Genomic DNA, 136193 nt, shown 5'->3' with positions numbered 1-136193 from the left:
TCTAACGACCTCATAACATGACTGGCGTCACACAGGTGTCCGTGTGTGTGTGCGTGTTTGTCTGTGTGTGTGTGTGTGTGTGTGTGTGTGTGTGTGTGTGTGTGTGTGTGTGTGACATTCCTATAATCCCAAAGGTGAGTGCTGACACTTCCATTTAAAGTGGGCATCTCCTCATAATTATCTTCTCTAAATCAAGCTTGGCTCAAAGAAAGGTCATATTAGATGGATCTATTAACATTATCAATGTTAAACCTCCAGTCAATGACTAGATACTGAAAGCTCCAAAAGTTTGCAGCCATGTTGTTAAAGGACAGAAGATTTTATTTCGAAGCATCAGCAATCACCCTTACTCCACCGCAGAAGCACCTGCAGTCAATCAGTTCATTAAGCACTGATTGGTTGCAGGTTGAAATAAATACCAAATCACTGCTGGATACACATGCAGAGCAGGTAGCTTTAGGGGAGTTAGGCTACGGTTTCTTTGACTGGACTGTAGGCGCACAGAAATGACTTGTGGCCTTGGTTTGGGGTAAGTGTTTGCAGCCATGTTTAGAAGTGATGAGTTGTCTTTCTTTTAACTGTAGTGTCTTATTTTCTGTGCAGGGTCTTGCTGGTTTTAGCTCAAGCAGAGCATGTATGTTGTCTATGGGCTTCAGAAGGTGAGCACAACACATTTAACCTGCTACTGTAACTCCCTACAAAAGTAGACTGATGTCTCTCTTTCTGTCCTACAGCACAGAGCTCCCTAAATGGCAACAAATATGCTGGCTTTACTCAACAAGCTGGCAGACTACGACATGTTGGTGTCTATCCCCAGAATCAAGTCAGACAAGTAGTGGTTTCTCCACGCTCAGTCCAGAGTAGTAGCCTCGACACACAAGCTGCAGCCAAAAGAGGTTCTCGCCAAGGACTTTCAGCTAGTAGCTACACACAAGCTCCTTCACAGCCAGCCCAGAGTACAGTGAGAATACAGAGCAGCTTGGTGTCAAAACCTAACTGGCAAAGCTCATATTCAAACGGGGTTAATGCTCAAACTGTGCCAAAGCAGTCGTTTCCACTTTCTACTGTTATCTCAAGTGGATCTTCTGTGAGTCAGCGCAGTCAGAACCAGAAGGACCTCCGTGGGAAAAGAATTCAGCCAGTCCAGCAGGGTACACCGCGTACCAACAAGTATCTATCCAGCAGCCCTACATCTGTTCGTAGTCCTGGGAAAGGCTTCTCCAGTTTGTCTTCTGCTAAAGTTCCTCATGGTCAGCTGAGCTCATCCTCCACACTGTTCAGCCCAGTTGGTGCTGCACCACCAGGAAGCTCTGTGAGGATGCAGACATATGCTCGTGCCCCTGCAAGAAAGGTGTCTTTAGGCCGTAGAGCTGACAAACCAAAGCCCAGAGGCTTCTCTTCTCAGGTTTGGATGGGAGAACTGCACATGAGCCAGCCATATTCTGGGACTGGTGCAAAAACCCAAGGAAGCTACAGATCCCGCTCTGCTTCCACTGTGCAGAACCCCAGCAGCACGTTCTCAGTTCAGGGAGCTCACAAACTCCCTGTTCCCTGGAGGAGCAGCACAGTGGGAGCTTCTGCTCCAGGCTTTGCCCCGGTCTCCACCTACGAGATCCCTCAAAGCTTCGGTGGTTCAGCTATAAGACGGCTGAGAGAACCTGCTGACCAGAACAAAGTGAAGGTCCAAAAGCTGCAGCAGATGGTGCAATACAAGCCACAGCTCCCAGGTTTTAATCCAGAATCCAAATGGAACAGGGTCAGCCAGCGCCACAGAATAACTCTGTAGTCTCTGTTCAGTGACCAACCCATTTGTATCTGTCATTCTAATGGTTCAAGAAATCCCCTTGTATACATTTATTTTAAATGGATAAGAATAAAATTTAAATTTTATATTCTAAATCCTGCCTCGAGTCTTGACTCTCCCTCCTGGTCATGTACTGTGACAAATGTCCTCATTACACTTTGTGCTCTTTTGTATGCTGTACTATGTGCCCTGTGACTGCCTCCATGCAAGCATTGTAAAACATCCTATCCATAGCGTGCTGTACAGTCGGAGGGCTAAACTGATCAACATCCCCTCAAAGATGAATGACAATAGGAAATGCAGGTTTATATGTGCATTTGGTGGTTTTTTTTTTTTTTTTTTTTTTTTTTCCTACATTGCACACATCATGGACTCCAGTTGGAAATGTTCAGCTGAGGGGATTTAGTTGTACTCAGTTTCAGAGACTGCAGCCTCATTCTTGTTGCTAATGGACAATTAAATACTACTGAGATGACGGAATACGCTCACACTCACTTGCCCTGTCTCTACAAAACACCACGCCAGTACAGCTCAACTGGGGGTCACCACACAGCTCAGTTAAACTAAAAAGTAAGGAGCCATAGTTTGAGGGGAAAAAATTTTTTTTTTTTTTTTTATATAAATCTGCAACGGTTGAATTTGTATATAATGGGCAAACTGAACAATGTATAAAATTCAGCTGGTTGGACCGAGCTCTACAGAGATCCCTTGTTCTAATCTTTAACCACGGCTTAATTATGAAGTTTTCTTAACCTCTTTTTGTGACGAGCACAATCAGATGAGATATTGCAGCCATATTTAGAAGTGACTGTAAATGAATATTTACATTGTGATATTTTCAGGGTGATTAATATCTAACGGCACTTCAGTCAAGCAGGTGAGACACTTTTTTTATGGTAAAATGAAGTATCTGTGACTGATGTGATCTGGAGGATTTAAATATGGCCAAAGCCCCTCATCATAGTTGTGGATTCCGCAGCTCACGGTGGAGCTTTGGAGTCAGCGCTCATCTTCTCATGAGGTTACCTTCAGGTACTCCCAGGTCCTTATAAAATTGATGCAAGATGGTTTATGTAAACAACACATTTTCAGTTTTTAGTCTGTATGTTCTTATTTCTGTTGCAATAAAAAGATTTTTACAGGCATAGTGGAGGCACCACCTGAAATGTGTCATGCACTTATTTTCATGTGTGCTGACTTATCAGAAAATACAATCCACTGCTAAACTCTAGAAAAATTAAAATATCCAATTCTGAAGTGTGCCTTACAAATCCTGCTCAATTGAGCACTTTGATCTCTTATTCATCTCATTAAAGATCTCATTGTAAGATATTTTCCTAACAGAGCACTTCGTTCCCAAACTGCAGGTATATTTGAGGTTCCTAGAGTTTCTAAAAGTAGAATGGGAGGCAGAGCCTTCAGTTATCAGGCCCCTCTCTTGTGGAATAAGCTGCCAGTAAATGTCCGGGAAGCAGACACCCTTTCCACTTTTAAGACCAGGCTTAAAACTTTCCTTTTTGATAAAGCTTATAGTTAGGGATGGCTCAGGTGATCCTGAAACATCCCATAGTTAAGCTGCTATAGGCCCAGACTGCTGGGGGGCCCCATCTGTCACACCTGTCCTCACTTTACTCTCTTTATGTATATGTGATATTATTGTGGACATTAACTCGTGTTTCCCTGTTCCGACAGATATCCTTTGAATGGTGTTACACCCCCCCCCCTTTCTGTCTTCTCAAACCCCAGCTGGTCGAGGCGGATGGCCACCCTTCCTGAGTCTGGTTCTGCCAGAGGTTTCTTCCTGTTCAAAGGGAGTCGTTTCTCTCCACAGTCGCCTCAGGCACGCTCAGGCCGGGAGATTGGACCGAAAAACAAAAAGTTTTCAGTGCAATCTGTTGGTTTTCTTAGCTAGGAAATTATTTTTGAATTGGCTCTATATGAACGAATTGGATTATTTTATGAATAATTATGATTACAATGAATTGAATTCCAATTGGCTTGAATTGGACTTTATTATCTAAGTGCCTTGAGATGACATTTCTTGTATTTGGCGCTATATAAATAAAAATTAATTGAATTGAATTGAATACATACATACATTGTGGGATGGATAAACACTTTCTAAATGTACCCCAAACTGCTTATCTTTCATGTTTACCCTCTACAGACGTATAACAGGCAACGGCAAATGATATAACTATTAGCCAAGACGAGGTTGCTGGAGTAGACCAGGGGCTCAAACCCAAATGCCTTCCTACGCACAAAAATATCTGGATGTATGAATCTGTGCGTACGCATCAATCCAAGCACATTTCCTTTGTACATCCCATCAACGTGGAATTGAGCGCACATGTTGGAGTACCTGACTTCTCCTTGTCCACGCCCCTACCTAAATATGCAAATCATATTTAAATGAGCCCTGCACCTGCGATTCCCTGCGATACCACAGGCAACAGAATAAAGCAGCAATTTAAAGAGAAAAAAAAAAGAATAAAAATTAAAAACACAGTTAAAAGCAATCAAAGAAGAGGGGAAAAAGAAAGATAGAAACTCAACCATAAGCACACCGAAAGAGAAATGGATTTAAAAGTGCTTACAGTCGTGGCTGATTTCAGTTCTGCTGGTAGTTTGTTCCAGTTGTGTGCAGCATAACAGCTAAAAGCTGCTTCACCGTGTTCAGTTTGAACTCTGGGCTCCACTATCTGACCTGAGTCAGCAGATCTCAGAGCTCTGCTGGGTTTATACTCTGCTAGCATGTCATTCATGTATTCTGGACTTAAACCATTCTGTGATTTGTAGACAAGTAGCAGAACTTTAAAATCTATTCTGTATCTGACCGGGAGCCAATGTAAAGACTTGAGAACTGGGGTGGTGTGATGTGATCTCTTTGTTCTGGTTAAAACTCGGGCTGCAGCGTTCTGAATGAGCTGCAGCTGTTTGAGACTCTTTTGGGGGAGTCCAGTCAGAAGACCGTTACAGTAGTCAAGTCTGCTGGAGATGAAAGCATGAATCAGCTTCTCCTGATCTGTTTGGGACATGAAACCCTTAATTCTGGATATGTTCTTAAGTTGATAAAAGGCTGATTTGGTGACTGATTTGATATGATATTTGAAGGTCAGGTCTGAGTCTATCAGCACGCCGAGGTTCCGGACTTGGTCTTTAGTTTCTAGAGACAGTGACTCAAGATGTTTACTGACAGCAAACCTCTTCTCTTTGTTGCCAAACACAATGACCTCAGTTTTTTCTTGATTTAACTGAAGGAAATTTTGGTTCATCCACTTTTTGACTTGCCCAAAGCAGTCGCACAATGACTCTATAGGACTGCAGTCATCTGGAGACAGTGCGAGATATATCTGTGTGCCATCTGCATAGCTGTGGTAGTTGACTTTAGAGTTCTTCAGAATTTGACCCAGAGGCAGCATGTATAGAGTGAACAGAAGGGGTTCAAGAACTGACCCCTGAGGAACTTCACATGTCATAGCCACTCGATCAGATTGATTACTTCCAATAGTCACAAAATAACTCCGCTCCTCCAAGTAGGACCTGAACCCTTCTAGGACTGTCCCGCTGAGTCCTGCCCAGGTTTCCAACCTGTTCAGCAGTATACTGTGATCCACAGTGTCAAATGCAGCACTGAGATCCAACAAAACCAGAACTGAGACCTTGCCTGAGTCAGTGTTCAACCTTATGTCATTTAACACTTTAATGAGAGCCGTTTCTGTACTGTGGTGAGGTCGGAAGCCTGACTGAAATTTGTCAAGGAGTCCACTGGAGTTCATGAAGTTACTGAGTTGATTAAAAACCACTTTCTCAACAATCTTGGCTATAAAAGGAAGATTTGAGATGGGTCTGTAGTTGGTTAAAATGGAAGCATCCAATGTTCTCTTTTTTAGAAGTGGCTTGATGGCAGCTAATTTTAAGGGTTTAGGAAACGTGCCTGATTGAAGTGAGCAGTTTATTATTTGCTGCAAATCTGTTTGGACAGAGCTTACAATAGTTTTAAAGAAGTCAGATGGCAATGTGTCAAGACAGGATTTCGATGATTTAAGATGCTGGACTGTTTCTTCTATGGTTTTTTGGTCAACTGAATTGAATTCTGACATCATAGTTGATTGATTCCTAGGTGGTTTTAAGGTTTGCGTCATTTTATTATTTTGCTGATTTATGTTGATATTTAGCCTTATAGATTTGATTTTTCATTGAAAAAACAAGCAAATTCATTGCATTTTTCTGTGGAACAGAGTTCTGAAACTATCTGTTTTGGGGGGGTTGTCAGCTTATTAACCATAGCAAACAGAGCACGAGTGTTGTTGATGTTCTTATTAATCATTTTAGATAAGTGTTACTGTCTAGCGCGGAGTAACCCGTGGTTAAAATTACAAAGACTTTGTTTGTAGAGGTCATGGTGAATTTGAAGTTTAGTTTTTCTCCATTTACGCTCTGCTTTCCTGCATTCTGTTTTCAAGGCCTTTACCATCATAGTGTTCCTCCATGGTGTTCGCTTTCTGCTCAAGATCATCTTATTTTTAACAGAGAAGACTAAAAGTCTAAGAACACTAAATGGACAGAGATGATTTATAACTTTCCACACGTTTAGGTCATGGCACCCCACTGTGAATATAAATGTAAAAAACACATTTCTAACACTTTGCATGAACCGTACAAAAATGACAAGTTTGAGTTCAAGTTGTGTTGAATTGTTTAATTATTATTACATGTTTCTCAAGCTGTGGAGAGAAAACAGAATTAAATACAGTTCACAACACGAAATTCTCCTTTATCTGAATTTATACTAACATCCCTCTCCAGTTTCATAATCTCTAGCTTGATCTTTTTTATTTTCAGTTTCTTCCATATCTAGTTTGGTGCTCTCTTTATTGGACAAACACATTTCTTCAAAGGCTACTTACCACTCTGAAATATTTTCCTGTACTTTACCTTCACCTGCTGCCAGGTACGCTTTTGGCTGTTAAGATTGCTCCTGTTGAGATGTAACAGTGAAAAAATAATATGTGGGTCACACACACAGGATAATATAGTCACAAAGTATGATGATGCGTGTCGATCATTGTGTTATTAATAAAGTGAGCAGGGCCAGTATATGTGTGCTGTACATCTCATACAGAGACAATTCAGCATGCTTTATGTAAACACATTATAACACAAAGAGGAGAGCATAAATACATGAGGACAGTAAAATAAATGTCTAACAATTGAAACTTTCAGAACTTAGGCATTTAGTCTGTCAGCAGTTAGCCTGGCAATGCCGTTTCTTCGCTTTATTGATCGCAGCTGTATTACCATTTCTGGTTATGACACTTTTAAAATCCTCATACAGCTCCATCAGCATTATTTATTCAGCTGCCGAAAAAACAACAGCGCTTGTCTTGCTTTCCTTTTCACACAGATCTCCATTTTTCCACCATCCACTCGTCAGGGCTTCTTACGTTCCTCGTGCACTCGCACTAAGCTAGGCTATGTAAGCCTCGCTTGGATTAGCCTCACCGAGATGCAGCTGACATATCTTCGAGGAACGACTTGAGGCTTAATTGGGAGATGGCGCTAGTTTAAGCGACGCTTACCGGCTATAGCCTGGCTTTCTTTAGCTACTTTCTAGGAACACCCCCCAGGGGCCCGTTGCACAAAACTAAGATAAGGGATTAAGCCGGGATATGTTGGCTATCCTGGCTCAACTTATCCGTAATCCAGTTGCACAAAAGTGGGATAGAGGGAAGTGGGATATGTTCAGACCTAAGTTACCAAGGAGATTTATTCTGTGAAGCTAGCCTGCTCCAGACCAGGCTAAGTTCCAGGATCTATTTAATCTCATTCCTTATCTCAGTCAGCGGTCGCCAGAAATGGAAACCAATATTTATTCCACTGCCTAGAACATATTGTTAAAACATTTAACTATACCCACTATCATTATTGAAACATTTGTGATCATTAATTGCAATCTTTTTAGATAACTGATGATTTTAGATGAACTTGCAATCATTAGACAATTTAGTTTCCCACAGACTACACATAAAGTACATCACCATATAAATATAAATTCACATTAGAGAGTACCATGATGTTCCTCTATTGAACAAGGATGAATCAAAGCAAGTAAACCATCAGCTCCTTTCAAAACTGAAGTCACACAGTGCTGTACAAGACAAAAAGCACAGAATCAAAGCATGCAGTTTGAGACAAACTGTTTGTAAAAATGGGCTATACAAATAAAATTGCCTTGCCTATACAGCACAAAAACCTAACAAAAATTCCTCTGCCATTGCAGGCCAAACTTAAATCAACATGCATATTAATTAAAATAATTTAACACATATTGGTCTCTGACCAGCCGACCACAGTCGTCATCCGGGAGGATGGCAGGATTGTCCCAGTCTATGAGAGCTGGCACTCTGGGGGCCCTCTCCTTTCTCAGGCAGGCCACATTGTGGAGGACAGCACAGGCCACAATGATATCACATGCCCTGTCTGGGCTGATTCTCAGGTGGGTCAGACACTGAAAGCGTGCCTTCAGTAGGCCAAATGTCATTTCTATCCGGGCCCTTGTTCTGGCATGGGCATGGTTGTGTGCCAGTTGTGCCTCCAGAGGGTCTGCAAATGGAGTGAGCAGAAAAGGCTGGCAGGCATACCCTCTGTCACCCAGCAATACACCCAGGAATTCACCTGTGAATACAAAATGTTACCATTACAACCTCATAAGTAGTGACATTCTTAACACAGCCATGATGTTAAAAGTGGTTATCAATAGAGGTTCTGTGGCTCACCTTGTGATAGGCGCCAATAGAGTTCCGAACCACTGGGGAGTCGTGGACCGAGCCGGGCCACTTTGCCACAACATTACTGATCAAATAGTCAGCATTGCAGACCATCTGAAATGATAAGATGTTAAACTAATGAATGCACAGTACAGGCAATGTGACGGCAGGCACATTCTTAATAAAAAGTACACTTGTTAAGTATTTGTCAGGGGACTTACAATTCTGCAGGATGTTCTTATATTTTACTTTGACTTGCTGCCATGTCCGTTTTGGCCCAGTCATGTTAAATCTACACACACAAAAACACACACACACACACACACACACACAATGAAACAGTGGAGGAGCATGGAGTTACATTTAGATAGTTTCACTCACATGCAGTCAATTTCAACTTATTCATAATCAAAGTAGGTTACAAATATGTTTTCAAATATGTTAATTAACATTTTATTTGGCTTGTAGCCTAATTGTGATAGTTTCAGTGGAGTGGTGAGTGTGTATTTGTGCACTACTTACGCATTCAGGCAGTCAGCAATGGTTTGCCACGCTTGCTCCCTTTGTTTTTTAACTGTGGCAGTATTTCCTTTTTGTTTTATTTTCTCCTTCACCTCTTCATATGCTTCCATTAATAGTTCTTGCTCCGCTGGGGAGAATTACGCCACCCTTGTTGCCATGGTGAATCAGTGAACCTATGATCGATCGTGGGGTCTATTTAAGCAAGCCGTGTGCAGCTCTTATGCAGGATCGGTTTCACCTGGCTTTATGAATCCGTGTCTGTTCATCCTGGATTGGCCTTTGTGCAACACACTAAGCCTGGGCGCCCATGTTTTGGATTCCTTGAACCTGGCTAAGTAATTCATCCTGGATGTCTAAATCCTACTTTTGTGCAACGGGCCCCTGGTGTTACTGGATCTTAGTGCAGCTTTTGACACAGATCACCAGATTTTATTCAACAGAGTTAGAAGTCTGGTGCTCTGGCACTGTTCATAAATGGCTTTACACCTCTCACAGATTGACAGTTTTTCATAAGCATGGATACGTGCTCCTCGAGAATTCAAATTAAGTGTGGGGATCAATTTTAGGCCCATTGCTTTATAATCTGTACATGTTGCCTCTCGCCTCTGCAGTGTGAGATTCCACATCAGCTGTGATCCCATGTAGAAAGATCTGAGTTAGTCCTTTGGCACATGAAGGCACTACAGCTATATTAGACTCAATAAATTCCTCGTTCTTACATATGTCTTGCAGTGTTCTGGCATAATATTTTACTTTCAGATGACTCCACAAGCCAAACTAAAAATTCAGAGACAGCTGTACACAGTTTTAGCTTCAGTCACTGCTCCTCCCCATGTGGAGAAAAGGCATTGCAGCTCACTACCTTGAGGACATTATTACTTTGTTGTTATGGCTGGGGTGGTGTTACTTGGCTGAAAACTGGATAGGACCCTGCTGGCAACTGGCTGTACAGAGCCATTATTTGAGTAGCTGCATCTATAAGAACATGCAGCTCCAACTTAAATCCATTTCCAAACATCACAGGATGTTTCTCCCTGAGGAAGGCCTTGGACAGCCACCCTTCCATCGAGACAAATAAATTATTCAGAGCCAAGGAATTGGTTTCAGCAGCACACATTGTACAATACCACCGTTTTATTTAAAAAGAGGTTCAGGCTGGCAAGTTAGACAGCTTCATGACAGCCGCCTTAGACAGCTTCTTCTGTCGGATTGGCGGCGGCGACCGCCACTGCTGCGGCAGCTTCTGTCGGATTGGCGGCGGCGACCGCCACTGCTGCGGCAGCTTCTGTCGGATTGGCGGCGGCGACCGCCACTGCTGCGGCAGCTTCTGTCGGATTGGCGGCGGCGACCGCCACTGCTGCGGCAGCTTCTGTCGGATTGGCGGCGGCGACCGCCACTGCTGCGGCAGCTTCTTCCGTCGGATTGGCGGCGGCAGCCTCTTCCGTCGGATTGGCGGCGGCAGCCTCTTCCGTCGGATTGGCGGCGGCAGCCTCTTCCGTCGGATTGGCGGCGGCAGCCTCTTCCGTCGGATTGGCGGCGGCAGCCTCTTCCGTCGGATTGGCGGCGGCAGCCTCTTCCGTCGGATTGGCGGCGGCAGCCTCTTCCGTCGGATTGGCGGCGGCAGCCTCTTCCGTCGGATTGGCGGCGGCAGCCTCTTCCGTCGGATTGGCGGCGGCGACCGCCACTGCTGCGGCAGCTTCTTCCGTCGGATTGGCGGCGGCGACCGCCACTGCTGCGGCAGCTTCTTCCGTCGGATTGGCGGCGGCGACCGCCACTGCTGCGGCAGCTTCTTCCGTCGGATTGGCGGCGGCGACCGCCACTGCTGCGGCAGCTTCTTCCGTCGGATTGGCGGCGGCGACCGCCACTGCTGCGGCAGCTTCTGTCGGATTGGCGGCAGCAGCCAGAGAAACATTCACTTCTCTTTTAGCCTTCAGATTTACTTGTGAGATGTCAGCTTGCTTATATTTCATGTGGCCAATGGATGCAGCAGCTTTAACTTCTTTGCTTTCCATTAAGACTGCAAAGAAGTTCAAAAGTCGATTAAGAAATATAGACAAGTTAGTCAAACAGAAAATGCAAACACTTCAGACCTGCCCCAATAGATGGCCCTAAACTCAGTTTAGTTGCTTTTCTTGCAGTGTGACAAAGCTTTAAAGGGCTTTACCATATCTTGACACATACTATACAACTATGCAGAAGTCAAGTAGACAGCAGCAGATTGAAATGGGTCACTGTTCAGACAGAAGTCTTCTGAAAACCATTTTCCAGTCAATGCTCAACTAACGCAGTTTATAAAGTTTCACCATCGAAGGAAGGCTCAAACTCATTATGCATACCTTCTTTTGAGTTCTTCCCCAACATGGAATCCATTGGCTGGACAAGTTCAAGGGGTTTCCTTGAAGACAAGTCTATGACACAGAAGGCATTGAGTCACTATGAAAACCTACAGCTTTAAAACATTTCTTACAGCTGTCCTTACCGCTTAGCTTTTTCTGAACCTCACTGGCAGCTCCATGATTCAGCCCAACTATTGGCAAACATGATCCTATGGAGAGAGCATATTTTTGCACAAATGCTAATCGTGAGACAGAACAACAGACACAATCCAGTTTTAGGACTTAACACCAAAAACAGCAGACAAAATGCAAAACCTTTGGCCAGCCAAGCCGTCAGCACAGAAATCAGCAGGACTCCAACAGCTCCCATTGTTCCAGTCAGCAAACAACATCCCAACCCACCTGTGAGGTTTAAATCAGCTCCTCGTGGAGGTGACACAGCTGTTGCTCATCAGGTACAATTAGATTTAGAAGATTCAAGGCTCATTCAGATAATAGTGAATTAAAAATACCAAAAGTGGATTTAAATAGTAGTATTGAGGATTTTAATCTTTATATATGTAATGCTATTGTAGAAGTGGCTAGTCAAACTATAAGGATAAAAGGTGGGAAAAAGGAAAGGAAGTTGGTACCATGGTGGACAATAGAATGTACTGCAGCTATTGAAGAAACAAAATAAAGCCTTTAAAGTATTAAAAAGAAATCATAGCCCTCAGAATTTGAATGAATACAAAAAATTGCAAGCAAAGGTAAGAAGAACTGTTAAAAGTGATTAAAAGAATGAAAGGAATTAAAAGAGTGAATGGATATCCAATATTAAATAATAGAGAAACAACAGCAGTGAAAAATAAAGATAAGGCAGAGATGTTGAGAAAAGTGTTTGTTAGAATTCATAGTTCTGAAAATATCAGTGTAGTAGGGCGAGAAAAGACAATTCTGGAAAATAAGGAGTTATTGGAGAAAATGTTTGAATCGAATGATTTATTGAATATGTCATTTACAATAGTGGAATTGAATAGGGCAGTTTAAAAATATAAATTATCAGCTCCAGGAAAGATCAGATTTGTTATGTAATGGTAAGTCATTTAAGTTAATTTTCTGAGAATATTTGATTGGAATTGTATTACTGTATTGAATTTGGGAGGAGGGAGAATTACCAAAAAGTTGGAAAGAAGCTGTGGTTATACCAATTAGAAAGCCAGGAAAAGATGAATCAAAACAGGTTTCTAGGACTGCCTTCTTTCACCTTCGTAATATTGTTAAAATCAGGAACATCTTGTCTCAGAGTGATGCAGAAAAACTAATTCATGCATTTGTTACTTCAAGATTGGACTACTGTAATTCTTTATTATTTGGGCTGTCCTACATATTCTCTGAAAAGCCTTCAGTTGATCCAAAATGCTGCAGCCAGAGTTCTGATGAGAACTAACAGGAGAGATCATATTTCTCCAGTTTTAGCTTCTCTTCATTGGCTCCCTGTTAAATTCAGAATAGAATTTAAGATTCTTCTCCTTACATATAAAACTCTTAATGACCGAGCTCCATCATATCTTAAAGATCTCATTGTAAGATATTTTCCTAACAGAGCACTTTGTTCCCAAACTGCAGGTTTACTTGAGGTTCCCAGAGTTTCTAAAAGTAGAATGGGAGGCAGAGCCTTCAGTTATCAGGCCCCTCAATTGTGGAATAAGCTGCCAGTAAATGTCCGGGAAGCAGACACCCTTTCCACTTTTAAGACCAGGCTTAAAACTTTCCTTTTTTATAAAGCTTATAGTTAGGTCTGTTGAATCTGATAGTGTGTCTGCTAGTGTGTCTTGTTCTGCCTCCACCTCTGGCACCCTCTATACTTTCATTACCCCCTACCCGAACCAGGGTTTGCATCCCCACCCCGCTGTGACCGGTGTGCAGTTGGTGAGAGTGAGTTGTATGGCTTTGTTTTTGCTGGTATTTTTAGTGATTATAGGACTGTTTAGGTGAGTTTGTCTGCTGAATCTGCTAGTGTGTCTTGTCCTGCCTCCACCTCTGGCACCTTCTATACTTTCATTACCCCCTACCCGAACCAGGGTTTGAATCCCATTCCCGCTTATCTTACCTCTTTTATTTCTCCCCCTACCCGAACCAGGGTTTGCATCCCCACCCCGCTGTGACTGGTGGGCAGTTGGTGAGAGGCTGAGGTAGCTTGTGGCTGTAAAAAGATGGTTGTTGTGGTGTGAGGAGCAGATCTATATAGGGAGTATAGGGAATTACTCACTGAGTCTGGTCCTTTACTTTATTTTATTATTTATTTTTTCGTTAGCACAAGTTTCTTGTGTTTACCTTGAATAGGGATGGCTCATGTGATCCTGAAACATCCCATAGTTAAGCTGCTATAGGCCTAGACTGCTGGGGGGCCTCATCTGTCACACCTTTCCTCACTTTACTCTCTTTATGTACATGTACATGTGTATTATTATTGTGTTTCCCTGTTCCAACAGATATCCTTTGAATGGTGTTACAGTGCCGCCGTCGTGGTGCCCCCCCCCCCCCCCCCTTTGTGTCTTCTCAAACCCCAGCTGGTCGAGGCGGATGGCCACCCTTCCTGAGTCTGGTTCTGCCAGAGGTTTCTTCCTGTTAAAAGGGAATCGTTTCTCTCCACAGTCGCCTCAGGCACGCCGCTCAGACCGGGAGATTGGACCGAAAAACAAAAAGTTTTCAGTGCAATCTGTTGGTTTTCTTAGCTAGGAAATTGTTTTTGAATTGGCTCTATATGAACGAATTGGATTATTTTATCAATTATGATTATTATTAATTAATTGAATTCCAATTGGCTTGAATTGGAGTTACTATCTAAGTGCCTTGAGATGACATTTGTTGTATTTGGCGCTATATAAATAAAAATGAATTGAATTGAAACCAAAAATCTAAAATTATAGACCAAGAGCTTTAACATCCAATATATGTAAAATAATGGAGAGAATGATAAATGAAAGATTGTTATATTATATAGAAAGTAAAGGACTTATATCAAAGTATCAAAGTGGATTTAGGAGAGGGAGGAGTACAATGGATCCAGTAATATGTCTAGAGAATGAAATAAGGAAGGCTCAAGTAAATAAAGAGAGTGTTGTAGCAGTATTTTTTTATATTGAAAGAGCGTATGATATGATGTGGAGAGAAGGGTTATTAGTTCAAATTAGAAGAATGGGTATAAATGGTTGTATGTTTAAATGGATTAAAAAAAATTTAGAAGGAAGAAAAATACAAGTGAAAATAGGGAAGGAATATTCTGAGAATTTTAACATAGAAAGCACGGTAAGTCCATTATGATTTTCTGTGATATGTTTAAGGCCTCTCACCAGAAGAGCACCTAAAAGATTTCTGAGGAGTGTGGACATAAATCCCGCCACATTTTACCTGGAAAGCAAGCCCTTTATAATTTGACCTCATTTGCCTTCCACATTTGGGTATATACTGAATAGATTGTAATAACCCCAACCCTAAATTTGACTTGTCCTAAGTGCAATTGCTTTTGTTTCGCCTAATTTTAAATCAAACAACCTCAAACATCCCTACATGAAACCACATTTAGATAATAATGATTCTATTTTTGTGAAAGGGGGATGAATTCATACCCTCTGTACACATAGCCTAGCTTTACATTAACCTGTTTTATTAATGTTTGCAGATGACTAAGACCTGAAAACCTGATGCTTACTGGAGGGACATCTGTGTAAAATATGCCCAGGGCCAATACCACTTCTCTACTGGCAAACGTCCAGGGACCAAGAAGTGGAAAAGAGCCCTGAAGAAAATTGATGCTTGTCCCCTGCAGAACCACACAAAGGATCTGTTCGGGGGATGCCTTCTGTGCTCCTGTGGGTTCCACAAGGTAGGTGAAATGATTTACTAAGTCCTGATAAGCCACTGCAGCATGTGGATTTATTTATTGAACAATATATATCTGCACAATTCTGGAGAAAACTGTGAGTGTAGGATTCTGAGTTGCATGTAGTACAGCCTAGTCAGCCAAGGAGAAGGAGGAAATAGTCCACCGCTACACAGCCCTCCATGCCATGGACAAGAAGCCTTCAAGGTACAAAATAGTAATTATTTTGTGCACCAGAATTAAACATACATTCCATGGGCTGAATGAAGAATATGGATGTCTCTTTCACCATTTAGCTACACCCATAAGGCTAGGAAGAAAGCGCGGGCATCAGGAGGACCGTGGAGAGCACCGAGGAAGCCGAGTGGCTCTGCTCCTGGACAGCAGGCGGCAGAGAGGTGCTTTCTATCATTTTGGTTCAATGCAAATCATTGATTAAGAGACAGCACATGTAATTAAGTGTAAATTACTTTATTGCAATCCCTACTGACATTGTCACTTGGTTCTTCGTGGCTTTACAACCTTGTTCACGGTCCAGATCATATCACACTTCTCTCCCACAGACTGTACATGACTCACGGCCAAGCAACCCGGGACCCCGAAGTCCACAGGGTCAGTGAGTGTGTCTGCCTCAGACTAGTGATGTGTCGGTCGCGAACGATCCGGCTCTAAGAGCCGGCTCTTTGAAGTGAACGACAGGAACTGGCTCCACAATGGGAGCCGTTTTGGGATCCTATTTGGGAGCCGTTTTTTTTTTTCTTTCAGTATCTCGCTGTCTCGCTTGTGCTCTGCAAGTGCCACAGAGCCGACAGTTTTGTCCCCACGTCGTTTTTTTTGTCCTTCATACTTCGCTGTCTCCCCCCCTCACTCTGCTCTGCTTCTGCCAGTGCTAGACGGAGAGTTTTTTTTCCTCGGTCTCCACTGCCTTCATGGAAGCGTGTGCTCCACACATCTGACTAATCACACGCAGCTTTCAATTAATAAGGTGACGGGGCTGCTTTTATACTTTTTCGTACTGTGGTGGGTATTTGTATTTAATACAGTGAGTTCTTCATCTCTAGTGGTTCAAAACTTGTGTTGTTCACATGTTTTTTATCCTTCATAGTTTTATACTTTAATTTAATAGCACTGAAAGTGATACTTGTATTATGGTGCCTTTTTGTTATGAAGCTGCTTTAATACTTTTTCGTACTGTGATGAGTATTTGTAATACAGTGAGTTCTCCATCTCTAGGCCTAGTAGTTCAAAACTGGTGTTGTTCACATGGTCTCTTTTATCCTTCATAGTTTTATACTTTAATTTAATAGCACTGTATTTGATATTTGTATTGTGGCACCTTTTTTGTTATGAAGCTGCTTTGATACGTTTTGGTATTGTGGTGAGTGTTTGTATTTTATCTGTTTAATTTATTTTAAGTTATTTTTGTGGAAGTGGTGCTATTTTGTGATAATTTAATTGGTTATAATAAAACTTTTATTTATAAAGCACTGTTATGCAGCATTTTTACTCATCATAAGTGCTTAACAATGTCAATAATGAAACAAAATGTTATAAAATTAGCTTTAAGCTATTAATAATTAATAATGTAAAAATATATATGGGGAGCCGTTTGGGAGCCGAAAGAGCCGGCTCTCCACAGTAAGAAGAGCCATTAGAGCCGCATCTCGAAAAAGAGCCGAAAATCCCATCAGAGGTGTGTAGCAGAGTGGCGCAGCGGAAGCGTGCTGGGCCCACAACCCAGAGGTCAATGGACCAAAACCATCCTCTGCTATGTATACATTTTCAAATCAAACTCAACATCTCTCATTAAAAACCTGGAAAAGACGATGTAACACTCATAGCATAACAGTTGACACTTGACCAACTCTGAAAACCTTTCAACGCACTCTTAATTAAAACTCGTTTGGTGTGCTCACGAGTGTTCTCCAAAGTCCACTTTTCTGATATAAGTAAAAAATAAGAATTATTGTTGTCAAAAGACTGAAATCTTTCACTTTTGTTAAATGGATTAGAGGATCGTTTACCCGATCTCTTTAAGTTGTGTTTTTTATTTTGAATAGTCACGTGGATAAGGCACTGGCCTCCTAAAGCTGGGCATACACTGTGCAATTTTTGGCCCGATGTCGACAAGACTTTCACTCGTGCGACTATTTTGGAGATCGGACCAAGTTTTGGATCAATCGTGCGTCTCGCATCGTGTGGTATACATGGGGTAACGACAAACGATTAAGCCCTCCCGACCACCTCCCGATCGTTCGGATGAAAATCAAACTTGTTTGAAATCCTGGTCGCCGCTCGTGAGGCTCTCGCACAGTTGAAGCAGTTGCACGTGGCGATTGACCTCATCCTGTCACACTACGCAGAGCCAAGCAGAATGTCCAGCAAAGAGGTGTTCTTTTGCTGGGGACAGGCCGAGTGCTCCTGCTCAATCGTTTCCAGTTGTTGCTTGGCTCTTTTGATATAAATTATCAGAGCCTGAATTTGTACTTGTACCTTCAAAGCATCCTCGGGTGACAGGAACTTCATCCTACGAAAGCGGGGGTCAAGGGCAGCAGCAATGATGGCCACACTTTGTCCATTCTCTTTGAAAGCAGACTCAGACTCCCACCTTGCCTTCATCTCTTGGTCTGCAGCAATCTGAAAAGAGTTCACAGAAGCAGACTTGTATGTGGTTTTCTTTGTAGACTTATGGAGACCCTTCAGCAGTGGAGGTAAAACAGATATTGTGACATAGGACTCTCCACTGAGAAAAACAGTGGCCTGTTCGAAAGGCTTGAGGACCTGCTCCAGTTCCTCTAGTAAGATCCACTGATCATTCCTCAAATCCATGTATTGCTTCCCACGCTGTGTAACGTCTGGGTCAGAAAGTGTTGCGACCACCGGCCACCGTTGTTCCAAAAGGCGACTTACCATGTAGTGTGAGCTGTTCCATCTTACAGACACATCCTGGAGCAGGGTATGCTCAGCTGTACCCCACTGTTTTTGTTTGTGTTTCAGCTTGCTGCTAGCCGGCTCACTTTTCTTGAAATGCTTCACAAGAGACCATGCAGCCCCGAGTGTCCTGTCGATCATGGGGTTGTTCTTCAAGGCATGATTTACCACCAACTGAAGCGTATGGCCGGCACAACGATGTGATGCTACCGCATGTTTCTCCTCTAGGATGCGAAGAGCTGCAACAACATTTGCTGCGTTATCATGTACAATCGCCAGTACATCATCTCGAAGGGAGAAATCAAATTTATCTGCCACCATCTCAACCCAAGAGGCAATATTTTCAGCAGTGTGGCGCTCCTCAAGCGGCATTGTAGTTAAGCTAAACGAGGTCAGCTCCCAATTTTCATTATTGAAATGACAGGTGACACCTAAATATGCCTCAGTGAACAGACTGGTCCAAGCATCAGTTGTTAGGGATAGTTTGGAAATGCTTTTTTTCTAGTTCACTTTTCACTTTGTCCATGGTAACCATATACTTCTTCTCCATTAAGTCAGTGAAGTGGCGCCTGGATGGAAGGGTGTATCCTGAGTGGAAAGTGTTTATCATTTCACGGAAGCCTTCACCTTCAACAATCGCAAGGGGCCTCATGTCCTTCACAATCATAGAGACGATCCTGTTTGTGTACACACTAGCCTCCTGGGGTGTGCAAGGTGCCTGGTTCTTTTTATGAAAAAAGTCCGCCACACTGCTTTGCTTACTCCTGTAAAGACAAAAAACATAAAGTACATGAATATTCACAGCAGCAAATCAAAAATATAGCATCGTCCACATCATTGCTGTTATTATGATACATTTAGCTAACAGTAGGCTATTCTACAGCCATCTCAGAGGCTCAACTTAAAAAATGATTTATGTAATTTAAATTGTCAACTTGTAATGCGTGTTTACTACTTGGATCTGGTTGCTACTAGATCATGGAATTTCGACAGTCAACAGGTAGACTAGAACTACATAATGGCAGAGTATAAAATCCACCGTCCGGTGTTAGCAAATAGATAACACAGAAGAAACATGTCGGGACTGGTAGCGCTAACAGCTTTAAACTAGGCAAACATGGGACCTGTTCTAGTCGTAATTAAAAGACGTAAATTTTACGCCGGGAATATAACTAGACAACAACTCAACAGTCTAAAGTAGCGTTTATTCAGAGAGGATCTTGAAATTAACAGGACTTACGGTGTTTTGCTGCCATCCTGACGAGCTCCAGGGTGCTTTCGTTTTAAGTGTTCGTGCATCGCTGATGTACTGCTGTGGTACGCCAAATTAAATTTGCATAGTCTGCAAACAACCACATTTTTAACAGCATTAAGGGTGAAAAATTCCCAGACTTTGGAAGACCGTGTGCGTGATTTTTTAGCTATATGCTCTTCAGTGCTCCAACTACTGCTTGCCGCCGCCATCGTTATGAATTCTTCTTCTTCCGTTTTAAACTAAGGCATCTACACCGATTGGCGACTCTGGTGCATATTTACTGCCACCACTGGACTGGAGTGAGAGTTCATCTAGTAGGTCGTTTGGAACGGGGACTTCAACCAAATAAAAATAAAAATTAGCAAAGTATAAAACGCAAATTATTCATGTCGACGAATTTCTGACGTCGAATAAGTCGAATACTTCGACTATTTGACCCAGCTCTAGTGCCAAAGCATGCTGAGCTGTTTGATGAGAGATATTACAATTGTATTGTAACTGGTAATCTTGCTGTATAGCACCTCCTACTTTTCGGTTCAAGTTTGACATAGATCAGCAGCAGTTCACTCGAGTCTCATCACGCAAAAATACAGAAAGCTTGCATCTACCGCCATGAGGGAGCAGTCAAGCTCGAAGCCACGCCCACTGCTAACAAAGCTAACAAAAAGGCTGAGAGACCAACTGAGGGCAGTTGGGAAAAATTTTGACATTAAATCTCTTTCTTTAAAGCTGCAGTCGGCAGGTTTTCAAAATTACGAGTCTAAAGTCGGAAAATTCGAACTGATACTACCAGGCCTGGAATTTCGTCATTTTAGGGGCAAGGCCACTTGGCCTTTTGAGTTGTCAATTTTTTAAGGGCACAAAGGCCAAAAGCCAGGGCACCAAGGCCATAAATTAAAACAATGATTTAACATATGATATGAAGTGACTACGATTGTATATGCATTTACAATACTTTTATATACACACTTATTAAGCATTCAATGGACCAATTTGCAATTAAACTTATGTGCATACAAAACTTATTCAAACATTTCATTACTCCTCAACCCTCGCATACTATTCAGGGTCACATTTTTTGTACATAAAAAAATAACTTTAAAACTGATTTATATTCATGTGAACCCTGAATCTACAAAAATGGAAATATTTAACAACTTTCTAACCATGTTTTAGTGCAGATAATGCACAAAATTAAACACAAAACTATGTGCAGAGACTAATTATGGAATTATGGATACTGTGAAATGCTTAAACATCGTCCGAGCTCTCTGAACTGTCTTCGGATCCATCTAAATCAGTTCCATTTTTCCTTTTTCTCACAAAGTCTGGCCAGCGTGTGCGCAAGCTGTCACCATGCCAGATTCAATATATTCAAAATATCATCCTCCTCCCCTCCTTTGGCAGGCATTTTTTTCTCCACGGCCAGCTGTCCCAACCATCGCCACATTTTGTTAGTGTTTGCGTCTGTATTTGTACCAATAACATGCTGTCAAATAATGCTCCCCCTTCTCAATGCAATCATTTACAATGATGGAGCAGAGTCACCTAAATAAAGACAGAAGTGTCCCAAATACAAAAATCAAATGGTGAATGACACCCCATTTGTGCATAAGCTAACTGCTTGTTAATACGATAGGCCTAAGTGTTTTATTACTTTGCATGTCTTCCAAAAGAGAAAATAATCAGACGCAGGGTCGCAAAACATTATGGGCGTGAAAACGAAACTTAGAAAATCGGCTCGGCGCATGCGCAAAGTAGTAATTCTCGACAAGTAGGAGAAATCGACTGAACACCGGCGTCTATCGTATCAGAGAGTCTCTATTATGAGTATCTGTAAAAGGGCTGTGATCGTATTTCCAAACCAGAGTGACCCACTCCCCTAGTACGGCAGCCTCGGCGGTTTCTATGCCTTCCCATAGAAACTGCAGTGTTTCCCACACATAGACTAATTCGTGGCGGTGCGCCACAGATTAAAGATCGGCCGCCACATATTGCGTTTCGTTATTATTATTTTTTTTTTAACGCTATTTAAAAAATACTCGTATTCGTTAAAGGGGAACTCCGGGGCATTTGAAGCGCATTTCCATTGCTAGAGGTTGTCAAATACTGATAGTAGGACACAGAGAGGTGCAAATCTGCGCTCCCTGTGTGGAGATCGCGCTGTTCGGACACCCTGTCATGCGAGGCTAATACGTGGTGGCTAAGGGGCAAGCGCTAACCCTTCCACGTAAAACAACAACTTGCACACAGCAGAAACGTCACACCACTTTATAACCCATCCGACAATAAAGTCACAAGCCTTACCATCAAAACCATATGCATGGTTCTCACATTACTGGCATGGGGACGTTACAAAACAACTTTATAAACAGCATGTCACTTACCTCTTGTTGGTAGGCTCGCGCATGTGAAAGCCCAAAAGAGTCGATGGACGATACTCTCATAAACAAAACAATTATCTTCTCTAAAAAAACTGCGTTCAAGTATTTAAAACATTACAACAATATTACTAGGCATGTATTGTTGTAATGTTTTAAATACTTGAACGCAGTTTTTCTAGAGAAGATAATTGCTTTGTATTTGGGAGTATCGTCCATCGACTCTTTTGGGCTTTCACATGCGCGAGCCTACAACTACCCGGTGAGTGACATGCTGTTTATAAAGTTGTTTTGTAACGTCCCCATGCCAGTAATGTGAGAACCATGCATATGGTTTTGATGGTAAGGCTTGTGACTTTATTGTCGGATGGTTTATAAAGTGGTGTGACGTTTCTGCAGTGTGCAAGTTGTTGTTTTACGTGGAAGCGTTAGCTCTTGCCCCTTAGCCACCACGTATTAGCCTCGCATGACAGGGTGTCCGAATAGCGCGATCTCCACACAGGGAGCGCAGACTTGCACCTCTCTGTGTCCTACTATCTGTATTTGACAACCTCTAGCAATGGAAACGCGCTTCAAATGCCCCGGAGTTCCCCTTTAAGCTGCATTTCCTTGCTGCTCTCCCTCGCGTCTCTCTCGCATAGCCTACTCACACACACAGCCCCCCCCTCCGTGCTTCCCTGGAAGCGTGGAAGCTTGCTGGTCTCAGCGTCGCGTTAGATTAGCTCAACCGAAAGAATTCACGAAAGGTTGGTATCACGTGCACCTTTATAAAATCACACATTAAAAAGTCCTGTAAAAATATTTTACATTTTTAATACAATGTTGTGCCGTCCCGTCCCGACCCATAGCAAACAAGCGATTACGCCTTCTTTATAAAATTAACTAGTCGCAAGTTTGCCGTAAAAAAAAAAAAGAAAAATGTAGTTGGGTTGTCGAGGTCTAAACACTAGCAGCTGTGAATCAAATAAAGTATTTTTTTTAAACTCTTACACTGAATGTTTGCTGCTTCAATCCAGATGAGTATTGAAAAATATTTTCCGCGATTGAAAAAGAGAAGTGCGTGTTGAGGATGAGGAGCAGCCTGAACCGGAGGTATCAGTCTGAAACAGCTGAACAGTCCGACCAGTGTAATTAGCTATGTTAATAATTTGTTTACAATGAAAATGTGAAAATCTGCAGATAAGCCGGTGTCACACATCCTTACGTCCCCCATAATTTTCCTTGATGGAGAAATTATCCAGGTTCTTAACTCCCAATGAGACATATATGTCACATTACAGATCTCTGACAGTGGGGGGTGGTATTTTGAAAAAAAATTCTGAAATGGGTTCTATGTGGTCTATTTAGTCTGTGTTATAACCCCCTTAATTTTCATTTAAGTAGAAATGGGTCTGGGTTCTTCTGGGTTAATATAATAAAGTTCTGTGTGACCAATTATTAATGAAGGAATTATTTTGAAGAATTATGGCATATATAATTTTCAAGGGCACAAGGCCAAAGTGGGAGGCCATGGCCCTCGTGGCCCTCGTGAAATTCCTGCCTTGGATACAACTTTCAGGTCCCTCCCCCAACCTCTAACAAGCTCCGAATCGCCCCCCAAACCCCTCCCCCTCTGTGGACGAGGTTGAGCAGTAAGTTCACACCAGTGTGAGCGCACAAAAGCTGTGTGCAGACTCACGCTCAGCAGCGTGTGCACAAGCTGTGATTGACAGGTAGGATTCCTCCACCCTAACTTAATTGGTTAAAAACAGTCGGGAGCGCTCGATTTTTGCAAGCATAATTACAGGCTTCAGAGGGAGGTACAGATTTCGTTATTTTTCCTAAACAGACTATTTAATATTCTACTTCCAGAATCCCATGACAGTTCAAGCTAATATGACTAAAAAAAAGTTGCAGACCGCAGCTTTAACAAGTCAGACCAGGAAGTTATTGACTACTTGTTGTGTGCTACTTTACTTGTTACCTACACAGCAGATATCAACCTTATGACAAACATAAATAAATCGAACACATACTCTAATGAAGGGATGAGAGGTGGTAATGATCGAGGCCACGCCCACAGACAACTACAGCAAGTCTCTGTGGCGCAATCGGCCAGCGCCTTCGGCTGTTAACCGAAAGGTTGGTGGTTCGAGCCCACCCAGGGACGAGTGTGTGTACCAACAAATCTACTGGTCAGCAACCAGTTGTAGGTTTGGTAGCAAATCGATAACTGTAATGGGTGACTTGTCCCACTGAACACACAAGTTATCCTTTAAGTTATTTGGTTGACAAGAGTTAAGGTGCCAAAGCATGCTGAGCTGTTTGATGAGAGATATTACAATTGTATTGTAACTGGTAATCTTGCTGTATAGCACCTCCTACTTTTCGGTTCAAGTTTGACATAGATCAGCAGCAGTTCACTCGAGTCTCATCACGCAAAAATACAGAAAGCTTGCATCTACCGCCATGAGGGAGCAGTCAAGCTCGAAGCCACGCCCACTGCCAACAAAAGCCAGGCAGAGTCTCTGTGGCGCAATCGGTTAGCGTGTTCGGCTGTTAACCGAAAGGTTGGTGTTTCAAGCCCACCTAGGGATGTTCTGACTTATACGTATTACGTGAGTTAAAGCAAACATTCTGCCGCCAAAACGCTCTCCTTACGTATTATACACGCTCCTTGGCAAAATATTTCTCCATGGATGACCTGTTAAGTGCAGTGTAATTTATGACTCAACCTGGAGGCTCCTCTGTCTTTTGTCAAAATTGCACATGCAAAGTGAAAAAACAACCTTTTTGTCATATTGCTATGAAAGTCACACACAAACAAGAAAAAATTCAAAAAGGCTGAGAGACCAAATGAGGGCACTTGGGAAAAAATTTGACATTAAATCTCTTTCTTTAACAAGTCCAACCAGGAAGTCATTGACTACTTGTTGTGTGCTATCTTACTTGTTACCTACACAGCAGATATCAACCTTATGAAAAACATAAATAAATCGAACACATACTCTAATGAAGGGATGAGAGGTGGTAATGATCGAGGCCACGCCCACAGACAACTACAGCTAGTCTTTGTGGCGCAATCGGCCAGCGCGTTCTGCTGTTAACCGAAAGGTTGGTGGTTCGAGCCCACCCAGGGACGAGTGTGTGTGTACCAACAAATCCACTGGTCAGCAACCAGGGGTAGCAAAAGATAGCCTGGCTATAGCCAGAAATCGTCACTTGAACTAGCACCATCTCCCAATTAAGCCTCAAGTTGCTCCACGAAGACATTTCAGCTGCATCTCAGCGAGGCTAATCCAAGCGAGGCTTACATAGCCTAGCTAAGTGTGAGTGCACGAGGAACGTAAGAAGCCCTATCGAGTGGATGGTGGAAAAATGGAGATGGCAGAAAAGGAGAGCAAGACAACAGCTCTAATTTTTTCGTTGGCTGAATAAATAATGCTGATGGAGCTGTATGAGGATTTTAAAAGTGTCATCACCAGAAATGGTAATACAGCTGCGATCAATAAAGCGAAGAATACGGCATGACTAACAACTGCAGACAGACTACATGCGTAAGTTATGAAAGTTTCATACCATTGTCAATTGTTAGACATTTATTTTACTGGCCTCATGTATTTATGCTCTCCTCTTTGTGTTATAATTTGTTTACATAAAGCATGCTGAATTATCTCTGTATGAGATGTACAGCACAAATATACTGGCCCTGCTCACTTTATTAATAACCCAATAATCGACACGCATCATCATACTTTGTGACTATATTATCGTGAGTGTGTGACCCACATATTATTTTTTCATTGTTACAACTCAACAGGAGCTATCTTAACACCCAAAAGCGTACCTGGCAGCAAGTGAAGGTAAAGTACAGGAAAATATGTGGTAAGTAGCCTTTGAAGAAATGTGTTTGTCCAATAAAGAGAGCACCAAACTATATATGGAAGAAACTGAAAATAAAAAAGGTCAAGCTAGAGATTATGAAACTGGAGAGGGATGTTAGTATAAATTTAGATAAAGGAGAATTTCGTGTTGTGAACTGTATTTAATTCTGTTTTCTCTCCACAGCTTGAGAAACATGTAATAATAATTAAACAATTCAACACAACTTGAACTCAAACTTGTCATTATTGTACGATTCATGCAAAGTGTTAGAAATGTGTTTTTTACATTTATATTCACAGTGGGGTGCCATGACCTAAACGTGTGGAAAGTTATAAATCATCTCTGTCCATTTAGCCTTCTTACACTTGCTCTGACTTAAACTGCTACTGTGTCAATGCTAACTTATGAAAAGAAGTTCTAAGTCAAAGGTCACAACAATAAGGATCAAAGGAAATATGTGTCCCTGTACAGGTCCCTCACTGTGTCAGGAGAAACTGAGACCTTTCAGGCACTGGAACTCAACGAAGAAAAGACTTGAGCCTGAAAAGTTGTCCACAAGACAAAATGTATAAAATATGAAGTATACTATAAAATTTAAGATGGCTCTGTCAGAATTCAGCCATAGTGCCTGAGAACTTTAAGCAATGAACCTGTATTTAATTTGGCCAAAGGTCTTTTCTATCTGTGCCCTTGTTTTAGCATGTGCATGTGCATGTGCATGTGCATGTGCATGTGCATGTGCATGTGCATGTGCATGTGCATGTGCATGTGCATGTGCATGTGCATGCCCTTGTTCCTGGATCAGGATATGGCGTGAGGAGGTACGGCCAGCATGCATAGCCTCTGTCCCCAAGCAGGACACCATTGAACTCTCCTGCAGAATAAGAGAAATGTTGGATGGATATACATGTGTTAAGACTTTAGTCAATTTGATGCAATATGTGCCATATATGGCTATCTATAATAAAGTATGACGAGCACTTTGAATTCCTTAAGATGACCTCTACACCTGACCTCTCATTACATTACCAAAATTCTGCCTATGCTACACCTTACTTCAAAAGTACACTCCTTCAGGTAAGTAAAATTCTTGCGCCTTGTGCAAACCTCTGTGCCAGTGAGGATGCTCGGAAGATCCTAGAATCATGAACTGATCCTGGCCGTTTAGCCTCAATGTTGGAAATGAAATGACCTCCATCACAGATCATCTGTATGCACGGAGGATGGGAGTCAATGACGAGGTTTCACAGGGCATAAATGTAACATTGCTTAGCATTACTCAAAGGGGTTGATGTGGTATTTTTCAAAATGAGAAATCCAGTTCAGAGTCTATGGACAATTATCCCAAAGTGTACCTGTACATTTAGGATATGGAAAAATGTTCGGTTTACATAGTCAGCCTGCACGGGTCCAGCAGGGGCCTGGACAATGTGACAATGTTTAAATCCAGACTGAAAACAGTTCTATTTAGATGTGCATATGACACCTGAAAGTATTTTATCTGTGCTCTTCATTTTTAAATTAATTAATTAATGATTTCTTTGTTTTTTGGAATAATTTCATTGCCTTCTTGTGATTTTATGTAGCTGTAAAGCACTTTGAATTGCCTTGTGTACGAATTGTGCTCACAAATTGCCTTGCCTTGGATGCGTACATGGGCACAGTGTAGTGCACTGATAACATTAGGGAAGCCTGAGGGAGATGATGAACTTAATGCAAATACTTCAGCCAGTAGGTTGTTTTACATTATCGGCAACTGTAAATATGGAGCAGCAGCCTGAAAGGACAGAGGTCCCCCCACCCCCCCGACATTCGCAATACTGACACTTCCTCTGTTCAAGTCTTAACTCAAAACCCATCCGTTTAACTTTGCTTACCTCCATTTATTGCTCCATTCTGTGTGTTTTTAGTATGGTATGATGTTTTAATTCCTGCGTTTTATCTAATATCTTGTTTGTACAGTGTCCTTGACTGTTTTGAAAGGAGCTGTCAATAATTTGTATCATTAACATTATTACCTGTCCCCCATTTTTCTGAGTGTGGTCCTATGTGGGTGTAGATCGGATGTTTGTTAGGTATTGATTAGTTTTAATGAATACCAAGTTCTCTCTCATTTAATTTCACTTTCATTTCTTTAGTTGCAGTGGCACCGACTGATTGATTTTTCGAGACAGTGAAAGTGGTGATATGATAACCACAGTTTTTGTTTCGTTTTTTAGACAAGACATGAGTTGCGGGAGCGCAGAATTCTTGGTGAACATTTCTGTTTCAGCCGGTTGGACTTTTTTTGAGTTGCAGCTAAGCTAAGCTTCAACTTTAGCCTGCCCGGGACCAGGCTAGTTCAGCGGCATAAATTACCATGGTTACTCAGCGGGCGTTCAAATAAGCCACGTTCATGGGACGGAAGTAGCTAAATAAGCCAGGCTTTCCGCTACGCAAGCTTTTAGGAATAACCCCTGGTCAAGTGTCAATTGTGATGACACATCATGTCACATCATCTTTTCCAGGTTTGCTTTAATGAGAGGTGTTGAGTTGTATTTGAAACTTTATACATAGCAGAGGATGGTTTCGGTCCATCGACCTCTGGGTTATGGGCCCAGCCCTCTTCCGCTGCGCCGCTCTGCTACACACCTCAGATGGGACTCAAACCCACAATCCCTGGCTCAGGAGGCCAGTGCCTTATCCACGTGACTATTCAAAATAAAAAACATAAAAAGAAATCGGGTAAACGATCCTCTAATCCATTTAACAAAAGTGAAAGATTTCAGTCTTTTGACACAATAATTCTTTTTCTTACTTATATCAGAAAAGTGGTCATTGGAGGACACTCATGTGCACACCAAACGAGTTTGAATTAAGAGTGTGCAGAAAGGGTTTCAGAGTTGGTCAAGTGTCAATTCTGATGCTATGAATGTTACATCATCTTTTCCAAGTTTTTTTAATGAGAGATTTTGAGTTTGATTTAAAAATGTATACATAGCAGAGGATGGTTTCGGTCCATCGACCTCTGGGTTATGGGCCCAGCATATACCTGCTACTTGGTCTGTGTCTTTGCGTCTAGTAATCCACCTCGTTGACGATCACAGAATACATCAAATCCAACTGTTGCTGTTGCCGGGTTCTTGTTAAGGAGTGGCTTTCATGACTCATCCAGTGACATCACTCCCTGGCCAATCAGTTGCCTGCAGTCTGTAAATGTCACATTTTCGGCTGGACTCAACTCGACCCCGACCGAGTAGGTGCTAAAAATGTTCCACCTTGTGCCAGGTGGTGTTACCTCATGGAAAACCCTAACAGCTGAGTGGGATCCAGTCGAGTGGAGTAGGTAGAGGTTAAAAAGGGAGGAATGTGTTCCCATGTCATTTGAAATCTCTGAAAGTTGACTTTGGCTTGTTTAATCTCTTCTTTTTTTTTTTCGGAAGGCATGTTTTACAACATGTGAATAGCCCGGCTAGCTCAGTCGGTAGAGCATGAGACTCTTAATCTCAGGGTCGTGGGTTCGAGCCCCACGTTGGGCGTAGCAGTTTTAATAATCAACAGATGTTTGATCCAGCACTTAAAGTCAAAGTTCACCTCTGTTACAACCATCACAGCGTCCTCAGTGGTGCCTCTTTGAATGATCACAAACCTCCTATAATGCACAATATGAGTAAAAAACATTCAAACTTGTGCAAGAGCATTACATTTACCTTTCTTTGGGCTCATGTCATTTCTGTATTCCCCGTTTGCTCAAGTATGATCATTCACTTTAAAACTAAACAAGGAAAATCTGAATAACAACCCATGGCCTCTGGCCCTCTCTTGCTTTCATTACTCATCCAGTGACATCACTCCCTGGCCAATCAGTGGCCTGCAGTCTGTAGACGTCACATTTTCGGCTGGACTCAACTCGAATCCCTGCCGTGTAGGTGCTAAAAATGTAGCTGCTACCAGCTGTTACTACCTCATGGAAAACCCTAAAACCTGAGTCGAATATAGTCAAGTAGAGTAGCGTTTTGCATTTTGGTACATGTTTGTCATATTTTACACAGTCAGGGAAGTAGTGGTGTCAGGATGGCCGAGCGGTCTAAGGCGCCAGACTCAAGGCTTCATTCCTTCCTTAGGACAGGGACTTCTGGTCTCCAAAAGGAGGCGTGGGTTCAAATCCCACTCCTGACACTAATTCCTTGCTTAAATCTTACTTTCTTATTAGAAGACCATGAAGAAAGCCATGTCAGGCCATGGTGAAAAAGGGAATTCATCTCTGAAGACGGGCCTTCAGTTCCTCCCATTAACATACAAAATTCTGATGTGCGATGAGGCAGTTCTCCTGCTACATTAAGCTCTTTTCCACTCGTACTTACTCACAACCACCTCAATGTGGGTGGGGTCGTTATAGCAAGGAGGTCCAAAAGTCCTGTGATGTCACTTTTATTGGACAAAACATGACACAACAATTTAGGACATCAAGGTGAAGGTATACATGCTACTTGGTCTGTGTCTTTGCGTCTAGTAATCCACCTCGTTGATAATCACAGAATACATCAAATCCAACTGTTGCTCTTGCCGGGTTCTTGTTAGGAGTGGCTTTCATGACTCATCCAGTGACATCACTCCCTGGCCAATCAGTTGCCTGCAGTCTGTAAATGTCACATTTTCAGCTGGACTCAACTCGACCCCGACCGAGTAGGTGCTAAAAATGTAGCACCTTGTGCCAGGTGGTATTACCTCATGGAAAACATTAACAGCTGAGTGGGATCCAGTCGAGTGGAGTAGGTAGAGGTTGAAAAGGGAGGAATGTGTTCCGATGTCATTCGAAATCTCTGAAAGTTGACTTTGGCTTGTTTAATCTCTTCTTTTTTTTTTTTTGGAAGGCATGTTTTATAACATGTGAATAGCCTGGCTAGCTCAGTCGGTAGAGCATGAGACTCTTAATCTCAGGGTCGTGGGTTTGAGCCCCAAGTTGGGCGTAGCAGTTTTAATAATCAACAGATGTAGCAGTTTTAATAATAAACAGATGTTTGATCCAGCACTTAAAGTCAAAGTTCAGCTCTGTTACCACCATCACAGCGTCCTCAGTGGTACCTCTTTGAATGATCACAAACGTCCTGAAATGCACAATATGAGTAAAAAACATTCAAACTAGCGCAAGACCATTACTTTGACCTTTCTTTGGGCTCATGTCATTTCTGTATTCCCTTTTTGCTCAAGTATGAATATTCACTTTAAAACAAAAGAAGGAAAATCTGAATAACGACCCATGGCCTCTGGCCCTCTCTTGCTTTCATTACTCATCCAGTGACATCACTCCCTGGCCAATCAGTGGCCTGCAGTCTGTTGACGTCACATTTTCGGCTGGACTCAACTCGAATCCCTGCCGTGTAGGTGCTAAAAATGTAGCTGCTACCAGCTGTTACTACCTCATGAAAAACCCTAAAACCTGAGTCGAATTTAGTCAAGTGGAGTAGCGTTTTGCATTTTGGTTCACGTTTGTCATATTTTACACGGTCAGGGAAGTAATGGTGTCAGGATGGCCGAGCGGTCTAAGGCGCCAGACTCAAGGCTTCATTCCTTCCTTAGCACAGGGACTTCTGGTCTCCAAAAGGAGGCGTGGGTTCAAATCCCACTCCTGACACTAATTTCTTGCTTAAATCTTACTTGCTTATTAGAAGACCATGAAGAAAGCCATGTCAGGCCATGGTGAAAAAAGGCATTTATCTCTGAAGACGGGCCATCAGTTCCTTCCATTAACATACACAATTCTGATGTGCGATGAGGCAGTTCTCCTGCTACATTAAGCTCTTTTCCACTCGTACTTACTCACAACCACCTCAATGTGGGCGGGGTCGTTATAGCAAGGAGATCCAAAACTCCTGTGATGTCACTTTTAATGGACACAAACATGACACAACAATTTAGGACATCAAGGCGAAGGTATACCTGCTACTTGGTCTGTGTCTTTGCGTCTAGTAATCCACCTCGTTGATGATCACAGAATACATCAAATCCAGCTGTTGCTGTTGCCGGGTTCTTGTTAAGGAGTGGCTTTCATGACTCATCCAGTGACATCACTCCCTGGCCAATCAGTTGCCTGCAGTCTGTAAATGTCACATTTTCGGCTGGACTCAACTCGACCCCGACCGAGTAGGTGCTAAAAATGTAGCACCTTGTGCCAGGTGGTATTACCTCATGGAAAACCCTAACAGCTGAGTGGGATCCAGTCGAGTGGAGTAGGTAGAGGTTGAAAAGGGAGGAATGTGTTCCGATGTCATTCGAAATCTCTGAAAGTTGACTTTGGCTTTTTTTATCTCTTCTCTTTTTTTTTTCGGAAGGCATGCTTCATAACATGTGAATAGCCCGCTAGCTCAGTCGGTAGAGCATGAGACTCTTAATCTCATGGTCGTGGGTTCGAGCCCCATGTTGGCTGTAGCAATTTTAATAATCAGCAGATTTTTGATCCAGCACTTAAAGTCAAAGTACAGCTCTGTTACCACCATCACAGCGTCCTCAGTGGTGCCACTTTGAATGATCACAAACCTCCTGTAATGCACAATATGAATCAAAAACATTCAAACTTGCGCAAGAGCATTACTTTGACCTTTCTTTGGGCTCATGTCATTTCTGTATTCCCTTTTTGCTCAAGTATGATCATTCACTTTAAAACAAAAGAAGGAAAATCTGAATAACAACCCATGGCCTCTGGCCCTCTCTTGCTTTCATTACTCATCCAGTGACATCACTCTCTGGCCAATCAGTGGCCTGCAGTCTGTAGACGTCACATTTTCGGCTGGACTCAACTCGAATCCCTGCCGTATAGGTGCTAAAAATGTAGCTGCTACCAGCTGTTACTACCTCATGGAAAACCCTAAAACCTGAGTCGAATATAGTCAAGTGGATTAGCGTGGACATTTTGTACTGGATGTTCGTTGATATTACTCCGCCACCGCTAAGAAAATAGTTCGAGCATGAACGATCTGCCAAATAAAACACGACAGAAGCAACTTTTCGCAACGAAATTTGATATGGATTATCAGTGCACACCAGTAACCACTCCGGTGAGTTGATGATTTTGAAAACGGACGTTTATGGTGCTTTTACAGACCTTTTTGGACATGCATATGACTTGCCATTCTGAAGCAGGTTGAGATGAATCAAAATTAGGCAAATACCGGAGACAGCAGTAAACATCAAAAAAGCGGCAAGGGGGGTTCTAAAACATTGCAGACGACTCATAAAAGAGGCTTAATGTTGAAAATACCGGAGTTCTCCTTTAAGGCTTATAAAGACATTTGGATACTGGATATTTCTTTTTGGTCTCAAAATGACATTTTATCACTCTGCAGAGTTATATTTACAAGATTTGACCGTTATATCCCTACCTGACAGGCAGCGTACCTTTTGTGATGGATACTCCCACAGGAGTCTATTTGGTGTTGCTAATATTTAGATTTCATGATAGATAGGCTACATCTATATATTTTTGGAGTTCATAAATTGCACAGAATGTATTATACACTTGCTTATGGGGGGAGGTATAAATGATAACCTCTTAAATTCCTCTATGGCAGGACGTGATGGTGGGCAGGCATATTCTGGACCGCCTGCAGTCCAGGTTGGAGCAGGCATTGCAGCGACTGCCCTTGGACCTGGACTATCTCGAGTTCATATAGTTCAATAGTCAGGTTGATCTAATATTTACAGCCAATTCAGACATTTATGTATCTTGTTCACATGTTCCAATCAGTCCACAGACATAAGTTAGATGCCAAAGATAAAAAACTATTGTATTCTTGGATTTAATGTTACACCACTATGATAAATAAGGTCCAATGACTGCAGTGACAAATGAAAATGTTCTTCCTTCTTTCTTTTAGGTATTTGAAGGTCTTCTCCAGCTGCACACCCTCATCAGCACTGAATTAGATGGGAGAAGAAAAGCAGTTGTAGTGGACAGGACTGCTGGAGAAAGGGGGTGTCCAAAGTTGGTTATTTCCAAAGACCACCTCCAGCATTTGATTGAAATCGACCTCTCTGTGCCCTGTATTTCCAAACTGCTGGGTGTATCAGTGAACACACTCAAATGCAGAATGCGACAGTGGGGCCTCTCAAAAAGGGAAGGCTACAGTAAAATGACAGATGATGAACTTGACAGCTTGGTCTCTGCCATCAAGCAAGACTCCCCGAATTTGGGTTGGTGCTTTTTACAGAAAGATTTTCTTTGAATCATCATGATCATGCACTTGTCCATAGCATTACAAAAAAATGTGTGCCATAATAGTAACTTTTGAAATGACAGGGTTTTCCACAAGCGCCAGCTGGCGGCCATATAGGCTACACAATTAAGTCTAGCCGGCTACTTTAATGACTTATTTTTATTGCCTATAGGCTTTAAATATTATTTTTCGATTTTAATAAAATTAAATGTTTTTCTAACAGACTGACAATAATGCCAAACTGAACCGCACTCCATTAAAGTTGTGATTCGCTCTGCTCATACTGATAATAACCACAAATTACTCTGATCACCGCCGACTTCATTGCTCACAAGTAAGAAAAACTCATCCGCGGCCCCCGGCATGCCAGTTACTCAGGCTATCCACTGCAAAATTTCAGTGTAATCAGTGCGTATGCAAAAGACAGATGCCAAAAGAAAGCCTTTAGCCCAACGTTGTCCTACCGGTAATCCAGTCTTTTCTTCAAGCGTTCAATTAGCACCACCTGCGACACGTGAGAGTGTATTTTCATTCATTCATTTCATCAGTGTACATGATCATGGCTATGACGTAACCTAACCCCAACCACCAACAGCCGCGCCCCAGCTGGCTACTTATTTAATATGGCTGGCTAGTCTGTGCCTTAGTGGAAAGTCCTGGACATTATCATAACAATGGTCATCATAGCATGTATACCTGAGAAAACCCTAACCTGAGAAAAAGTGAAATGCCTTCATTGTTTCTTCACATAATTATCAATCAAAAGATCTTAAATAACAATTGTTTTCACTTATCTTCCTATAGGTCACAGAATGGTAAAAGGCCGTCTGAGGGCTTTAGGCCACAGAGTTCAGTGGACAAGAGTGTGGGATTCCATGCACCGGGTTGATAGTCTAGGAATACTACAGAGAATGACAAGCCTCGGATGTGTTGTGAGAAGGACCTACAATGTCGCAGGTCCTCTGTCGCTCGTACATATAGATACCAACCACAAGTTGATCAGGTAAGTTGACAGCAAAGGACATCACATGGACATTATATATTTACATATCGATTTCAAAAATGGTCTATGGCATACATTCTCCAGATTTCTGGATTCTACTGGTGTAATGGACCACGATGTACAGTAGCTGCATTAAACAATTGATACATTTTTATTTTACGGATATGGTGTGGTAATGTTTGGTGGAATAGATGGCTTTTCAAGAAAGGTCAGTGTCCCCATGGAGATTAAAGTGTGTGATATAATATTCAATGTAATTTCCTTAAAGCTATACTTACCTTTCTGGCATTTTTACACTTTTCTTTTGTAATCTTAAAATGCTCCTAATAAGCTTATGGCACACTAAAATGTAAAAGCAATCCACCATATGTTGAAACTCGTCAATATTCAATTCTCATATATTTCTGATAGAAGTCCGACCAATCATTTTATTCGGACCGAATAAAATGATTTGCCGAGCTTCCTGCCTGTCATCCGTCCCCACGTCCCTCCCCGTTTCACTCACTCTGCTCATGGTGCGGTCGAGTTGTACTCGGGAGTCGGGTACACGCAAACTACAAAGCAGGCCGTGCTAACATTAGCCTGGTAGATCACAAGTTGTTTATATTCGGACAAGGCGAGCGCGAGAATAGCTTTGGTGGACGCGGTAACTGGAACGCTGATAACTCGGCTGTGACGTCATTCCCAGCTTCCCAACATTTCATTCATTTATTGTTTTTATATTATCGTAGTTAATGTTTAATAATGTATTTCTGTGGTGTTTATGTTTTCCAAATCCTCACAAAGATCATGTACCTACATGCTGCCAATAACAATAAGGCATCAACAGCCCAAGATTTCTTCCTTCAGGCTTTAGAGACACATGGTTTTCCATCCAGGTAACATGCTATGTCTTGTTTTGAGGTTGCTCTTTATGTTTACATTAGATTTTTTGAAAATTTTAAAAGAAATGTAAAGTTGCCTTTACAAAATTGTTGACCCACTGACATAATCACAATATTATATGTATGTTTTTACAGTGATCTGCTATTCAAGGATGTTTCAGTCTTATAATATAAGCATCTTTATGTATTAATAAAATCCTTTACAACTAGTGTCCCCTCCAGGATTCTCTCTTCTCTGCCCCCCCCCCTCTAGTCAGGCCATCCTCCATGATAGGATAGAGAGGACAGCTGATTTTCCTTTGTCTGCCTTTTGTGTTGAAGGAGTGACACAGTTTTGTCAACCACTAAATTAAGTCTTTATTTCGTCATTGTTTGAAGTCAACCACGGAGAATATTTCTGTTTATGCAAATGAATTCAAACCTTTTGTTGAACCTGGAAACATCTCTGCAAGTGCTTATTATTCAGTGAGTTGTAGACTTCCTCCTCAGAAGACTACTGTACTCTGATGTTTGTTTTTTTGGGACTTTTTTGAATGCAAGAGTACCCATACCAAGGAGTAAAATTTTACATTTATTGGCAAATTGTTCTGTATTATTATGGTCTCTCTATGGTTTTACATGTCCAGGGTCAGAGGAGACCAAGGTGTCAAACGTGGACATTGCCAGACTTATGTACAAAGTTCGGGGCTGTGACAGGGGAAGCTTCATCTCTGGGAAAAGTGTGCATAACCAAAGGTAATATGAATATGTATGTATGTAGTGTGTGTGCTTATAGGTTCTGTCTATTTCTATTATTATATTTGTACATGTAACAACATCTATATAACATCTGTCCGTCCTGGGAGAGGGATCCCTCCTCTGTCTCTCACCCCGAGGTTTCTCTTGTTTTTCCTTGTCAGTGGCCTCCTTGCAGTTTTTCCTCAGTCGATGTGAGGGTCTAAGGGCAGAGGATGTTGTCATGATATTGTGTGAATCCCTTTGAGACAAACTATTCATAAAAACAGGCTATACAAATAAAATTGCCTTGCCTTACATGAATTACAATAATTGTAGAATTAAAGTCTTTATGTTGAAATGGCACAATAATTACAGAATTGCAGTTTCAATTTGGCATCAAAATACTGTGATTTAAAAGTCCCTGCTGAAACCAATACCTAAATGTTATTTTTATCATTTAAAGGAGAACTCCGGTATTTTCAACATTAAGCCTCTTTTCTGAGTCGTCTGCAATGTTTTAGAACCCCCCTCACTGCTTTTTTGATGTTTACTGTTGTCTCCGGTATTTGCCTAATTTTGATTCATCTCAACCTGCTTCAGAACGGCAAATCATGCGCATGTCTACAAAGGTCCGTAAAAGCACTTAATTTCAAAATCATCAACTCACCGGAGTGGTTACTGGTGTGCACTGGTAATCCATATCAAATTTCGTGGCGAAAAGTTGCTTCTGTCGTGTTTTATTTGGCAGCTCGTTCATGCTCGCACTATTTTCTTAGCGGTGGCGGAGTAATATCAACGAACATCCAGTACAAAATGTCAAATAAAACACGACAGAAGCAACTTTTCGCAACGAAATTTGATATGGATTACCAGTGCACACCAGTAACCACTCCGGTGAGTTGATTATTTTGAAAAGGGACGTTTATTGTGCTTTTACGGACCTTTGTAGACATGCGCATGATTTGCCGTTCTGAAGCAGGTTGAGAAGAATCAAAATTAGGCAAATACCGGAGACAGTAGTAAACATCAAAAAAGCGGTGAGGGGGGTTCTAAAACATTGCAGACGACTCAGAAAAGAGGCTTAATGTTGAAAATACCGCAGTTCCCCTTTAATAAACTGCATCCTAAAGGTGTTATGGTATAGACTGCACATTTTTAATCTTTGATTTTCTGCCAGGATCAAGCACTTGTGGTGCGATGTGTGGAACGGCGTGTCAAGCGTTTATTATGATCTGCTCCACACTCTTGAGGAGGATGGCCTGCTTGACCCAGCCAACTGCGCGCACCTTTTCTGTGCCCAGTACGTCTTTTTGCCCCGCATTCAGCAGGATCTGGAGACCTTCACAGATGGGTGGAATAACCACTCAATCCGAACAGAGGGGAACCTCAGTCCTAACCAGCTGTGGGAAATTGGGACGATTCATGACCCTGTCAGCCCTCCTGACAATGTTGAGGTAAAGGGAAAACTTATATTTTACTTACCAATGTTGTGGACAACAGCTATAACAATTTTTGTACTGTTTTAGGTGCCCCATCTTCCAGACGTGGCAATGACAGACCTGGGTCAAACTGGAGTGCAGGTGCCTGAACTGGCATGTCCCTTGAGTATGCAAGAACTGGAACGATTGGATGAACTGTTCAATCCAACTGCACCTTCCTCGTGTTTTGGGGCAGACATATATACTGCAGTAGTAAACTATGTAGAGAGCATTCATGAACTACGACAGGAACCATAAGGGAAGGTTGAGACACTGTTTTGTAGAGAATCTTATCTGTGTACAGTGCCCATAGCCTGGGACCTGTAACACAAACTATCATTACTTCCCCTTCAATGCACATTCTAGCAAATCACTTTACATCCTAATGCACATCTGGCTTTAACAATCCAAAAAAATCATACGAACAATAAATAATTAATTCAAACTTCACATTACCACTATCACCATAGAGTGTTTCTCCTGATGATGTCACCAAGGTTATAAAAGTAGGCAGTATGGAGTGCTTCCTCCTTTTGTTCTTGGGCCACAAATTAAACTCAAAGTAACTTGTCTGAAAGAATAAATAATTGTATAATGAACTTAATTAAACCAATAAACTTATTGTAAAATATACTTGTGTGTTTTGTTTTTTTTATCCACAAAAGCTAATGTATCTATAACCAAATAATGCAAACGCCAAAAAAAACCTGGGATAGTATGTGTCTACATATTACAGAAAGATGGAATAAAGGGACACTTGTTGTGGCTCTCACCCACATTGTCTTTTTCAATTCAGTATTTTCTGAATTTGAGAGTGAACAAAAGTATGTGAGAAAAAATGAGATCTTTCACCTTGGTTTTATTTATTCAAAGTAACACGTTTCATTTAATAGTGCACCATTTGCAGCTATAAACCTTACATCAGAGAACCTGTTACACAAACAAACAACTTAGAACAGTATTTTCTGAATTTGAGTGATAAAAAGAGAACACTAAAATATGGGGGGAAAGAAAAAACATTTTCCAACGTGTGCCCACTGAGTGTCGTTGGCGCTCAGATCCCGGCCGGCAGAAATTGCTGCTCCTTGATTGGATGGTTGGTTGGCGCGTGGGTGGGCACCGGGTTGATTGGCAAGTCAGTAAGCAACATGCTGATTGGCTATTCACTCAGGCGTCAAAACAGGGTCAAAATTCACACATGCACAAAATGTTTTTACAACTTCAAAACTTTGTTACACATGCACACAATGTTTTTACAACTTCAAAACTTTGTTACACATACACAAACTATTTTTACAACTTCAAAACTTTGTTACACATGCACAAAATGTTTTACATGGCCACAAAATATTTTTACAACTTCAAAACTTTATTACACATGTGAACATCATTGTACAAGTACAAAATCTTTCTGACCCTTATTTGATCCCATGGAGTGGAGCCTGCTATGGGAGCCGGAGCAGGGGCCAGAGGAGGGACCAAAACAGGAGCCAGAGCAGGAGCATGTGGAGGAGTGGCAGAGAACTTTCAAAAACTCTGTGTCTGTGGAGTAGTGGGGATAACACGAACCCGTGAGGCCACTGGAGAAATTGTCATTACCTGAGGCCTTTTGGGTGGAGCAGGTAGAAGCTGCCGCTGTCCTGGTGGATTTGTATCATCCTTAAATTGCAGCTTTCTTTTTAATTTGGCCTGTCCCACAGTGTTAGGGGGTAAACTGTACATATGTGTTGGTTCTGAATGTGGTATGGCATAATGGGGACGTATATTGGCGGGGAGAAGTGGGTCAGAAGCTACAGAAAACCGGCTAGGAAGGTTTAGCCCTTGTTGCACAACAGCCGTTTCCTGCCTTTTCACCCTTTGATTATGCCACTGAACCAGGGTGGTGTAGCTCACATCCACCAGCTGCAAGGTAGTCTGCTGCATGATAGCTCCGTTTGCTAAAATGAGCTGCCTGATCTTTCTGTAGTCCTGAAGGATCAGATCCCATCTTGAGAATGTGCCTGTCCCTCTTTTTTTTGGACTACGATGGATCCTGCAGAGGGGAACAAAGATGGGCTCCACTAGGCGGCAGCAGTCTGGCCATTGGGCAGATGGGGCTGTGGTTGTTAAGGCATGACGCTTCACACTTTCCACCCCAGGGGTAAATTCCTGCCTCTTTTTGGGGGAGCTAAACCTCCCAGTGTTCAGCTTGTCCTGGTGCCTTGCAGCAAATACCACCCTCTGCTTGTCAAAGTCCAGCAGGCTCTGCCACAGAGCAACAATGCTGCTCACCTACACAGGGAAATAACACAACTGTACATGAGGACACAGCAATGTTCAAGTGAGCTGAGGAGTGTGCATAGTGCATGTATGCAGCAAGCAACAACACGTTACTGACCTCCTGGTTGCTCAGCGTCAGAGAGGTTTTGTTCCTCAGCTCCACCAGATACTCAGCCAAGCTGTCCACTTTGTCCAGGCCTGGTACGCCTGCCTCATCTAAACCCTAAGACAACACAACCAACAGAACAGATATTAGTTAAAGGACATTTTGTTCAAGTTTTCTTTTATCTATCTACTATTCTACAGTTTATTGGGTGGAGGGAGCAGGTTGGGTGGAGGCAGCGGGCTGGGTGGAGGGAGCAGGCTGGGTGGAGAAAGCAGGCTGGGTGGAGGGAGCAGGCTGGGTGGAGAAGGCAGGCTGGGTGGAGGGAGCAGGTTGGGTGGAGAAAGCAGGCTGGGTGGAGGGAGCAGGTTGGGTGGAGAAAGCAGGCTGGGTGAAGGGAGCAGGCTGGGTGGAGGGAGCAGGTTGGGTGGAGAAAGCAGGATGGGTGGAGGGAGCAGGCTGGGTGGAGAAAGCAGGCTGGGTGGAGAAAGCAGGTTGGGTGGAGGGAGCAGGCTGGGTGGAGAAAGCAGGATTGGTGGAGGGAGCAGGTTGGGTGGAGGGAGCAGGCTGGGTGGAGAAAACAGGCTGAGTGGAGGGAGCAGGCTGGGTGGAGAAAACAGGTTGGGTGGAGGGAGCAGGCTGGGTGGAGAAAGCAGGCTGGGTGGAGGGAGCAGGCTGGGTGGAGGGAGCAGGCTGGGTGGAGAAAGCAGGCTGGGTGGAGGGAGCAGGCTGGGTGGAGGGAGCAGGTTGGGTGGAGGGAGAAGGCTGGGTGGAGAAAGCAGGCTGGGTAGAGGGAGCAGGTTGGGTGGAGGGAGCAGGCTGGGTGGAGAAAGCAGGCTGGGTGGAGGGAGCAGGTTGGGTGTAGAAAGCAGGCTGGGTGGAGGGAGCAGGTTGGGTGGAGAAAGCAGGCTGGGTGGAGGGAACAGGTTGGGTGGAGAAAGCAGGCTGGGTGAAGGGAGCAGGCTGGGTGGAGGGAGCAGGTTGGGTGGAGGCAGCAGGCTGGGTGGAGAAAGCAGGCTGTGTGGAGGGAGCAGGTTGGGTGGAGGGAGCAGGCCAGGTGGAGAAAGCAGGCTGGGTGGAGGGAGCAGTTTGGGTGGAGGGAGCAGGCTGGGTGGAGAAAGCAGGCTGGGTGGAGGGAGCAGGCTGGGTGTAAAAAGCAGGCTGGGTGGAGAAAGCAGGCTGGGTGGAGGGAGCAGGCTGGGTGGAGAAAGCAGGCTGGGTGGAGTGAGCAGTTTGGGTGGAGGGAGCAGGCTGGGTGGAGAAAACAGGCTGAGTGGAGGGAGCAGGCTGGGTGGAGAAAACAGGTTGGGTGGAGGGAGCAGGCTGGGTGGAGAAAGCAGGCTGGGTGGAGGGAGCAGGCTGGGTGGAGGGAGCAGGCTGGGTGGAGAAAGCAGGCTGGGTGGAGGGAGCAGGCTGGGTGGAGGGAGCAGGTTGGGTGGAGGGAGAAGGCTGGGTGGAGAAAGCAGGCTGGGTAGAGGGAGCAGGTTGGGTGGAGGGAGCAGGCTGGGTGGAGAAAGCAGGCTGGGTGGAGGGAGCAGGTTGGGTGTAGAAAGCAGGCTGGGTGGAGGGAGCAGGTTGGGTGGAGAAAGCAGGCTGGGTGGAGTGAACAGGTTGGGTGGAGAAAGCAGGCTGGGTGAAGGGAGCAGGCTGGGTGGAGGGAGCAGGTTGGGTGGAGGCAGCAGGCTGGGTGGAGAAAGCAGGCTGTGTGGAGGGAGCAGGTTGGGTGGAGGGAGCAGGCCAGGTGGAGAAAGCAGGCTGGGTGGAGGGAGCAGTTTGGGTGGAGGGAGCAGGCTGGGTGGAGAAAGCAGGCTGGGTGGAGGGAGCAGGCTGGGTGGAGGGAGCAGGCAGGGCGGAGGGAGCAGGCTGGGTGGAGGGAGCAGGCTGGGTGGAGGGAGCAGGTTGGGTGGAGGGAGAAGGCTGGGTGGAGAAAGCAGGCTGGGTAGAGGGAGCAGGTTGGGTGGAGGGAGCAGGCTGGGTGGAGAAAGCAGGCTGGGTGGAGGGAGCAGGTTGGGTGGAGAAAGCAGGCTGGGTGGAGGGAGCAGGTTGGGTGGAGAAAGCAGGCTGGGTGGAGGGAGCAGGTTGGGTGGAGAAAGCAGGCTGGGTGGAGGGAGCAGGTTGGGTGGAGAAAGCAGGCTGGGTGAAGGGAGCAGGCTGGGTGGAGGGAGCAGGTTGGGTGGAGGGAGCAGGCTGGGTGGAGAAAGCAGGCTGGGTGAAGGGAGCAGGCTGGGTGGAGAAAGCAGGCTGGGTGGAGGGAGCAGGCTGGGTGGAGAAAGCAGGATTGGTGGAGGGAGCAGGTTGGGTGGAGGGAGCAGGCTGGGTGGAGAAAACAGGCTGAGTGGAGGGAGCAGGCTGGGTGGAGAAAACAGGTTGGGTGGAGGGAGCAGGCTGGGTGGAGAAAGCAGGCTGGGTGGAGGGAGCAGGCTGGGTGGAGGGAGCAGGCTGGGTGGAGGGAGCAGGCTGGGTGGAGGGAGCAGGTTGGGTGGAGGGAGAAGGCTGGGTGGAGAAAGCAGGCTGGGTGGAGGGAGCAGGTTGGGTGTAGAAAGCAGGCTGGGTGGAGGGAGCAGGTTGGGTGGAGAAAGCAGGCTGGGTGGAGGGAGCAGGTTGGGTGGAGAAAGCAGGCTGGGTGAAGGGAGCAGGCTGGGTGGAGAAAGCAGGCTGGGTGGAGGGAGCAGTTTGGGTGGAGGGAGCAGGCTGGGTGGAGAAAGCAGGCTGGGCGGAGGGAGCAGGCTGGGTGGAGGGAGCAGGCTGGGTGGAGGGAGCAGGTTGGGTGGAGGGAGAAGGCTGGGTGGAGAAAGCAGGCTGGGTAGAGGGAGCAGGTTGGGTGGAGGGAGCAGGCTGGGTGGAGAAAGCAGGCTGGGTGGAGGGAGCAGGTTGGGTGTAGAAAGCAGGCTGGGTGGAGGGAGCAGGTTGGGTGGAGAAAGCAGGCTGGGTGGAGGGAGCAGGTTGGGTGGAGAAAGCAGGCTGGGTGGAGGGAGCAGGTTGGGTGGAGAAAGCAGGCTGGGTGAAGGGAGCAGGCTGGGTGGAGGGAGCAGGTTGGGTGGAGGGAGCAGGCTGGGTGGAGAAAGCAGGCTGGGTGAAGGGAGCAGGCAGGGCGGAGGGAGCAGGCTGGGTGGAGGGAGCAGGCTGGGTGGAGAAAGCAGGCTGGGTGAAGGGAGCAGGCTGGGTGGAGGGAGCAGGTTGGGTGGAGGGAGCAGGCTGGGTGAAGGGAGCAGGCTGGGTGGAGGGAGCAGGTTGGGTGGAGGGAGCAGGCTGGGTGGAGAAAGCAGGCTGGGTGGAGGGAGCAGTTTGGGTGGAGGGAGCAGGCTGGATGGAGGAAGCAGGCTGGATGGAGGGAGCAGGCTGGGTGGAGGGAGCAGGCTGGGTGGAGAAAGCAGGCTGAGTGGAGAAAGCAGGCTGGGTGGAGGGAGCAGGCTGGGTGGAGGGAGCAGGCTGGGTGGAGGGAGCAGGCTGGGTGGAGAAAGCAGGCTGAGTGGAGAAAGCAGGCTGGGTGGAGGGAGCAGGCTGGGTGGAGGGAGCAGGCTGGGTGGAGAAAGCAGGCTGGGTGGAGGGAGCAGGTTGGGTGGAGAAAGCAGGCTGGGTGGAGGGAGCAGGTTGGGTGGAGAAAGCAGGCTGAGTGGAGAGAGCAGTTTGGGTGGAGGGAGCAGGCTGGGTGTAAAAAGCAGGCTGGGTGGAGAAAGCAGGCTGGGTGGAGGGAGCAGGCTGGGTGGAGAAAGCAGGCTGGGTGGAGTGAGCAGTTTGGGTGGAGGGAGCAGGCTGGGTGAAGAAAGCAGGCTGGGTGGAGGGAGCAGGCTGGGTGGAGGGAGCAGGCTGGGTGGAGAAAGCAGGCTGGGTGGAGGGAGCAGGCTGGGTGGAGAAAGCAGGCTGGGTGGAGGGAGCAGGCTGGGTGGAGGGAGCAGGCTGGGTGGAGAAAGCAGGCTGGGTGGAGAAAGCAGGTTGGGTGGAGAAAGCAGGCTGGGTGGAAGGAGCAGGCTGGGTGGAGGGAGCAGGTTGGGTGGAGGGAGCAGGTTGGGTGGAGAAAGCAGGCTGGGTGGAGAAAGCAGGCTGGGTGGAGGCAGCAGGCTGGGTGGAGGCAGCAGGCTGGGTGGAGGGAGCAGGCTGGGTGGAGAAAGCAGGCTGGGTGGAGGCAGCAGGCTGGGTGGAGGGAGCAGGTTGGGTGGAGGGAGCAGGTTGGATGGAGGGAGCAGGCTGGATGGAGGCAGCAGGCTGGGTGGAGGGAGCAGGCTGGGTGGAGGGAGCAGGTTGGGTGGAGGGAGCAGGTTGGATGGAGGAAGCAGGCTGGATGGAGGCAGCAGGCTGGGTGGAGGCAGCAGGCTGGGTGGAGGGAGCAGGCTGGGTGGAGGCTTGGAGCTGTGAGGTTGCAGAGGAAAGCGTCTCACCTTGAAGTCCTGACAGCAGTAAGTCCAGAGCATCTTCATCATGAAGCCTTCATCTTCCTCTCCTTCACTCGCGGCCACATCTCCCAGAAGCCCGTCAGTCTCTTCCGAGTCAGGCTGTGCTTTCAGAGGCTCGCCCGTTTGACTTAACAGGTAGCCAACAGCCAGCAGCTCACCTACGGAAACATAACAAACACACACACAGATAGGAAAACACTTCTTTACTCTTCATACATATTAGTGACTCAGTCATACAAACAGTTGTTTTACCTTCACAGATAGCATTTTGAAGTATCTGTGTATTTAGCTGGAGGTGTGAAGTTGGGGACGTATTCTCGGCCGAGCACCTTCAGGCTGTTGTTGATGCATCGTGTCGTGTCTCCAGCATATGTGAGAAGACACGACGGCTCGCCGCTCACTGCTGCAGAGCCCCGATCCTGATTCCACCTGTTAAGGCCTTCCAGGAGATAGAGCTGGAAATTCAGCAGATTTGCACTAGTTCCTGAAAAAAACAAGCAAAAAAACAAAACAACATATTTATGCCTTAGAAAAATTGCTTGTTGATCCAGTTTGGACATCAAATCCAGCTAAGAGGTGTAATCATGTAGAGAGGGACTCACCAGGAATAAAGCTGTTCAAATGGCAGTGAAATGACTCCAGAGATGTTGATCCTCTGGCACAGCGGCAGCTGCTGAGCTTGATGCCACTCTTGTTGCGTACGACCTGTCTAAGAACGTTTGATGAATGCCGATTTTTTTGTACATGGGCACATTCTAAATTTCACTCATACGATAGGATTTAGAAGGGATTCTACGCACTAATGATGAATGAGGGCCCTGTTGTCTGGACTAGAGGTTAAACAATCAACTCATAAGTTTCTTCATCTGGCTTTCATCCTCATTTTGAAAGTTTATGGAAAGTTGCAAAAGAGGTAGTTTCACGTGGGATAAACTTGACTGAATTGTCCCATGTCAGTCTATGTCAAGAGAAGGAGAGTCTGCAAAGGTGCTTTTGTCACACAGCGTATTCTATTATGTTAACGTGATGAACGTCCTATCCTTTGTCATGGGTCTTGGCCAGGGTGCAACTTGCTTTTCTAAAAGAGAGATGGTTCGAAGTCCCATAAGTTGCGTTTGACACCTTCCACCCTTTGGAGTGACTGAGCTTCTGAGTAAAGGCCTGCGCGGGACTGTAGATTCTGTAATAGTCCCGCTCCCGCCCACACTTTTCATATTTTGTCCCGCTCCCGCCCGCAATTCCCGCATGATTCAGACATTTGCGTTACTTCTCACGGAAGTTCTTGTCATTGGCTTGAGGAAAGAAACATGATCTTATATCTGCGCACACCACTGTCCGATCCTTCACGTGGGGCACATAGTGCAGGAGCGCATTAGATGGCACAAGCAGCTGAGGCTTTACAGCAATAAGCCTACCTACCAAAATCTACCGTGAATATTAAGAATAATACATTGTACATATGTTATATGCCACCCCTCACATTTCCATTCTTGGAAGTAAAAGTATATATTTTTAGTTAATATGATTTTAAACACAGCGGCCCTCATTTATCAAGCCGTCGTAGAAAGCATCGTAGATATGAGCGGAGAACTCGTCGTACGCAGAAGCTCAAGTGAGATTTACAAAACATGCGTACCACACCAATCCCATCGTAAAACAGAGCGGCTGTTGATAAATCTGGCGGGTGAAATCCATCGTAATGATCCTAACCACGCCTTCTATAAAAGGGCCGCACCTCTAGATTTGCGACATGGATAGACAAAAGACGGCAAAGAAACGCTGTCAACGCTGTTGACAGCTGGGACGGCTGTCAACAGCGTTGGCGATGTAAATCGCAGACCGGACGAGTTATGTATTTTCCCCTACTGTGATGGTCAATAAAATGTGATAAACTCCAGATTAAATGAAATCTAAAATTGAACGATGTTTTACTTTTTCTCCAATAAGATCAGGAAGAAGTGGTCCGATATGAAATTGGCCACAAAAAAGGTCGCAGCTCTCGGACGCAGCATGTCACAAACAGGGGGGGGGGGGGGGGGGGGGGCTCTGATCCAGGTTTGGATTTGAGTGCCTTGGAGGAGAGGGTGGCTGGCCTGATCGGAGCTACGTCTTTTTTCCTTGAATAACAGAATGTGCAGGCTGGTGGGATCTCTGGGTACGGGGTCCTCTGGATGTACATCTGGAAATGGCACTCCATTTTTTTGGGCAATGTATGGAGAACCCCGCATGCAATAATAATATTGCATACCTTTTCGGGCGTATATAGAAGGGTTCCCCCGCAGCCGAGAGACAGATCCACCTGCCCTTTAGGTGCCCTAACCTCTCCACAGTGCGCAGTGTTAAAGCGCCTCTCCTGTTCGGTGTGAGGGTGCGCGGTTGAATAATGAGCCATCACTCTTCCAATTACGGAGTTGTACTTGTTTAATTTATTTAATTTGCGTTTATGTTTATATTTATGTTGAAGTCAAATAAAACATGGGCCTTCTTTGAAGTGATAAGTCTGTAATTTTAACCAAGGGATTTGTTGCGACTCATAAGGCACGCACTAGTGACGCTGCTGTTTATGTATGCTATTGCAGTCACCGCAAGTCAAAATGGAAAAGTGCGTACACGGCCTCAGACCTGTCGTGGCGATTTCATCTTTCCTGCGCTCACGATGGATTTGATAAATGCCAACCTTTGCGCAGAAAAGAACGTACACACGACCTACGCACGTTTTTCGTCTTACGCAAGTTTGATAAATGAGGGCCAATGTGATGGAGCCCCGCCCCCTACTTTGAGTGGATTGGAGTATAAATATCTAAGCCTACAGCTCGCGTTACATTGATTTCAATGCAAACAAGTGGAATGAAAACAATATGAGTTATTAATTACCCTACCTTTTCTAAACCCAGAATGTTGAAAATCTAACATGTAATCCAATTATTATTTAAGTAGGTTGCCCTGCCCCTCGTCGCTGCAATGCGCATCTCCTGAATAAAACGAGAGTTTACACAGTCAGGAAAGCGATGGTGTCAGGATGGCCGAGCGGTCTAAGGCGCCAGACTCAAGGCTTCATTCCTTCCTTAGCACAGGGACTTCTGGTCTCCAAAAGGAGGCGTGGGTTCAAATCCCACTCCTGACACTAATTTCTTGCTTAAATCTTACTTGCTTATTAGAAGACCATGAAGAAAGCCATGTCAGGCCATGGTGAAAAAGGGCATTTATCTCTGAAGACAGGCCTTCAGTTCCTCCCATTAACATACACAATTCTGATGTGCGATGAGGTAGTTCTCCTGCTACATTAAGCTCTTTTCCACTCGTACTTACTCACAACCACCTCAATGTGGGTGGGGTCGTTATAGCAAGGAGGTCCAAAAGTCCTGTGATGTCAGTTTTATGTGACAAAACATGACACAACAATTTAGGACATCAAGGCGAAGGTACCTGCTACTTGGTCTGTGTCTTTGCGTCTAGTAATCCACCTCGTTGATGATCACAGAATACATCAAATCCAGCTGTTGCTGTTGCCGGGTTCTTTTTAAGGAGTGGCTTTCATGACTCATCCAGTGACATCACTCCCTGGCCAATCAGTTGCCTGCAGTCTGTAAATGTCACATTCTCAGCTGGACTCAACTCGACCCCGACCGAGTAGGTGCTAAAAATGTTCCACCTTGTGCCAGGTGGTATTACCTCTTGGAAAACCCTAACAGCTGAGTGGGATCCAGTCGAGTGGAGTAGGTAGAGGTTGAAAAGGGAGGAATGTGTTCCGATGTCATTTGAAATCTCTGAAAGTTGACTTTGGCTTTTTTTTATCTCTTCTTTTTTTTCGGAAGGCATGTTTTATAACATGTGGATAGCCAGGCTAGCTCAGTCGGTAGAGCATGAGACTCTTAATCTCAGGGTCGTGGGTTCGAGCCCCACGTTGGGCGTAGCAGTTTTAATAATCAACAGATGTTTGATCCGGCACTTAAAGTCAAAGTTCAGCCCTGTTACCACCATCACAGCGTCCTCAGTGGTGCCTCTTTAAATGATTACAAACGTCCTGAAATGCACAAAATGAATCAAAAACATTCAAACTTGCGTAAGAGCATTACGTTTACTTTTCTTTGGGCTCATGTCATTTCTGTATTCCCCCGTTTGCTCAAGTATGATCATTCACTTTAAAACAAAAGAAGGAAAATCTGAATAACAACCCATGGCCTCTGGCCCTCTCTTGCTTTCATTACTCATCCAGTGACATCACTCCCTGGCCAATTAGTGGCCTGCAGTCTGTAGACGTCACATTTTCGGCTGGACTCAACTCGAATCCCTGCCGTGTAGGTGCTAAAAATCTAGCTGCTACCAGCTGTTACTACCTCATAGAAAACCCTAAAACCTGAGTCGAATATAGTAAAGTGGAGTAGCGTTTTGCATTTTGGTTCACGTTTGTCATATTTTACAGTCAGGGAAGCAATGGTGTCAGAATGGCCTTGTCCGTTAGGCCACATGGTCTCACCTGAGTCATCCGGCCGGTACAGGGGTGGTCTGCTGTCAAGTCTGAAACAGCCAGGAATAAAATTGTACCTCCAAGTCTGAGGCTCTGATCCTTAGTTGGAAAAGGGTTGAGGGCCCTCTTCTTGCTTAGAACCAGTTGCTGCCTCAAGTGGAAGAGTTTAGGGATCAGACCATTTTGACCACGACTGGAGGATCTCGTTCTACCAGTCGATCTTCCTTCCAACGCTCACCTCTGGTCACTCCTTATGAGTGGTGACTAAATGAATGAGATTGGGAATGCATAAGGGCTGAAATCATCTTCCACTCTGTGGTTATTAGGCTCACCCTCTTGGATCAGGGTGATAGGCGTAGTCATCTGGAATACGCTGAGAATACAGTCTCTGCCGCTCTTCTTTGAATGAAGCCAGATCAGGCGGTATGGGCATCTGGTCAGAATATCATGTAGATTCCCCCCAGGGGAGATATTTTGGATCAGTTGCACGGTGAGGAGGCCTGAGGGAAGGTCCAGGACTCACAAGAAATAAACCATGCTGGTCTTGCATTGGTATTTCTGTGTGTCCACCCGAGAAGAGGTGTAGATTATGTCCTGTGAGAATCGGGGCAAGGGATGTCTGCTCACATTGCTTCCCCTGTGATCCGTTCCAGGACAAGCAGCATCAAATATATTGATATATCTTTAAAAGTCATGTGTTATGGAAGGGCGCCTACACATGTGCTGTTGTTGCCGATAATCGTGGCCAGTATGGGGATTGAACCCATGACCTTGGCGTTATTAGCACCACGCTCTGACCAGCTGAGCTAACTGGCCTGATTTTGAGTTACCCTATGAGCAAATTTTTGCGAGAATAAGTGCTCTCAGTGTTTTCTCTGTTACCTATTTACAGTTTCTCAGTCGCTTTGGTACAATTCTCAAATCATCCTCGCCATTTGCAAAACAGTACGCCATTTCTCAAAACTATTTGGACAAATAGCAAAACACCATGGATGACCTGCAAAAGCCACTTTCTTGCTCAAAATCCTTAGTTCATCTCTCAAAACTAAATATCTGTGTCAATGAACATGTCAGTGCCATCAGAATGTCAAGTCCTTGTGTCATTGTGTACGGATAAGACAGTCAAATTGCTTAGTCATGTTGTCAATATAACAGTGTACTCTGGAGGGATGTTCTGATGTAAACTATGGCTAAGTTTTGATGACAATTATTGTAATTTACACCTTAGTGTATGTGTGAGATTGATTACAAGAGACAAGATTCACAATTAACCTTTTACTGTTTGTAATTTGTACAAAAAAGAAAAGACAGCACTGCATAGCACAAAGAAAAAGTAGAAATGTGAACCTACAATCTAGTAAGGGAAAACTGTACATACAGTGCTGTAGGAATTACAGTGCAGACAGTCTTCCTAGACCTGTTGACGTTCCTGTCTGTATGGCCACATATTCTCATCCACGTCACATTGAATATCATCTCTTGCGATGCAGCGTGGAAAGAATCTTCTTGAGTGTCTTATCCAGCCTCTGCAGGCATCTGCTGTGATGTCCACACGCCGCATCCATGGCAGCCAGAAGGGTAATTTGTGTATGTGGCTGGCGATCATACACTTTCCAACGCCACGCAGAGAAAAACTTTTCAATGGGGTTAAGGAATGGGGAGTAGGGTGGGAGGAACTCCATCAGCATCCTATTGTGAGCTGCAAACCATTGCCTGACGATGTTTGAGCGATGGAAGCTGACATTGTCACAAATTACCACATGCTTTGGCAAGTCATCTCCAATCTGACCTCTCATGTTCAGGGATGGGATCCCTGTAAAGAGCGTCTAAAAAGGTGACTAGACGCTCTGTGTTATATGGACCAATAAGGGGAATATGCGTTAGCACACCATTTTCTGAGATGGCAGCACCCATTGTTATGTTCCCACCCCGTTGGCCTGGCACATCAACTGTCGCTCTGTGCCCGATGATATTTCGCCCACGCCTTCTGCGTTTTGTGAGGTTGAAGCCAGCCTCATCCATGTAGATGAAGCTGTGCGGTGGCTCGCTTGCTTCCAGTTCCATTATACGCTATATCCAGAATACACAAAATTAGTTTTATGAGTTACATGCATTTTCATTTTGATAAGGTTACATCAAATGTATACAGCACATATTGCATCTTCTTTTCTACAGCCATAGAACATGTGTAAAGGTCACACTTACTGTACATCACTATGCAGTGTTGTACTGTATACTGTGAAGTACGGCTACTGTATGCTCATACATGTTTTACCTGTACATAATGGTAGCGCAGCTCCTTCACTCTTTCTTAATTTCTTTCAAAGGGAACAGTGTACAGCTGTTTCATATGCATTTGGTGTCTTTTCAGTACCCTGTCAATTGTTGAGATGCTGACTGTTTGGATGTTTGCAAAGATGTTGTTGTCCTCTTTAATGGCACTCTGTATCTCCCTAAGTCTTATGGCATTGTTCTCTATAACCATGGTGCAAATGGCCTCCTCCTGTTCAGGTGTGAAAAGGGGCCCTCTGCCACCCCTGTGAAGTTGTCTTGCAGTCCTATGTGGAAACAATATAGCAATGCAAAACACAAAATTGAGTAAGATAAAATGTCACTGTATGAAGTATACTTACTTATATTGTAATGTGGAATACTGTTACATTGTATGAAGCATTACAGAACAGTGCCTATTGTTGGATTACATACCTGTTCTCTCGACGAAAAGTCTGAACGACTGAGGACACAGTTGTTCTGCCAACATTTGGCTGCACCCTTCGACCAGCCTCTGCCATTGTAAGCCCATGATTGAGAACATGGTCCACAAGGGTGGCTCTGATCTCATCTGGAACGCGCACATGTCCTCGGCCTCTTCTGCCTCTTCCTCTGTTCTGCCTCCCAACTCCTCCGCCACGCAACCTCACTCCTCTTCCTCTTCCTCTTCCTCTTCCTCTTCCTCTTCTCTGTGGCTGTTGGCCCCGTCTAATTCCTTCCATTGTCAGACATTGAAACATTGTGTTGTGCTCCAGCTATATATATATTTGTCAGTTGATTGGTCGTTAGAGAAAGTCAACATTCACCTGGGAGCAATTTACCAATTCAGGACAGATTTTGAATAAAAGTCTAATGGAAATGTATAGAAATATGCTTGACATATTATGACAACTTGTTCAACCATTTTGCATGTAAAGACCTATACGATGAACTAATGCCTTAATGTTGTGGGGGGTGAGACTATTCAACAGAGACCTGTACAATACATTTTGATCAACATGACAAAAGCAATTGATAATGTAGGAAACAGCAGAGAATTGTACATAATCATGTGCATGGATGTGCCAAAGCATTGGCAACTTGCTGAAAGAAATGAGAAACTGCTTGTTTGATGTGCACAAGTGACACAATGATGTGACAATTGAACATGTAGTTTTGAGAATTGCAACTCTGATCTGAGAATTGTCCAAAAGCGACTGAGAAAAACTGTAAGTCACACAAACATTCTATACAGCTTGCCTTTGGTATTGCGGATTTGGATGTTATCAGCAGGTGAGATGAAAGACTTTTAGTTCTTCAAAAAATTGCTTTCAAAGCAATTATTTTATCATTTGTTATATGCTACAATGACTCGACGTGATAGAACTTACTCATTCAAGTCTCTCTTCTTTTTTTATAGCTTGAGTGTAGGCAGTATGGGGAAGCCAAGATCATTGCGCAACATCAGCTTAACTTTGGAATTTTTTTTACCAGTAACAGACTGGTAAAATCCTCCGACTTTAATAGCATGCCATTCAGAGGATTTCTGACACGGAGTACAACTAGCAAAGTACTTACCAGCTTTCACCATGTGTTTATTTGGTTAGTACTCAGTACAGTGCTCTTGATTTCTGTACATATATGACAGCATACAACTAAACAAGACAACCACGAAGGGACTCAAACCCTCAATCTTCTGATCCGAAGTCAGACGCCTTGTCCGTTAGGCCACATGGTCTCACCTGAGTCATCCGGCCGGTACAGGGGTGGTCTGCTGCCAAGTGTGAAACAGCCAGGAATAAAATTGTGCCTCCAAGTCTGAGGCTCTGATCCTCAGTTGGAAAAGGGTTGAGGGCCCTCTTCTTGCTTAGAACCAGTTGCTGCCTCAAGTGGAAGAGTTTAGGGATCAGACCATTTTGACCACGACTGGAGGATCTCGTTCTACCAGTCGATCTTCCTTCCAACGCTCACCTCTGGTCACTCCTTATGAGTGGTGACTAAATGAATGAGATTGCGAATGCATAAGGGCTGAAATCATCTTCCACTCTGTGGTGATTAGGCTCACCCTCTTGGATCAGGGTGATAAGTGTAGTCATCTGGAATACGCTGAGAATACAGTCTCTGCCGCTCTTCTTTGAATGAAGCCAGATCAGGCGGTATGGGCATCTGGTCAGAATATCATATAGATTCCCCCCAGGGGAGATATTTTGGATCAGTTGCACGGTGAGGAGGCCTGAGGGAAGGTCCAGGACTCACAAGAAATAAACCATGCTGGTCTTGCATTGGTATTTCTGTGTGTCCACCCGAGAAGAGGTGTAGATTATGTCCTGTGAGAATCGGGGCAAGGGATGTCTGCTCACATTGCTTCCCCTGTGATCCGTTCCAGGACAAGCAGCATCAAATATATTGATATATCTTTAAAAGTCATGTGTTATGGAAGGGCGCCTACACATGTGCTGTTGTTGCCGATAATCGTGGCCAGTATGGGGATTAAACCCATGACCTTGGCGTTATTAGCACCACGCTCTGACCAGCTGAGCTAACCGGCCTGATTTTGAGTTGCCCTATGAGCACATTTTTGCGAGAATAAGTGCCCTCAGTGTTTTCTCTGTTACCTATTTAAGTCACACAAACATTCTATACAGCTTGCCTTTGGTATTGCGGATTTGGATGTTATCAGCAGGTGAGATGAAAGACTTTTAGTTCTTCAAAAAATTGCTTTCAAAGCAATTATTTTATCATTTGTTATATGCTACAATGACTCGATGTGATAGAACTTACTCATTCAAGTCTCTCATCTTTTTTTATAGCTTGAGTGTAGGCAGTATGGGGAAGCCAAGATCATTGCGCAACATCAGCTTAACTTTGGATTTTTTTACCAGTAACAGACTGGTAAAATCCTCCGACTTTAATGGCATGCCATTCAGAGGATTTCTGACATGAAGTACAACTAGCAAAGTACTTACCAGGGGCCCGTTGCACAAAAGTAGGATAAGGGATTAAGCGGGGATATGTTGCCTATCCTGGATATACTTATCCGTGATCCGGTTGCACAAAAGTAGGATAAGGGAAGTGGGATATGTTCAGACCTAAGTTACCATGGAGATTTATTCTGTGAAGCTAGCCTGCTCCAGACCAGGCTAAGTTCCAGGATCTATTTAATCTCATTCCTTATCTCAGTCAGCGGTCGCCACAAATGGAAACCAATATTTGTTCCACTGCCTAGAACACATTGTTAAAACATTTAACTATACCCACTATCATTATTGAAATATTTGTGATAATTAATTGCAATCTTTTTAGATAATTGATGATTTTAGATGAACCACTAGATAATTTAGTTTCCCCACAGACTACACATAAAGTACGTCGCCATATAAATATAAATACACATTAGAGAGTACCATGATGTTCCTTTATTGAACAAGGATGAATCAAAGCAACTAAACCATCAGCTTCTTTCAAAACTGAAGTCACACAGTGCTCTACAAGACAAAAAGCACAGAATCAAAGCATGCAGTTTGAGACAAACGGTTTGTAAAAATGGCCTATACAAATAAAATTGACTTGCCTATACAGCACAAAAAACCTAACAAAAATTCCTCTGCCATAGCAGGCCCAACTTAAATCAACATGCATATTAATTAAAATAATTTAACACCTATTGGTCTCTGACCAGCCGACCACAGTCGTCATCCGGGAAGATGGCAGGAATGTCCCAGTCTATGAGAGCTGGCACTCTGGGGGCCCTCTCCTTTCTCAGGCAGGCCACATTGTGGAGGACAGCACAGGCCACAATGATATCACATGCCCTGTCTGAGCTGACTCTCAGGTGGTTCAGACACTGAAAGCGTGCCTTCAGTAGGCCAAATGTCATTTCTATCCGGGCCCTTGTTCTGGCATGGGCATGGTTGTGTGCCAGTTGTGCCTCCAGAGGGTCTGCAAATGGAGTGAGCAGAAAAGGCTGGCAGGCATACCCTCTGTCACCCAGCAATACACCCAGGAATTCACCTGTGAATACAAAATGTTACCATCACAACCTCATAAGTAGTGACATTCTTAACACAGTCATGATGTTAAAAGTGGTTATCAATAGAGGTTCTGTGGCTCACCTTGTGATAGGCGCCAATAGAGTTCCGAAACACTCGGGAGTCGTGGACCGAGCCGGGCCACTTTGCCACAACATTACTGAACAAATAGTCAGCATTGCAGACCATCTGAAATGATAAGATGTTAAACCAATTAATGCATATAACAGGCAATGTACAGTGTTCATTAATTAACTTTATCAAAAGTCATGTTCACCTGTACATTGATGCTGTGGAAGTTTTTCCTGTTCACAAAATCCCCCTCATGGCCACCTGAGGGGGATTTTATTTTGATGTGTGTGCAGTCCACTGCACCAATGACATTGGGGAAACCTGTAATACGATGCAATGAGTATCTTACTCTGAATGTTATCATTGTAATTGTAACTGTCATTTTTTTTTTTTTAAATTCTTACCTGCAATCCTATAGAACTCCTCCTTGATGTCACAGAGTCTTCTATGCCCAGGGAAGGAGATGAAGATGCTTGCAAGTCCTTTAATTGCGGGTTTTTTTTCACTACTAAAACAGTACAGGCAATGTGTGGGCAGGCACATTCTTAATAAAAAGTTGCTGCCATGTCTATTTTGGTTGCTTGCTTGCGCTTGACTCAGAGCGCGGATCTCAAACACATGAGAAGCTATACAGAATCATACGCGGCGGACAGCACAGCTTTATGCCAATTACGCACACAGGCTCCACACCTCCACACGCATCGCGTCTGCAATCATAACTCATTAGGGGAAATCACATTTTGCCAATATTTTAGAGACCCCCCAACATTTCCCAAATCGCGTTTTCGGGGGGGTCTCGTGTCAGTTTCAGGGGGTCTCGGATCCCCCGAGTCCCCCGTAGTTCGAACACTGCCTAATTGTGATAGTTTCAGTGGAGTGGTGAGTGTGTATTTGTGCACTACTTACGCATTCAGGCAGTCAGCAATGGTTTGCCACGCTTGCTCCCTTTGTTTTTTAACTGTGGCAGTATTTCCTTTTTGTTTTATTTTCTCCGTCACCTCTTCATATGCTTCCATTAATAATTATTGCTCCGCTGGGGAGAAATACACCACCCTTGTTGCCATGGTGAATCAGTGAATCTATGATCGATCGTGGGATCTATTTAAGCAAGCCGTGTGCAGCACTTATCCAGGATCGCTTTCACCTGGCTTAATGAATCCGTGTCTGCTCATCCTGGATTGGCCTTTGTGCAACACACTAAGCCTGGGCGCCCATGTTTTGGATTCCTTGAACCTGGCTAAGTAATTCATCCTGGATGTCTAAATCCTACTTTTGTGCAACGGGCCCCTGATCCGTAGTCAGATGCGTTATCCATTGCGCCACTAGCCCTTAGCAAATAAGATAGCGAGTGGAACAGTCTTTCGTAAAACAGCATATTCCAAAAGCTTTGAAAGGATTGACGGAGTTGGCCAAAAGAGCCTCTGTGCACAAAACTTTGGCACATCATTCCAGCCGGAATTGAACCAGCGACCTTAGGATAACTGTTGTTGGGCACCTACAGTCCTCCGCTCTACCAACTGAGCTATCGAAGGGAGCAAAGACAACATCCTTTTCATTAATCCTGTATGAATGCATGTAACCAGGCTTAAGATGCGTATCATGGGACACCTGCAGTTCTCTGCTGTACCAAATGAGTTATGGAAGGGAGCCAGGGGCTTGGGCCTGTTTATCAGTTAAATAAACACAAAAAGTGATGAGAAACCATCAGTTTCAGATGCATTTCAGATCAAATCAGCCTCAGTTTCTATCATGCATTTAGTCGTTACAACAACATATCTGGCATCTATCTGGGAAAGTCTCCACATCGTCCAACACAGATGTTGATCCTCAATATACCCTCACATTGTCCAGCGCAAAAGTCCAGCCTTTTTTTTTTTGGTTCTTTTTTGTCAGGTCTATCCATCCATTCTTTTGGCACATGATTTTCATCTTCTGTTGTTAGGATGTTTATACTTTGGGTGTGGCGGTGTGTGAAAACCCTCCCTTTAGAAGAGCTAAAAAACACAGAACATATGCGGCCTTGGTGACTCATTAAAAAGGCACTATTTCTCATTGGGGCCTGTTTGATACTTTGACCCCTTTTATGCTCTTTAAATGGGCAGACCTTCTGCATTTGTGCTGTTTGATTCTTTCAGACCTTTGATACGGGACAGAGGTCTGTAGACAAAATTATTTTCTTAAAAGTTTAAGAAATCTAAGTTGAAAGTGGGATCTTTTTTCAGCGATGCAAACAATTTCGGTCAGGTGGTTGCCGCGACGTGGATTCAAACCTGGGTTGCTGCGACCACAACGCAGAGTACTAACCACTATACGATCACGGTCGGTTGTGGGTTTTTGTCGTGTGTGGCTTTGATGTGATCCGAAACACCTTCGTATCCCAAGGATAGCATATGTAGCTCTGCGGCATGTGGCTGGCAGGCATGTTTTTTTTTTTGTGTGTTTGTAGCAAAATCATTGACAGCAGAGATAAAGAGGAAGACGAGCTTTCCTTACGGTGTGGGGTCAGCTACATGTGTTGCAAGATGACACACTGTGAGGTATCTTTGGGGCGTAAGTGAGCTGGGATACCCAGGGAGTAGAAGGTTTAAAGCGATCCTGTTCTTTAGCAGTGGGAGAAGTGAGAGACTAAAACCAGCGTGCCGAGCTAGCCAGGAGTTGAACCTAGAATCTTCTGATCCGTAGTCAGACGCGTTATCCATTGCGCCACTAGCCCTTAGCAATCTGATATAGAGTGGAACATTCTTTCGTAAAACTGCATATTCCAAAAGCTTTGAAAAGATTGACGGAGTTGACCAAAAGAGCCTCTGTATACAAAAGCTTGGCACATCATTCCAGCCGGAATTGAACCAGCGACCTAAGGATAACTGTTGTTGGACACCTACAGTCCTCCGCTCTACCAACTGAGCTATCGAAGGGAGCAAAGCCAACATCCTTTTCATGAATCCTGTATGGATGCATGTAACCAGACTTAAAGGGATAGTTCTTCTCTTTTGACATGAAGCTTTATAACATCCCATACTAGAAATATTATTTAAGAACATTTTCTTACCCCCCGCTGCGTCCTATTAGCTGAGTTACAGCCGCGTTTTGGGGGTGAAGTAAGTAGTCCGGCTAGTTGGCTGGGGCTTCACATATAAAGCGTTTTTCTTCTCAAAAGAATATGCATTCAAAAGAGTAATAGATTTCTATCACAAAATCGTATCTTGCGAAAAAGTTACACCTCACAATTGTTTGGCACTAGGTTGCAGTATCAATGCGCGCTGCCGCCTGGCGACAGCTGCGCCTGTTTCACGGTGTTTACTGCTCGGAAAGTTAACGTAATCATGTCTGACTACGACACTGATGATGAAGACATCCCTTTTACCACAGAGCTAAAGAGATATCTTCATGAACCAGAATATACAGATGCCGAACTTCCCCAGATGGAGTTAGAACGGGCAGAGAGAGAGAGGAGGGACAGAGAAGTGGTACCAGCTGAAGTTGGAGCCACAGCTGCAGCTGTGAGACACAGGGTGACCGCCGACAAATGGTGGTGCACTTGTTCGAAGCGCCCAGTAATGCCAACGGAGGTGGAAAGACTGTACCACAATATAAAGCATATACAACAAAAAAAAGTTTGTAAATGCTAAAAAAGTATAAATGAGTACACTTGTGTCTTCTTTTTAATTTCTTCCAGCCACTGCTCTTTAGTTACAGTTTCACCAGGGGGACTTTTGCCAATTTACCCTCTATATTGGTTGTGTCCTGTTTCAGCCATTCTGAACTGCCCGCATTTTTTGCACGTGTTGTGCAAAACTTTGCGGGTCAGTTTTCGGGGTGCTCTATTAGGGTGAGTGGAGCCTGCTATGGGAGCCGGAGCAGGGGCCAGAGGAGGGACCAAAACAGGAGCCAGAGCAGGAGCCAGAGCAGGAGCCAGAGCAGGAGCCAGAGGAGGGACCAAAACAGGAGCCAGAGCAGGAGCCAGAGCAGGAGCCAGAGCAGGAGCCAGAGCAGGAGCCAGAGCAGGAGCCAGAGCAGGAGCCAGAGCAGGAGCCAGAGCAGGAGCCAGAGCAGGAGCCAGAGCAGGAGCCAGAGCAGGAGCCAGAGCAGGAGCCAGAGCAGGAGCATGTGGAGGAGTGGCAGAGAACGTCCAAAAACTCGGTGTCTGTAGAGTAGTGGGGATAACACGAACCTGTGAGGCCACTGGAGCAATTGTCATTACCTGAGGCCTTTTGGGTGGAGCAGGGAGAAGCTGCCGCTGTTCTGGTGGATTTGTATCATCTGTAAATTTTAGCTTTTTTTTTAATTTGGCCTGTCCCACAGTGTTAGGGGGTAAACTGTACATATGTGTTGGTTCTGAATGTGGTATGGCATAATGGGAACGTATATTGGCAGGGAAAAGTGGGTCAGCAGCTACAGAAAACCGGCTAGGAAGGTTTAGCCCTTGTTGCACCACAGCCGTTTCCTGCCTTTTCACCCTTTGATTATGCCACTGAACCAGGGTGGTGTAGCTCACATCCACCAGCTGCAAGGTAGTCTGCTGCATGATAGCTCCGTTTGTCAAAATGAGCTGCCTGATCTTTCTGTAGTCCTGAAGGATCAGATCCCATCTTGAGAATGTGCCTGTCCCTCTTTTTTTTTGGACTACGATGGATCCTGCAGAGGCGAACAAAGATGGGCTCCACTAGGCGGCAGCAGTCTGGCCATTGGGAAGATGGGGCTGTGGTTGTTAAGGCATGACGCTTCACACTTTCCACCCCAGGGGTAAATTCCTGCCTCTTTTTGGGGGACCTAAACCTCCCAGTGTTCAGTTTGTCTTGGTGCCTTGCAGCAAATACCACCCTCTGCTTGTCAAAGTCCAGCAGGCTCTGCCACAGAGCAACAATGCTGCTCACCTACACAGGGAAATAACACAACTGTACATGAGGACACAGCAATGTTCAATTGAGCTGAGGTGTGTGCATAGTGCATGTATGCAGCAAGCAACAACACGTTACTGACCTCCTGGTTGCTCAGCGTCAGAGAGGTTTTGTTCCTCAGCTCCACCAGATACTCAGCCAAGCTGTCCACTTTGTCCAGGCCTGGTACGCCTGCCTCATCTAAACCCTAAGACAACACAACCAACAGAACAGATATTAGTTAAAGGACATTTTGTTCAAGTTTTCTTTTATCTATCTACTATTCTACAGTTTACTATATATTTCACACCTCAGACATACGGCCAGCTATGGCAGGCTGGGTGGAGGGAGCAGGCTGGGTGGAGAAAGCAGACTGGGTGGAGAAAGCAGGCTGGGTGGAGAAAGCAGACTGGGTGGAGGGAGCAGGCTGGGTGGAGAAAGCAGGCTGAGTGGAGGGAGCAGGCTGGGTGGAGGGAGTAGGCTGGGTGGAGAAGGCAGGCTGGATGGAGGGAGCAGGCTGGGTGGAGAAAGCAGACTGTGTGGAGAAAGTAGGTTGGGTGGAGGGAGCAGGCTGGGTGGAGGGAGCAGAATGGGTGGAGAAAGCAGACTGGGTGGAGGGAGCAGGCTGGGTGGAGAAAGCAGGTTGGGTGGAGAAAGCAGGCTGAGTGGAGGGAGCAGGCTGGGTGGAGAAGGCAGACTGGGTGGAGAAAGCAGACTGGGTGGAGAAAGTAGGTTGGGTGGAGGGAGCAGGCTGGGTGGAGAAAGCAGGCTGGGTGGAGGGAGCAGGCGAAAGCAGGCTGGGTGGAGGGAGCAGGCGAAAGCAGGCTGGGTGGAGGGAGCAGGCTGGGTGGAGCAGGCTGGGTGGAGGGAGCAGGCTGGGTGGAGAAAGCAGGCTGGGTGGAGGGAGCAGGCTGGGTGGAGGCAGCAGGTTGGGTGGAGGGAGCAGGTTGGGTGGAGAAAGCAGGCTGGGTGGAGGCAGCAGGCTGGATGGAGGGAGAAGGTTGGGTGGAGGGAGTAGGTTGGGTGGAGGGAGCAGGTTGGGTGGAGAAAGTAGGCTGGGTGGAGGGAGCAGGCTGGGTGGAGGGAGCAGGTTGGGTGGAGAAAGCAGGCTGGATGGAGGGAGCAGGTTGGGTGGAGGGAGCAGGCTGGGTGGAGGCAGCAGGTTGGGTGGAGGGAGCAGGCTGGGTGGAGGCAGCAGGCTGGGTGGAGGCAGCAGGCTGGGTGGAGGCAGCAGGCTGGGTGGAGGCTTGGAGCTGTGAGGTTGCAGAGGAAAGCGTCTCACCTTGAAGTCCTGACACCAGTAAGTCCAGAGCATCTTCATCCATGAAGCCTTCATCTTCCTCTCCTTCACTCGCGGCCACATCTTCCAGAAGCCCGTCAGTCTCTTCCGAGTCAGGCTGTGCTTTCAGAGGCTCGCCCGTTTGACTTAACAGGTAGCCAACAGCCAGCAGCTCACCTACGGAAACATAACAAACACACACACAGATAGGAAAACACTTCTTTACTCTTCATACATATTAGTGACTCAGTCATACAATAGTTTAACTAAACAGTTTTTTTACCTTCACAGATATAATTTTGTAATACCTGTGTATTTAGCTGGAGGTGTGAAGTTGGGGACGTATTCTCGGCCGAGCACCTTCAGGCTGTTGTTATTAATACATCGTGTCGTGTCTCCAGCATATGTGAGAAGACACGACGGCTCGCCGCTCACTGCTGCAGCGCCCCGATCCTGATTCCACCTGTTAAGGCCTTCCAGGATATAGAGCTGGAAATTCAGCAGATTTGCACTGGTTCCTTAAAAAAAACAAGCAAAAAAACAAAACAACATATTTATGCCTTAGAAAAATTGCTTGTTGATCCAGTTTTGATATCAAATCCAGCTAAGAGGTGTAATCATGTAGAGAGGGACTTACCAGGAATAAAGCTGTTCAAGTGGCAGTGAAATGACTCGAGAGATGTTGATCCTCGGGCACAGCGGCAGCTGGTGAGCTTGATGCCACTCTTGTTCATGCTGCCTACTTCAGTGTACAACGGAATCCCTGGAACATCCTGGATGCATTTTATGTGCCGTTTTTGCACACGCCAGATGTGATCCATCCTCACTTCATCCAGCAGAGGAACACCCATCAGGTCTCTCCCTTTTGGACCCCTTAGCTCCTCCAGCAGCCGTTCTAGTTGTACAAGAGTTGCTTCCTCTCCCCGAGTCCTCCTACGGCAGAAAGTACTCAACTCTTTTTCGTTTTCTGATAACGTGGAGGTGCGTCGCTTACTTAAAAAAATCCGGGTTATTGTAATTTTGATTTTTTTGTCGTAAAGTGGGTACTGACGTCATCGTCGTGCTACTGCCACAGACAGCCCACAGACCTGCTGCCTATTTATTCATTCGGCTAAAATTCAAAATTACAGTAACCCGGATTTTTTTAAGTAAGCGACGCACCTCCACGTTATCAGTGCTAGTGTACAGTAATTAATAAATTATAAACAGCATAGTTTGTGCCTGTATAACGTTGCCCATAGGAAACCGTTTCATGGCCGAATATCTCAAGAGAGCAGCCAGACGCCTCTCGAATATCTTCGGAGCAGCTCCAAATGTTCAACAACAAGCAGGGGTGAGTAGAACATCATGTTATAATGTGAAATCAAGGGCTCAATGTAAAAAAAACGGTCTTGTCCTTTAAGCTGGAAGCTCACATTAGAGCTGTTGTAAAATCCAGCTTTTTTCACTTAAGGCAGCTAGCCAAAGTTAAACCCATTCTTCCCAGAGAGCGCGTCGATTGCGTTCACACCAAACTCGGCTCGGCAAAAAGACTAGGGTCCGACGCGGGTCGAAAGGCGAGTCGAGTTGACGCGGCAGCCCGGGTCGGCAGTGTGAACGCAACAGCGGCCACGCTAAATTCACGGATTAAAAGCGGGTTATTCGGCAGTGTGAAAGGGGCTAGTGATTCATGCATTTCCCAGCTTCAGAGGGTTCAAAATGCTGCTGCACGACTTTTAACAGGTACACGAAAATTTGACCATATTTCCCCTGTTTTAGTTTCTTTTCACTGGTTGCCAGTATATTTTAGGATTCATTTTAAAAGCCTTTTATTTGCTTTTAAAGCTCTTAATGGCCTTGCCCCTCCCTACCTGTCTGAGCCGTTACATCCTTACACACCCTCCCGCTCCCTCAGGTCAGCTGACCAGTTGTTTCTCAGGGTCCCAAAGACAAAGCGCAAGCTCAGAGGGGACCGTGCTTTTTCTGTGGCAGCTCCCAAGCTATGGAATGACCTTCCTTTGGACATAAGACAGGCCTCTTCACTTGTTGTTTTTAAATCCCAACTTAAGACCCATCTTTTTTCTTTGGCTTTTGGCACAATCTGAGATGTTTGACTTTGTTTTATTGTGTTTACTGTAGGAGCCATTTGAATAGTTTATGTTTATCATTTATTGTCTTTAAAGGAGCACTAGGTAGCATTTTCACCTAAAATCATAGCCTTCAGGAGTTTAACAAAGGTTAAACAAGTCAATGGTAAGCGAATGAAGCCTGTCTCGCTCCCAACAGGGGTCTGTATGCTGAAAATCCCATATGTAACTTCGGCAGGAGCGACCCGCTTCTGAAGTGTCGTGATGCGCGAGAAGAGTCGTTTGTGTTTACGGCACTTAGCTAGGTACTGTATGCTAGCTGTAGTTGTAGGCTATGTGTTCGCTTGCGTTGAAGAGCTAACACCAAGCGTTTCATATTCTGCCTTTCACAGACTGAAAATGAAACGTTCGATGTTGGCACTTCCCATCTTCGTGAAATTTCTCCAAGCGTGATCTTGTTCATCTACCATAGTGATCTGCGTTTTAGATCGTAAAGAGACAGGTGATGACGGTGCTCTAATTCCTCCTGAGTTCGAGACGTAGCCTAGCTTCAGAAATACACGGACTGACCTGATTAGAATAAGAATAGCGTTTTGATCCGAACAAGAATTGTTATCTACAAATGAAAATTGATTAATTTGTGATTGTAATCGGAATAGTGTAGAGCTAGTCTGCGTTTATTGCGGCGTGTATGTTGGTAGTGCCTGCGCGCATCTGTCTAAGATGTAACTTTTGTAAGTGTCTGCTAATACAAAGGAATCACTCCACGAATACACCATGATGAGGGAAGAATCCCATTCAAGATCAGCAACAGTCCATCCATACATCCATACATCCATTATGTGCCGCTTGTCCGGGGATCGGGTCGCGGGGGCAGCAGCCTGAGCAGAGAAACCCAGACGAGCTGTCCCCGGCCACTTCCTCCAGCAACAGGATTATAGCATATTATCTTGAGTTCTCTCTACAGAAAATCTCTGATTATAGTATCTTACGTGGGCAGTCTACACTTATAAATCAGATGACCTAACTGCACTGACTAAATAACACAACGGCAGCATTCGCCACGATGGTTAGTTAGTGGGTGTGTACAGGTGGGCATTTTTACGACAGTGTAGAATTTCAGTTTGACCAATAGAGATCGCTATACTGCCGCTAAACTACCTTGTATCCCTTTAAATATTATCATTTACAAATTCCATTTTTTTACATTCAGAACTTCATTTGTTTCTCTACATCTAATATAATTCCTGTCTTGAGTATGTATGAGTTAGAGTGAGTGAATGAGTGAGTGTGAATGAATGAGTACGCCCTCTACAGGCAAAGGGGGAAATATGCCGGAAGGTATATAGGTGTGCCATCCGGATGCCAATAGGAGGGTTCGGTGATGCGCACACCATCAAAGACCGTGGCAAAGAGAGGAGAAATGAATGTACATTGGAATCCAGAACATGAGAAACTTACAAAGCCACTTGAACCCTTAAAGTGTGTAATTTATATTATTTCTGTTAATAAACCACAATCAACTTTATTTTCGACTCCTCGACTGTTTAACACGAGTCAGTGATCATCACACCGAACCCCAGAAATTGTCAAACAAACAAAGGTCAATGGGACACCAAAATAACACCAAGGTTTGGACAATACATTTACATCTTAATTACTTTAGTACTGCTTTTATATTTGACCCTTCTATTTTATGATTGTATTGTATTTTATGATTGTGTATAGCACTTTGGTCCTGTGGGTGTATAAAGTGCTTTATAAATAAAGTTGGTATGGTATGGTACTGACTACTGACTACTTCTTTAAAAAGTAACTTAGTTAAGTTACTAAATAAAATTCACTTCATTTAGCATAAATACTTATAACAATAAAATAACATACTCGGAATCTAACGGCACTTAGGCCTATGTAAATGAATGAACATGCAGGCCTATTTTGAACATCCCATTGAATCTGTAGTTGTCTAACATTAGAGCAGCAAGAAGTGGTTTTATTAAACAAAAACAGTATAAAAAAATCTAAATACTCTTTCTTCACTTCATTTAACTGAAATACTTATTACAAATTAAATGCTTTTTTTTTACTTTATCAAATCTAACTTAAATACTTCTTATAAAGAATAAAGTAGCGTTTCTTGACTCAATTTAACATAAACACTTCTTTAAAAAACAAAATACAATAGACATTCTTGACTCCATGCATTTAACTCTGATTGCATCTATCCATATGAATTACAGTAACACTTAATGCTATGGTAGGTAATCCTAGAGAGCTAGCAAGAGAGCTAGCAAGATTCGAAAATGTCCCCTCCTCTAAGCTCCACCCCACCCTCCCCATTCCGTCAGTGCTTCATCCAAAGCCGGTAGAACCTCGTGCGCACATGGAGCAGGGAGCCGACAGAGGGGGGCGTAGGCAGAAAGCAGAGGCATCTGATTGGTTTTTTGTAGGCGACCAATCCGAGATCAGCGTCCCGCTGATCTCGGATTGGTCAGCTTTTTCTCAGTCCTGCAGCTGCCACAGAGGTCTGATTATTTTTGTCCCTTTTTCTAAATACATCTTGTATAGATTTCTCTCAGGATAGACGGACCATTTCACCCAGTATTACAAAATGTGTTTCTGAACAGGATTACCAACCATGTCTTTAAGTTATATTGAACATCTTAATGAACCTGTAGTTGTCCCGTATTAGAGCAGAAAGGAGTGATTTTACAAAACAAATCAGAACAAAACCCGTATCTGTATTCATGACTTGACTTTTAGTTGCATTTATGCGAGAAACTGTGGAGTGGGGCAAGTAAACCAGTGATTCAGTGACCATCAGTCATTCACTCGCAGCGATGCAGACAAACGGACGGTCATATCACGTAACCTGCTGATAATTATGGGCCCAAGTCTATGACAGTCAAGTTTTTGACCGAAAAATGTCACGTTTATCTTGCTGTATCCACCCGTTGACCAATAAAAGTTTAAAGAAACCTAATTGATCGTCATACCCGTCGCTTTGCAGAAATGTTTGTATGCTAGTCGCCTACAACTGCAGCTGTTACTGGATTACCCAAAGCTACAACTGACGAAGTATACATATAGATAAACACCCGTACACTCATTCAGATATCGTATATAGGTACTAGAAGATGTAATACAGTACAAAGATGTTAACAAGTCATCTTTGAGTCATCAATTGCGACCAGGTAAGATAAACAGCTAGCTAGCCCTCTCCATAGCACTGCCTGAAACGTAGGCTATATGTTATAAAGTTAGCACGAATAGCTAAACCTATCAACTATCGTCTGTGACAGGCACTGATGAAAACTGCGGTTTAGATTGGTGTATTTATTTAAAATGATTAGGGAAAGTGAGTAAAATGTAACAAATGATATCGCTGGTGTTTCACATTTTAGTGGGACAGATCACTTTTACTGGGTAGGTAGATGTAAAATAACGAGTGACTTCAGGCGAACCCCGCTCCCATCGCGGACACTGATATAACTCATAAGAATAGTAACGCACGATGTTTTAGATAAGTAACTTCAATCTGACTACTAGTTTTGAAATAGTAGTTGCGTTAGACTACTCGTTACTGAAAAAAGTAGTCCGACTACAGTAACGCGTTACCGGCATCACTGATAATAATAATGATGATGATAATTATAATTGTTATTATCATTACATTATTACTCACCTTTTTGGTGGAGTCCAACTTTAAGATGGTGCCCAAGGTGGATGTGAGGCTGGCCTTGATGTGGTCTATGCGTGACAGGATGTCTCTGCCATACACAGACAGCAACCAGTGATCAGTGGGGACGTCAGCGGGCTCTGGGGGCTCCTCGCACACAACTGGGAACAGGCTGGGCCCATTAACAAAGTTAGAGCACTCTTCAAAATAGTGCCCCAACCTATCCAGCCATTCCTCCCCGTGATTTTCTTTCAGCTGTTTTAACAGCCGTGCAGAGCTGTTGCCCTGAGTCCGATCCCGCATCAGGCGGACGACACGTATGTCACAGGCATACCTAAAATTCAGATTTATAAAGTATTTAGTTTACAGTTACATTTACAGATCTATTTATTTTCTATGCCTCAAGTTACCATTTTACAAAATGCACTCCTGTGAGATTTGTTGTGGAACTGGCTGACATATTCCAACTTGTCAAGGACAATTGCCTGATCCAACATTCTGTGCAGACTTATTGAACAAACACACACGCATACACATACATGCTCAATTATAACACATGCAACTCCTCACCTCTTCACTGTCCCATTGCTTAAGGTGTTGTCTTGTGTTTATGTTGCTTTTTTTTTGTGCTGAGGTTTTTGAGATCTCAGACCGTATCCTAATAAGGGTACAGTGTGAAGTAGGATTTTTTTCCCTCCCCTCACCCAATGTTGTTCCCCTTCCTTCTTATCTGGCGGCACCTGCACAGCGGGCTGCGATGCCTGGTCACACTCTCTCTCCCTGTTTGTTTTCTGTGTTGTCTGTCTGGACCGAAACTGGAATTTCCCCTCGGGGATTAATAAAGTATAATTGATTGATTGATTGATTTATCCCCGGCTGCTGCTGACAGTAACAGTGACGTTCCAGGCTCCCCCTGAAAACAACACAAGAGATTTGGAAATCTGCATAAATATGTCTCATTAAAGAAGACCTAGAACTCCATTACTTTAATGAAGACATACTACTGTACTCACAGATGAAACAGTCTCGCAGGTGTGTGCCGGGGTCCGGGAAGATGGAGCAATGCTAGGGGTCCTCACAGAGGAAGGAGATGGGCTGGAGGTCCTCACAGAGGATGGAGATGGGATAGGGGTCCTCACAGAGGATGGAGATGGGATAGGGCTCCTCACAGAGGACGGAGATGGGATAGGGCTCCTCACAGAGGACGGAGATGGGCTCGGTGTTTTCCGGGCTACCAAGTTGGGCTTCACTGAATCTGAAAAAGACCCACCAAAATGGGATTTAGTGAACTGAAATGACAAATGTACACTCATGTAAAGTAAATCCAATATGAATCCCAGCTTCAAAATAAGCATGAAAATGTGTTCTTCGATTTTTCCATCTGAAACATTACAGCATCATCTCATTAATGACAATTACTCATGTCTCGTCTTTCCCCCTGCGTGTCTTTCCCCCTCTCTCTGTCCCCTGCTTCCTGTCTCTCTCCAACTTTCTTCTCATTAAAGGCATAAAAAGCCCAAAAAAATACTTAAAAAAAAAAAAGAGGGGAATCAAACATAATTAAGTATTTATGCACTTTATACAGTTTACAATTGGTATGACATGAAAGCATTAAAAAAATCAAAACCATAGCTTTCTATACCAACAATAATTACAGTCAATTACTTATCTATCTATCTGTCTATTGACATTTTAAATTAAAAGGTTACTACTATACTATAAAGTTAAATGTGTCATTATAGTTTGGTCACAGAACGTGACATCATAATAACACTATTTTATTTAATCCATGGTATATTATTTTTAGCTGTTTAGCTATATTACAGTTTTTCTCTATTGGTTTGGCTCATTTCTTGAAACAGAAATTACATTCTCAAAATTAAGATCATTTGGCATAACACTCTTATAGTTCAGCACAACACCATAGCTAACCTGCAAAAGCACATATCTCTCCCAAAACTGTTCACCCATGCTTCAGACCTGATTTCTTTCCCATGAAAAGAGTCAGTGCCACCCAAATTGCAAAGATCTTTCTCAATTGCTGAGGCTCATTTCTTGAAACAGACCGGACGTTTTAAACACTCTTTAGTACTTTTTGCTAAACTAAACTGAATGGTTCAGCAAAACACCATGGTTCACCAGCAAAAGCTCATATCTCCCCCTAAACAGTTCAGCCATGTGTCAAAATGAAGTTTCTTTCTCATTCAAATAGTCAGTGCCCCAAAATGCATTGTCCTTTTGGCATTGTGTGAGCACTACAAGTCAAAATGTTTAGATGTTTTGTCACTATGGCATAGGACTACCTAACAGAATGCAATAGTGTATAAAACTGAAGGAAAAAAGTTTCACAGTAAGAGTAGCCTCAAAGCACACACAATACACTCATACCAACCATTTTTATTCACACAAATACTGTGAAGTACGTAACTTCCATACAGTATAGTATTGTAGAAGGAAAAGAAAAATATACATAGCACACATATACTGTAATATAAACACAAACAAAAAACAAGCAAAATGATGTGGCCTACAGTACTGTAAATAAATCTGCAGCTTACAGAAAACACTATAGCAACACTTTACTGGTCGCTGTCGTCCCCCTCCCTCATGACCACTGTCCTCACCCTCCTGGCCGTCCAGACGTTGCTGTCTCTCTGGCCACAGATTCTCATCAACATCGCAACGTATATTTTACCTTGCAATGCAACGCAGGAAGAAACGCTGTGCATGCCGCAAACATCCCCTACACTGATCTCCTGTAATGTCTAAACATGCAGCGTCCATTGCATGGAGCAGGAATCTTTGGTCTTGAGCATGATGCTCATACACTCTCCACCTCCAAGCAGAGAAAAACTCCTCAATAGGATTAAGGAAAGGGGAATAAGGTGGGAGCAACTCTTGGATGCATAGTGAACCAAGCCCTGATGAGTGGACCACGATGGAAGTTGACATTGTCCCACACAATCACATAGTGTGGTAGGTGAGACCAGGGGCGTCTGTAGCTTGAGCAAACATTCGGGGCTGTAGCCCAGACATGAAAATAATTTTTAACGGGGGTCAGGGGTTTTTTTTTAAAAAAAGGGGGTGTTAAAATGAAAATTTAACACAGTTCATGACCAGCTGCTTAACATGTTGAATGCCGAGCTGTGAATGTTGGCATTCATGTTTTGATAAAATGCCGAGATCCATTTATCCAAATGCTGACATTGTGTCTTTGTTAGCCTGGTGCGTTCTCACCAAACGCGATGCGAATATTCGCACCGCCTTCATCGCGCGATTGTTGCCGCAGGTGTAAATTAAATTCCATCGCCTCAAACGCCTCTTTCGCACGAGTAAAAAACGAGTGAATAGCTCAAGGGGCTATGGCTGATCGAGTCCTTGTACCTGCTGTGGCAGTCCGAGATTCGTCTGAAACGCACACGCCGTCGTGTCTGGGTCAGTGACATCATCCGGTGGTGCATTCAGCTCGGATAATTTCATCGCCTTCTCCAGGAGTTGCGTCTGGATGACGGCCGCCTCCAGCGGCATCCCAGGCCCACCAGGACCCAGCCCGACGACCCGCTTGGGAGGACCGGCGCCTGCAGCCGGCGTCCCGCCGAGAGATCACGGCACCGATCCTCCCGAGCAGGCCACCAAACTGAGTCCCCGCGAGCCCGAAACACCGCTGAAAGCGGCCGCCACGGGAGGATCGGTGCCGTGATCTCACGGCGGGACGCCGGCTGCAGGCGCTCAGCAGCTGGGCCGAGAGATCGCGGCGCCGGTCCTCCATGAGTTCCGTCTGGATGACGGCCGCCTCCAGCGGCACCCCAGGCCCACCAGGACCCAGTCCGACGACCCGCTCGGGAGGACCGGCGCCGCAATCTCTCGGCAGAACACCATGCCACAGGCGCCCCGCAGCTGAAACGGAGCCGCGGCCCAGCTGCGGAGCGCCTGCAGCCGGCGTCCCGCCGAGAGATCACGGCACCGATCCTCCCGTGACGGCCGCTTCCAGCAGTGTTTCGGGCTCGCCGGGACCCAGTTTGGTGGCCTGCTCGGGAGGATCGGTGCCGTGATCTCTCGGCGGGACGCCGGCTGCAGGCGCTCCGCAGCTGGGCCGCGGCTCCGTTTCAGCTGCGGGGCGCCTGTGGCATGGTGTTCTGCCGAGAGATCGCGGCGCCGGTCCTCCCGAGCGGGTCGTCGGACTGGGTCCTGGTGGGCCTGGGGTGCCGCTGGAGGCGGCCGTCATCCAGACGGAACTCCTGGAGAAGGCGGTGATTTAATTTTTTTATTTTATTTTGTCAGGGACCATGTGCAAAGTACATTAATTACAAAGTAAAGAGATGACCTGCACCAGATTGTAGCTTAGAAGCTAATTTCCATCTGCAGTCCCATCTGCATGTCACAGACAGCGCCTGTCCATCTGTCTCCACGTCACTGTCGTCCAGAATCTCAACGCTGATAGGCTGTCTGGCGCGAATATTTTGCCAAAGTTGGATTTTTTGAACTCGCGCGAATCGCATATTTTCAATCGAGCGGCGGCCACCGCATCACCGCACCGCCTCACCGCTCCTCACCGCGCCTCAGAATCCTGCGGAGCTGGTTACAAAGTTGCATGATGACAGCAGCGCCGCGGTAGTCACCGCTCAAAGTGTGGTCCCGTGACGGAGCTCTCCTTCTTTTTCTTCTTCGTTCTTCTTCTTCTTATTATTATACATATTTTTCTTTATGTCAGTCCAGAGAGATTCGGGGCTGAAGCCCGGAGATTCGGGGCTGAAGCCCCGAATGACCAGGTCTCTCGACGCGCATGGGTGAGACTCAAGAAGACCTCGCTCATATTCAGGGACCAAATTAGTATAAAGGTGGTCCAAGAAGAAGAGGAGCTTCTGTGTGTTGTATGGGCCCAGAGTGGGGATGTGAGTGGCCACACCATTCTCAGAAATGGCAGCACACATAGTTATATTGCCCCCTCGCTGGCCTGGAACATCCACCGTGGCCCGGTGGCCAATAATGTTGCGGCCACGTCTTCGCCCCTTGGCCAGGTTGAAGCCGGCTTCATCTACAAACACGAGGATGTAAGGGGTCTCATTTGCTTCCAATCCCATTATTATCTGCAAAAGTTAGAGTAAAAAAATTACATGTACCCATCATGTGCTTTTTAGCTGTTTTCACACACTGTTTTTATTTACTTCTTTTACTCTGTAAAGCACACTGGGCCTCATGCAAGAACCGTTCGTACGCACAGATTTGTTCTTAAATCGTCCGTACGAGTGATTTAAGAGAATTTGCGCATTTACCACTCTTTTCGTATTTTACGTTTTCTTTCAGGTACGAACAGAATACACGAGTGATCCAGACTTGTCGTAGGAGTTTCGTAAAATAGTCCGCTGTTATTCAAATCACGTTTGCTTGACTAATGGATTGTATATTTAATTACTTTGAAGAAAACATAAATAAATATATACATTATACCCAACAATGATGCTGATATTGTTCTGTTTGACTTAAAATATGCACTAATCGAAGGTTCATTTGAATCTGTATAATACGGGAAGCGTAACCAGCGGCTGTCTTGCTACTTTTGGATGCCTTAGCGCGTCAGGCTCTTGGAAGAGACCGTGTGGAGACAGACGAATGGCTGAGATCGCGATTTAGATTGCCAAGGACTGTGCTGCTACAAATATGCAGCTTAATTGCTAGAGCCACAACTCCAGAGAGAAACACGCCGATCAAACCCAATTCCACCACACATCCAGGACCTCACCATCTTTGGATTTTTGGCCACGGGAACCTTTCAGAGGGAGATTGGAGACAGATCGGAGTGTCCCAGTCCTCTGTGAGTCGTGCGCTCCCCTTGGTCATCAAAGCTCTCATCAGTTTATCACCCACCATGGTACATCAAATTCCCATACACCGCTGTCCAACAAGTACAAATTAAGAGGGACTTTCATGCCGTGGCTGGACTGCCAATCATAATTGGAGCACGAGACACATATACGCATCAAAACACCCGTGCCGTTGTGGAGCGCACTGCTGAAGGCCAGGTGGGTGTGTCTCGATGCAGCGGGGGGCAAAATAGCCCAGAGAAGGCATGCCAGATTTGCGGAATATTGCCATGAACGAGGGTCTCCCACTACCTGAACAGCCCAGGCAGACCAGAAAGTGTGGTGCCAGAAGACCCCCCTCATGGACCACCCCATCAAAGTGCCATCATGATGAGGCAACAACTGATTGCACGGCTTTAGTTGCAGTCATCGAGCGCCTGCCCAGGGCGAGACGTTTTTTTTAAGCCATTTTCATATCAAACCATTTATTTTTTTATTTCGCTGACATAGTATTACAGTTTTTCTCAGTCGCTTTTGGACAATTCTCAGATCAGAGTTGCAATTCTCAAAACTATGTGTTCAATTGTCACATCATTGTGTCACTTGTGCACATCAAACAAGCAGTTTCTCATTTCTTTCAGCAAGTTGCCAATGCTTTGGCACATCCATGCACATGATTATGTACAATTCTCTGCTGTTTCCTACATTATCAATTGCTTTTGTCATGTTGATCAAAATGTATCGTACAGGTCTCTGTTGAACAGTCTCACCCCCCACAACATTAAGGCATTAGTTCATCGTATAGGTCTTTACATGCAAAATGGTTGAACAAGTTGTCATAATATGTCAAGCATATTTCTATACATTTCCATTAGACTTTTGTTCAAAATCTGTCCTGAATTGGTAAATTGCTCCCAGGTGAATGTTGACTTTCTCTAACGACCAATCAACTGACAAATATATATACAGCTGGAGCACAACACAATGTTTCAATGTCTGACAATGGAAGGAATTAGACGGGGCCAACAGCCACAGAAAAGAGGAAGAGGAAGAGGAAGAGGAAGAGGAAGAGGAAGAGGAAGAGGAAGAGGAGTGAGGTTGCGTGGCGGAGGAGTTGGGAGGCAGAACAGAGGAAGAGGCAGAAGAGGCCGAGGACATATGCGCGTTCCAGATGAGATCAGAGCCACCCTTGTGGACCATGTTCTCAATCATGGGCTTACAATGGCAGAGGCTGGTCGAAGGGTGCAGCCAAATGTTGGCAGAACAACTGTGTCCTCAATCGTTCAGACTTTTCGTCGAGAGAACAGGTATGTAATCCAACAATAGGCACTGTTCTGTAATGCTTCATACAATGTAACAGTATTCCACATTACAATATAAGTAAGTATACTTCATACAGTGACATTTTATCTTACTCAATTTTGTGTTTTGCATTGCTATATTGTAGGGTGACCATACGTCCGTATTTCTCGGGACATGTCCGTATTTCATGGGACGCCCGGGACAGGAAGTGAAATACGGACGTATGGTCACCCTACTATATTGTTTCCACATAGGACAGCAAGACAACTTCACAGGGGTGGCAGAGGGCCCCTTTTCACACCTGAACAGGAGGAGGCCATTTGCACCATGGTTATAGAGAACAATGCCATAAGACTTAGGGAGATACAGAGTGCCATTATAGAGGACAACAACATCTTTGCAAACATCCAAACAGTCAGCATCTCAACAATTGACAGGGTACTGAAAAGACACCAAATGCATATGAAACAGCTGTACACTGTTCCCTTTGAAAGAAATGAAGAAAGAGTGAAGGAGCTGCGCTACCATTATGTACAGGTAAAACATGTATGAGCATACAGTAGCCGTACTTCACAGTAAACAGTACAACATTGCATAGTGATATACAGTACAGTAAGTGTGACCTTTACACATTTGCTATGGCTGTAGAAAAGAAGATGCAATATGTGCTGTATACATTTGATGTAACCTTATCAAAATGAAAATGCATGTAACTCATAAAACTAATTTTGTGTATTCTGGATATAGCGTATAATGGAACTGGAAGCAAGCGAGCCACCGCACAGCTTCATCTACATGGATGAGGCTGGCTTCAACCTCACAAAACGCAGAAGGCGTGGGCGAAATGTCATTGGGCACACAGAGCGACAGTTGATGTGCCAGGCCAACGGGGCGGGAACATAACAATGGGTGCTGCCATCTCAGAAAATGTTGTGCTAACGCATATTCCCCTTATTGGTCCATATAACACAGATCGTCTAGTCACCTTTTTAGACGCTCTTTACAGGGATCTCATCCCTGAACATGAGAGGTCAGATTGGAGATGACTTGCCAAAGCATGTGGTAATTTGTGACAATGTCAGCTTCCATCACTCAAACATCATCAGGCAATGGTTTGCAGCTCACAATAGGATGCTGATGGAGTTCCTCCCACCCTACTCCCCATTCCTTAACCCTATTGAAGAGTTTTTCTCTGCGTGGCGTTGGAAAGTGTATGAGCGCCAGCCACATACACAAATTACCCTTCTGGCTGCCATGGATGCAGCGTGTGAGGACATCACAGTAGATGCCTGCAGAGGCTGGATAAAACACTCAAGAAGATTCTTTCCACGCTGCATCGCAGGAGATAATATTCAATGTGACGTGGATGAGAATGTGGCCCAACAGACAGGAACGTCAACAGGTCTAGGAAGACTGTCTACACTGTAATTCCTACAGCACTGTATGTACAGTTTTCCCTTACTAGATTGTAGGTTCACATTTCTACTTTTTCTTTGTGCTATGAAGTGCTGTCTTTTTTTTTTTTTGTACAAATTACAAACAGTAAAAGGGTAATTGTGAATCTTGTCTCTTGTAATCAATCTCACACGTACACTAAGGTGTAAATTACAATAATTGTCATCAAAACTTAGCCATAGTTTACATCAGAACATCCCTCCAGAGTACACTGTTATATTGACAACATGACTAAGCAATTTGACTGTCTTCTCCGTACACAAGGACTTGATATTCTGATGGCACTGACATGTTCATTGACACATATATTTAGTTTTGAGAGATGAACTAAGGATTTTGAGCAAGAGTGGCTTTTGCAGGTCATCCATGGTGTTTTGCTATTTGTCCAAATGGCGTACTGTTTTGAAAATGGCGAGGATGATTCGAGAATTGTACCAAAGCGACTGAGAAAAACTAACTCTTTCCAGCAGCTCTAGGACCATTGTGGCTTTTAAAAACTAAAAGAACTTTGTGTAACATGGTGCTTAATAACATTTTGAGCAGCAACGTACATTTGAAAGCTGATTATACAAGGAGCAGAGAACGCACTGGCCGGGAATCGAACCCAGGTCAACTGCTTGGGAAGCAGCTATTCTCTCCACTATACCACCAATGCCCTGACAGACCCTGATTTAGTCATCTATCAACTGTTTTTCTTGCAGGGCTATGACACACTCACTCTTACTCAGGAATCTTTCTATTTCTCCCAGAAATAAGAGAGAAGTCTAAAGCGTGAAACTTGTTCTTGCTTGGATTTATTCTCCAGATGTGCAGAATTGCTTTCATCTAAGGCTAAAATGTTCACAACTTCAGTACAATGCACTGTGCCAAATAATTTGCCAGTTAGGAAGAGTTCACCACAGTGTTGCAACCTGTACCGTGTGCACTGCTTTTGGGTCCCTGATGGTCTAGTGGTTAGGATTTGGTGCTCTCACCGCCGCGGCCGGGGTTCGATTCCTGGTCAGGGAATGAGGTAATCAGGTTTTGGCACTGTGTGTAGCGTAAACCTAAGACACTTCTGCTTTTGTTATCCAAGGAGATCCAACTAGAATGTCAATTTAATTGAGCCCTGTCACAAATTCAATAGGACCTTGGTTTGTAAGAAGTCATCCTATGCATACCACTTGATTTGAAATAACACTTTACAGCCAGCAGATTTAGTACTTCTCTTTAGAGAAGGGCTCGCTTAACTCTTTTCAGCAGCTCTAGGACCGTTGTGGCTTTTAAAAACTAAAAGAATGATCAAGTTTTTCTGATACTTTGATGTGTAACACGGTGCTTAATAACATCTTGAGCAGCAAAGAGAAATGCCATTTGTCATTAAATGACATGGGCATCCACGAATGATACGGAAAAAGAGAAATTTCATGGTCTATTGTCGGACAAAATGTTTTTGTCCGCGGACTTGGAGCATTTGGTAATCTGGCAGGTGCTGGCCGTCCGTCCGTCCGTCTTGTATTGAGTTTGAGGGAGGCCCGTTTTTTGTGTCGTACGGCACTGTGGAATCTAATCTTCCCCACTTGCTTTGTAGAGGAGGAACTTAGAATGCACATGAGATAACAGACGATCACTTTAACTGAAGAGTCATAGCAAAACATGCTTCCTTGTTTGAAGAGTAGCTAGAGTGCATTAAGCTTGAGACTGTGTTTCCCCAATAAGCCACCCATTGTCTGAACAGAGGTATAGATAGCAAGGTACATTTGAAAGCTAATTATACAAGGAGCAGAGAATGCATTGGCCGGGAATCGAACCCCCGTCAACTGCTTGGGAAGCGGCTATTCTCTCCACTATACCACCAATGCCCTGACAGACCCTGATTTAGTCATCTATCAACTGTTTTTCTTGCAGGGCTATGACACACTCACTCTTACTCAGGAATCTTTCTATTTCTCCCTGAAATAAGAGAGAAGTCTAAAGCGTGAAACTTGTTCTTGCTTGGATTTATTCTCCAGATGTGCACAATTGCTTTCATCTAAGGCTAAAATGTCCACAACTTCAGTACAATGCACTGTGCCAAATAATTTGCCAGTTAGGAAGAGTTCACCACAGTGTTGCAACCTGTACCGTGTGCACTGCTTTTGGGTCCCTGATGGTCTAGTGGCTAGGATTCGGCGCTCTCACAGCCGCGGCTCGGGTTCGATTCCTGGTCAGGGAATGAGGGAATCAGGTTTTTGCACTGTGTTTAGCGTAAACTTAAGACAGTTCTGCTGTTGTTATCGAATGATATCCATCTAGAATGTCAATTTAATTGAGCCCTGTCACAAATTCAATAAGAACGTTGGTTTGTAAGAAGTCAACCTATGCGCACCACTTGATTTGAAATAACACTTTACAGCCAGCAGATTTACTACTTCTCTTTAGAGAAGGGCTCGCTTAACTCTTTCCAGCAGCTCTAGGACCGTTGTGGCTTTTAAAAACTAAAAGAATGATCAAGTTTTTCTGATACTTTGATGTGTAACACGGTGCTTAATAACATCTTGAGCAGCAAAGACAAATGCCATTTGTCATTAAATGACATGGGCATCCACGAATGATACGGAAAAGGAGAAATTTCATGGTCTATTGTCGGACGAAATGTTTTTGTCCGCGGACTTTGAGCATTTGGCGATCTGGCAGGTGCTGGCCGTCCATCCGTCTTCTATTGAGTTTGAGGGAGTCCCGTTTTTTTGTCGTACGACACTGTGGAATCTAATCTTCCCCACTTGCTTTGTAGAGGAGGAACTTAGAATGCACATGAGATAACAGACCATCACTTTAACTGAAGAGTCATAGCAAAACATGCTTCCTTGGTTGAAGAGTAGCTAGAGTGCATTAAGCTTGAGACTGTGTTTCCCCAACAAGCCACCCATTGTCTGAACAGAGGTAGAGATAGCAAGGTACATTTGAAAGCTAATTATACAAGGAGCAGAGAATGCATTGGCCGGGAATCAAACCCCCGTCAACTGCTTGGGAAGCAGCTATCCTCTCCACTATACCACCAATGCCCTGACAGACCCTGATTTAGTCATCTATCAACTGTTTTTCTTGCAGGGCTATGACACACTCACTCTTACTCAGGAATATTTCTATTTCTCCCTGAAATAAGAGAGAAGTCTAAAGCGTGAAACTTGTGCTTCCTTGGATTCATTCTCCAGATGTGCAGAATTGCTTTCATCTAAGGCTAAAATGTCCACAACTTCAGTACAATGCACTGTGCCAAATAATTTGCCAGTTAGGAAGAGTTCACCACAGTGTTGCAACCTGTACCGTGTGCACTGCTTTCGGGTCCCTGATGGTCTAGTGGCTAGGATTCGGCGCTCTCACCGCCGTGGCCTGGGTTTGATACCCGGTCAGGGAATGAGAGAATCAGGTTTTGGCACTGTGTTTAGCGTAAACTTAAGACAGTTATGCTGTTGTTATCGAATGATATCCATCTAGAATGTCAATTTAATTGAGCCCTGTCACAAATTCAATAGGACCTTGGTTTGTAAGAAGTCATCCTATGCGCACCACTTGATTTGAAATAACACTTTACAGCCAGCAGATTTACTACTTCTCTTTAGAGAAGGTCTCGCTTAACTCTTTCCAGCAGCTCTAGGACCGTTGTGGCTTTTAAAAACTAAAAGAATGATCAAGTTTTTCTGATACTTTGATGTGTAACACGGTGCTTAATAACATCTTGAGCAGCAAAGACAAATGCCATTTGTCATTAAATGACATGGGCATCCACGAATGATACGGAAAAGGAGAAATTTCATGGTCTATTGTCGGACGAAATGTTTTTGTCCGCGGACTTGGAGCATATGGCGATCTGGCAGGTGCTGGCCGTCCATCCGTCTTGTATTGAGTTTGAGGGAGTCCCGTTTTTTTGTCGTACGACACTGTGGAATCTAATCTTCCCCACTTGCTTTGTAGAGGAGGAACTTAGAATGCACATGAGATAACAGACCATCACTTTAACTGAAGAGTCATAGCAAAACATGCTTCCTTGGTTGAAGAGTAGCTAGAGTGCATTAAGCTTGAGACTGTGTTTCCCCAACAAGCCACCCATTGTCTGAACAGAGGTAGAGATAGCAATGTACATTTGAAAGCTGATTATACAAGGAGTAGAGAATGCATTGGCCAGGAATCGAACCCAGGTCAACTGCTTGGGAAGCAGCTATTCTCTCCACTATACCACCAATGCCCTGACAGACCCTGATTTAGTCATCTATCAACTGTTTTTCTTGCAGGGCGATGACACACTCACTCTTACTCAGGAATCTTTCTATTTCTCCCTGAAATAAGAGAGAAGTCTAAAGCGTGAAAGTTGTGCTTGCTTGGATTCATTCTCCAGATGTGCAGAATTGATTTCATCTAAGGCTAAAATGTTCAAAACTTCAGTACAATGCATTGTGCCAAATAATTTGCCAGTTAGGAAGAGTTCACGACCGTGTTGCAACCTGTACCGTGTGAACTGCTTTTGGGTCCCTGATGGTCTAGTGGCAAGGATTCGGTGCTCTCACCGCCGCGGCCCGGGTTCAATTCCCGGTCAGGGAATGAGGGAATCAGGTTTTGGCACTGTGTGTAGCGTAAACCTAAGACACTTCTGCTGTTGTTATCCAATGAGATCCAACTAGAATGTCAATTTAATTGAGCCCTGTCACAAATTCAATAGGACCTTGGTTTGTAAGAAGTCATCCTATGCGCACCACTTGATTTGAAATAACACTTTACAGCCAGCAGATTTAGTACTTCTCTTTAGAGAAGGGCTCGCTTAACTCTTTTCAGCAGCTCTAGGACCGTTGTGGCTTTTAAAAACTAAAAGAATGATCAAGTTTTTCTGATACTTTGATGTGTAACACGGTGCTTAATAACATCTTGAGCAGCAAAGAGAAATGCCATTTGTCATTAAATGACATGGGCATCCACGAATGATACGGAAAAAGAGAAATTTCATGGTCTATTGTCGGACAAAATGTTTTTGTCCGCGGACTTGGAGCATTTGGTAATCTGGCAGGTGCTGGCCGTCCGTCCGTCCGTCCGTCCGTCCGTCCGTCCTGTATTGAGTTTGAGGGAGGCCCGTTTTTTGTGTTGTACGGCACTGTGGAATCTAATCTTCCCCACTTGCTTTGTAGAGGAGGAACTTAGAATGCACATGAGATAACAGACGATCACTTTAACTGAAGAGTCATAGCAAAACATGCTTCCTTGGTTGAAGAGTAGCTAGAGTGCATTAAGCTTGAGACTGTGTTTCCCCAACAAGCCACCCATTGTCTGAACAGAGGTAGAGATAGCAAGGTACATTTGAAAGCTAATTATACAAGGAGCAGAGAATGCATTGGCCAGGAATCAAACCCCCGTCAACTGCTTGGGAAGCAGCTATCCTCTCCACTATACCACCAATGCCCTGACAGACCCTGATTTAGTCATCTATCAACTGTTTTTCTTGCAGGGCTATGACACACTCACTCTTACTCAGGAATATTTCTATTTCTCCCTGAAATAAGAGAGAAGTCTAAAGCGTGAAACTTGTGCTTCCTTGGATTCATTCTCCAGATGTGCAGAATTGCTTTCATCTAAGGCTAAAATGTCCACAACTTCAGTACAATGCACTGTGCCAAATAATTTGCCAGTTAGGAAGAGTTCACCACAGTGTTGCAACCTGTACCGTGTGCACTTCTTTCGGGTCCCTGATGGTCTAGTGGCTAGGATTCGGCGCTCTCACCGCCGTGGCCTGGGTTTGATACCCGGTCAGGGAATGAGAGAATCAGGTTTTGGCACTGTGTTTAGCGTAAACTTAAGACAGTTATGCTGTTGTTATCGAATGATATCCATCTAGAATGTCAATTTAATTGAGCCCTGTCACAAATTCAATAGGACCTTGGTTTGTAAGAAGTCATCCTATGCGCACCACTTGATTTGAAATAACACTTTACAGCCAGCAGATTTACTACTTCTCTTTAGAGAAGGTCTCGCTTAATTCTTTCCAGCAGCTCTAGGACCGTTGTGGCTTTTAAAAACTAAAAGAATGATCAAGTTTTTCTGATACTTTGATGTGTAACACGGTGCTTAATAACATCTTGAGCAGCAAAGACAAATGCCATTTGTCATTAAATGACATGGGCATCCACGAATGATACGGAAAAGGAGAAATTTCATGGTCTATTGTCGGACGAAATGTTTTTGTCCACGGACTTGGAGCATATGGCGATCTGGCAGGTGCTGGCCGTCCATCCGTCTTGTATTGAGTTTGAGGGAGTCCCGTTTTTTTGTCGTACGACACTGTGGAATCTAATCTTCTCCACTTGCTTTGTAGAGGAGGAACTTAGAATGCACATGAGATAACAGATCATCACTTTAACTGAAGAGTCATAGCAAAACATGCTTCCTTGGTTGAAGAGTAGCTAGAGTGCATTAAGCTTGAGACTGTGTTTCCCCAATAAGCCACCCATTGTCTGAACAGAAGTATAGATAGCAAGGTACATTTGAAAGCTAATTATACAAGGAGCAGAGAATGCATTGGCCGGGAATCGAACCCGGGTCAACTGCTTGGGAAGCGGCTATTCTCTCCACTATACCACCAATGCCCTGACAGACCCTGATTTGGTCATCTATCAACTGTTTTTCTTGCAGGGCTATGACACACTCACTCTTACTCAGGAATCTTTCTATTTCTCCCTGAAATAAGAGAGAAGTCTAAAGCGTGAAACTTGTTCTTGCTTGGATTTATTCTCCAGATGTGCAGAATTGCTTTCATCTAAGGCTAAAATGTCCACAACTTCAGTACAATGCACTGTGCCAAATAATTTGCCAGTTAGGAAGAGTTCACCACAGTGTTGCAACCTGTACCGTGTGCACTGCTTTTGGGTCCCTGATGGTCTAGTGGCTAGGATTTGGCGCTCTCACCGCCGCGGCTCGGGTTCGATTCCTGGTCAGGGAATGAGGGAATCAGGTTTTTGCACTGTGTTTAGCGTAAACTTAAGACAGTTCTGCTGTTGTTATCGAATGATATCCATCTAGAATGTCAATTTAATTGAGCCCTGTCACAAATTCAATAAGAACGTTGGTTTGTAAGAAGTCAACCTATGCGCACCACTTGATTTGAAATAACACTTTACAGCCAGCAGATTTACTACTTCTCTTTAGAGAAGGGCTCGCTTAACTCTTTTCAGCAGCTCTAGGACCGTTGTGGCTTTTAAAAACTAAAAGAATGATCAAGTTTTTCTGATACTTTGATGTGTGATACGGTGCTTAATAACATCTTGAGCAGCAAAGACAAATGCCATTTGTCATTAAATGACATGGGCATCCACGAATGATACGGAAAAGGAGAAATTTCATGGTCTATTGTCGGACGAAATGTTTTTGTCCGCGGACTTTGAGCATTTGGCGATCTGGCAGGTGCTGGCCGTCCATCCGTCTTGTATTGAGTTTGAGGGAGTCCCGTTTTTTTGTCGTACGACACTGTGGAATCTAATCTTCCCCACTTGCTTTGTAGAGGAGGAACTTAGAATGCACATGAGATAACAGATCATCACTTTAACTGAAGAGTCATAGCAAAACATGCTTCCTTGGTTGAAGAGTAGCTAGAGTGCATTAAGCTTGAGACTGTGTTTCCCCAACAAGCCACCCACTGTCTGAACAGAGGTAGAGATAGCAAGGTACATTTGAAAGCTGATTATACAAGGAGTAGAGAATGCATTGGCCAGGAATCGAACCCCAGTCAACTGCTTGGGAAGCAGCTATTCTCTCCACTATACCACCAATGCCCTGACAGACCCTGATTTAGTCATCTATCAACTGTTTTTCTTGTAGGGCGATGACACACTCACTCTTACTCAGGAATCTTTCTATTTCTCCCTGAAATAAGAGAGAAATCTAAAGCGTGAAAGTTGTGCTTGCTTGGATTCATTCTCCAGATGTGCAGAATTGCTTTCATCTAAGGCTAAAATGTTCAAAACTTCAGTACAATGCATTGTGCCAAATAATTTGCCAGTTAGGAAGAGTTTACGACCGTGTTGCAACCTGTACCGTGTGCACTGCTTTTGGGTCCCTGATGGTCTAGTGGCAAGGATTCGGTGCTCTCACCGCCGTGGCCTGGGTTCGATTCCCGGTCAGGGAATGAGGTAATCAGGTTTTGGCACTGTGTGTAGCGTAAACCTAAGACACTTCTGCTGTTGTTATCCAATGAGATCCAACTAGAATGTCAATTTAATTGAGCCCTGTCACAAATTCAATAGGACCTTGGTTTGTAAGAAGTCATCCTATGCATACCACTTGATTTGAAATAACACTTTACAGCCAGCAGATTTAGTACTTCTCTTTAGAGAAGGGCTCGCTTAACTCTTTTCAGCAGCTCTAGGACCGTTGTGGCTTTTAAAAACTAAAAGAATGATCAAGTTTTTCTGATACTTTGATGTGTAACACGGTGCTTAATAACATCTTGAGCAGCAAAGAGAAATGCCATTTGTCATTAAATGACATGGGCATCCACGAATGATACGGAAAAAGAGAAATTTCATGGTCTATTGTCGGACAAAATGTTTTTGTCCGCGGACTTGAAGCATTTGGTAATCTGGCAGGTGCTGGCCGTCCATCCGTCCGTCCGTCCGTCTTGTATTGAGTTTGAGGGAGGCCCGTTTTTTGTGTCGTACGGCACTGTGGAATCTAATCTTCCCCACTTGCTTTGTAGAGGAGGAACTTAGAATGCACATGAGATAACAGACGATCACTTTAACTGAAGAGTCATAGCAAAACATGCTTCCTTGGTTGAAGAGTAGCTAGAGTGCATTAAGGTTGAGACTGTGTTTCCCCAACAAGCCACCCATTGTATGAACAGAGGTAGAGATAGCAAGGTACATTTGAAAGCTAATTATACAAGGAGCAGAGAATGCATTGGCCGGGAATCGAACCCCCGTCAACTGCTTGGGAAGCAGCTATCCTCTCCACTATACCACCAATGCCCTGACAGACCCTGATTTAGTCATCTATCAACTGTTTTTCTTGCAGGGCTATGACACACTCACTCTTACTCAGGAATCTTTCTATTTCTCCCTGAAATAAGAGAGAAGTCTAAAGCGTGAAACTTGTGCTTCCTTGGATTCATTCTCCAGATGTGCAGAATTGCTTTCATCTAAGGCTAAAATGTCCACAACTTCAGTACAATGCACTGTGCCAAATAATTTGCCAGTTAGGAAGAGTTCACCACAGTGTTGCAGCCTGTACCGTGTGCACTGCTTTCGGGTCACTGATGGTCTAGTGGCTAGGATTCGGCGCTCTCACCGCCGTGGCCTGGGTTTGATACCCGGTCAGGGAATGAGGTAATCAGGTTTTGGCACTGGTTTTAGCGTAAACTTAAGACAGTTCTGCTGTTGTTATCGAATGATATCCATCTAGAATGTCAATTTAATTGAGCCCTGTCACAAATTCAATAGGAACGTTGGTTTGTAAGAAGTCAACCTATGCGCACCACTTGATTTGAAATAACACTTTACAGCCAGCAGATTTAGTACTTCTCTTTAGAGAAGGGCTCGCTTAACTCTTTCCAGCAGCTCTAGGACCATTGTGGCTTTTAAAAACTAAAAGAATGATCAAGTTTTTCTGATACTTTGATGTGTAACACGGTGCTTAATAACATCTTGAGCAGCAAAGACAAATGCCATTTGTCATTAAATGACATGGGCATCCACGAATGATACGGAAAAGGAGAAATTTCATGGTCTATTGTCGGACTAAATGTTTTTGTCCGCGGACTTTGAGCATTTGGCGATCTGGCAGGTGCTGGCCGTCCATCCGTCTTGTATTGAGTTTGAGGGAGTCCCGTTTTTTTGTCGTACGACACTGTGGAATCTAATCTTTCCCACTTGCTTTGTAGAGGAGGAACTTAGAATGCACATGAGATAACAGACCATCACTTTAACTGAAGAGTCATAGCAAAACATGCTTCCTTGGTTGAAGAGTAGCTAGAGTGCATTAAGCTTGAGACTGTGTTTCCCCAACAAGCAACCCATTGTCTGAACAGAGGTATAGATAGCAAGGTACATTTGAAACCTAATTATACAAGGAGCAGAGAATGCATTGGCCAGGAATCGAACCCCAGGCAACTGCTTGGGAAGCAGCTATTCTCTCCACTATACCACCAATGCCCTGACAGACCCTGATTTAGTCATCTATCAACTGTTTTTCTTGCAGGGCTATGACACACTCACTCTTACTCAGGAATCTTTCTATTTCTCCCTGAAATAAGAGAGAAGTCTAAAGCGTGAAACTTGTTCTTGCTTGGATTTATTCTCCAGATGTGCAGAATTGCTTTCATCTAAGGCTAAAATGTCCACAACTTCAGTACAATGCACTGTGCCAAATAATTTGCCAGTTAGGAAGAGTTCACCACAGTGTTGCAACCTGTACCGTGTGCACTGCTTTTGGGTCCCTGATGGTCTAGTGGCTAGGATTTGGTGCTCTCACCGCCGCGGCTCGGGTTCGATTCCTGGTCAGGGAATGAGGGAATCAGGTTTTTGCACTGTGTTTAGCGTAAACTTAAGACAGTTCTGCTGTTGTTATCGAATGATATCCATCTAGAATGTCAATTTAATTGAGCCCTGTCACAAATTCAATAAGAACGTTGGTTTGTAAGAAGTCAACCTATGCGCACCACTTGATTTGAAATAACACTTTACAGCCAGCAGATTTACTACTTCTCTTTAGAGAAGGGCTCGCTTAACTCTTTTCAGCAGCTCTAGGACCGTTGTGGCTTTTAAAAACTAAAAGAATGATCAAGTTTTTCTGATACTTTGATGTGTGATACGGTGCTTAATAACATCTTGAGCAGCAAAGACAAATGCCATTTGTCATTAAATGACATGGGCATCCACGAATGATACGGAAAAGGAGAAATTTCATGGTCTATTGTCGGACGAAATGTTTTTGTCCGCGGACTTTGAGCATTTGGCGATCTGGCAGGTGCTGGCCGTCCATCCGTCTTGTATTGAGTTTGAGGGAGTCCCGTTTTTTTGTCGTACGACACTGTGGAATCTAATCTTCCCCACTTGCTTTGTAGAGGAGGAACTTAGAATGCACATGAGATAACAGATCATCACTTTAACTGAAGAGTCATAGCAAAACATGCTTCCTTGGTTGAAGAGTAGCTAGAGTGCATTAAGCTTGAGACTGTGTTTCCCCAACAAGCCACCCACTGTCTGAACAGAGGTAGAGATAGCAAGGTACATTTGAAAGCTGATTATACAAGGAGTAGAGAATGCATTGGCCAGGAATCGAACCCCAGTCAACTGCTTGGGAAGCAGCTATTCTCTCCACTATACCACCAATGCCCTGACAGACCCTGATTTAGTCATCTATCAACTGTTTTTCTTGTAGGGCGATGACACACTCACTCTTACTCAGGAATCTTTCTATTTCTCCCTGAAATAAGAGAGAAGTCTAAAGCGTGAAAGTTGTGCTTGCTTGGATTCATTCTCCAGATGTGCAGAATTGCTTTCATCTAAGGCTAAAATGTTCAAAACTTCAGTACAATGCATTGTGCCAAATAATTTGCCAGTTAGGAAGAGTTTACGACCGTGTTGCAACCTGTACCGTGTGCACTGCTTTTGGGTCCCTGATGGTCTAGTGGCAAGGATTCGGTGCTCTCACCGCCGCGGCCCGGGTTCGATTCCCGGTCAGGGAATGAGGTAATCAGGTTTTGGCACTGTGTGTAGCGTAAACCTAAGACACTTCTGCTGTTGTTATCCAATGAGATCCAACTAGAATGTCAATTTAATTGAGCCCTGTCACAAATTCAATAGGACCTTGGTTTGTAAGAAGTCATCCTATGCATACCACTTGATTTGAAATAACACTTTACAGCCAGCAGATTTACTACTTCTCTTTAGAGAAGGGCTCGCTTAACTCTTTCCAGCAGCTCTAGGACCATTGTGGCTTTTAAAAACTAAAAGAATGATCAAGTTTTTCTGATACTTTGATGTGTAACACGGTGCTTAATAACATCTTGAGCAGCAAAGAGAAATGCCATTTGTCATTAAATGACATGGGCATCCACGAATGATACGGAAAAAGAGAAATTTCATGGTCTATTGTCGGACAAAATGTTTTTGTCCGCGGACTTGAAGCATTTGGTAATCTGGCAGGTGCTGGCCGTCCATCCGTCCGTCCGTCCGTCTTGTATTGAGTTTGAGGGAGGCCCGTTTTTTGTGTCGTACGGCACTGTGGAATCTAATCTTCCCCACTTGCTTTGTAGAGGAGGAACTTAGAATGCACATGAGATAACAGACGATCACTTTAACTGAAGAGTCATAGCAAAACATGCTTCCTTGGTTGAAGAGTAGCTAGAGTGCATTAAGGTTGAGACTGTTTTTCCCCAACAAGCCACCCATTGTATGAACAGAGGTAGAGATAGCAAGGTACATTTGAAAGCTAATTATACAAGGAGCAGAGAATGCATTGGCCGGGAATCGAACCCCCGTCAACTGCTTGGGAAGCAGCTATCCTCTCCACTATACCACCAATGCCCTGACAGACCCTGATTTAGTCATCTATCAACTGTTTTTCTTGCAGGGCTATGACACACTCACTCTTACTCAGGAATCTTTCTATTTCTCCCTGAAATAAGAGAGAAGTCTAAAGCGTGAAATTTGTGCTTCCTTGGATTCATTCTCCAGATGTGCAGAATTGCTTTCATCTAAGGCTAAAATGTCCACAACTTCAGTACAATGCACTATGCCAAATAATTTGCCAGTTAGGAAGAGTTCACCACAGTGTTGCAACCTGTACCGTGTGCACTGCTTTTGGGTCCCTGATGGTCTAGTGGCTAGGATTCGGCGCTCTCACCGCCGCGGCCGGGGTTCGATTCCCGGTCAGGGAATGAGGGAATCAGGTTTTGGCACTGTGTTTAGCGTAAAACTTAAGACAGTTCTGCTGTTGTTATCGAATGATATCCATCTAGAATGTCAATTTAATTGAGCCCTGTCACAAATTCAATAGGAACGTTGGTTTGTAAGAAGTCATCCTATGCGCACCACTTGATTTGAAATAACACTTTACAGCCAGCAGATTTACTACTTCTCTTTAGAGAAGGGCTCGCTTAACTCTTTCCAGCAGCTCTAGGACCGTTGTGGCTTTTAAAAACTAAAAGAATGATCAAGTTTTTCTGATACTTTGATGTGTAACACGGTGCTTAATAACATCTTGAGCAGCAAAGACAAATGCCATTTGTCATTAAATGACATGGGCATCCACGAATGATACAGAAAAAGAGAAATTTCATGGTCTATTGTCGGACGAAATGTTTTTAACCGCGGACTTGGAGCATTTGGCGATCTGGCAGGTGCTGGCCGTCCATCCGTCTTGTATTGAGATTGAAGGAGTGCCGTTTTTTGTGTCGTACGGCACTGTGGAATCTAATCTTCCCCACTTGCTTTGTAGAGGAGGATCTTAGAATGCACATGAAATAACAGACCATCACTTTAACTGAAGAGTCATAGAAAAGCATGCTTCCTTGGTTGAAGAGTTGTTAGAATGCTTTAAGCTTGAGACTGTGCTTGCCCAACAAGCCACCCATTGTCTGAACAGAAGTAGAGATAGCAAGGTACATTTGAAAGTTGATTATACAAGGAGCAGAGAATGCACTGGCCGGAAATCGAACCCAGGTCAACTGCTTGGGAAGCAGCTATTCTCTCCACTATACCACCAACGCCCTGACAGACCCTGATTTAGTCATCTATCAACTGTTTTTCTTGCAGGGCTATGACACACTCACTCTTACTCAGGAATCTTTCTATTTCTCCCTGAAATAAGAGAGAAGTCTAAAGCGTGAAACTTGTTCTTGCTTGGATTTATTCTCCAGATGTGCAGAATTGCTTTCATCTAAGGCTAAAATGTCCACAACTTCAGTACAATGCACTGTGCCAAATAATTTGCCAGTTAGGAAGAGTTCACCACAGTGTTGCAACCTGTACCGTGTGCACTGCTTTTGGGTCCCTGATGGTCTAGTGGCTAGGATTCGGCGCTCTCACCGCCGCGGCCCGGGTTCGATTCCCGGTCAGGGAATGAGGGAATCAGGTTTGTGCACTGTGTTTAGCGTAAACTTAAGACAGTTCTGCTGTTGTTATCGAATGGCAGATTATCCCCTAACATGAACTCTGCTAACATTATCCTTCTACAGAAACCAGGAAAAGACCCTGTACTTCCATCCAGCTACCGCCCAATATCACTAATAAATGTAGACCTCAAAATAATCTGCAAAGCTCTCGCCGAAAGAATAGAAAAAATAACTCCCCTTATAATACATCCTGACCAGACAGGTTTTATAAAGGGTAGACACTCATCCACTAACACACACACACACTAATTAATCTCATAGATTATTCTACCATCAGCAACTTGGAATCGTCAACAATCGTCTCTTTAGATGCTGAAAAAGCATTTGATAAAGTTAACTGGAAATTTTTATTTGCAGCATTAAACAATGTCGGGTTTGGGGCGTACTTCATTAACTGGATAAGGATACTATATAGCTCCCCAAATGCATGTGTCAGGACAAATGATCAAATTTCTCCAAGCTTCAGTCTGCAGAGAGGTACCAGACAGGGTTGCCCACTTTCACCCTCACTTTTTGCAATCTTCATCGAACCTTTAGCAGCCGCTATCAGACAAGATAGAAATATTAAAGGCATCCATCCCAAAAATATTGAACACAAAATAAGTCTTTATGCTGATGATGTATTACTTTTCCTTCAGAACTCAGAGACATCTCTCACTCACACGATCACACTCATAAATAAATTCTCAGCACTTTCTGACTACTCTATCAACTGGTCTAAGACCATCGTTCTGCCCATCAACTGTAGTTTCAAGAATATACCTGTTATCACTTTCAAGGGTGTAACTTTGGCTTTGACATTGGTGGGGACAGGGACCTAATCCCCCCCACCCCCACCCCCCAAAACTGCCACAAATGATATACCTTCAGTCGGTGTACAACCGAATCAATCAATGACACACATTGATAGTTTACACGTCTGTTTACTTCTGCCGTGAAACGGGTCTCCATGAAACAAAACATTACAATAACAGAAAAAATGTAGGCCTACTTTATTTTCAACTATACAGCATTAAGCAGTTAGTCTAAGTGATTTATATTTAAACAATGAACTTTCCTTCTGCAATGGTGTAGGGCATGCTATATGAAAGGAGAACTAACTAAATAAATACTTACATCTTAACATCACTTTACATCTTAACATTACTTTACTCCTCAAGACTTAGTAAGTATTTCAGCCATACTGCAACTGTCATCTCAACTGATGAGCACAAGAATGGGTCTATGTGAAGGAGCCAAACACATGCCTACGTCGATCGTTAACTGCGACAAACTGTTGGCATATTTGTTTTATGTCTATATTATCCAGTATGTCCTGATGAACATGGCATACAGCTGCATTGTTCAATCTCACTTGGGTCATTGTTGACCGCAGCCATGTTTTCAGCCTTCTCAGGGCACTGAAGCTTCTCTCTGCTTCAGCTGATGAAACTGGCACAACTAAAAGCAGCCTGACAAGGCTTTCCACTTCATTAAACAAACCCCTCACCTCAACTGGCATCCCTCTGATAATAGTAGCCACCTCACTACTAGATGTGAATGTATATTTTGACCTGAACATGGCCAACTGAATCTCAAGAGTCTGCCTGTTATTTTCTGGGTACTGATCAACAATGCCATCCACCTTTCCAGACAGCAGAGTTTCTTCCAATTTCTGCAAGACACACAGATCAGGTTGGTTAAACCTATCCTCAAACTGAACAGCTACAGTATCCAGCACCTTGTAAAATTCTGGTCTGTAAGACTCCTCAGGTGTCTTGGGAGTGTGACTGCCTGCCTCACCAGTGTACCGTTTCGGTGGCCGTCTCTGGTGAGGAATCTGAATTGGCTCAAGTTCCAGGGAATCCACCATTTCCACAGCTTTATCGAACACTTTCTGGAATTTTTCCTCATTTCTTTTACCCTGTAGGGTGGATTTGACGCACTCTATTGCTTCCTTCATTCCAGCAATTGTTGCTGTTCTTTTCTGCAGGGACTTATTGAGGCATTCTAGCTCCTCAATGACCTCCAATGCCACTAGAAGCCCAAGCACTATCTTTCCCTTTGAAAATCTGTCATGCAAACCATTTGCCTTAGCAGCTGAGCTTGACCCACTTGCTGCCATCTCCTCTAGGCTCACCAGCACACTCTCATATTGAGATAGCACGGCTTTGACAGCATTTCCCCTTACTGTCCACCTGGTTGGGCAGAGTGGTCTAAGAGACACATTTGGTCCCTCTGAATCTGCGGCTACAGCTGAAAACATGCCCTTGAATTTGCCTGACTGCTTGCTTAATGTCCCCAGATCATGCACCCACTCTAAGGCATCACGAATTAAAGGACTGGCCTGACATGCAGCCTGTGTTATCAGGTTCAGGCAGTGAGGCCCGCAGTGCACATCCAATGCCAGTGGTTGCTGTTTTTTTCATTTCTGCCTGTGCACCTGAATACGATCCTGACATGTTTGCTGCACCATCATATGCCTGACCTCTCAAATATGCCAATGGGATATTCAGCCTCAAAAGCACATCCACCGCTGCTCTTGCTATCTCCACTCCAGTAGTTCTTGACACTTGATATAAGCCCACAAACACCTCATGTGGAACCAGATCCTCATCCACATACCTAAAACATATGGACTCTTGCTCAGTCCCTGAAATATCTTGAGTACCATCTATAATGATGGAGAACTGCTGCACAGACAGAGATCTGAGAGTTTGTGCAATATCTTTAACTATACAGGTGCCAAACAACTGTAAAATCTCATTTTGCACTGTTGGAGATGTATAATCATGGTGGACAACCAGTCAGAGAGACAGGCGTCATCCTTGGCTTTATGTTTCAAGTGTTGAAACAGGTTACCATCTTCCTTTCCATGGCCACGCATTGCCAATCCCTGCCTGCTAAGGAACTGTACTGAACCAACAATACTTCTTAAGCAGTGTCTGGCATTTCCCTGCTGTTTTGACCAGGCACTTGAGAGTTGTGAATCTATGGGGGCTGCTTGTTGAGCATGCACTGTGACTGCATGATGATGGGCCTGAGAATTTTGGTGCCGTTCAAATCTTTCAAGCGCATTCTTCCAGTTTGTATACCCCTTGGAGGAGAATGCAGGGTCTGCTTTTTTTGACATAGCACTTTTCTGTACAGTATATGCCTTCACACAGTAAAAACAGAGAACTCCCTTTACTGCAGGACTATAATGAAGCCATGGGTACTGTTTATACCACCTTTCTTGAAAATGGAGGACCCTACTGGTCAATGTTTGATCTGGGATGGATTTTGGGTCAGGCTGGTTTGGCTTATTGCCTATGTCCAGACTATCACCACCACTACACTGCTCTTCATCACTGCCGGTGTCACTCTCACTGCTGCTCTCCCTGATGCTCACTACAGGTGTGCCAGTTTCCTTAGAAATAGCCCACATGATACCATTAGCCATACTGTAACATTATGTGATGATAATTACATGTGACCTCATGATATCACCACCCACATAATTAACTGCATACTTTTTATCCTCACATTAAAAAACATGGTTGTTCTTAATTGACCTCACCTTTGACCCTGACTCTTCTCCTGTATCTTCCCCTGTATCATGTGTCATGATTGCCACCTGATAAAATAATACATTGATACGACGTACAAAAAAACCATAACATGTCAATTCATTTTTTTGCCAAGCATACACCAATTAATCACTTTACATCATTAACCAACATTCATCTACCAACATGAATTGTGTTAAAAATTACTAGTAGTATCAATCAATAATCAACAATAAAATTCACCTGTGCTCCTGTCTCTTCGCCTTTGTCTGAGCTATTAGAACATGGCTGAGCTGTCACCTGTTAAATAGCAGTGACATCCCATGAGCATTCACTTAATGCACTCAAAGACAGTAATGAACCATCATCAGCCTATCATTGGTTATGTAACCCATGGTAAATTACAGGACAACTTCGGCAACTAATCATCATTCAACTTCACCTGTGACTCTTTCTCTCCATCGCCGTCTGCCTGTGTTGTAGTGTGGCGTTGTGATGTTGGATCTGTCACCTGGACAATAAAATGGGCCATGAATGCCATTTCATTCATTGGATATTCAACTGCACAACAGTCTCTGCAGTTAGTTGTGCCATCGTAGACAACTTGATTCATAGATAACGAGTTTGCCCTGCTAACGGGCTGTGTTCCAAACGTCATTTCATTAGCGAGTGATAGTGTGACTTACAGATTTCTTTGAAAAGTAGCTCCGTATGTCCACTTTTTTTCTTTTGCCTGCCATCTCACTTGGCAGTCATGTGCCCGTGTCACCCTTGTTGCACCAAAGATTCTGGAACGTTAGCCTGCCAGAGTAATTTAATAACGTACCGTGTGGTAACACCACTGATTAGCGCAGTGATAGAACCTACCGAAAAGACCTCAGCTTTTTTTTTTTTTGGCGCTCCTGCCTCCTAGCAACCATACACAACCTAGAGTCTCACGTGAAAGAAGGGGAAGGCACAGCCAATCAGATTGGTCGTCAGCCTTTGGCAAAGGACTTTTGGTTAACCCTTTCTTCGCCGCAATGCGAATGAGACGGGAGACCGTTTTTTCTCCCCAGCCCCAGTGATCAAATTGGTGCGGACAAAACGATAATCGCTGGATATTGGTGGGGACGCGTCCCTTATATCCATGCCGAAATTACGCCCATGGTTTTGCATGTTTTTACTTCATCTTGATTATTATTTTGTCTTCAGGAATACCATATTAATACACATGAAAAATCGTTTTTCATGCTGAAATAAGATCTGCTCCTCGCATAATGTAAGTGTAACAGACAGAAAAGAAGAGAGGAGAGCATCAGGGAATTTATCATGTTAATGTTTCAACTAGCCTCCGATTTCCTGAAGCCTTGAGGTCACGCAAGTCTTCATTAAGGCCAAGCCTTGGAGAAACTTACATCAACTTATTTCTTCGTGAATCAAATACAAAAAAGCTGCTTTGAGAAGAGATCAAAACAGTTATACAGCATTTGTATATTTGTTTCATAAATAGTGTTAATTTAATATTCACCAGAAATTAGAAAAATAATTTATTCATCCCCCAATGGGGGAAATTCAAATTAGTCAAGTAGCTCAAATTTTTGTTAAATATTTACAATGATTGTAATAACAACATCAATAACTAGAAAGCTGCAAGCAGCTGTGAGCAGGACCGAGATGACGTACGTTGGAATGTGCGTACGTTGGGGCATGCGCTGGACGCTGGAGCTGCAGCTCTGCCCACACGCACGATACCCTCTCCGTACGTACGAGCACATAATAACCCCAATGCAGCGGGATTTTTGAAAATGCGATGATGATAAGGCTTTCAAATCACAAACGCCATCACATGATTTTCACTGCCTGGCCACGCCCACACCGTTCAGAGTTTTGAAAAGTTTTTCAATTAATTTTCCCCCCGTGTCTTAAGAGTAACCTGGCCAAGTTTGAAGATTTTAGCATGAAATATGTAGGAGGAGTTTGATCAAATGCAAGGTGTGTTAAAAAAAAGACATTTCTGACCACCATTAGGTGGCGCTGTAGGTGGATGTCACTATTTTATATGTGCGCGTTCAGGCTGGGTCCAGCAATCACCGAATGACGTTTGGGACAGATTGGATAGTGTATGTGGAAGTTATAGGCGACTTAATTTTTTGTGGCCAGTCATATATTTGAGGTGTCGCCACGGCCACGCCCTTTGAGGTTTGAAAAACTTTCTCCATGTTTTAAGAGTAACCTGTCCAAGTTTGAAGCTTGTAGCATGAAATATGTAGGAGGAGTTCGATCAAATGCGAGGTGTGGAAAAAAAATACTTTTCCAACCACCAGCAGGTGGCGCTATAGGTGGATGTCACTATGATAATATGTACGCGTTCAGCATTCACCTTATGAAGTTTGGGACAGATTGGATAATGCATGTGGAAGTTATAAGCGACTTGAATTTTGATTCGAGTGATGGCAAGTCATCAAACTTGAGGCGTCGCCACGGCCACGCCCTTTTGAAAAAGTTTCCCCATGAATTTTTCCCCCCATGTCTTAAGAGTAACCTGGCCAAGTTTGAAGAGTGTAGCATTAAATCTGTGGGACAAGTTCGATCTTATGCAAGGCGTGGAATCGGTCAAAAATGGCATAAAAACTCACTTTCAATCCAAAATGGCCGCCTTCCTGTGGACATGGGACCATGGCGGGAAGAGACTTTTTTGTGCATCTGGGCATGATGAATGAGTGTACCGAAATTCATCGTCCTACGCAAAACTAATCCTATTAAGGGGACCATTTTTAAGCATCGTAGGGGGCGCTACAGAGTCAATGAGCGACTCCCAAAAATATAAAGTTTAGATACTTTCATGTCGTCGACTGGCAGGTGGCGCTCGCAAAATTTCATGAGTTTTCGCAGACCTTTTGCAAAGAAAGAAAGAAAGAAAGAAAGAAAGAAAGAAAGAAAGAAAGAAAGAAAGAAAGAAAGAACTAGAAAGCTGCAAGCAGCTGTAGGCGGGACCGAGGTGGCGTACGTTGGGATGTGCGTACGTTGGGCCGGCCATCCCCTTGGAGGTTTGAAAAAGTTTCTCCATGAATTTTTCCCCCCATGTCTTAAGAGTAACCTGGCCAAGTTTGAAGCTTAAAGCATTAAATCTGTAGGAGCGAGTTTGATCAAATGCGAGGTGTGGAAAAAAAAAGACATTTCCGACCACCAGCAGGTGGCGCTATAGGTGGATGTCATTATGTTATATTTGCGCGTTCAGGCTGGGTCCAGCAATCACCGTATGAAGTTTGGGACAGATTGGATAATGTATGTGGGAGTTATAAGCGACTTCATTTTTTGAGTCGAGTGATGGCGAGTCATCAAACTTTGAGGCGTTCCCACGCCCTTTAAGTTTTGAAAAAGTTTTTCCATGAATTATACCCCCCATGTCTTAAGAGTCACCTTGCCAAGTTTGAAGTCTGTAGCATTAAATCTGTAGGACAAGTTTGATCTCAACCTACTAAGGCCCAAGGTGATTTTTTTTTACATGCATTTTTTATTTCTCTTTGCTATTTGGGCTTATTGGGACCTAATTAGACTAGAAACTAAGCATCAATATTGGTATTTAAGACTCTCCACATCAATAAAATGATAAGTGTCTTTGATGTTTAATTGAAAGAGTGTATAAATGAAATTCGATGAATTCGTTTCCAGATTCCGACACAATGGGTGTTCACGGAGGAATCTCCCAAGGTATCGTCTAAGTATTGGGTTCCTTATGGATCTTAGAGAGAATATAAAATCTATGGGGTCTTGGTTCAGATTCACCTATGTTGTGTTTTTTCTGTTTGCATTAATAAATTTAGTTCTATGTAACTTGTCGATAATTCAACTAAACTAAGATTTATGTTATAGATCATTGCTTGCCTTATAGACAACATTTCCCAGTATCTTCCTAATGTTAAAAATCTCTTCACTTTCACAGTTGTGCTGGATATTATGAAGAAATGCACTTAAAATACCTTCCATCCATCATCTTGCGCTGGTCCGGGGATCGGGTCGCGGGGGCAGCAGCTTGAGCAAAGAGACCCAGACGTCCCTGTCCCCGGCCACTTCCTCCAGCTCCTCTGGGGGGACCCCGAGGCGTTCCCAGGCCAGCCGAGAAACAGTCTCTCCAACGTGTCCTGGGTCTTCCCCGGGGCCTCCTCCCAGTGGGACGGGCCCAGAACACCTCACCAGGGAGGCGTCCAGGAGGCATTCTCACCAGATGTCCGAGCCACCTCATCTGACTCCTCTGGATGCGGAGGAGCAGCGGTTCTACTCCGAGCCCCTCCCGGATGACCGAGCTTCTCACCCTATCTCTAAGGGAGAGCCCAGACACCCTGCGGAGGAAACTCATTTGGGCCGCTTGTATTTGCGATCTCGTTATTTCGGTCACTACCCATAGGTGAGGGTAGGAACATAGATTGACCGGTAAATCGAGAGCTTCGCCTTCTGGCTCAGCTCCTTCTTCACCACGACGGGCCGGTGCAGAGCCCGCATCCGTCTGTCAATCTCCTGCTCCATTCGTCCATCACTCGTGAATAAGACCCCAAGATACTTGAACTCCTCCACTTGGGGAAGGATCTTATTCCCGACCCGGAGATTGCATTCCACCCTTTTCCGGCCGAAGACCATGGTCTCGGATTTGGAGGTGCTGATTCCCATCCCAGCCGCTTCACACTCGGCTGCGAACCGCTCCAGTGAGAGCTGAAGGTCACGGCCTGACGACGCCAACAGAACAACATCGTCCGCAAAAAGCAGAGACCCGATTCTGAGGTAGCCAAACCAGACCCCCTCAACGCCCTGGCTGTGCCTAGAAATTCTGTCCATAAAAATTATGAACAGAATCGGTGACAAAGGGCAGCCCTGACGGAGTCCAACCCTCACAGGAAACATGTCCGACTTACTGCCAGCAATGCGGACCAAACTCTGACACCGGTCATACAGAGACCGAACAGCCCATATCAAGGAGTCCGGCACTCCATACTCCCGGAGCACCCCCCACAAGAGTCCCCGAGGGACATGGTCGAACGCCTTCTCCAAGTCCACAAAACACATGTAGACCGGTTGGGCGAACTCCCATGCACCCTCCAGGATCCTGCGGAGGGTATAGAGCTGGTCCGCTGTTCCACGGCCAGGACGAAAACCACACTGCACTTCCTGAATCCAAGATTCAACTATTCGGCGGATCCTCCTCTCCAGTACCCCCGAAAAGACCTTACCAGGGAGGCTGAGGAGTGTGATCCCTCTATAGTTGGAACACACCCTCCGGTCCCCCTTTTTAAAGAGGGGGACCACCACCCCGATCTGCCAGTCCAGAGGCACTGCCCCCCATGTCCACGCGATGCTGCAGAGGCGTGTCAACCAAGACAGCCCCACAACATCCAGAGCCTTGAGGAACTCAGGACGGACCTCATCCAACCCCGAGGAGTTTTTTGACCACCTCGGCAACCTCAGCCCCAGAAATGGGAGGTCCCACGTCCGAGCTCCCCAACTCTGCTTCCTCATCGGAAGGCGTCGGTAGGATTGAAGAGCACTTAAAATACATCTGAATAAAATGTTTTTTTCAGATCACTGCTATCACAGTATTAAAAAACTTGCCTTTGCAGCATATGAATATGTGGTGGAGATAATATTACTTACCAGAGGTGAGTGTGGAACAGAGATTTGATATGGGGCTGGAGGAACTGTATATTGGTTGTCATGGGGACTTTTACTTTGTGCAGAGTCGCCATGTAGGGACATAGTTTGACCAAAATAATTTAAATTCTAGGAAAAAAATCCTGGGTTTGGGGAGTGGCTGGGCCAGTGGAGAGCATTGCTTCAGTTAGTCTTTAGGAAATGTATGTAATTCACTGTAATGTCCTCTGAAATTAAGAGACGGGTGCATAAAACATAACTAAGTGTGTGTGCTAAGGGTAGAGAAGATGTAGGAGCTGCCTAAAGTCTGTCAGATTTTTTTATTTTTCAAATTTCATCTCTAGTCTGCAAGTGAAATGGAGTCTGACTTTAAGATGAAGAAAGACTTAAAGGTGGGGTAGGGGTTCTTTTTCTGGAGCATTTTTTACATATTCCTTGAAATACTATTCACATCCCCATTGCAACCAATTAATTAAAAGTTTTGACACAAAAATTAAAAGTTTTAGTGGCCTCTAAGAACGAACAATCCAGGAAAAACACTATCCAATCATACTGAACGATGATTGGATTCTGATGCGTCTATCAAACTGCAATCTGCTCCTCCTTCCCCCTGTGCGCGTACCCTTCTTCGTGAACAAATTACGCGTGCCCAGAAGCTTGGCAGGAAGCTAAACTAGAGCCAGCTTGGCTAGCACCTAGCATTATTAAACGTATAGTTAGCATATACTAAATACGGCAACGACGATTTAAACAGCGCTCGTGCACCTTTCTGCTCGTGAACAAGCATTGCGCGTTCAAGTACTCTAGAGGCGTGGCTTCGGGGGAAAGTCTGAAGAAAGGGGTTAGGACTTTGTACCTGTGTATTTTCAAAATGCAGCTTCGCTGGACTCTAGGACTCCTGAAATCTAGGATCTCCTACCCTACCTTTAAGGCTTTCCCATAGTCAAAACTTCCAGCAAAGCTCTGGATTTATTGCCATCCTACTACTTTCACAAGATTTGCTGGCTCAGTAATTAATTTCATCCCACAGAGAACAGACTTCCCAGACTTCTGTGATGCAGGCACTTCAGACTTGGCTGAAATAAACAAATTCGTGGTCACCAAGCCAGAAACACAACTTTAGAGAAGAAGACACAAACAAAACAACCAACTTTGGAAATATGAGAGAAACATTGACAGAGGTGTTTTGGGCTTTAGGATAGAAAATAGTCAGTCTTTTGTGTCAGCTAGTATTGCTCATGTTTCTTCTCTGAATATTGTACATGTGATCTCTAGTGCAAGTCAATTCCTCCAAAACTAAGCACTAAAACATGTTAGTTATTGGTTTTGTTTAAATTTAGCTTTCTCACTTTATAACTGATTGTGCTTTTCATCTTATTGTAAATAAGATGTGGGTGTGTGTGTGTTAGGGATAAAGGTAAAATCGGCGTGTTATTCAAAAGTACTAGCTTGAGATCTACCAAATTTCAGAGTGTTTGTGGGTTGTTGTTGTTTTTTTGGACCACCATCGCACCACCAATTCCATGTTCGCCATGGTTCACAGTATCCTTTAAAAACAAACATAAAACACTTTCAGTTCACAGAACATTTTTTCCTCACATTTCCTTCTACCAGTTCTCAAAGATCATCGCTTCTGTTGAGGACTACGAGGATCCTGAGATGAACTAAACACAACTTCAGCCACAACAAGTGACACAACCAAGGGCGTAGGAATGAGTTTAACATTGGGGGGGACACATTTCGGAAACCTGACGAATATAAAAAAAAATCTCAATTTTTTTCCAATTTTATTTTTGTCATGTTCATGTTTTGATTTCACAGTTGAAGTTTTTGTCATCTGGCTCAGCTGCGCCTTTTGTTTTGTCCAAAGTTAAAAATAAACCAAGTTTGCTTTTTACATCTCTCGAGTCCGTGTCCTACCAACCCACCCGTCACGACACATTTTTTCCTTATAGAAATTCTTATTTTAAGCGAAACAATGTAACTTCTCAAAAATCCCACTCTGGAGCTCCCCCTACAGGCTTGGAGGTAATGTACGGTTACAGTGTCGTAAATACAACACCCTTTCACTTTCACTTTTCACGTTTGTTGACGAACCGGCGAGGAGTTAGAAGGTGCAAGCTATGTCGACCGAGAAGGTAAGACAAGTCAAATGTACCTGGGAGCGTGAGAGGGGTCTATTTGTTTTTGCGGTAGGTGTGCCAGAAAGCAAGTCGAAGTACTTCCGCTCAGCTACCGGGCCGCTCCAGCAAAGTTCCATAGCGCAGTTTTTTCAACTCAGACCCCCGAAGGCAGGGTTGCCAACTCTCACGCATCTGCCGTGACACTCACTCCTTCAGACTTAGTGTCACGCTCTCACACTTAACAAAGAAATCTCACACTAGATATATTTTTCTTTCTGTGTTGATTTTTTTTCACTCGTTCTATAATTTTCGAATGCTTAAACTCATGGACCACAGCAGAGCACGGGCGAAACAAAGGGTTAATTTTCCCCTCCCGCAGTTCCTTCTCTCAAAGATGGCGTGTCATTGGTGGGGACAGCCTCGCTATCTGTGATTGGATCACCTTCTGTAGCGCTATGCCTGGCTTGTTGTTGCTAGGTTGGTTGCTAGGTTGGTTGCTAAGCGGTGATAGCGGGAAAACAGCTGACGAGGTGACGGGTCTTTTATTCGCTGGCTCGGAGTAATCATGTCTGACTCGGGCAAGAAAAGAAAACTGACGGACATAAGAGGTTATTTCACCAAGTCAACGGTAAGTTACTCAGCAGTTTGTCTGCCTCAATGAACGGCGGCGCCATGCATTGCATGGCTCATTCATACAAGATATGGCTAGTTAATAGGCTCAAAGCTACAAACTTAATAGTTTGTAGGAGCTCAGGAAAAAGTGAGCTGTGGAAAAGTGTTTTTCATGTGCCAGTATGTCTTTATTTTTAATAAATGTTTGCTGGACCTTAATCTTTTGACTGCTGGTGTTTTATTTTTGTGGGAACTGTGCAGAGCTAATAAATGCTTGTTGCTAATGCTAAGTAGTCATCCGCCTACATTTTTCAAAAATTGTACATTTCCACTTTTATTGTTCACACTTTTCACACTTATCTTTGCAGTGTGCACTTTCAAAACTTCATCAGTTGATATTTTATACAAAATGCACCCAAACTCATCAACTTACAGATCCTGAAATTTCAGAAACACATAACACACATAAAACATCTTTTTGTGGCAATGTCTGCTTGGGCCTGGGATAATGTTGAAGTCACCAGAAACTTGAGTGACTTGCATAAAAAAATCAATTCTCAATCTTGCCATTATGGTTTACATTAAAAAAAAAAATCAGAGGGCTGTGAATCAGATGGGATTTGCATTTTTCACCCCAGAATTGGTTAAAATGCAGGAAATTGCATCTAAGAAATAAAAAATTTCTGGGGGAGGCCCCCCACACCCCCCACACGAAGGACGTGTCCCTCAAACTTAGTTGGTGGTGGAGTGAAAAAATTATGTCCCCACCAATCTCAACATCATTATTACACCCTTGTGCAAAAACATTATTTATGTTTGTGTGCCTGAGAGTGTAAATGGAAAGGTTCCACTCATTTATGAACCATATCAAAATGATTTCTAGGATTCAGTCATTTTAAATTTTTAAGCCCTTTTATTATTGTTGGTAACAAGGAGCATTGTATTCGATATAAAAAACAAAATGATTCTCAGAGGGCAGTCCTGAGGCGATTCCTGTGGGAACTACCTGAGCAGCATTTTCCCACCCGCAGGCCCTTCGGTTGCAGGCATTCCTCTTCTCTCAAAACTGACATTGACTGGCGTGTGGAGTTCCCCAGGGTCCAATTCTGGAGCCTCTTTTATTCAACATTTACATTCTCCCACTGACTCAGATTATGTGAAGCAACAGAAAATGTTACCACAGTTTTCTGGGTGCGATTACATGACCTCTCTGTTGCACAGGTCAGCAGCTTGAAGACAAGCAGAGTTTACAGAAGTCTCTTCCCCGAGGAAAGCCATCAGCAAAAGAACTTCAGACAAACCAGAGAAGTGACAGTGATAACACATTAATCAAACAATTGTCCTTTAGATGTACAGAACAGTCTAAAGTGACTTTGATGAATGATACTCATTTTTTAACTTTGATTTTATACCAAGATTTACTAAACAATCTTCATAAAAGCTTCTAGCAGCTGAAATGTAGGACTTCACAACCAACATGATCCAGACTTATGATTTAGATGCAAGTTTCTGTTTACAATTCTGTTGATTTTAAGTTTGAAAGTTCAGACACATTTTGTCTTGTGTGAAAAGTTTGTAATAAAAGAGAAAGCCCACATCATAAAGAGCTGAGACAGTAGGGAGAAAGCACTTAAAGGAAAATGAAATACAGGGATTTTTGCATTTAATTTGACTTTTAATTATAATTATACTCCGTAACATGTCATTCATGTTTCATCTCATCGGCTTCATTTTGTTTGTTTGTTTTGTACTTTTTTGCTAGAGCTGAAGGACAGTCATAGCCTATTAGAAGGCCCACATCACAGTCTTGAAGTGGTGGCAACTCGTGTGCCAGATTTTTGAGATGAGACCATTGCAAAGCTGTAGAAGATATTGGTACACTGGATTTGTCAACTGGAATGAAGTCACGTGTATATACTTGCCGTAACAGAATATGATTGTCGTTATGGAAGCTTCTAACTTGCAGGCCAACTACACTTTGACTGGGGATAACTCATTGTACTGAGCTTCAACTGCAGTGGTTGAGTGGCTACATTCAGTTCTCTGGCAACATCTTCCAGGACAAAAGTTGAATCACTCTGTGTATCAAGAGGAGCATATGTGAGAATTTCTTTTTCAGGTTCATTTACAGATGACAGGTAAACAGGAACGATACTTGAAGTAGCGGATGCCTCTCTAATGACAGCATGGGAGTTGACTTTATGGATCTGAGTTACTTGTCCTTCTGTAGATGAACTTTCATTGTGACTTCTCCTAATTTCCTTCCCTTCTCATCGTCATGCAAACAGGTCGGATGGCGGCGGCCACACACTCCACAGATATGCTTTGTTCTACAATCTTTTGTGATATGGCCTTTACGTAAACATCCAAAGCAAAGATGGTTCTGATGCATGAATGTCTTTTTATCTCCCATAGGCTTGGCAGCGAAGACTGAACACTTGGCTATGCCATGCAATTCTTCTTTGCAGATGAGGCAAGGTACCCTAGGCCTAGGAAATGACACATTTTCTGAGACCTTTAAAGTGTGATCTTTGGATTGGGCACTTGTGCTCAGAACCTTTGCTCTTTTAAATGGCTTCTCATCTGGGATTCTAGAATTTAGAAAGAGGGGAGAGGCTATGGGGTTACAGGCTATACGAGCCTCTTTCAACACAAACTCAGTGAAGCGATTGAAAACTGGATATTCTCCTGATTTATCAAGTTCATCTACAGCAATCCTACTCCATTTCCGTACAATCCAATCAGGCAGTTTTTTCAAGAGCTTATGATTTTCCTCACAGTCATTCAGTATGGCCAGTCCTTTAACATGAGGCATTGCTTCTGCACAGCTTTTTAAGAAATCTGCAAACTCTCTTAATGCAGAAGAATCATTTGAATTAATCTTAGGCCATTTCATAAGTTTGTCTCTGAATGCTTTCTGTACAACAAATGGGTTGCCATAGCGGTCCTCCAAAACTGCCCAGGCACCCTCATATGCATCTTCAGAGCTCCGGTAGAAGAACCCTTCCACGGCTTTGCGTGCCTCTCCTGTAAGGTAGCTTTTCAGATAAAGCATCTTTTCACTGGCAGGGATAGGTTTTCTACCAATTAAAATTAGGAAAGACATTTTAAAGTCAACAAACTTCAGAGGATCACCAGAGAAGACAGTTGGTTCAGGAACAGGAAGGCGATTTAAGCTTAGTGAACTTGCAATTGCGTCAGCCAATCTGGCTGTTTCACTATGGGATGCTGTCTGTGATTGCAACACTGTGGGTCGATTTGAATTCATAACTGTGGTAGCTTTAAGAGGGGCTAATTCATGGCGCTCCCTGACTTCATTTTCCACTCCACCTTTAAACTTCTCATATGTTCGAACCCGAGCTGCAGCCACCTTTACATCCATATCTACTTGCATCTTTTTCAGCTTTGATTTCTCCTCCTCTAGTTTCAACTGAACTTCAGTTTGCTTTTGCCTCATTTCTGCCATCACCTGTGACTCATGAAGGTTCCATTCACTTTCCAGTTTTGTCAGTTTACTCTGTTGAGCTTGTATCTCTTCCATAGACTTTGCTTGCTCTTGTTTGGCTGCAAGCTCCGCTTCTGCCTCTGCTCATTTACTAGAAGCCTTAGAGTTGGCAATGGACACATTCTCTAATCCTTCCAGCCTTTCTGAGATGACGGTTTCAGTGTTTGTTTCTCCAAAAATGGATTTGTGTTCATCTCTGTTTAAACTCATTCTCACTCGTTGCTTTTCAACCTCTGGCTCAAAGGTGTCGCGGGCGACGCCCACCTCCAATCGTTTACTCACTATATCACATATTTCTGTTGTCAGTGTTCTACAGGCATCCATTTTCTGCACAACATCTGGAGCGTTAGTTGAATTGCGCTGAAGTGGCTCATAATGTTGATGTACATGATCATATTCACTGTGAATGTACTGATACATTTGATCAAGATCCTCCTGTGAACAGAATTGCTTTAGACTTTTTCTACTTTTTCTTTTGCTGTCCTCTTCCAGGAGTCATAGGACTTTAAGAATGCTTTTACATGCTTTTTTGCCTGTTCTTCACGCATCTGTTGGCCCTTTTCAGTTAGTTGTCTTTCACGAGAGCCAGAGACTACTTCTTGTGGGCCAACTGACTTTCCTGCAATTGTTGGAGGTTCTTCAGAGATATCACTCTCACCAGTGGATTTACCATTTTCTTCAGTCACTGACATTTTTGACTTAGGATTATCTTAGTGATAAACTGAAATGTCTTAATGAGTGTTGTGTTGCAACTCACATTAAACATTAAAGGAAAGAGAAAATGGGCCCATCACAAATAAACTACATTCAATATGGGCCTGAGCTTGCTTGCATTAACCTCAGAATGTAAACATAGGCTTCTCTTAACCATGTAATTTCAAACCTTAAGAATTTGCATTCACTTTAAGAGTTTCAAGCATTTCAGATAACCAAGTCTTCTCAAGCATTTAACTCAAAACTTAATTTGCAACCAAAGTCACTATACCCATAGCTTGGATCAGGTGAAGGACTATGCCGAGAAAGTTCAGTTCTTCCAGGATTGTCCCTTCATAAGAGTTCTCTCACCGCATCTGCAGTCTCTGTTTAAGATGGTAACACACGGCAGGATTTGTCTTCCAAACGAAGCAGTCAGGAACGAAGCCAGCAGACGACCCAGATGTAGCGTTGAGTTTTCACTAGCTTCTTGTTTACAGTTTTTGTTTGGGCAGCTTCCTGGTTAGTAGATGTCGTTACTTGTATGAGTTTTAGAATGGGATGTATATCAGATGTAGAGGCTGTTTTGTTGGTCTCAGCAGCTTGTAGGTTTATTTTAGTAGACTCCATTGTGTAAAGATCAATTTTGTTTTTGGCGTCCAACGATAGAATTAATATGCGTTCGTGCTTTGAATCAGTGTCTGACTGTGACATTATTGTGATGTCACTGTCATGAAGGAACAGAGACTTCGGCTCCACCCCCATCAACAGAACATTTGCTGATGTCACATAATAGACATCAGCAAACAAAGGGTTTGCTTAAGGTTTTTAAAGTTTAAAGTTTTAAAGTTGGGGGGTTCGGGAAAAAGACGGTCAGAGGTCACTCTTTCAGGTCATTTAAAAAGCTGGAGGAATCTTCTCCAGAGAGATTTCTTCTTTGCCTTCTTCGTCTGAATCTTTCCCATCTGCTCTTCCAAGCTCGTTATCCTTTCCATCAAACTGTCTGCAGATTGTTTCCTTTCCTCTTCTTTATTCTCTAGAGTCTCCTTCATACCTGATAACATTTGTAGAGGGCTGGACTTTTCTTCCTGCCACTGGTTTTTCTCATTTTCCAGCGATTTTTGATTTTCTACCTCAGCTTCGTTCGTGCTGGTGGCTGTTTTTATTTGTTCTTCCAGAAGATGGGTCTTGTCCTGCTCCCTCTGTCGTTTTTGTCCATCGAAGTCTTTCTGAATTTGGAGGAGACCAGTCTTCATTTTGGAGTTTGCCTCCATTTGTACGGCTGAGCTGGTCCCGGCTTCTTCTGTCCTGTACTTCTCAGTCCGCAGACCCAATTCCAACTTGGTAATTGTACAGGTGGCGTCTGCATTTAGCCTCTCTTTCTTTTGTAGTTCTATGTATAGAACGGTGGCTTTTTCTTTCTCATCTTTCAGATTTTGTAGCTCATTCTTTAGCTGCTGCACTTCATTTGAAAGTGCAGCGTTTTCCTTCATGGCGGCCCTTTTCTGGTCCTTCAGTTGAGTCACTGATTTAGTCAGTTCAGCCTCTATTTTGCTGGTTTCCTCCAGTTTCTGAGCTAAAGAGCTCTCAGCTTCCTCTCTCTTAATCCTTTCTCTTTCAACTTCTTCTTGCCGTCGGCGCTTCTCGTTTGCAGCTGTTGAATACAATCGCTGTAATTGTCTTAAATTGAATTTAAGGCTATTAAACTCATCCAGCAAAGATCCATTTTTTTGTTTGAGAGTTGCAATCTTCTCATCTTTGTCATTCCAGATTTTATTAAACTCCAATTCTGGGATGGTCACAAAACCTTCTCTGCAAGTTGGCTTCTTGTTCACAGTGTTTGTTTGGGCAGCTTCCTGGCTAGTAGATGCCGTTACTTCAGATGTAGAGGCTGTATTGTTGGTCTCAGCAGCTTGTAGGTTGTTTCCAGTAGACTCCATTGTGTAAAGATCAATTTTGTTTTTTGGTGTCCAACGATAGAATTAATATGCGTTCGTGCTTTGAATCAGTGTCTAACTGTGATAACAGAGATGCGTATGCTCTAACTGTCTAAATGACCTGATGTGAATCAGGTCCTATTTACAAGTTTTGAGGATATCACATCATTGACATCATTGTGATGTCACTCTGATGTCATGAAGGAATAGTAACTTAGGCTCCACCCCCATCAACAGAACATTTGCTGATGTCACAGAATAGAAAAGCCAGCCTGATGTTGCCTAGCAACGGCAGCAACCTGAGTTCTTTTTTTATTTTTTTATTTTCTAGTTTTGAAAAAAAAACTGAATCTGAAGAGAAAAAAAAATCTTAAAATTGTATAAAAGTGAGAATTTGAAATAAATATATTTGAAAAAATGAATGAAACTTAAACACAGGATGGTACATCAGTGAAGACGTGTACTGTGGTCAGACCAATCAGTATCCCACATCTTATTAGGGACCGAGCAGTGAAACTGCAAGGACCCTATTGTATCTGTAAGGGCTATTCTTCCGATTCTTTGCAAAAGGTGCTCGAAAACTCAGAAAATTTTGCAAGCGCCACTTGCCAGTCAACGACATGAAAGAATCTAAACTTTATATTTTTGGGAGTCGCTCATTGACTCTGTAGCGCCCTCTACGATGCTTAAAAATGGTCCCCGCATTGGGGTTAGTTTTGCGTGGGACGACGAAATTCGGTACACTCATTCATCATCCCCAGACGCACAAAAAAGTCTCCTGCTGCCATGGTCCCATTCGTCCTGCAAATTTAATGCTACAGATTCAAACTTGGCCAGGTTACTCTTAAGACATGGGGGGGGGGGGAATCATTGGGCAACTTTTTCAAAACTTAAAGGCCGTGGCGATGCCTCAAAGTTCGAAGACTCGCCATCACTCGCCACAAAAAATCACTATTAACTCCCACATACATTATCCAATCTGTCCCAAACTTCATACGGTGAATGCTGGACCCAGCCTGAACGTGTACATATAACATAGTGACATCCACCTTTAGCGCCACCTGCTGGTGGTTTTAAACGTCTTTTTGTTTTTTTTTTCCACATCATGCATTTGATCTAACTCCTCCTACAGATTTAATGCTACAAGTTTCAAACTTGGGCAGGTAGCTCTTAAGACATGGGGGGGCGGAAATCATTGAAAAACTTTTCCAAACTCTGAACGGTGTGGGCGTAGCCAGGCGGTGAAAATCGTGTGATGGCGTTTGTGATTTGAAAGCCTTATCATCATCGCAAGGTCATGAAACTTGGGACACACGTCCACCCTGTCGACCTTGTACGTATTTAAAGGGTGTGTGGGTGGAGAAAAATGGCTCATCGGCGCCCCCTAAAAATTTTCAAAAACCCCAATGCATTGGGGTTGTTATGTGCTCGTACGTATGCAGAGGGTACCGTGCGTGTGGGCAGAGCTGCGCGACTACGACGTCCAGCGCATGCCCCAACGTGCGCACATCTCGGTCCCGCATACAGCTGCTTGCAGCTTTCTTTAGCATTTTTCCGTTTTTGTCTTTGATTGGTACTTCGCCACTGTTTCCCGTGCCTCCTAGGTCTCTGGCTATGCAAAATAGTGTCCTGGTATTGTTTTCATCTGCAGCCTTCTGTGCTTCTTTGCATTTATCTTCTAACCAGATCTTTTTATCTTCCTTGCAGCTTTTTTTAACTTGTTTGTTCGGCTGTCTATATTTCTCCTCGGCCTCATTCCTTCCATCCACCATCTGCATCTGATCTCTGTGTTGTTTAGCTTCTCTTCGCTGGTCGATCAGGTTCCATATTTTTTGTCTAATCCATCTTTCTTTTCTAGTTCCCGTTCTCCAGCCGATCGTTGCCTCTGCTGCTTGGTGGATTGCTTCTTGGAAGCATTGCCATTTTTCTGCGATATCATCCTCATCCTGTTGTACCTGGAATCTGTTTGTTGTTTCAATTTCTAGTTTATCTGACCACTCTTTGTCTTTCAGCTTTGCCGTGTCGTAGATCATTGTTCGTGTTTGGTTTTTGCCTTTCTTCAACTTCAGTTTCACCGTTCCTCTCACCAAGTAGTGGTCTGATCCTATATCTGCGCCCCTGCAGCTTTTGACATCTGAGTAAGCTGCGCCATCTTCGGCTAATGCAGATATAATCGATTTCATTTAATGTGTTGCTATCTGGGGAGCGCCATGTTTTGTTGTGGATTTCCTTGTGTTTGAAGTATATGTTTCCAACACATAATTCATTCATATTGCAGAAGGTCAGTAGTCTGTCTCCGTTATCGTTCGTGTGTGTGTAGCCGATCCAAAGGGTCCAATTACTCCGTCCCATCCTTGCCTGTTTCCACTGATTTGCGCGTTCCAGTCTTCAATCACTATTTTCATATCATAGCTTGGTGACTCATTTATTGTGTCCTGCAGTTGTTCGTAGAATGCATCTTTCTCATCTTCATTTGCATTCTCAATTGGTGCATAGATTTGTATAATTGTAATCTTAATGTGTCATGATTGTAATCTAGCCGTGATAATACGATCATTAACTGGTATCCAGTGCTTTCTCTGCCTCCTTGTCTAAGATGAGTCCCACTCCGCGGATGTGATGCTCTGTATCCCCCAAGTACAGCAGCGTCTTCCCTTCGCTCTTCAGTTTTACGCTGCCTGTCCAGCGTACTTCACTCATCCTCAAGATCTTGAGTCTGTATCTGTCAAACTCTTTTAGTACTTGCGCAAGATTTCCACTTTGGAACAACCTACGTACATTCGACGTGGCAATCTTGGTTATACTGAAGAACAAACCTAAAACACTTATAGCTGTGCTATTACATTCCCTGAGCCCCCCTTTCTGGGCCCTGTTCCCTGTTGAAGTCACTGTAGAATTAATTATTTACAGCCTTTTTTAAAACAAGAACAAAATAACAAAAATCTCTCCCTTTTTTCTGGTTTTAAAAGCAAATGAAATAATGTGCACGCAATTATTACTGAAGGACAAACCAAAAACACATCTAGTGTTGATTGATGCTCGTTGAGGGCCTTAACTATCCAAGTGTGCTCTCAATTGACCACCTTGATTGAGGCCAGGTCATGTGACTTTACTTAAGCCTCACCTGTGAACAATAAACTCTCCCTGTTCATTTTCACCTGAACCTATGTTGGTGCCTGTTCATTTTGGTCTTTGTCTCCAGTTAGCAGTTCAGTTTGTAACATGTAGCTCTGCAATTACATTCCCTGAGCCCCCCTTCTGGGCCCTGTTCCCTGTTGAAGTCAGAGGTTTTTATTGAGAAACAACAACATATTTACATTTTTAGCCTTTATGACACTTCTTCTATCGTTCACTAGCTGTCTTGCTGTGAAGAAGATCCTTTCTGATGGAACTGATGTAGCAATGACTCCCAGGTGTTTCCTGGCTAGCTTGATTAGAGAGGGGAATGTTGTCTCATTCTGTTTCCACTAAAGAAGTGGGTCTTGATCCCTGTGCCAGCCGTGCGATGCTGCTGGGAAGCTTGTACTTGGGAATCAAAGTCCATCCATATCCCACCTTTTGCAGCAGCCCCTGCAGGGGAGCATGAGGTGGTCGCAGGAGCCATTGATGAGGCAGAGCTGGTGGCAGAGCTTGAATTTGGATCAGGAGGGGCTGACATTGAAGGGGCTGAGGTCTGGTTGATCAACTGCATTTCAGCGACGAGTCGCGTTTTCAAAGGTTCAACATTTGCCATATCACGGAACCCAAGGCTTTTAAATCTTATGTCCAGGTAGGTGCTGTCTGCAAGACCATAACAGGTTTCAATACCTCTGAAACGACGCTGACATTGTGCTGACAGCTAAGCAGCTAGCCTGTTACCCTGGCGTTCATTAGATGCAGTTGATTTCAAAACGAGTGTTACCAGTGGAATCACCTGTGACACTGAAACATGTTTTTCAGATGATATTTCTCTGGTGATTTCCTCAAATGGTCTCAGGGCATCAACAGAGAGACTTATCAATGACCAATGTTCCTCACTTAAGCACAGCGAGCTCTTTCCAAGCAGACGGAGCACAGTAGTCACCACATCCTTCTGCTCATGCAGTCTCTCAAACATGTAGAATATGGAATTATAATAAGGGTGTGAAGGTAGAGGAGACATTTGAATTAAACTATCGAAAAAAAAATAATTAAATTTAACTATCGATACTATTACAATTGTATCGATCAGATACCAATACCAGCTCTGGCATCGATAGTATCAATTATTTATATCGATCCGCCCATCCCTAACAGCAACAAAAAGAAGTGCTGTTAAGTGTGTTTCCTGTGGCTAGGAAAACACAGTACACTTACATCACATGCAATAAATACATATGCAACACACACACAGTAAAAGTATGTTCTACAAGGTGTAATGTGTCAAATGGTGTTGATGTGTTGTCTACTGACATGGTTACAGTATGTGTTCTTACTTGTGCTTTGTAAATGTTCAATGTTCTAAAAAAGTTAAAATCAATCAAATTTGATAGTTATAAAAAAACCTTGCTTCATTTGTAAATTTTTTTTGAACTCTTCTTTTTTTATCACATTTTATTGAAAAAAAGAAAAAAGCTAATAGCACTTTGATACATAAATGTGATCTTACGAAGGTAAGGGGCAATTATTAATCATGTATGCTGTTTATATTGCTTGTAATTGGGATGTAAACATCTGTAAAGTATTTTGGCAAATAATTCATTCAAGCACTTTGAATTGTTTTGTACATGAAATGTGCTATACAAATAAATTTGATTTTGATTTGATTATTTTGACATAAAATTGTTTTGTGTTGAATTAAAAACCCAAAAATGTAGCAGGTCCACCAGACCCACAAACATTGCCCGAGTAACAAAATTATGAACAGAACACAAGGGTTAAAAGCGCTTCACTTAGGTTTACTTTAGTTGAGTGCGTCTGACATCATAACGTAAGCATTTCTTCGAGAATTTTTTTATGACTACCACTGATCCTGCAAGTCCGCCTTTTCAACTTCTGAAGATCAGGAACAACTGATCTTCAGAAGCACAATTCATACAACTTTAAAAGAAAACCTATATTATTGATTTTAAAAGGTATATCGTGAATTTTGTTTGTTTCTAAACTAACAAGATTCACAAAAGGTATTATTTTAAGGTGATGCTGATATTAGCCTCGTTTTGAATTCGCTGATATTTTATGTGCGTTTTGCCAATTTAGATTTTTTTTTTTTGACCTGTTATAACTTTATGGAAAAGTAACCAATGCGGCTAATAATATACTATACAATAATATACTTTAGTTGGCGAGCAGCGATAAGAGACTCCCATATTTCATTGTTTTTAAGCTAACTTGTTGGCGCTCAAATGAAGTCCTTGGACGGGGTCCTCGTAGTACCGCTTTGCTGGAAATTGTGTGTGCTGGTGTGGTAGCGGTTAGCTATTACAGTTAACATAGATAATCCTTGTCTGGCATGTTCGCAACACCAAAAAACACAGCGGCAACGGTAATGTAAGAACAATTCTGACAACGTCTAAGTCATTGTTTTTTTTTAAGTGCCAATTTTCTACCCTTTCACTGTAATTTGTAAAGTGTCCGGTGTCGTGCCAAAGTAGTTATCGCCACCAGGATTTGTATCCACGGACGCGGGGGCGCGCATTCACTCAGTGCAGCTCTTACAAACGATGAGCAGCTCTTAAAAACAATATGCAGTTCATACTAACTATTTCCCCCGATTCCAGACAAAAATAACAGTATGTTGGTTATTTAATACATGCTTCAAAAATCAGTTTCGTAATATTTTGATGAGGTTTAATACATGTGTGAGATGTTCTGCATGTATCAGATGTTGCCGTGTACTTTAGATGTGACACTTGTGATGTAGTCTGTGGTCCACAAAATATATATTGCTGTCTGTCGCAGTTGATCAGAATTAAATGCTCATATGAAATTTCATAGAAAATGAATACGGGCCATTTTGGACCCACTTATGCAAGCTTGGGGTAGTAATACAAAAATTAGAATTTTGTAAAATGTGTGAGGGCTAAGTTAAAATATTTACGGGAAGACCTCCCCCAGAGGACAGTGAGGATAGCTGTCTCAGCGATAGTGCAGGCAGCGAGGAAGAATATGTTCCCAAGCCAGGTGATGAAGAGAGGGTGTTGCTGACAGTGTGGAGGTTAGGGCTGTCAAATGGTTTGACAACAGAGGGGTGATTGTTGCCAGCACTTTAGGTCTAAGAAGTACTACCACCGATTCTTCTTTCACTTCGTGGACATGGTGATTGTCAACGGCTTGTTGCTCTATCGGCGTGATTGTGACAGTATGAATGTTCCACGGAAGGAGCAGAAGGACTTGCTGGCTTTCAGGCTTTCCATTGCACAGGCCCTCTGCATGCAGGGCAAAGATCTATCGGTCAAAAAGAGGGGGCGGCCTTTGTCTGATGTGGAGCTAGAGTTCCAGAAGAAGCAGCGCAGGGGGCTATTCCCACAAAAGATGTCCATGCTGATGCTGTGGGTCGCTGGCCGCAAATCGACAGTGTGCGGCAACGCTGCAAATTCCCTAAGTGCACGGGCCACACGAGCTTCAAGTGCACAAAATGTAACGTTCACCTGTGCCTAAACAAGGACAAAAACTGCTTCTGTGCATTCCACGAGTGAAAAACAAAAACAAAAGTTTTGTTACATTGTTTGTTTACATTGTTGTGCGTGAGTGTGTGTATGAGTGTTTGTTTGTATGTATGCTTGTGTGTGCGTGAGTGTGTATGTATGCATGTGTGTCCACGTGTGCATGAATGCGTGTGTGTTTGTATGTATGCTTGTGTGTGTATGTGTGCATACGTGGATGTCAGTGAGAGTATGTGTGGTGAGGTTGAACCTGGGGCTACTCAAAAGGTGTTTCATGGCCCCTACTCCTGAAATAATTAGTGGAGAAACAGTGGAGAACTGCTTCTGTACATTCCCTCTCATTCTTTGAGGTTCAGCAACATACATTTGGAAGCTTCGCAATGCTATCCACTTTGAACTGTTTGTACATGAAATGTGCTATACAAATAAATTTGATTTTATTTGATCCATGCAAATGCATGGCAAGGCACCTATTACTATAACGTTGGCAAAAGTCTATGGGATTTAACATTGAAAACGTGTCTCTTTATTTATTTATAGATATTTTTATTCTTCTGTACGGCCCGCACATCCCAACAATATATATATCAAAACGACCGGCTTGATGAGTTTTCGCGGGCTATTACTTTTATTGAAGATTGGAGTTACAATGGCGACGTAATAAGCAAAAAACAGCCCCCCAAAGCCCCGCTGGTGACCCCCCATGACTATATGCTGTCCCTGTACTGGTCCCTGTCCAGTGGGGAGCTGAACGGCAGCCTGGCCAACACCATCACCAGCTTCATGGACAAAGGAACAGGTAACTACCCCTGTTTCACTGGTGGGGTATTAAAGGGACTCTTTAAAGGGACAGTTCGCCTCTTTGAAGGGACAGTTCGCCAGAAGTCAACACACACAAAAAAAGAGTGAGTACATGAAGGAAAAATATCACAAACAGCCTGATTTATCGGGTCCAACACAATAAAAGATCTGTTGCCAACAGGAAAATCAGGTTGTCAAAGAAAGCGCCTGTCAAAATCCTCCAACTGCAGCATGCTCTGCGAATCAGAAGGAAGTACAGAAGAAATGTGGGCCTCCACCATCAAACTCCACGACCTCTGATGAGCGAAGAAATGAAAGCTGCAATCGCAAACCTTCGGCAGAGAAGTCAACATGGACCCACACGTTTGCACGGTGTGTCACAGAGCTCTTTTCCCCAGTCAGGTGAAGCGCTGTGAAAGAGATAAATATACCAAGAAAATGCACGTAGTGGCTGAGTGTCTAACAGGTACGTATGTTCACATGTGTGATTTTTCATGCTCAGCTCCATGTTCTGTTACCAAACAGCGGTTGCAGGAGTGGATTGGCTACACCTGTGACAGCCACTTATCCAGAGGAGCAGTGCGTCGATCGCTGCTGCCAATAACCTGCACCTCGCTCCCGTTCCCACTGAGCTGGCTGAATTGAATGTTCTTGAAAGGCAATTGATAGCAAAAATTTTACCTTTGGCTAAGATTGTGTCTTTGCCCAAAGGACAGCAAAGAGCAATACATGGTGCAGTTGTTTGTGTACCATCTGAAATGGAGATAGTTGTAAACTGTCTTCCCAGGCCCAGTGAAGAAGCCCAGCTTTTACAGGTGAAGCTTAAAAGGAAAATCAAATACGGTCAAATAAGGTCATCAATACTTTTACATGGTCAGCATGAAAAATGTATTGGCTGCCTTGGAAACACTTAAACGGATGTACATATAAACGAAAGTGCCACATTTGACGATTTTTCAGAGGACCAGCCAGCTGAGGGTTCAGAGATCCAAGCAGAGCCTGAAATTTATGCAGACACAGAGCAGCAACCAGACCACATAGGTGAAGAGCATCAGGCACTTCGACCTGGTCTGATCTTGGACACCTGCATGCAGCCTCCTGACATAGCGCAGGAAGTGCTCTCCTCTGGAGCAGGAATTTTCAGCATCGCACCAGCCCAGGGAAACAAGCCCATCTCCTTCTACAGTGTTCCGAGACTTGAAGCCAAGGCTCACTGCATGAAAAGTGGGATTTTCGTCCCTATAAACTCCCGAAAATCTCCCTAATTTTCGGCAGTTAACGACAATTTACAGGCTGCGAACGTGCCGTTTGTCGGTGCCACAAATTGTCGGGAACGAACCATGGTCACGGCTCTAATTAGCATATGAATGCAGAAACCGCGTGCCTGGCGCTGAATGTCCTTACTCAGGATTGGATGAAACCACTACTTTTCAAACAAGTAAAATCACTCGTGATTGGTTGGTAGAGCTACCAGTAGGCAGGCTCAAATGTAAACCCCAATAATAAATTATATTTATTATTATAATATATATATTTATTATTTAATTTATATGCTATTATGCTGTATATCATTGTTCTCTTATGTAGGCTACTACACTAGTATTACCATCAAGGACATGATTTAATTTATTGAGGCAAGGAACATTTACCAGAAACACGTTTATGCAAAGAAAGAGCTTTATTTAAAAAACACACACACACACACACACACACACACACACACACACACACCATGTATAGGTAGCTGACAAAGAGTAAAAAAAATAGTACCCAAAATCCTGGGTACAACTGTGTGAACTGCCGCTCTGCAGCCTCGGAGCAGTAGGCGGTGTTCTGTGCGAGGGCTGGCCGTGTTGCAGACGCTTATGGTGGGTCGCTCTGTACTTCGGAGTCCACTCCAATCGTGACTGCAATGTAGTACAGAGTTCGGAGAGGTCCTAGCTACGGAAGGAGGGAGAACGAACTATCCATCCAGACACCCCGCCAACAGTGCCGTCTTCCTCGTCGGACATCAGGTCGACTGTAGCGGACTTCCAGAGTTGCTCCTCGGCCGCTTCTAGCACACTCTGTCTCGCGTCCAACAGCTGTAAAAAAACAAATAAACAAAGGCAATCAGCACTGTGCTATGCACTGCGTATGGACACAACACATCTATCAATGCATCTGAAAAATAGTCAACAAAAAAGTCTTACCCTCTTTTTCTCGACCTACTCCGAGCTGAAATCTTCGCAGCTTCCGCCTGCTCTGAAAGTCCTGGCTGGTTATATGGGAAACTCAGGCGTATGCTTTCATAGTACGTCTTACAGGCCGCTGGAAAAAATTTTTAATTAGGGTGGTATTAAAGGATAAGACCGTTTTTTTTACATTGAGCCCTTGATTTCACATTATAGCATGATGTTCTACTCACCCCTGCTTGTTGTTGAACATTTGGAGCTGTTCCGAAGATATTTGCGAGGCGTCTGGCTGCTCTCTTGAGATATTCGGCCATGAAACGGTTTCCTATGGGCAAGCTTATACAGGCAGAAACTATGCTGTTTATAATTTATTAATTACTCTACACTAGCACTGATAACGTGGAGGTGCGTCGCTTACTTAAAAAAATCCGGGTTATTGTAATTTTGATTTTTTTGTCGTAAAGTGGGTGTTACTGACGTCCTCGTGGTGCTACTGCCACAGACAGCCCACAGACCTGCTGCCTATTTATTCATTCGGCTAAAATTCAAAATTAGTAACCCGGATTTTTTTAAGTAAGCGACGCACCTCCACGTTATCAGTGCTGGTGTACAGTAATTAATAAATTATAAACAGCATAGTTTGTACCTGTATAAGCTTGCCCATAGGAAACCGTTTCATGGCCGAATATCTCAAGAGAGCAGCCAGACGCCTCGCGAATATCTTCGGAACAGCTCCAAATGTTCAACAACAAGCAGGGGTGAGTAGAACATCATGTTATAATGTGAAATCAAGGGCCCAATGTCAAAAAACCGGTCTTATCCTTTAATGAAAATCAAACGTAAGTCACAGTAACATCAAGCAAGGAAGGAGAACCAGTAAAAAAAAAAAAAAAAAAAAAAAAGAAGTTACTTACACACAATCGTGTAAATCTGGACAAAAAAGAAGTGACGGCCTCGTTGTGAGGAGAGTTTAGCCTGTGAAAACAAATTATACAGTTAAGATCGGTATCTATTAATGTGTCCATTTCCTTATACAGAAGAATGAAAGCATATCATTTCAAGTTACCCTTGCTCCGGATCGCAGCGCCTAGTATTGGTCTCCGAGTTGTGAACTCGGCGTACGGCTTCCTGTATTTTACAAGACATAAAATACACTTTAATAAAGAAACTTACACTGCTTCTGTTGTTCTTTTGCAAGGCTACTAGGCTACTTTTAGCTTGGGCTACAAACAAAGGCGTGGTTTTATAGTACGTTGAGCTTAGCTAGCAGTCATCAAACATATTCTTACCGCAATCTTAGGATTGTGCACCCGTCTTCTTTTCTTGGAGTTAGCGTGTGGACAGCAACCTGGAGTTAACGGCACTGAACTGCTCGTTCATGCCAGTAGCAACCCGACTCTACTAACGAGACAGTCCGCTGATGGCAACCAACAGTTTCTTGTGGTCGGTCTGCGGACTGGCTGGAAGTTGGTCGCGTTCAACCAGAGGAGTTGAGGCGGGAGAGCTAAATACGAGACGCCGTCCAGCCATTGTAGCAAAAATCCTTACTAGCGTGTAGACAAGGCAGCAAAACCACAGGAACTGGAGATGAAGGTCTGAGAACTAGCTAGGTACGATAATGTTTGTGCAAGTAGCCGTGGCCATGACCTCTCACGTGATGAGGAGTAGAAGGCTCGTCGGGCTCCTCCAATCACATGCGAGGTTATTGTTATATGGAAGGACTCGAGAGACAAGCTCGCCCTGGCTCGCGTCTAAAAGGTGTGCCTGTGAAACTCTTCTTTGTTGAAAGATGGAAGTCCCAAGACGGAAGGAAAGACCTTGGCGCTTCTGTGAACATTGCAACTATGAACTCTCTCATAGTATTATGACCACAGAAGGCGCTATTTCAAAAATGGAGTTTGGGAGAGAAAATCCAAAAGCATGCATTAGTATTGTGGATGTTAATACATCCACTGTGCATTTAAATAAGACCAAAGAAAAGGTCACTGTAGTCAACCACTATGCACAGTGGTTGAGCTATAAGATGACAGGGACAACAAGTAAGCAGACATTCCCAGCTGCACTCCCCCTCCAGGCAATTGCATTCCCACCCATAGTGTCTTATTCGTATGTGTAGCCTTAATTCTATTCTTACTGTTCTGTATGTTTTATTCTTTTTTATGTTATTGTTGAGAGTTGTACTTTGAGAGCAAAGATTAACCAGAGTCAAATTCCTTGTTTGTTTACGCCAACCTGGCCAAAAAAGCTAATCCTGATTCTGATTTTGTGTATCTTTTTTTACATAACATTTGCCATTGCTAATGACATACACAGTAGTTAATCTAGCATACTTTCTTTAAATAAATCAATTCAAGCTAAAATGTAAGAGTCTATAATTAGGCTATACTTAGCCTGATCTATTTGTACCAGAGATTTTACCTTTTAGAAAATTCTCACCTGGGATATAACTCCCCCTGCAACCCTGATTTGCATTTGTATAGCCTCCCCTAGAATTAGGAGCAGGGGGGTCATAGGGGGATGACTGCCAAGCCAGGCCCACGTCAATTTCCGGCAAATTCACGGCAGTTTTCTGCAGTGCCTGCAAATTGCCGTAAACAGCCGTAAACCTGAAATTTCACGACAATCTACAGTGCCGCATACTGACGAAAATCCCACTTTTCATGCAGTGGCTTATCCTGTTCATTTTCCCACAGGAACCAACACGTTAGATGAAGCCAGACGTGTCGTGCTGTCGCCAAGTATGTTTTTCAATGTCCGGCTTTTCTCTGCAGACCCTCGACTTGCCAAAGACCAGAGTTACCTTTTTTTTTGCTCAGTTTGTTACAGAAACCCATATAGCCAATAACAGTATGTCCATTCAGGCAAGAAAAGGCAAAACGAGGTCCAAAGATGGACGAAACATCTCCAGCAAGATGCTACAGGACAAAGAAGAGTGGGAAAAGCTCATTCAAAATAAAGAGGCTACCCGTTTCATGCAACCCTTAAGATGAACCCCAGCTTATTGGGAGAAAGCACTACGCGACCTGCACGCCCTCGTGAGGCAAATCGGAAGACCCACATTTTTTTGCACCTTCTCTGCCGCTGAGATGAGATGGCCAGAAGTCATTGAGGCCATCAAAGCTCAGCACGGAGAGGAGGTCAACTTTTCTGAGCTCGACTGGAACGCCAAGTGTGACATCCTGAGGAGCAACCCTGTCACGGTCATGCGCATGTTTGAAAAGCGAGTGGACGCACTGCTTAGAGATCTCCTTCTGTCCCCTGCTCAGCCTATCGGACCGGTCGAGGATTACTTCTATCGTGTGGAATTTCAAGCCAGGGGTTCCCCACACATACCTTTGGTGATTTGGATTAAGGATGCACAAGAGACGGAAGACCCCGCATGTTGTGACGACGTCGTCAAATTGATCGACCGTTATACATGCTGTCAGTTGCCCGACGAAACCAAAGACCCCGAGCTCCACAAGATCGTATCGGGGGTTCAAATGCACAGCAAAAAGCATTCGAAGTCATGCAAGAAAGGAAACGTTCAATGCAGATTTGGATTCCCCAAGCTACCCATGGAACGTACCAGGATCACCGTCCCTCAATTTGACTTTGATTTGGAAAATGAAGATGAAAAGGCGAAGCAAGGTCAGCAAAAAGAGGGGCAGAAAAAGTCCAAAAAATTCAAATCAAGAATGCTCTCCAACCTACAAAGAGAGGCTAAGAGGAAGCTGAAACCGGTAAGGGATTTACTCATGGATGAAAAATCGTCTTTCCGGGATTTGGCAGAGTTACTCCAGGCTTGCAACATGACCAAAGAACAGTACAATTACCACGTTGATGCAAAAGCTGCGATGCTTCACTTGTGAAAGCAAACCTGTCGGGCCTCACCTTGACACTCAGACAACAATTCTGAGTGTCACACTGCCAGACAGGACACGTGTAAATAAAATAACAATGTACATTTTTATAGTTAAAAACACTGGATTAAATGTATTTCACATTGACAGTTTGTAGAGATGGATAGATATAAATATTTTTATTAATCATTACTTCAATATATAGTTTCACCATTTCAAACTCCATTAATTTCTTTGTGTAACTGAACATGGTTACTGATGTGGAAAACTTATCCTAGTTATCCTGTGTTTTTTAAGAAAATATTGAGTTTTTAACACTCATCAGATTTAAAAGATAGGTATACTGGCACAGCAGAATCAGTAGATGTAACTAAAATCTTAAAACAATTAAGCTTTTGTAAAAACTTCATTTTTTGAAGTTTTTTTGTTTCATACAATATACAAGTTTCAAGACTCACTACCATACTGTTGCTGCTTAATTTGGCTAAGGTATCAAGGTTAGACAAAATGGGTATCCTATCTATGCTTCATAATAAAATGGTGTTCAATCAAGCTATTCTCAAAGGATTGTTTTTGCACTGTAAATATGGTTCTGTAAACTTTTATCACAACACTGTAACCACTGCCGTGTCTTTGCTTTTATAATGAACCATGAAATCCTGCAAGGGCTCAAGGTGAAGCATTGAAGCAAGCCGTTTAGGCTTGAATGCTTCTACTTTAGGCCTTGCGAACCATTCCTGAGCAGCCGTGATTGGTTGAGCGATGCGCACACTGTGGCAGGCCCCTTCTAAATTTCTTCAGAAATTTTCTAGTTTACAATTCAAATGCATCTATAATTGAAATTAATGCAATGTTTCCTATAGCCTTAACAGCAATTTTGTGTATATTGTGTTGGTGACGTGAAAATGGTCACAATTCATATTACTTAATACCTGCTATTGTAGATTTATATAAATAAATATGTTTAAATAAAAAAACATTGTTTTTTCACTGTTATATTACTGTGCTGTTGTTATGTTATTATTGACCATTATGCCTGGTGTTGCAAATAAGCAACATACCAAATTGACTCTTGATTCCGTGTTCGAGTGGCTCTCATCAGGTCGTAGGCTGTGCTGCCCACGCTGTAGAACTCAAAGGAGGAGGGCCACCTTTGTCCCCAAAGCAATCCAGCTCATGAACTCTGACCCCCCGCCTATTGACTGAATGCACATAGCACTTGCACTTTCAAAGCACAGGGCACTTTGACTGTGTCAGCCACTGTGTCAGAGGGTACTGACCGGAGTACTGACTGTAGCACTTTAGTTTTTTATGTTGTTAATGATGCTGCTCCTTATGCCTTTTAAATTGCCCCTCGGGGACAAATAAAGTGTTTGAAATTAAATGAAATGACTCCAAATTGACCAGGATGCCTGTTGTCGCAAATTTGCAACATACCAAAATTTCTATTTATTTTTTATGCAAAGGTGAAATTAATAATCTCAGCATTATTTACCATCTACTTATAGGCTAAAACACACACAAAACATTTTTTTATACGCAGCTATATAAATTCAGACGTTAAGGGGTTAAATATGGCCCCACAGTGGGGAAAAACTCCTTAAAAAGTTGAGGAGGAACGTTAACTGTTCACTCTCAATGTCATAAGTCAGCACAAGATCAAGGGTGTGATTAAGACAGTGAGTAGGTCTGTGAACACTTTAAGAATATACAAAAGTCTGGGGCGGTCTGTGGCGTGGTGGGTTGGGCGGCCGCCCATGTGGCCCCGGTTCGAGTCCTGCACCGGACGGCCCTTTGCTGCGTGTCTTCCCCATCTCTCTGCCCCCTGCTTCCTGTCTCTCTCCAACTGTCTGTCCATTAGAGGCATAAAAAGCCCCCCCCCCCCAAAAAAAAATTTAAAAAGAAAATACAAAAGTCTAATATAGAATTAAAGTTAATATGTAGGCTGCCATTTTCAACATCTACATGAATATTAAAGTCAGCCACTACAATGACTTTATCTTATTTAGTGGCGGCTGCTGACGTTTAAAACAGGGGAAGCCCATATTACGCATTCAGGGTTGTAGTGGCTCGTGCCATCCCAAAGCAGAAGATGGCAAAGTTAAAAAGAATTAGTTATAACATAGCTGTATCTAGTATGACAAGTATGCCCAGCAAATACACAGAAAGAAGGTATAGACTTTGAAAATTCCCACAGCAAGGCCAAAATCAAGTATGATCGAATCTAAGGCCTGTAAATGGCTGGATCTGTGGCTGGATCTGAATCTGTGGAGCATTTTTCCTTGTCATAATGAATACTTAGAAATTGATGGTGATGGTAAGTATTCTTAAAAAGGTAACATTTGTGAATGGGCAGCATGAATTCTGGAAAGAAACAACTAAAAGTATGAGTGAAACTCCGACAGCACTTTCACAGACAACCAGTCTCTTTTGTATCCGCTTTGGGACTGAAGTTCCAGCATGCTTCTCCCCACTTAAAAATTCGGCTTCCACAGAATCTCTCATGATGGACAAACACTAACTCCAATCATCACGACACAGCCCCTCATATTGACACGCCCACGTCTAATCTACCCCCAGAAACGCCGGGCAGCCTCGGAAGTGATGGTTTTTGTCGATTTTAGCCAATGATGACCTAGAATTGTAGAAAAAAAACTTGACTCTCCCGCCCCCTCCTGAAGCCGGGCAGCCCTCGGCTCGGAAGCCTGGCTGTTAGTGGCGGCTTCATAACATGATTTCCTCAGCGAACGGCGGCGATTTCAGAACAAATCACTTCATTAAGCTACAGGACAACATGTTGTAGTTATGAAAGTAAATGCAGTATTGGGCATATCTTGTGTTTTGTGAATAACTGTTTTATCGTCAATTTAACATTGAAGATGTAGCAATTTCGCCAGAGAATGGGAGAGGCTGTCCGGCTTCCCGTGTTGTCTCTGAATAGCCGCGGCTGCTTTATCTGTACTTAGCACTATCTGGGATAAAAAGTCAGAGAATTCAGACAAACTCAGAATAAGGGCCAGGTGGACAATACACAACACAACACAAGTGTTGAGGTGCAAACAAGATTCATTGACGCTGCTGATAATATTGCAGTAGCTTCTTGTTTTGATTTTGCATGAACATATAAAACTGCATCATCGGCATATAATTGCAAATCAACATTTGGACAAACTGTATGTGAGTCGTTAACATAGAGACTGAACAGAATGTAATTTTTTTTGTAATAATTTGTGTCCTCTAACTGCTTGTTGGCCTCCAAAACATGTTCAAGATTCAAGATTCAAAGGTTTATTATCATATGTGCAGTTAGAAACGTGTTTCCCTGTACAATGAAATTCTTTACTTTGTTGCCCGCACTAGATGTCCAAATATAACTCAGTCAGGAGGTGCGTTTGTACAGGCAGCTGTACGAAACTGCAGTGAAACAGAACAGGGAGCATGTAAACTCCCAAAACTGGTGCACAGCGTCTGCCAAGTGTAATGTAATATAATGTAATAATGTCCTATTTTTCCTTCTTTTTGCTAACACTCTGAGCTGAACTTAGCTGAATAGCTGAAGCACTTAGCACTAGTAACCAGGTGAGCTGAAGTGTTCAGAGCTAGCGCCAACTTCAACTATGAACCACCGCAAGCTGTTTACACAGTGACAAACACACATTCCTTTGCATTTCCTTTCCCTTCCATTATTAAAATATAGTCCAAAATAAGAAGGTACGTACCTCCAATCTCTGCCTTTTCTCGAGAGCATGAGACCTCCTGCGCTTGATGTCGCCGTTCGCCCCCCGGGCTAACCTCGAGCTTGTCCCTCGAGGAAATATGCTCTGAACCGAATTGGGCAGCAAAACCCTCTTCAGACGAACATTGATGCCAAGCTGCTCCTTCAGAGCGGGGATCGAGTCGTAGCACTCCTCTTCAAAATGCACTGAGCAAAGTACCGACGACGAGCTTGGCTTCCATACTGTTCCTTTCGGACCAGCTCTTGTCCTACAAACTTGCTGCGTCCAGAGTTCACGCAAAGCATGGTCTTTCGGAAACCGATGAAGTGTAAAACCTTTCTCCCTGGTGTTAGAACAATATGCTGCAACACACCGCTCGGGAATGTTCTCAACAAAAATATTTAGAACAAAACTTTCAAGATGCTACAACTGCGAGTCCGACTTTCTGTGACTAGAAATGATCAAGGGTGGCAGCAGGTGCAATCGGAAGGCGTTCCGGAGCATACGTCATTTTTATGTTGGAACGTTGGCGGGACACTGGCCTATGGATTTCAGTGGCGTGCGTTCAAATTTTGAAAATAACAGAGAACCGGGCATATTTATCACAATACTGTATTTCAGACTAAACAAAAAAAGGTCGTCTCCAGGTGTCATGAGGTCTTTAAATGTCGTTGCTCGATGGCCAGGGGGAGCGCACGACTCATTTGTGCTGCAAAATGGTTCAGTTGGCACGCGTCTTGCACAAGGTGCGCATGTGTCATGGGACTATGTTTTAGATCATGTCTTAGTTTAGTTCTTAGTTTTCTCATGTTTTAGGTTCAGGTCTCGTGTTTAGTTTTTTTCATGTCATGCCACCCTCTCCTGGCCTGCCATCAGCCTCATGTCCCTCACCTGTGTTTTCCCCATCAGCTGCACTCAATCCCTAATCACCCTCCACAGTATTTTAGTTTCCAGGTCCCCTCATTGCTTTGTGGGATCCTTCCTCGTCAACACCCTCTATGCCACGACCCAGTTAAGTGGGGTTTCCATGTGTTTTGTTATTTATTTTTCCACAGTTTAGGTTTTTGAATCCGGCTCAGCCGCGCTTTCTGTTGGTACTTTGTTTTTTGTGAAATAAATCAAGTTTGCTTTTTTTGAATATCCGTATCCTCTTCACACCACTGAAACTGACAGCATGGAGAAGGCTGTCTTGTTGGTAAGTGACTTGTCTGATTGTTAACATTCACCATGCAAACTTACCTAAATGCATTACTTACCTAAAATCCACTATTTTCTCCAGGTAATCGAGGCTATGCTTTAGCTGTTAACACCCTTAGTCAACCCTGTAACGAGACAGGAACGCTCGTACAACGAGCGTCATACGCACCCGCGCAGTGGTGGAGCGCACTATTGGTGTGTTGAAGGCCAGGTGGATGTGTCTGGATACAGCGGGGGGGGGGGGGGGGGGGGGAGAGAAAGCATGCCAGGCTGCGTTTTGCATAATATTGCCATGTACAAGGGTGTCCCACTACCTGAAACCACTACAGGCAGAAAACATGCCAGAAGACCCCCCCCCCCCCCCCCCCCCATGGACTGCCCCATCAAAGTGCCATCATGATGAGGGAACTACTGATTGCACGGCTTTAGGGTAGGCTATAGTAGCCTGGGCGAAAGCCGACTGTTGACTCTGTCAAACAGTCTGGGAAAACCTAAGAGGAATCCGTTTCCATGGAGGGCGGGACCTTACCCAGCAACTTAAATTCATTGGAGTAACGGAGTTCCCTTAACCAATCATAATGTTTAGAAATGACGTTGGTTATGCGCCGAGGTTCATGCTTACTCTCGCGAGGCTCTAGCTCGCGAATCACGCTTCCCACATCCGCTTTCATTATACCGGTACCATTTGATAAATCAAACTTTTCCCAAAGCCAGTTGGAAGGAGAGCTACGACATCCTTGCCACTAACAAAATTGAAGAGGCATTCCTCTTGCTCTCGTTTTAATTGTGTAATGCTCTCCAGAGTTGAGACAACTTCATGGATAGCTTCTAGCGTTCTTCCGTCGCCATGTTTATTTCCGCTGCGGTTGAACTACAATTATATGGACTACAATGGACTCCGCGCGTGAGTTCTGCGTCACCACTCGCAACTTTTTGCTGATTGGCAAAACACTGAGCGAACCAAGGTAGGGTGATTTGGCCAGACTATGTGCGGAGCCAAAATCTTTGGGCGGAAGTACGTAGGATGGCGTCGCCAGGCTAAGGCTATCGTGCTATAATTGAAAATAATCAAGGACTTGGAAAGGTTGGTTTTACATTTTGTTCTGAGAAGTTGTCAACGCATCTGCTATGCATGCAAGACTAGTTGCAATCTTCTCCAACGTCCCAGACATATTCTCCAGACATTTGAGAATGTGCTCTTGATTTTTCAGCACCGCGTCGGATACCACTTGTGTGCGTGGGAGACGGCGGTGAGCTGGAGCATCAGATGGTCCTGGCTGTTGGGCTGCGTCTAATTGGTCTTCCTCTAAATAAAATGATTGAACATGATTGTTTGACTATTCCTTTCACATACATAACATTGGAACAAAGGGGAAAATGAGTAGAATCAGAGGATCTTAAACCTTATTTAAATATATATTTTTTTCCATGGTAGTTCATTATGACACTGAATTTATGAAAACAAGAAATTATTTGAAACATACCATTACAATCAGGTATGTTGGCCGCATCTTCACAGTCGGGTTGCAAGTCGGTGTCCAGGGAACATCCTCCATTGAAATGCCTGACAGTGCATTATCACCTGTAATGGAGCGTATTTTTTTTTCATCCATCTCGGTGACGCAGGTTTCCCTTTGACCCCCTCCAGTGGCAGTCATTGAACGCCTGGCCATGGCAAGACATTTTTTTTGAAGCCATCTTCATATCAACCACTTTTTCTTCACTTCTGTGGCAATACGCCCCACAGGAGACACAGAATTAACAGCAGTTGTGATTTTGTCCCACTCCTTTGCTTTAGCAGGCCCTGTAATTCCACTGTTGACACTACAAAAAATTACAGCTTTTCTTTTTTGGATCTCTGAAACCAGAACTTCAATTTCAGAGCCAGTGAAGTTGTTCTTTTTGCGCCTCAGTGCCATTCTCATGAATTAACGCATCCTGGCACAGGAAGCGTGGCCTTATATGGTATTATTTTGGGAGCGGAGCATGCAAATTTACTATCCTCGTGCACGTTCACTTAAATACGCACAGGTGGGATTCATCATGTTTACGCATGTCGTTTACACACTTTTTCAAAGTTAAGAGCGTTTGTTGAATCTGACGAGGTGTGTTCGTATGAGACCTTCGTACGAAAAAAGTGAGAAATTTAGAATAAAAATACAAAAATGTTCTTGCATGAGTCCCAATGTTCTTTGCTTAAAATTACAACTGCACTACCCTTGTCTGTAGGTTTAATCACAATGTGTTTGTTGTTCCTTAGCTTCTGGAGAGTCTTAACCTCCCCTTGTGTAAGATTCCATTTCTCTTGATACGGCTTGTAATGTTTTTTGCAATTCTCCAAATCCTCCTCAATCAACCAAGCCACCTGTGGAAGTAATTTTTCCATACCTGGTGTCTAGATGAAACTAACAATAAATCTTTGGATCTTTTGCCTATTTGAATCTTTGAAATACTCTTTGAATACCCTCTTATGTCAGGCCCGGCTTGTGATTGGACAGTGTATTCGAAAGTTTCGTTTTTGTCTTTCCTTCAATGTATGATGAGTAGAATGTGTTTATGTATGGCAAAATTAATTTGTGATCTTGTAACATGATCTGAATTATAATAAATGTATTCTAATTCAGTTTTAAATTCAAATTTAGGATTTTTGAATGTAATGATGTAAATGTTTTTATTCCAATTGTATCTTTCAAATGAACAAATGTAACAAGGGTTAATTTGGGTATAAGACTAGTCCGGTGAAAGTTTTGTTTTCTTTTTCTGTTTCTGTACATTCGTTTATGGGGGGGCAACATCCACTACAAAAGACACGGTCCTGCCTAAACTCTTCCTCTTTTTTCTGATGTTCGGTGAGGAAAGGTGAGCTCCCATTTTGTCTTTTATATTTGGCATTTTATTTTGTCAGGTAGGCTCCATGTTTTACTTATTTGTGCTAATGTTTGCGTCATTGTAATCGCGGCGCTCTTTTTTCTGATGTTTGGTGAGGAAAGGTTGAGGAAAATAAAGACCTTCGAAAGAGCAGCGGTGTGGTCTCCATTCTTTCAAGCCTTAAAGCTGGGCATACACTGTGTGATTTTTTTTTTTTCAATCGCGTGATTCAGCTGCTGCTCATACTGTACGAGTGAATCGCAAGGGTTAAAACGTCACAGCTCACGATTCCTGTTCTCACACTGTACGACCCGATGGTCTGATGCGATCTGGCTGCTCACACTGCAAGACACGACGGACTCGGTCGCCGGTCGCTGCCATGCTGTTCTGTTGTCTTCTTCTGTTGACAATTTTCTCTTCCGTACCTATGTTCGCGCATGCGTAGTGTGACAGGATGAGGTAAATCGGCTCGTGCAACTGCTTCAACTGTGCGAGAGCCTCACGAGGGGCGACCAGGATTTCAAACAAGTTTGATTTTCATCCGATCAATCGGGAGGTGGTCGGGAGGGCTTAATCGTTTGTCGTTACCCCATGTATACTACACGATGCGAGACGCACGATTGAGCCAAAACTCGGCCCGATCTCCAAAATAGTCGCACGAGTGAAAATCTTGTCGACATCGGGCCAAAGATCGCGCAGAGATTTGAGACTAAATAAATAAATATAATAAATATTTTGTTTGTCTTCTCTGTGATTATAATACAAAATGGATGTAAATAAATGTATGTGTAAGGTGTAGAATTCCTTAGGGGATAGAAAATGTTTAGGCTTGATAGGGTTAGGGTTATATGTAAAATTAAAAAAACAAGAACCAAAGCAAAAAAAATAATAATTAAGAAACAAATAAATAAAATGGGACAATATATTGTTTTAAAAAAGGAAATTAACCTCCTATAGTAAGAATGTCCAAATAATGGATTATCCATTCCAAATTGTTGCTCTGACCATCTCAAATATATTTTTTTAAATTATTTTGAATATTCAGACCTTGTAGTTCTTTTGTGCCAATACAATTATAATTAACCAATATTAAAAATGGGGATAAATGTTAACCTTTTGTTCAAGAGATCAAACTGTTCTTCAGTTATCGCAAAGTTTTTATCCAAATTAATAACTATGCGGGCTAAGATGTTTGTACTCCCATCCAGAGCTATAGAGTAATACAGAGTTGCGACATACCCATTGACTCCCGTTGTAAAAAATGACATTACCAGGTTATGGAGACGCCAATAGTTCCAATGGGGCAAAGGTGGATGATGGCGGTGGAACAAATATGTTGACTGTGGGAGACAAAATAAATATGCATGTAAACATTATTGAAGAGGTAATGACACATAATTTCATCTGAGGCCTTGATTAGAATTAATATATAATAGTTTTCATAGTTACTTAGAATAGTCTGGAATTGTTGCTTAATAGTGTGAAGACTGGTGAACATGTAATTCACACTAATAATTATTTTATCATCACCTTACTGAAGCAGCAATTTCTGCAGCAGCACACGTTTCTCCACAACACCATCTATGATGTCCTCGCTATCCAGCATCTTCAGAACATCTTGCTGAGTGGCCATGAGCATAAATGCCTCCAGGTGCTGCTGAGAGAGAGTGCTCCTGAGCCTGTCCTTAATGAATTTAAGTGTTGAAAAGCTGTGCTCACATGTAGGCAAGGCCGATTATGTGTTATGCATCTGTCAGGAGGTTGTACTTCTTCAGCACAATGGGCAGTCCTTGCAAGATGAGCACTTTGTGTTGACTGTCTCCACCTTATCTTCAGCATCCTCTGACCCAACCTCTTTTTCTGTCTTGGTTGTGTATTCCTCAAATATCGAGCTGAGCAGTACCATTGGTAGCAGAACTTATAGACAGTAATAGATTTATTACAACGAGACAGCAGCTACAGAAAGTTGTGAAAAAGAGCTCTTGTTTTTATCTGGACAAAAATACAGCTAGTCAAAAAAACATCAACTTTACCATCATGCCACTGGTGCTGGGCTCTGGCAACTGCTGTGCAGTATTGCCCTCTTCATTGTTATGATATCGTCACTCTAGATAACAGAGTAGTACTATGTTAGTTACCACTTAAACAAAATAGTAGAATTTAATAGTTGTACACAATTATGGTGTTAAGCATCACACACATTTTAATTATTATTTTATTCATTTCTCTAGATGGTTTTTCTTATATGTGTATGTATATGCCTTTACCTCGTCAAGTGTGTATAGGCTGCTTTCCTTCATGACACTTTCACTCTGTTGGGATGGTGACTCTAGCCTGGCGACGCCATCCTACGTACTTCCGCCCAAAGATTTTGGCTCCGCACATAGTCTGGCCAAATCCCCCTACCTCGGTTCGCTCAGTGTTTTGCCAATCAGCAAACAGTTGTGAGTGGTGACGCAGAACTCACGCGCGGAGTCCATTGTAGTCCATATAATTGTAGTTCAACCGCAGCGGAAATAAACATGGCGACGGAAGAATGCTAGAAGCTATCCATGAAGTTGTCTCAACTCTGGAGATCATTACACAATTAAAACGAGAGCAAGAGGAATGCCTCTTCAATTTTGTTAGTGGCAAGGATGTCGTAGCTCTCCTTCCAACTGGCTTTGGGAAAAGTTTGATTTATCAAATGGTACCGGTATAATGAAAACGGATGTGGGAAGCGTGATTTGCGAGCTAGAGACTCGCGAGAGTAAGCATGAACTTCGGCGCATAACCAACGTCATTTCTAAACATTATGATTGGTTAAGGGAACTCCGTTACTCCAATGAATTTAAGTTGCTGGGTAAGGTCCCGCCCTCCATGGAAACGGATTCCTCTTGGGTTTTCCCAGACTGTTTGACAAAGTCAACAGTCGGCTTTCGCCCAGGCTATGGTGACTCAGCCTGGCAGGAGATATGAGTAAAGACATTTGGTTTTGGAGAATTGTCATATAAAAAGCTTCATTAAAATAAACAATACAACTATGGAAATTGTGGTTTAACAGATAAGTAAACATAGGTAAAAATGTATTGTACTATTTGTGGTTGATTCTCAAGTACACAATGGTCTCCTAAACCAGGTTTAGTAAAAGTTAGTTCATCTTAGTCACTAATAAGTTGTAGCTTCACTAACCGTTACAAATAGTAAATGCATTTGAAATGTTAAAATTTACTTAAAGGCATGGTTGGTGATCCTGTTCAGAAACACATTTTGTAATACTGGGTGAAATGGTCCGTCTATCCTGAGAGTATTCTACACATCATGTATTTAGAAAAAGGGTCGAAAATAATAAGACCTCTGTGGCCGCTGCAGGACTGACCAATTCAAACTCCTCGGGCCGAGGACAAAAAACCTGCTGGACAGGTAATTATTTTATTTGCTTCTGGGGGATTTGTTATTTTCATGAAATATGTACAGATGAATGAGACATGAGTCCCACCGTCAGATGCGCGTTAAAGTTTGTGGGGGCGTGGCTTTCAATGGAGCACTGATCCATCCCGCTTAGCGGCGGTGCTACTTTCAAATCTTGCTTGCTCTCTTGCTAGCTCTCCAGGATTACCAACCATGCCTTTAAATCTATTGAACATTCTCCTACATCATGTTGTTTCATATCTATGTTTCACGCCCGGGCCTAGTCCACACACGATAATGACGTTTTTACAGCCTAAATGCGTTGTGCTAAAAGTTAGCAAGCTAGAAAACAATGTCATCACATTACAGCCACCTACCTGACTAGCATCTTCCTCCGGTGACGTTCTCCTCCAGATGTCGACGCAAAAGCTGCAGGTGCTGCTGAAGATGAGAATGATGCACCAGCAGAAAATAAATTTGTAATTTTCTGACACTTGGCCATTTGCTTGTGCGTGCCTTTTCTTTTCTCTCAATTTTTGCGCTCCTCCTTTATGTTTCTTCTCCATTTTTGCACTGCTGATTGATTAATTGACAGATGAAGAGGAGGAGGGGCCTATACCCTTGTAGCCTTGTAGTGGCCTAGATGTTATGGCCTTTGGTGCAGGAGGTTGAACCTTCTTGGCCTTCTTGTTCTGACTCTTGGTGTGACAGTGACAGCCTGCAGGGCATTGTGGAGCTCCACAGGTGTTGGCACGGGGTTCCTCTGACGTATGCATCCAAACTTGTTTTCCAGGCAGTCCTGCGTGAACCGGCTTGTGAGGTAAACACTTGTCACCCTGGCTCAACAGATCTTCTTGGACCTGCAGTATGGTTGTTGTGGCCATAACCAATCCTGTCTGGACCGGCTTCCAGCTGCTCTTTTCCCAAATCTTTAGGCCATGAAAAAGGTGGTACGCTCTCTTGTAGAAAGCTGATGGCCTTTTAGTACTTCCCCATTTTGAATCAAGTGAGGGCAGTCACAACCTGGTAGGACGACATAAGGTCAAAGCAGTGGTCCATCTTCTCCAGGAACCATGATGTGGTGAGGTTTGATTCATTTTAAGGCAGCACTTGTCGACTTACTGAAGATGTGCATGGTTGATCTAACTTTCATCTTTTCGAGGTGGTTAGGCACCAAGACACCCTTGGAGAGGTTGGGAGCCAGCTTTAGTGTCATGCCCTCTTGGTAGGACACCAGGTCCTGTAAGGGACCTTCAGACACTTCACTGGACTGGAAGTGCTCTTTGTTCACCACATCTTGTGGAATGGTGATGGTCTGACCACCGACAAGGGCACTCTCATCCAAGGTTAGCACAGAATCCCTCTCCATTTGGCTCATGCTACCAGCCTTTAGCTTCAGCATGTCAAAAACTTCTCTCAACACTTCCTGACTTCAGTGTTACATGCTGCATTCTTCTTTGGACAGTGTGGATGTCTGGCAGAGTGATCTTCATGTTTTTCAGGGTTTTGTATCCCGTTGTGCCCGCTATAAAATTGAACTTGAATTGCCTTTTTTATGGTCTCATTGCCCCACCGAATCACCCCTTTATTCTTTTGGCTGAGTGCATGAATCTGGTCCCGATTGAAAATTGAAGTAAACTTTTGTTGGAAGTTGCTGTTTCTCCTCCTAAGTGCCAAATTGATTCTTTTTTGTTGTGCTAGAGCCCTCTCTGCTTTTATCCTCATACATCTTTCCTTTCTTAATTCCCTCAGCAGTTCCTCCACACTGGCCCATGGCACACTGGTTTCCTGACGAGTGGCCCCTGACTGACTGGCCCTCGGCACACTGGTTCCTGGACTAGTGGCCCCTGACTGACTGGGCTTGGTAGTCTGCTGACCTCTGCTTCATGTCACCTGATACATCCCTCTCACTCGCCTCTAACTGCACCTCAATTTCTTCCTCAAAATCTGTAGCAACATATTGTTGGTGTTATATGTATTTACTACATCCCTAGAAGAAGTGAAATTGACAAGTATGTTGACAATGGCTTGTTTTTTAAATACATGAAATGGGAAAAACTGTGGAAAGACTGTGTTCACTGGTTTCAAACCAAGGTTTGATTTTATGCAGTAAGAGTGGTCATCAGGTGTTTTAACTTCTGCAGAAGCCATCATCCTCGAAGGTGTCTTCCTCCTCTTGGACTTGGGGAGATGGATAAAGATGGTTGGGACAGCATCTGGTCTCAATTTCCGTGTGCCTCTTTTTGTGTCCACGAACTGGTTGTCCTCAAAGTGTAATGATGGTAATGATGTCATAAGTCATAGGCTAAGTCCAGTTTCCCCTGCATACTTCAAATTTTCTGTTGAACTATAATTGTAATGTTATTCTTTACATTCAGGTGTACAATACCCTTTCAGTAAATTGATCATAAAACCTTTGTGGCCATTACTTAATTCACAAAGTTTTCTGTTGTTGTTGTCACTTTTAACATGAAAGTTTTGCCTGCTGACCATCGTCAACCATCTTTTCCAGCAGTCAATGTCCTTGGGGAAGCCATACATCCGGACTCCTTTCTCTGATCGATTGCTACATCCAAAGGCTGCACAGCCAACCATGGTAAAACCACTGATCTACAAAATGATGTAACCATAGCTGTCTTGAACTTGGACATTATCAAATATCACAGGCTTCTCTCTAAGCACTAATGTCAATCAGGAGGGGGGGGGGGGGCATTTGTCTATCTGGTTATCTAGCAGTCTATCTCCACCCATTGATATGATGCTGGAAATGTATTATATCAAGTATAGAGTAAGCGCTACCTGCTGTGTTACTTTTGAATAATAGTCAACCCCACAGCTCAAAGGCATAATTGACACTAACATACATTACATACAACATATGATTTACTTATCTTTTATGTATATATACATTTCATTTGATTTAATTTGTTTTCAGACATTATTCTCCTCCCAAATACGGCACGGTGTCCGTGTTATATATTATTATATATAACAATATATTTAAACCCTGACCAAGATAATTTCCTAATCCTAACCAAGAAGTTTGAATTTTTAAGACCTAACCCTGAGTTGTTTGCTATCCAGTAAGTTTCATTTTAACATGTGTTTATATGTGAAAAGGGCCAGCGGCAAAATTGCCTCCATCTGTCTCTGTGCTTTTGTGTGAGTGCTCTAGATTAGGACAAAACAGGCCTGTTATTTAAAAGTAAAGGCTTAAGATTAATCATATTTAGGAGCAGGGCCGTGCAGAGACCTTTGGAGGGGCAGGTGCTCAAAGTCAAAAGGAGGCACGTGGAACACGAATTGGAAACATAATACAGAAACATACCATACAATATAACTGGTTGCATTGTAGCAACCAATATTCATAAAGAATGTAACGAGGAATCACAACATACCATATCATTGTCCACACCTTATA

General features: G+C 43.7%; 1 long non-coding RNA gene and 20 other non-coding genes across 21 annotated transcripts; 15 read left to right on the top strand and 6 right to left on the bottom strand.

Annotated features, from left to right (window-relative positions):
• The first annotated feature begins 23939 nt into the window (after nt 1–23939).
• trnan-guu (transfer RNA asparagine (anticodon GUU)) lies at nt 23940–24013 on the top strand. Its single transcript has one exon. It is a non-coding gene; the product is annotated as a tRNA-Asn (tRNA).
• A 5160-nt stretch (nt 24014–29173) lies between these two features.
• Nucleotides 29174–29246, top strand: trnak-cuu (transfer RNA lysine (anticodon CUU)). Its single transcript has one exon. It is a non-coding gene; the product is annotated as a tRNA-Lys (tRNA).
• Nucleotides 29247–29775: 529 nt separating this feature from the next.
• Nucleotides 29776–29886, top strand: trnal-caa (transfer RNA leucine (anticodon CAA)). Its single transcript has 2 exons — nt 29776–29813; nt 29841–29886. It is a non-coding gene; the product is annotated as a tRNA-Leu (tRNA).
• Nucleotides 29887–30604: 718 nt separating this feature from the next.
• On the top strand, nt 30605–30677 carry trnak-cuu (transfer RNA lysine (anticodon CUU)). Its single transcript has one exon. It is a non-coding gene; the product is annotated as a tRNA-Lys (tRNA).
• Nucleotides 30678–31231: 554 nt separating this feature from the next.
• On the top strand, nt 31232–31342 carry trnal-caa (transfer RNA leucine (anticodon CAA)). The gene is made up of 2 exons: nt 31232–31269; nt 31297–31342. It is a non-coding gene; the product is annotated as a tRNA-Leu (tRNA).
• A 719-nt stretch (nt 31343–32061) lies between these two features.
• trnak-cuu (transfer RNA lysine (anticodon CUU)) lies at nt 32062–32134 on the top strand. Its single transcript has one exon. It is a non-coding gene; the product is annotated as a tRNA-Lys (tRNA).
• A 15634-nt stretch (nt 32135–47768) lies between these two features.
• On the top strand, nt 47769–47879 carry trnal-caa (transfer RNA leucine (anticodon CAA)). Its single transcript has 2 exons — nt 47769–47806; nt 47834–47879. It is a non-coding gene; the product is annotated as a tRNA-Leu (tRNA).
• A 714-nt stretch (nt 47880–48593) lies between these two features.
• Nucleotides 48594–48666, top strand: trnak-cuu (transfer RNA lysine (anticodon CUU)). The gene has a single exon. It is a non-coding gene; the product is annotated as a tRNA-Lys (tRNA).
• A 1299-nt stretch (nt 48667–49965) lies between these two features.
• Nucleotides 49966–50039, bottom strand: trnai-aau (transfer RNA isoleucine (anticodon AAU)). The gene has a single exon. It is a non-coding gene; the product is annotated as a tRNA-Ile (tRNA).
• Nucleotides 50040–53948: 3909 nt separating this feature from the next.
• On the bottom strand, nt 53949–54022 carry trnai-aau (transfer RNA isoleucine (anticodon AAU)). Its single transcript has one exon. It is a non-coding gene; the product is annotated as a tRNA-Ile (tRNA).
• A 1594-nt stretch (nt 54023–55616) lies between these two features.
• LOC142385519 (uncharacterized) lies at nt 55617–56067 on the bottom strand. Its single transcript, XR_012770199.1, has 3 exons — nt 55978–56067; nt 55779–55894; nt 55617–55690 (listed from the first exon to the last, which is right to left on the bottom strand). It is a non-coding gene; the product is annotated as an uncharacterized LOC142385519 (long non-coding RNA).
• Nucleotides 56068–58213: 2146 nt separating this feature from the next.
• trnar-acg (transfer RNA arginine (anticodon ACG)) lies at nt 58214–58286 on the bottom strand. Its single transcript has one exon. It is a non-coding gene; the product is annotated as a tRNA-Arg (tRNA).
• Nucleotides 58287–76615: 18329 nt separating this feature from the next.
• On the bottom strand, nt 76616–76687 carry trnag-ccc (transfer RNA glycine (anticodon CCC)). The gene has a single exon. It is a non-coding gene; the product is annotated as a tRNA-Gly (tRNA).
• A 2649-nt stretch (nt 76688–79336) lies between these two features.
• On the top strand, nt 79337–79408 carry trnae-cuc (transfer RNA glutamic acid (anticodon CUC)). The gene has a single exon. It is a non-coding gene; the product is annotated as a tRNA-Glu (tRNA).
• A 1109-nt stretch (nt 79409–80517) lies between these two features.
• trnae-cuc (transfer RNA glutamic acid (anticodon CUC)) lies at nt 80518–80589 on the top strand. The gene has a single exon. It is a non-coding gene; the product is annotated as a tRNA-Glu (tRNA).
• Nucleotides 80590–81719: 1130 nt separating this feature from the next.
• Nucleotides 81720–81791, top strand: trnae-cuc (transfer RNA glutamic acid (anticodon CUC)). Its single transcript has one exon. It is a non-coding gene; the product is annotated as a tRNA-Glu (tRNA).
• Nucleotides 81792–82547: 756 nt separating this feature from the next.
• trnag-ccc (transfer RNA glycine (anticodon CCC)) lies at nt 82548–82619 on the bottom strand. The gene has a single exon. It is a non-coding gene; the product is annotated as a tRNA-Gly (tRNA).
• A 1463-nt stretch (nt 82620–84082) lies between these two features.
• Nucleotides 84083–84154, top strand: trnae-cuc (transfer RNA glutamic acid (anticodon CUC)). Its single transcript has one exon. It is a non-coding gene; the product is annotated as a tRNA-Glu (tRNA).
• Nucleotides 84155–87640: 3486 nt separating this feature from the next.
• trnae-cuc (transfer RNA glutamic acid (anticodon CUC)) lies at nt 87641–87712 on the top strand. The gene has a single exon. It is a non-coding gene; the product is annotated as a tRNA-Glu (tRNA).
• A 1122-nt stretch (nt 87713–88834) lies between these two features.
• On the top strand, nt 88835–88906 carry trnae-cuc (transfer RNA glutamic acid (anticodon CUC)). The gene has a single exon. It is a non-coding gene; the product is annotated as a tRNA-Glu (tRNA).
• Nucleotides 88907–90018: 1112 nt separating this feature from the next.
• On the top strand, nt 90019–90090 carry trnae-cuc (transfer RNA glutamic acid (anticodon CUC)). Its single transcript has one exon. It is a non-coding gene; the product is annotated as a tRNA-Glu (tRNA).
• Nucleotides 90091–136193: the final 46103 nt, after the last annotated feature.

The sequence above is a fragment of the Odontesthes bonariensis genome, chromosome 8, assembly GCF_027942865.1.
Source record: "Odontesthes bonariensis isolate fOdoBon6 chromosome 8, fOdoBon6.hap1, whole genome shotgun sequence".
Lineage (NCBI taxonomy): Eukaryota > Metazoa > Chordata > Actinopteri > Atheriniformes > Atherinopsidae > Odontesthes > Odontesthes bonariensis.
The sequence above is the reverse complement of the archived record's forward strand: the minus strand, read 5'-3'. Positions and strand labels throughout refer to the sequence as shown.